At 40.1% G+C, this 140,958-nt stretch overlaps 14 protein-coding genes, 1 long non-coding RNA gene, 5 other non-coding genes and 1 pseudogene across 30 annotated transcripts in view; 15 read left to right on the top strand and 6 right to left on the bottom strand.

Moving 5' to 3' along the window:
• Window positions 1-2,479: 2,479 nt before the first annotated feature.
• LOC103703253 lies at window positions 2,480-9,916 on the bottom strand. The gene is made up of 3 exons (XR_005513584.1): window positions 9,711-9,916; window positions 9,470-9,615; window positions 2,480-5,684 (listed from the first exon to the last, which is right to left on the bottom strand). It is a non-coding gene; the product is annotated as an uncharacterized LOC103703253 (long non-coding RNA).
• A 13,064-nt stretch (window positions 9,917-22,980) lies between these two features.
• LOC103703254 (putative serine/threonine-protein kinase) lies at window positions 22,981-24,850 on the top strand. The gene is given in 3 exon segments (XM_017841818.3): window positions 22,981-23,526; window positions 23,528-23,600; window positions 23,603-24,850. Coding segments are annotated over 3 exon segments (1,074 nt in total). The 5' UTR covers window positions 22,981-23,433; the 3' UTR covers window positions 24,511-24,850.
• A 5,543-nt stretch (window positions 24,851-30,393) lies between these two features.
• LOC103703189 (U-box domain-containing protein 25-like) lies at window positions 30,394-32,084 on the bottom strand. The gene has a single exon (XM_008785961.4). It carries the CDS (start codon window positions 31,934-31,936, stop codon window positions 30,686-30,688), a length of 1,251 nt encoding a protein of 416 aa, XP_008784183.2. The 5' UTR covers window positions 31,937-32,084; the 3' UTR covers window positions 30,394-30,685.
• An 8,177-nt stretch (window positions 32,085-40,261) lies between these two features.
• LOC103703190 (probable serine/threonine-protein kinase At1g01540) lies at window positions 40,262-44,125 on the top strand. The gene is made up of 7 exons (XM_008785962.4): window positions 40,262-41,479; window positions 41,781-41,885; window positions 42,028-42,150; window positions 42,244-42,414; window positions 42,507-42,636; window positions 42,722-42,931; window positions 43,806-44,125. Exons 1-7 carry the CDS (start codon window positions 40,869-40,871, stop codon window positions 43,965-43,967), a joined length of 1,512 nt encoding a protein of 503 aa, XP_008784184.2. The 5' UTR covers window positions 40,262-40,868; the 3' UTR covers window positions 43,968-44,125.
• A 2,042-nt stretch (window positions 44,126-46,167) lies between these two features.
• LOC103703191 (40S ribosomal protein S10-1-like) lies at window positions 46,168-49,538 on the top strand. The gene is made up of 5 exons (XM_008785964.4): window positions 46,168-46,279; window positions 46,374-46,422; window positions 46,507-46,786; window positions 46,894-47,029; window positions 49,308-49,538. Exons 1-5 carry the CDS (start codon window positions 46,277-46,279, stop codon window positions 49,380-49,382), a joined length of 543 nt encoding a protein of 180 aa, XP_008784186.1. The 5' UTR covers window positions 46,168-46,276; the 3' UTR covers window positions 49,383-49,538.
• On the top strand, window positions 48,065-48,159 carry LOC113462479. The gene has a single exon (XR_003384907.2). It is a non-coding gene; the product is annotated as a small nucleolar RNA Z161/Z228 (small nucleolar RNA).
• Window positions 49,539-50,790: 1,252 nt separating the features above from the next.
• Window positions 50,791-55,652, bottom strand: LOC103703192 (PI-PLC X domain-containing protein At5g67130-like). Of its 2 annotated transcripts, XM_008785965.4 has the most exons (9): window positions 55,274-55,650; window positions 55,103-55,171; window positions 54,890-55,012; window positions 54,657-54,776; window positions 53,026-53,124; window positions 52,640-52,943; window positions 52,331-52,554; window positions 52,143-52,229; window positions 50,791-51,096 (listed from the first exon to the last, which is right to left on the bottom strand). In XM_008785965.4, the coding sequence occupies exons 1-9, from the start codon at window positions 55,277-55,279 to the stop codon at window positions 50,938-50,940; spliced, it is 1,191 nt and encodes a 396-aa protein (XP_008784187.2). In that variant the 5' UTR covers window positions 55,280-55,650; the 3' UTR covers window positions 50,791-50,937. The 2 variants fall into 2 exon arrangements, with proteins under 2 accessions (XP_008784187.2, XP_017697305.2); XM_017841816.3 differs by lacking the exon at window positions 54,657-54,776 and having other exon boundaries at window positions 55,274-55,652.
• Window positions 55,653-63,123: 7,471 nt separating this feature from the next.
• LOC103703193 lies at window positions 63,124-64,912 on the top strand. The gene is made up of 3 exons (XM_008785966.4): window positions 63,124-63,885; window positions 63,963-64,148; window positions 64,248-64,912. The coding sequence occupies exons 1-3, from the start codon at window positions 63,403-63,405 to the stop codon at window positions 64,533-64,535; spliced, it is 957 nt and encodes a 318-aa protein (XP_008784188.1). The 5' UTR covers window positions 63,124-63,402; the 3' UTR covers window positions 64,536-64,912.
• Window positions 64,913-70,443: 5,531 nt separating this feature from the next.
• Window positions 70,444-71,239, bottom strand: LOC103703194 (protein RALF-like 34). The gene has a single exon (XM_008785967.3). It carries the CDS (start codon window positions 71,168-71,170, stop codon window positions 70,766-70,768), a length of 405 nt encoding a protein of 134 aa, XP_008784189.2. The 5' UTR covers window positions 71,171-71,239; the 3' UTR covers window positions 70,444-70,765.
• A 1,862-nt stretch (window positions 71,240-73,101) lies between these two features.
• On the bottom strand, window positions 73,102-77,762 carry LOC103703195 (thioredoxin M3, chloroplastic-like). Its single transcript, XM_008785968.4, has 2 exons — window positions 77,430-77,762; window positions 73,102-73,708 (listed from the first exon to the last, which is right to left on the bottom strand). Exons 1-2 carry the CDS (start codon window positions 77,680-77,682, stop codon window positions 73,365-73,367), a joined length of 597 nt encoding a protein of 198 aa, XP_008784190.1. The 5' UTR covers window positions 77,683-77,762; the 3' UTR covers window positions 73,102-73,364.
• Window positions 77,763-85,709: 7,947 nt separating this feature from the next.
• Window positions 85,710-86,781, top strand: LOC103703196 (glycine-rich protein 2-like). The gene has a single exon (XM_008785969.4). The coding sequence runs from the start codon at window positions 85,832-85,834 to the stop codon at window positions 86,540-86,542; it is 711 nt and encodes a 236-aa protein (XP_008784191.2). The 5' UTR covers window positions 85,710-85,831; the 3' UTR covers window positions 86,543-86,781.
• Window positions 86,782-91,344: 4,563 nt separating this feature from the next.
• On the top strand, window positions 91,345-98,545 carry LOC103703197 (ubiquitin-fold modifier 1). Of its 4 annotated transcripts, XR_003384899.2 has the most exons (5): window positions 91,345-91,514; window positions 91,605-91,702; window positions 92,224-92,256; window positions 94,946-95,076; window positions 98,140-98,545. XR_003384899.2 is itself a non-coding variant. In XM_008785971.4 (4 exons), exons 1-4 carry the CDS (start codon window positions 91,447-91,449, stop codon window positions 98,214-98,216), a joined length of 276 nt encoding a protein of 91 aa, XP_008784193.1. In that variant the 5' UTR covers window positions 91,345-91,446; the 3' UTR covers window positions 98,217-98,545. The 4 variants fall into 4 exon arrangements, 3 of the variants coding, with proteins under 3 accessions (XP_008784193.1, XP_008784195.1, XP_008784194.1); XM_008785971.4 differs by lacking the exon at window positions 94,946-95,076; XM_008785973.3 differs by lacking the exons at window positions 94,946-95,076; window positions 98,140-98,545 and adding an exon at window positions 96,009-97,849.
• Window positions 93,319-93,441, top strand: LOC113462481. Its single transcript, XR_003384909.1, has one exon. It is a non-coding gene; the product is annotated as a small nucleolar RNA snoR86 (small nucleolar RNA).
• On the top strand, window positions 94,755-94,857 carry LOC113462483 (annotated as a pseudogene).
• Window positions 94,921-95,042, top strand: LOC113462478. Its single transcript, XR_003384906.1, has one exon. It is a non-coding gene; the product is annotated as a small nucleolar RNA snoR86 (small nucleolar RNA).
• LOC113462476 lies at window positions 96,380-96,498 on the top strand. Its single transcript, XR_003384904.1, has one exon. It is a non-coding gene; the product is annotated as a small nucleolar RNA snoR86 (small nucleolar RNA).
• Window positions 96,564-96,686, top strand: LOC113462477. Its single transcript, XR_003384905.1, has one exon. It is a non-coding gene; the product is annotated as a small nucleolar RNA snoR86 (small nucleolar RNA).
• Window positions 98,546-101,623: 3,078 nt separating the features above from the next.
• LOC103703199 lies at window positions 101,624-109,542 on the top strand. 4 transcript variants are annotated; one of them, XM_008785974.4, is made up of 2 exons: window positions 101,624-103,109; window positions 109,061-109,542. In XM_008785974.4, exon 1 carries the CDS (start codon window positions 101,748-101,750, stop codon window positions 103,104-103,106), a length of 1,359 nt encoding a protein of 452 aa, XP_008784196.2. In that variant the 5' UTR covers window positions 101,624-101,747; the 3' UTR covers window positions 103,107-103,109; window positions 109,061-109,542. The 4 variants fall into 4 exon arrangements, with proteins under 4 accessions (XP_008784196.2, XP_008784198.2, XP_008784197.2 ...); XM_008785976.4 differs by having other exon boundaries at window positions 109,049-109,542; XM_008785975.4 differs by lacking the exon at window positions 109,061-109,542 and adding an exon at window positions 108,637-108,992.
• Window positions 109,543-115,635: 6,093 nt separating this feature from the next.
• Window positions 115,636-127,906, top strand: LOC103703200 (long chain acyl-CoA synthetase 9, chloroplastic-like). 2 transcript variants are annotated; one of them, XM_008785980.4, is made up of 12 exons: window positions 115,636-115,829; window positions 116,783-117,310; window positions 117,854-117,934; window positions 118,449-118,721; window positions 121,493-121,624; window positions 121,744-121,917; window positions 122,024-122,253; window positions 124,288-124,405; window positions 125,372-125,503; window positions 125,590-125,724; window positions 125,835-126,041; window positions 127,511-127,906. In XM_008785980.4, exons 2-12 carry the CDS (start codon window positions 116,864-116,866, stop codon window positions 127,673-127,675), a joined length of 2,094 nt encoding a protein of 697 aa, XP_008784202.1. In that variant the 5' UTR covers window positions 115,636-115,829; window positions 116,783-116,863; the 3' UTR covers window positions 127,676-127,906. The 2 variants fall into 2 exon arrangements, with proteins under 2 accessions (XP_008784202.1, XP_008784201.1); XM_008785979.3 differs by having other exon boundaries at window positions 115,643-115,836.
• A 3,340-nt stretch (window positions 127,907-131,246) lies between these two features.
• On the top strand, window positions 131,247-132,860 carry LOC103703201. The gene is made up of 2 exons (XM_008785981.4): window positions 131,247-131,904; window positions 132,144-132,860. The coding sequence occupies exons 1-2, from the start codon at window positions 131,622-131,624 to the stop codon at window positions 132,365-132,367; spliced, it is 507 nt and encodes a 168-aa protein (XP_008784203.2). The 5' UTR covers window positions 131,247-131,621; the 3' UTR covers window positions 132,368-132,860.
• Window positions 132,861-135,433: 2,573 nt separating this feature from the next.
• The window catches only part of LOC103703255 (auxin response factor 18-like), a 7,469-nt gene continuing 1,944 nt past the window's right edge, over window positions 135,434-140,958 (bottom strand). The window contains exons 2-5 of one of the 3 annotated variants that reach the window (XM_008786035.4): window positions 139,667-139,939; window positions 139,356-139,579; window positions 139,203-139,280; window positions 135,434-135,641 (exon numbers count right to left, since the gene is read on the bottom strand). In XM_008786035.4, the coding sequence (XP_008784257.1) occupies window positions 139,259-139,280; window positions 139,356-139,579; window positions 139,667-139,939 (519 nt within the window). In that variant the 3' untranslated portion in view covers window positions 135,434-135,641; window positions 139,203-139,258. Of the gene's footprint in view, window positions 135,642-139,202; window positions 139,281-139,355; window positions 139,940-140,958 lie in introns of all 3 variants that reach the window. The other 2 variants (XM_026803028.2, XM_026803029.2) reach the window with 2 other exon arrangements.

Below are 140,958 nucleotides of genomic sequence, written 5' to 3'. Positions count from 1 at the left end.
AGAACACAACTATTTCATGCCTGCCTGCATTCCCACGCAAGAAGTCTGTGAGCCATGCGATGATAGCAATATCATAAAATAGCATCTATTATTTATTAGTTCTTTGTTTTTCTTTTTAATAAGCAAAAGGGTGGTAGATCCATCTGGTCTTATTTTATGGAGAAAAAATGTAAAATACGTTCAAAGAAAAAAAAAAAAAGAAACAAAAGAGAATGGGTCGAAATTCTACCAAGATTTTTTATTCTAAATTTGTGCTAAATTCCATCATTAATTCCGGCAAATTAATATACTAAGTAGCAAGGAGAAGACATTAGTTGACACAAGAATTCTTCTCTAATTTCCGTTCTACTATGTCTGTAGAAAATTCTCCCCATTTGACTGCAAGTTGGTCATAACAACTGGAGTACCATGTCTTGAATGCCAACCAAAAGATCATGTCACTATATTAGCAAGTTGATCCTTGAGGTTAAAAAATGGGAAGGAGATGGAGAAAGAAGAGAGAGAGACAAGTGGTTTTTATTCATGCATATATGAGGCCTTGGATTTAATTTATGGCTACAAAAAGTTGATGTCTCCTCTCCTCAAGAGAGAAATTATATCATACCCCCGGTATACCAGCTTGAGCGATGTCTAGATTCGAACCTAGTGACGACATCCCTATTTTCTCTTAAAATGAAAGGAAGAAAGAAAAGAAAGATTTTGGAGTTAATGTAATTCCAACCAGTCAAAGAAGCCTTGTTGCTGCCTTATCACCCTCGGATCCATGACTAGATGTAAGTGAGCCTATTAGTTACTCTGAATCAACTTGTCGCGATCGATATCAACTCGGAGCATGGGTGTTGACCACCGCCAAGAAATCAACACCCATAGGTAGTACTCATGAATGTCCAGTGTTCAACCTGTCTTAATTCCCTCCAATCCATAGGTCTTGAATGAGACACTAAGGCCGGTTGCAAGTTGCCTACCTAGCCAAGTCCATTGACTCTGAGTTCTCATCTGATTTAGTTTAAACACAATAAGCAGCATCAAACAATAAATACTCATCTGAGTATCAAAACACAGTGTGACAATCCTAATAAATCTTGTCAGAAAATAGTGATGCTAATGCATAGAAACACCTTAGTCAATAAGGGGATGTCAGCATTATTAGAAGCATGGAAGAACCGAATAATGGAGCCACATGGCTACAAATATTTGATCTATGGCTCGACATGTGGACGAAAGGAAGTGTGCTTTCCATCCTTTTCTCATTAAAATGGGGCCAGACATTGATCAGAACTCTTAAGCACAGATAGCTCCGTGTGACATAATTTCAGAGTTTGACTGTCGGCATACAGCACCGACGTTGATTATTCTAGGTACAACACCGACGGTATACAGCACCGATGTTGATTATTCTAGGTACAACACCGATGTTGGTATCATAGTCATCATTATTTCTGCTCTTTTTTCATTAAAATTGAGTTCGCCGAAGACTAAAGCTAATCATGGTTCAGGTTTGGGCACAGAAAATATCAAATTTTATATAAACCCGGTCCGAAGCCCGATTAAAAATGAATAGAATTTAGACCTGAGGCCTGACCCATGATCATCTCTACCAGGTACCATATAAGTGAAAGAAAGCTGTTTGTAGGATTAAACAGACTTTTGTAACTTGTCTGCATTGGCATTAATTATCTAAAATCCGTGCTGAATTCTTATCCAAGACAATTCTAAGCAAGAAGTGAGCTGCAATAAAATCTACCTTACTTGGCTAGTATAAGAATATAACTTATTAGTTATATTGTCATAATTTAAGCTGATACTAGAAACCTAACCTGTGAATTCTATCATACTCTTTAAATAGCCAAGACGAAAAAGAAAGAGGACAAGGTTTGATGTTAAAAAATTGTATTAATATCTAAGGAACAATTACAAGTTGGAGTGAATTATACTAGACATTCTTTTGTGCATGGGACAGCTATGCATCAATAAAGGCTACTATAGTAAAAATTCTTACTATTTTTCTTCGTATGAATGATGTGACTTTCTACAAACAAAGAACAATGAAGATTAGTACAAAGAAAAGAAAAAAGATTCAGTTTCACCCCTCACAAGTTTCAACAATTGTTCTAGAGAAGTTATGCATGTGAAATCAATTATAATTGAAAGATAGGACTAGAATATTTCACTCTATTTGTTATTTCCACCCATCGAGTATGCCAAAATGGATAATTAGAAAAAATCTATATGTATGACGGATAAATATTCACTTTTTGATGCATGAGATCTTGAAGGAAGATTCCGAGAGAGAGAGAGATTTGATGAAAGAGTAAAAGAAAGGAAATCCCTGCATACAGATCAGTTCCTTGCTGAACAACAGCACTTCCAATTCCAAATCCAAGTCCTCCAAATGGAGCAGGTTAGAATCATTGGACCAGACACCTCCAGTTCAGCAGCCATATTTCTTGTACCAAGAAAAAATACAAGCAAGGAACAATTGGAAAGAAAAAACTCATGGATTAATATTTGAGAAATACAGAAGTAGCACTACACAGAAAGAATAATAATGCCTTCACAGACCAGGAAGACCACTGAAACAAACTTCTGCACAAATATCAAGCTAATGAGAGGGCAGGTAATGGCAATTAACTTCCTATACATCCCAGCTAGCCCTAGAACAATCGGAACTCAACATACCTAAGAAGCTAAACAAGAAGGCCCTAACATTCTTTTCTGTCTTCTTTTCCTCAGAAAGGAGATCGTCGACCAATTCCTTGATAGTCTTCAAAATATCAACTGGATCCAAACTTGGCCAGTGTACTTTCCTTTCTTTTGACATCCCACTTTCTGTGTACCAAAATTTGTGGCAAGAGCGTCAGTTTGGGATCTCCCAGCTTTCTCCTCTCCCATCCCAGCTTGAATACCTTAACTCAGACCTGGTGACGGGTAATTGCAACTCAGAACCCGAGATGAGCTCTGATTCAGAGACTGCATTCTGAAGCCCATTGCTCTTTCTACCACTAATCTCCTCATCAGCCTCTTCGTAGTTATGGTGTTGGGAGATCTTCAGTAGATCCCCACCATCTTCAGCTTTTATACGCATGTCACCATCTGATTCATCTTCCACCCTCCTGAAATGGCTGAAGGTGGTGGTCTCATGACTTCCCCTTGTACATAGGCATGGAATTTATTTCTTGAAGGTTCTATCCTTGTGCAAAATACTTCTTGGTAGTTTCTCAAGCAACCTTGGGCATAGATATTGGACCTCTTGTCAGCTCTGTATCAGTAATTCTCATAGGCATCATGAAAATATGTATAAATTCACATGTTACTGTCATATAATGTCAATCAAATGGAAGTTTGGATAGCAAAGCACAAACCTAACACAACTTGACTAGGATTTCATTAGCAAGAGGGAAGAATAGGATGCCTAGCACAGCATCTGAATAATCCACCATTACAGTTGAACCAAAAATTAGAACTAAGAGCATGAATTTTGTAGTAGAGAATTATTTCTGGCATTGTTACTTTGATAAATCACATACCCACATTCAGAATTGGCTTTTTACCTGTGACCATCCACTAAAAACATGGATTTCAATGAGAAGCATTTGTAGCAGCTGGCCAACATTCTTTTTCTCAATTTCTAATTAACTCCAGCATCTTCATTCCTGACATGTTCTTTTTTTTTTTAAAGTTTTGAAGCACTATTCTGTTAGATGGGTAAATCCAGATTTAGTGTTTTGAACATTTTTTTAATTAGCAACTATGGGAGCCTCATGCACTGGGCTACCCTTTTTTAACGATTTTCAACATATTGCACCTACCAAAATAGAGCCATAGGTTTGAGTCTGTCAAACAATGGAATTAGTAATATGACTCAAAATTGCAAGACTAAGATGACCATACATTGGTAATCAATCAAAAGACTTGCTTACAATTAGAGATTATTAACATAGTAACAAGCTACTGTGGCTGTACCGGTGCTGCATCATATATATATCCGAACATCAATAGCAGATTTTCTATCAGGTACAACTGAATTTAGAACAAGATAACAGAACATGTAATCAATCCTATCAAGCAATAGGAAAGAAAGAACTGACCTGGTTGGTACCAATTAGATACAAATGAAAGCACGTGAGACAACCAACAAACCACAGAGAGATGAAACAATATATAGTAAGAGCTACAGAGGCAGGAGGCCTTTTCATTGCCTTCCATACTGCAGGATAATTCCCATCCATGAGAAATTTGATGTACAATGCAGACATAGCAAACACCCAATGCAAAGAAGAGCAGAGGATGAAACAACTTTTGACATCTCATTTTATGTGGATATCAAAAGTTCTAAAATTTGATTGACCAGATGTTAATTAATTAAACTGACCACATATGGATAATAGATTGGATGATGGTTATTGGTCAAGTTTAAAGTTGATGTATTTTTCTCTTTTTTATTATCCCTGGAAATTTTGAGATGAAAACTGATGCATTCCCCTACACCTATTGTAACTTTTATTACATCTTTTTGAAATGGATGATGGGGATCCCACATCAATGATTCGAGCCATTGTAACTCATGTGGTCATGTTTTTGTTGTGTCATATGGTATGTCTTACATGGTAGCTATAATAAATGGAATTTATGTACTAGTAAAAATATTAAATTATGATTCAGTAGCAATTTCTTGTCTCCATGATTATTGTTAGAATAAACCTTTTTTCAATTATTTATCTAATATTCTACATTAAGAACAGAAAAACAAGAAATAAGGATGAAAATTTAGATACAACGAAAAACAAAAATAACAATTGTCACAAGACATTCTCTGAATTCTGAAAATATTGGAGGAAATTGAATACAATTGTTAAATTTCAGTTAATTGTCTAAAATAGATATTTACTTATGCAACTCTGTACATAATACATACCAGACTATTTTCTTTTGAATTATATTCTTATAATATAGTAAAGTAATTTTTTTTAATATACTTAATGATCTGAGGCAGAATTTAGTAACGTCAAAAAATCAGACCAGTTTGCTTGGAAATTCTTGCTATTCTATTGCCTGCCCTGCTACCATGACTTCTTTTATAATTATGATTCTTATGATGGCGTGTATTATTTCATATTGTTTAAATTATCCAACTTTCAACCACTTGATGCATAGGCCTAACTGAATCTGAGTGGAAAAATCCACTCAACCAAATCCTAATTTACCATCCCCACTCTCTCTCTCTCTCTCTCTCTCTCTCTCTCTCTCTCTCTCTCTCTCTCTCTCTATATATATATATATATATATATATATATATCAAGATCAAGATTCAAGAGTAATATTTTGGATTTGCAAATTATATAATTTATAATGTACTTTTACTCATTGGTTATATTCCTATCATCCATTTCGTGTTTGATTAATATATAGTATATCATGATCTTTTCTATCTATCTATCTATATATCTATTTGTCTATCTATCTATTTATGTTGATGAAATAGTAAATCACACTAAACTATCACATGCTGAATAATAAGGGCATGGTACAAGATTTGAGTACAAAAGTGGATACATCCCCAGGTAATCTGCATCCATGTACTTCTAGTAGAAGGAAATGCTATACAAGAGCTTTTGCTTGCGCTGCTTCTCAAAAACGGCAACAATGCCATCTATTGCATCCTCCCAGCAATCTATTGCTTTAAGCTGCACCATAAACACGAACTTTTAAAGGCGATTTAGCAACTAATTAGTGAATTTTGGCATGAATTCAAATTTGAAACAACAGAATTGGAACAACAATGACTCAACATTCTTTCCATTAATTGTTTCTGTTTGACAAAAATCTAGCTTGGTTTGATCATACACTACCAATGCATGATAGGTTTTCTGTTTGCGATGCATCCACTAATATGCGTCAGCACACAAGCAACGATGGAAGTTTATTTCATCTTTGATCTTTCTTTTCCAAAAAACAGTAACATGTGATGCAGCTCATCAGCTGATTTGATAAAATTACATTACTGTAATAGGATAAATTATTTAAAAAATCCACAAATCCATCTTATGCTAACATTATGAACTGTATTTTTACCCAAACATTATGGGCGGAGTGTGCATGTGGTGGATGATGCTTGGGTGGACTTCCTTCCGGTGAGACTCTGGCCGACCATAGTCAACGTCGAGGTCGAGGACGGGCTTCGAGTCTGCGATCTCCTCCATTCGGAAGGGGCTAGGTGGGATGCTAGCCGAATTGATTAGTTGCTCGGGGAGCACCTCGTAGAGAGAGTTCGGTCGCTTTCGGTTTTGATGTGTGCCGGTCCAAATGTGAGGGTGTGGAGTACGTCCTACAGACCCTAAGTTAGGGTGGGAGATATCAACATTATCCAGGGTGAACAGGGCCTGAGACTAGATTGTTTCTGGGTTTGGAGGGTCGATCTTTACACGAGGGTGGCTTTGTTCCTCTCAAAGATGACATGGAACCGTTTGCCGACGAGGTCGGTGCTGTGCGAGCGGGGACTAGGTATTCATCCCCAGTGCTGCGAGTGCCAGTGGACGAAACCGTAGACCACGCTCTATTTCAGTGGGGTCTGGAGGCTTGTCGGGATTCCACTGGATGTTTGGGGCCATTCAGGCTCCTTTTTGCAGGCAATCAGGAGGTAGGCTAGCACCCCCGAGACTCGGCAAGCGGCCGTGGGCGCAACGTATGTTGCTTATCAGATTTGGCTAGCGAGGAATGCCTGGACCTTTGGCGAGAGTAGCTCTTAACCGAGGTTCATGGTTGAGCAGGCCCAGGCACAAGCGGCAGAGTTATCCATGCAGCTCGGTCGGATGGATCCTTAACAACTCGAGGCACCTAGGGCTCTACCTCTGCTCGTGGAGCGCCTCAAACAATGTTTTTCACATGCAGCCCCCACCCCTGAGTTTTCTCAAGATCAATTTCGATGGTTGCATGCTGGAAGGCGATGCAAGAAAAAAATTGGCTTCATCATCAGAGGCTTGAACTCTAGAGTGGTTGTTGCTGGTGGTTGTCAAATTTTTGATACCTCGGTGCCGAAAGCTGAGCTGAGAGCAGCTTGGACCAGACTGGGCTATGTTTGGCATGTGCTGCGGACCAGAGCAATTATGCTTGAGGATGACTCGGCTACGGTGATCGGCTAGGTCCAGGAATGCATAGGTGGTGTATGTGGTTGTCACCCCCTGCTTCGAGATATCCAGAGTCCAGACTATGGTTAGTGGTGGCATAGTTGTCCAGGCTAAACATGTATACAGAGAGACTAACAAGACTGCAGACTGAGTGGCCTCGTATGTGGCCAATCACTCTGGAGGTGCCTTGTGGGTCGGAAAGAGGGAGCTGCCTAGAGTGCTCCGGGAGTTACTGTATTTTGATCTTTTTGGATGTGTCCGTACTAGAATTATATGAATCATCCGTTCTAGCAAAAAAAAAAAATCATATTGTTACCGGTTAGAGCTGCAATTCTGATGCTTGCTCCATGGCTCACAGGCTAATGCATGTCCCAAACTAAATGTTAGCAAATTTAGCCGGAACCTAGGAATGCAAAATTAATAGGCTTGCCAGCTTTTTTATATATTCAATTTATAACATTATTGTTTCCGGTCCCAAATGGTAAACCAATTAGTGAAAAAGGATGTAAATATCGATTATAAGAACGCTAAGTACTATTACAGGTCGGTAAGGCCAAGCTAGTTTTACCCTACTATATCACGTATGCTTAGACTAAACCTGATAAATAGGATTAGGCTACAACCCTTTTGCAAGTTAAACCCATTCCCCTCATAGACCTTAGAAAAGTCAAGTGATGACCCTATTGAAGCACATGTGGGTGAACAGACTTCAAAGGGAACAAGGTTGACTAGAAATTCAACCTAGAACTTGCTAAATGTATATCGGGAAGTATCTGTTAGCTCACATGAGCAACAAGAAGATAGCAACAAAGGCATGATCCAAAATCATCGTCCACCCACCCACCAACCCACACAACAAAAGGGAAAAAGAAAAGACATCATCTCCCCCTAATCTATGACAGTCCATTCAAGCTCATCAATTAGGATCACCCAATTAATCATTGTCACATAACCCCATCATACCTTGATGGGGGAAAAGAATCCGTTTAATGGGTTGCAAGTCGAAGTTCAAAAAAAAATAGAGGAGAATGATAAACCATCACATTCAGATGCAATTGAATGGCTAAAACTGGCATGCAGGAGTATATGCTTTAAGATTAAGACCATTAGTTAAGCCATGAAGCCACTTAATCATGTGGCTTAGGTTAGGTTGAAGATGGATAACAAATCAAGTGCCTAAATATCAATATGACAAGCATAACAATCAAAGGACCGACCTCTATAATATGTTCATAAGCTTGTATGCATGCATTGCATACCTCCTGGCATAAATCCAAAGCAAGCAAAGCCCCAATAGGAGCATCTTCATGGTTATATTTTACATCCAAATTGATTATTAGTACACTTTTTATCAATGTATGCTCCCGATTATTTAGATCTGCACAGTTACTCCAACAGTCACAGCACTAGTATGCTTCTGTAAACCAAAAAAATAAACAAAAAGAAAAACATGCAAACAACCTTTTAATCAAGTATATGTATTTTGCATTTTACTTGATGGACCAAAAGAATATACATCAAGTGAACATCTGATACTGATGTAAGATGACTGAAGGATCATCTCGCAGGTGCTTCTGAAAAAGCACTACCATTTTGATGACAGAAAGGTTAACTTATAAAGCATACTCAAATACACAGACTTTTAACAAGCTCAACTTATATTTGCATACAAAAGCGAATCATATTAACTTTTGATCTATTTAATCTCCTAAAGGATGGCCGGAAAAAACACAGAGGTCAAAATTTGGCCAAAAAATGAGGTGATTATCTACTTTTAGCTTTGTTAGCATTGGCAACATGAGATGTTTGGTTATAAAAGGGGATTGGTTATCATGAATGAGAAGCCCAAATCAGGGACACATGATAAGTAGAAGATTCCATTTGGAAAGTACTAAGGAAACCTAGTTTCATGTCTACTCATGGCTTTCAATTTCATAAAAAAATTCTTCTTCCCAACCATCAAAAGAATAGGACATTTTTGATGTGGCAAAAAGGTCTCATTTTCACAGTAAATAGGTCATGACAGATCTTTAATTTCCAGTTCTCAACTTGTCAAGAACAAGAACTTGAATGACGGCCAAAATTCTCAATTATCTCAATTCCACTCCAAGAAATCTTACACAAATCATCCAAGTATGTATTGCAATGGATCCCCAAATCCAAGAAAGAAACGAATCACAACATCGCTTATCAAGAAGATTAAAAAAAACCACAAACTTACCAAGACGGCAATGTTGTAAAAAGAAAGAAAGAATGCGATTCAAAGGCATTGTTGAAATTTTATTTTAAATTTTTAAAGAAAAACCTTGCAGAAATGTAAAGAGCAACAATGTCCAAGAACCAACCTTCAATGACCATATCGAACACCTTCTCTTCGAAGGTGAAAACAACATCAAAGCACCCACCGGCTGCATTCTCCTGCCATGTTTGGGGTGCAGTCTTCACACTCGAATTCCTCTTGAGCATCGGCAAGATCCCGTTGCGCCTATACCTATCTCTCAAGAAACGAAGCAGAAGAAGTAAGAAATTCGGAGAGACAGAGGAGAAGGCCGAGAAGAATTCGAGGAGGGGGCGTGTTATGCGTACAGCTCGGGGACCTTGCGGCGGAGGTCGTCGTAGATGTTCTTGTAGGGGGTGCCGAACTCGTAGACGTTGGGCTCCCGAAGAGAAGGTTCCCCCCCCCCCCCCCCCCCCCCCCCCCCCCCCGGCCTGGGTTCTGGTTCGACGACCACACCATCGCGTGCCATAGCTTCATCTCTCTCTCTCTCTCGTTCTTTCTAGATGCTCTGTTTCTCAAAGGGGTTTTTTGGGAGGGGAGGGGAACCGGTTCGGGTCTGGTCGGAAGATCTGTCTAGATTCTCGACTAGATTCTTAGACCGATCGATCGTGGTCCCATGCGAACCGTGATGGACCCGGTCCGAGAATTACGGTTCAGACCGATCCGTGATCTGGTAGGGGCCGGTGTTCTGATCTCTACCGATTTCGCCTTCCTTCTCCTTGGAGGAGGAAAACTTTAAATCTTTACACTTATCTTAATTGGTAATACCTTTGCTGTAACTAACATGGCAATCCAACGAATAAAAACTCAGAGCATAGCTGCAGGACAACTACTGAGAGCCCACCATGCCGTTAATCTAACATATGTGGAAAGATCCTTCAAATTTCAAACTTCCCTCTAGCTAGTAGCTAGTGATAGTTCGGCTTATGATATGCGAATGTACGAACTATCCAAACGGTCGTGATCTTCAAACGACATGTGCAGCCTATTACCATAACGACCAATGCATATGTCCGGTTTGCTTGACAAGGTACGTTAGCCCTCATTTATATAAAGTACACTCGAAGGCTCTCCAAGTAAGTTTTTTGTACCCTATCGTCTTGCTATCTTTCGCTATCTCAGTCTCCTATGTTCTCCGAGATCAGCATCTAACTTAGGCATTTGAGAGTTTTTTATTAAACACTTTTCGGCAAGTGAAGTTCTGTATTTTTCATTTCAAGTCAGATCAGATTTAAGAGCGCCAGACTAAGTATGGCTAACATCACCCAGCTAGCAATTCGGAGACCAGCGATAACCCCATATCAATCCTGCCAACCTGAACGGATGACCCGCCAAGCTCTCTAGCCCTGTAGCCTACTCAATGCGGAGATCATGTCGGATTTTAGTGGCAACAAGTGACAAGTAGATATATGCCCTCCATATTTTGTCAATTAATTATATTTTGTCTATATAGATATATATATATATGTATGTATGTATACACACACATATACATACAAAAACACACACACACACACACACATATATATATATATATATATATATATATATATATATACATATATGTATACATATATATGTATATATATGTATACATATATGTATACATATATATGTATATATATGTGATGCGGGGAGAGGCGAGGTGAAGAAGATGATGTCCCTGTTCCACTGTTGGCTTGAATCACCCAAACAAAGAAGAACAGGGGTTTGGGCTCTTAACAGAGCTTTGCAAAGTTTCTGTTTTTTTTTTTTTTAATTCATGGGAAAACAATGAAGAAGAAGGAGGATGGCGGCTCCTTTCCCCTCTTTTATATGACTCATGACACACCCTAAATCCCTAATCAAGTCCTAATCAAAATAGACTCAAAGAAAACTAAACCCAAACCAACAAGACTCCTAATCCCAACTTGAACCAAACCCAAGACAAACTTAATTAAGCAATACACAAAGACTCCACACTTGATTCAACCAAATCATAATTCTAAAACAAAAAGAACTCCTAATCATGGCTCCACGGCTGGGTTTCATTATGGTCCTGCATCAGTCCCCTCCACTTGAACACAACTCGTCCTCGAGTTCTCATCTGGATATAACCGCTCTTCCGGGTTATGGTATTCATAGATATCAGCGACATTAAAAGTCTTTGAAATTTCCATGTCATCTGGCAGGTCCACAACGTAAGCATTGTTATTGATCTTTTTCAAGATTCTGTATGGGCCATACTTTCTTGGCTTCCATTTGCTGTAAGTTCCCACGGGAAACCTTTCTTTGCGCAGGAAAACCATCACCATGTCGCCTTCTCGAAATTCTTTGTGCCTTCAATGCTTATCTGTCGTTGATTTGTATTTAGCATTTGTGTCCTCGAGGCGCTTCTTCACCTCCAACTGTATAGCTTGAACCTCCTCTGCCAAATGTTCTGCAGCCACGCTTTTTTCCAAAATTTTCGGTAGGCGCGCCAGATCCAATGCGTGCTTTGGTGCCTTTGAATAGACAATGGAGAAAGGCGACCTTCCGGTTCCACTATGGACAGCATTGTTGTAGGCAAACTCTGCTTGGGCCAAGGCATAATCCCAATGTTTCGGGGTACTCCCACAAATACAACGGATCAAATTACCCAGTGTCCTGTTAACCACTTCTGTCTGTCCATCAGTCTGAGGATGCGCAGTGCTACTGAAATTTAATGAAGTGTCAAACATCCTCCAAAGAGTAAGCCAGAAGTGACTCAAAAATTTGGAATCCCGATCTGATGTTATAGATTGTGGTACTCCATGCAATCGAACAATCTCTCGAAAGAACAACCTTGCAATGTGGGATGCATCTGATGTCTTCTTGCAAGGGATGAAATGCGCCATCTTGGAGAACCTGTCCACCACCACGAAGACTGAATCTACACCCCTCTGTGTTCGGGGAAGTCCCAACACAAAATCCATCGACAGATCCTCCCAAATAGCATTTGGCACAGGTAGAGGCATATATAATCCAGTGTTTTGCGACTGTCCCTTCGCTGTCTGGCAAGTATAGCACCTTTGAATAAATTTTCCAACATCTCTTCTCAGCTGCGGCCAATGATACCTTTCCGTGAGACTGGCAATGGTCTTGTCCCGACCCATATGCCCACTAAGACCGCCACCATGAAGGTCTCTAATCAGCTTCTCTCGCAATGAGGATCTGGGAATACATAAGGAATTGCCGCGAAATAGATAGCCATCCTGAATGTTGAAGTCTCCAGTTGCTTGATGACTTGTACACTTTGCCCATACATCTTGGAAATCCTCATCTTCTGCATACAACTCTTTCAAATATTCAAACCCCACGACCTCTGCCTGCATGGTAGTCAATAAAGCATTGCGTCGACTCAAAGCATCTGCCACCCGATTCTGCTGCCCGGACCGATGCTTCAACACAAAGGAAAATTTCTGCAAGAAGCTTACCCATCGAACATGCATTCGGTTCAAATTGTTCTGATTATTGATGTACTTCAAGGCTTGATGGTCGCTGTACAGAACAAATTCTTTTTGAATAAGGTAATGCTCCCAATGCTTCAACGCCCGGATGATGGCATAGAACTCTAGCTCGTAGGTTGTCCATTTTTGCCATGCTTCACTAAGTTTTTCACTGAAGTACTCCACGGGCCGTCCTTCTTGGGTCAAAACAGCCCCTATGCCGACCACAGAAGCATCACACTCCACTTCAAATAGCTTCTCAAAACTCGGTAATGCTAATATTGGTGCAGAGGTTAGCTTTTCTTTTATCAGTTCAAAACTTGCTTGTTGCTGCTCCTTCCATTGAAATTGGCCCTTCTTCATGCATTCGGTGATGGGAGCGACGATGATACTGAAGTTCCGAATGAAACGCCGATAGAATGTCGCTAACCCATGAAAGCTGCGGACTTGGCTAACATTTGTAGGAATCGGCCACTCCCGTATTGCCTTTACCTTCTCTTCATCAACCTGTATGCCATCAGCCCCAACAACAAATCCCAGGAACACCAAGCGTTTTGTAACAAAATGACACTTCTTAAGGTTAATAAACAACTGATTCTCCCGTAAAGCAAGCAAAACTGCTCTCAAGTGCTCCTTATGCTCAATTTCATTGCGACTATAGATCAAAATATCATCAAAGTAGACGACGACGAACTTTCCAATAAATGATTTTAGTACCTGATTCATTATTCTCATGAAGGTGCTCGGTGCATTGGATAGGCCAAAAGGCATGACCATCCACTCATATAACCCATCCTTCGTCTTGAACGCCGTCTTCCACTCATCACCAGGGCGAATCCGGATTTGATGGTAGCCGCTTCGTAAGTCAATTTTGGAGAAGACCTTGGCTCCTTCTAACATGTCGAGCATATCATTCAAACGGGGTATGGGAAACCGGTATTTTACTGTTATCCTGTTGATCGCACGGCTGTCCACACACATACGCCAACTCCCATCCTTCTTCGGCGTCAAAAGTGCAGGCACCGCGCACGGACTCATGCTCTCCCGGATCAGCCCCTTCTTGATCAAATCTTCAACTTGTTGCTGCAGAATTTTGCTCTCCTTGGGACTCATGCGGTAATGAGGCAGATTGGGAAGACTTGCACCAGGCACCAAATCAATATGGTGCTGAATATCTCGCATGGGAGGTAGTCCATTTGGTAACTCTGCAGGAGTGATGTCTTTGAACTCTGTCAACAATTCTTTGAACTCCTCGGGCACCTGCTGCAGGATAGGCATCTCCGTCCCCTTAACAATCAACACCATAACCTCTTCAGCCCCCTTGAGTTCCGCCATGAACTGCGCACCAGAAACTGCAAGGAAAGACTTCCCCTCCACTTGAGAAGTTTTGGAGGTAGGCTTCTCTTTCATGGGCACCAACAGAATTTTCCTACCCTGCCATCGGAACAAGTATGTGTTGTCTCGGCCCCTGAATGTAACATCTGTGTCATGCTGCCATGGACGCCCGAGTAGAACATGACATGCATCCATATCCACCACATCGCATACCACTTCATCCTTGTAGTACCTCCCGATGGACAAGGGCACCCTGCATACATTTTCTACCCTCGTTTCAGCTCCTTTCTTAATCCATCCAATATTATAAGGAGACGGGTGCTTTTCTGTCTTCAATTCCATCGCACGGACCAACGCGGAGGAAACAATGTTTTCGCTACTGCCGCTATCAATAATCACGTTGCACACAGTTTTGTTGATAGTGCAGCAAGTTTTGAAGATGCTGTGGCGTTGCGATTCTTCTTCATTCTTCGGGGCAAATAAAATTCGCTGAACTACAAAGGAGGCCGGAACTCCCTGATCCGGCGCCGTCACCTCGACGTCTTCATCGTCGGTCTGCCCCTCTTCATGATCCTCCTCCTCCTGTGGCACTTCTTCTTCATCCTCAGCTTCGACTACGTGGACTGGCCGTCGCCTCGGACACTCGTTAGACCGATGCCCAACCTCCTGACATCTGTAACATTTTATAGGCATGGGTCTCTCGTAGGGGTTGCCACTACCTTTTGGGGCCGCCTGCTGCCTGCTGAAATTTCCGGCTCCTCTCGATGTGGATATCGGTGGTGGTTGACTCGAGGTGGCCGCCCCTTCAACAGTCTTCTGCTTTGCCATGGTGGAGCGCGAGGATGATGCTCTAGTCAGGGGCTGAAATTGGTGTGCCTTTCGTGTCGCCTGCGCCTCTAGTTTTAAGGCCAAACTTGTAGCTTCCGTCAGACTCCACACCGGATATAAATCCACCTGATCTCGGATGGCTGGCTTCAACCCACCAATGTACCTTGCCACCTGCTGATTTTCTGTTTCTGACAAGTTGTTGCGGGCATTGAGGCGGTTGAATTCATCAGTGTATTCGGTCACCGTCCGGGGGCCCTGTCGGCAGTTCTGGTACTGATGGTAGAGCGCCTGCTCGTAGTCAGGCGGGAGAAAACGGCCACGCAAATGTTGCTTCATCTTGCGCCAGGTGGTGATCTGCATCTTCCCTTGCCGTAGGCGGTTATGTTGCAGTTGATCCCACCATGCAGATGCTCCACCCTTTAATTTATACGCGACCAACTTCACTTTCTTCTGATCTGGGATCTCCATATAATCAAAAAATTTTTCTACTTCGGCCAACCAGTCCAAAAATCCCTCAATGTGGAGATTGCCGTTGAATGCAGGGAGGTCTACTTTCAATCTGAAATCAGGGGAGCCCCTGTCACGAGCGCCACAAGGGAACCTATTTCTCATGGGTTCCATATGTCTCCCTCCTGCATAGGCCCTGTTCATCCGTGGATATGGCTCCTGCACTTCGTCAGCGATTGCATCTTCATCAAGGGGCCAAGCGTCAAAAGCCAAATCTCCACGGTTAAGTCCTCGGTCGAATCCATCACGCCTGCGGCCCATATGACCTTGATTTCCCCAGGGTCGTTGCCCACGGAACTCATTGGCTTCGCTGAAGACGCCGTCCCCAACCTGGATTCGCCGGTGGTCGAACGCCTCCGGCCGATTCCTCCTTGGACGCTACCCCCCGCCGCCGTCGTTAGCCGCTCCTCCGTCGGGAAAGCATCGCTCGAAGGGTCCTCCGGCCCGTTCGCCCCCAACGGAGCCGAAGTCACCTGGATGCAGTCGCGGTCCACCAAACGCCCCGTGGACCGCTTCCTCTTCTTCCTCGTCGGACGTCTCCGGAAGAACCCGTTGCTGACGTCGGTGGGGTGGATCCCGTGCCGGCACCGGTGGACCGTGAGGGAGATCCTCACGGGCTTGCAGTCGCTCCCGGTTGATGTCGACGCGCATGCTTTGAAGGGCTTGTTGGATGTCACGGACGGCTCCTTCCAAGCCGCGGACGGCCGCCCACAACGCCGGCATCCCACGATCATCATCACCGGAAGGAGCACTCGCCGCACCGCCATCTGCCATCGAACCAGGGAAATCCTCGCTCTGATACCAAATGATGCGGGGAGAGGCGAGGTGAAGAAGATGATGTCCCTGTTCCACTGTTGGCTTGAATCACCCAAACAAAGAAGAACAGGGGTTTGGGCTCTTAACAGAGCTTTGCAAAGTTTCTGTTTTTTTTTTTTTTTAATTCATGGGAAAACAATGAAGAAGAAGGAGGATGGCGGCTCCTTTCCCCTCTTTTATATGACTCACGACACACCCTAAATCCCTAATCAAGTCCTAATCAAAATAGACTCAAAGAAAACTAAACCCAAACCAACAAGACTCCTAATCCCAACTTGAACCAAACCCAAGACAAACTTAATTAAGCAATACACAAAGACTCCACACTTGATTCAACCAAATCATAATTCTAAAACAAAAAGAACTCCTAATCATGGCTCCACGGCTGGGTTTCATTATGGTCCTGCATCAATATGTATACATATATGTATACATATATATGTATATATATGTATACATATATATGTATACATATGTATGTATATGTATATATGTATGTATATGTACATATATATCTATCTATCTATCTATCTATCTATCTATCTATCTATCTATCTATCTATATATATATATATATATATATATATATATATATATATATATATATATATATATATATATATATATATATATATATATATATATATATATATATATATATATATATATATATATATATATATATATATATATATATATATATATATATATATATATATATATATATATATATATATATATATATATTTTACAATTTGAGTTTTTTAAAAAAAATAGTTTTATTATAAATTGAAAAAATAATATATTTTATATAAAATGCTTATTTCATCTGCTATAGAGTCCATATAGTGCTCGATACCCATCATTAATTAGAAGATAGATGGTCATCAAATAATATGCTTTTACGTATCATATATGGTGCGTCTTATTTGATGAGGCGTCGAAGAGCTCGGCCACCAAGGTTGTGAGCCATGAGGGAAAAGGTGGCGGTGAATCAGATCATGAGATGCACATATGGACTGAGAGGGAGAGAAGGAAGAAGATGAGGAACCTGTTCACAAATCTTCATGCCCTCCTTCCGCAGCTGCCTCCTAAGGTGCTTGTTCTCCATCTACATTTGATCGGTTTTCCTTCTTCCTTTTTCTCCTTGAGAAATTGCTCCTGGTTTCTGGAAAAGAACCGAAAATGGAGAAGAGGACTTGAAAGAAGAGGACTGAAATCCACCCTCTCTCCTTCTTTCTAGATGCTCTGTTTCTCCAAGGGATTTTTTCCGGTCGTGTCGGGGGATCTGTCTAGATTCTCGACTAGATTCTTTAGACCGGTCAATCGTGGTTCTATGCGAACCGTCATGGGCCCGGTCCGAGAATTACGGTTCAGACCGATCCGTGAACTGGTAGCAATGGAAGGGGATGGGGCCGGTGTTCTGATCTCTACCGATTTCGCCTTCCTTCTCCTTGGAGGAGGTATTGGTAATACATCTGCCACAACTAACGTGGCAATCCAAGAACCCACTATGCGGTTGATCTAAAGTACGTGGAAAGGGTTCTTCAAATTTCAAACTTTTCTCTAGCCGGTAACAGTTTGGCCTATAATATGCGAGATGTACGGACTATCCAAACGACCGTGATCTTTGAACGAGATGTGTGGCCTGTTACCATAACGGCCAATGCATATGTCCGATTTGCTCGGCAAGGGACGCTAGCCCTCATCCATATAAAGCACACCCAAATACTCTCCAAGTAAGTTTTTTTTATAACCTATCGTCTTGCTACCTTTCACTATCTCAATATCCTATGTTCTCCAAGATTAGCATCTAATTTAGGCATTTGAGAGTCTTTTAACGAGCACCTTCCGGCATGTGGACTTCTATATTTTTCATTTCGAGTCAAATCAGACGTAGGAGCGCCAAACTAAGGTCCCATTTGGGGGAGCTTTTGAAAAGCCAAAGGCATTTTCTGGCCATCTAAAAACACTTTTGGATGAAAAAGAGTACTTGGTAAAAATTTCGAGGGAAGATGTTTTAGCTTCTTTGGAAGAAGCTCCATTTTGGAGCTTTCCAAAAAAGTTGTTTTGAGCTTTGTTGGAAAGCTGTTTTTTGACCAAAATACCTATAATAAAATATAACAAAATTCATACTTTGTCTCTTTATAAACCTAAAAATCTGCTAGAGCTCTAATAAAGAACCCTACCATGGATCAGGCTCCCTTCTGTGCAAGAAAAGGTAGTATTGTTTCCTATTATTGTATTATACTATAAATATAATATTATATTACATTATATCATAATACATTAATATATTATGTTAAATAATTTAATATTATATTATATTATGAAAAATTAATGTACCCTAATAATTATAATATTTATACTTTTATTATTGTATTATACTATAAATATAATATTATGTTATATTATATCATAACACATTGATATGTTATGTTAATAATTTTAATATTATATTAAATTATTATGCTATAGTATACAATGTTATATTACTATATTATAATAATATTATGTTACATTACAGTAATATTATACTATATCATATATTTATATATTAATACATGTTATATTTTATTATGCTCTGTTGTATAATACTATGCAATATTCTTTATGATAATTTTGTCATGCAAAAGTACTTTCTCAGTTTGTTTACCAAACATATGTTAAAATGTCAAATAGTTACCAAACATCAAACAACTTTTTATAAAAGCTCTACTTCCAACAACTCTATTTCAAAAAGCTCTGCTGCCAACAGCTCCTCCAAACAGAGCCTAAGTATGGCTGACATCACCCGGCTAGTAGCTTGGAGACCAGCAGTGACCCCATGTCAATCCTGCCAACCTGAACAGACGACCCGCCAAGCTCACCAGCCCTGTAGCCTACTCAATGTTGAGATCACGTCGGATTTTAGTGGCAACAAGTGGCAAATAGATTAATGCCCTCCATATTTTGCCAATTAATTATGTTTTGTTTATAAGACCTTTAAGATTGTCTATAATTTCAAACTACCAAATAGTATGTGCATCGCATGCTCTTTTTGATAAGATATTAAACATCACATAATTATAGACCATATCTATTATATTTTAATTTTTTGATCTCCGAAGTTATGCAAACGGAATACACAAAATTTGAACCGAATATTTAAAAAAAATCTTGAAGACAAATAATAAATTGTTTGTGATGTTTAATTGCAACTTCCTTCCTAACATACCTGCATCTTCTTTTCTAATATGCTGGGCATTGAGATTTTTATTGCATTTCCTTCCCTAATATATTATGATATTTGATTGCATTTTTGTTTATATAGTGATGTCTGATTGCATTTTCTTTTTTTTCGACATTTTAGAATTAGCGTAAAAGTAATTTCGTCCAAAAAGTTGATAGGCCAATGTTCCAAAATTTAAAATTATATTTTTTTCTATATTGTATTAGAAAAGGAGTTGGGTTGATGTTTTGAAATAATTCTTCTATAGGTTCTGTCTTTCAACTTTTAAGACGAACTTAACCTTATCTGAATTTTAAAATGTCTTCCATTTAAAAAAACTAAAGAAAATAAAGAGAACACAATCAAAAATCGCAATATATGAGGAAATAAAAAAGCAATCAAATATCAAATGTATTAGAAAACAAAATGCAATCAAATACCCCAATAAATCAGAAACAAATAGGCCATTAAATATCATGATAGACTAGAGGAAGATGCAATTAAAACATTGTCAGGTGTAATCAAATATCAAACCTATTTCTTGTTTGTTTTGATTTTTTGTTTTATATTTAAGTTTAGTTACCCATTTTTAGTATTCCATTTGCATAAGATATAGATTTATCATGATGTTAAGCATGCCTCATGGCATTCCTTTGATTATAAACCTTCTTGTTTATCTAGCTTGTCAATTTAGAAACTCGAGCACACCAAGAATATGCTCTGCTTCCAAAAGTTCTACCTTTAATATTTTGATTCAAGTAATCCCAAAAAAATCTCATATTGGTTAATGATAGAGTCTCTTTGCTTTCTTTTGAAACCTCTTGTGTGTATAAGAAAGCTAATACCACAGATTAGATGGTATCTTATATAGCCAATCATACAGCTTATGAAATTCTACAGCTGATTTAACATCTTTATTTTCGAATATTTTGTTTTCTAACTCACATAGATGTATTTATAGTAGAATGGTATAATTTTTCTAATTTACCAAAATAATAATAACAACAATAATAATAATTGGTTGATTGTTGTCCGTTAATTTTGAGCTTGTATGCAGAGTTATTTGCAAGCATGCTGTCACTGAGATTTTTACTTGTAACGGGGAAAGTATTACTGTGGGATACATTGTTTTCCATGGTTCCCATGTTATTCAAGGAGTCGTATTGTATCCTTTGGAAGCAAAATATTAAGTGGGATGTACCTCTCAATCCTAATCACAAAAGTATCCGAAATTTATCCAGTATGCTATTCCTTTATAAAAGTCATCCTGGGTTCATTTTTTTCTCATTTTCAATCGCTATCAGGATGCCGAGTCAAATATATTTTCGTGGCTATGTTTGTGGAAGTCAAGCTTTGGGACCATCATATTTCTGGATTCTATTGAATCAAGGCTAATTCCAATTATATTATCAAATGCTGGGTTAAAATACTGGTCCTGTACCACCGAACTTTGATTCAGATTATACTTTTGATAACAACACTGATACAGAGGATCAAACTGATTCTTCAAATCTTCATCAACTTGGTAAGAAGACGATCAAAAACCTATTGTTTTTCATTTTTTTCTACTTTCTGCCGCTAAGGCCAGAGACGGGGGTTGAAACATGAAGGACTTCTGCTTCAATACGCTAGTTTTACTGGTGCTAGACCCAACTATTCGGTGACCTGGTTTTGGGTCAAGTGGTGAAAGATAGGGGATAGGAATAGGATAGAGGGTGAGTGGGGTTTGAATCCGTCTTTGTTCTCACCGAAAACTGAGGTAGATGGAAGACATTGGTAAATCCCCACTCGAGTGTTACACCCCCGTGATGGAACCCCTTTGTCTTACCCAAAATAATATTCACTCCACCTATCTCGCCTAGTGTTGGTGTAGTAAATTATATAAATGACAATGTTATTAGATGTATTAATAATGATGAAGGATAGTTTAAATAAAGCGTAACATTCTTCTTGAGGCCTCGAAGAAATTACGAGATAGTTCAACCAGTCTCAGTCTCTGATTTGATGATGATCAAAATTAGATAATTAAATATTGTTCTTCTAAATGTGAGTGAGAAGAACCGATTAATGCGACTCATCGAGCTTTGCTATGCCCTTAATTTGAAGTTATGCGGTAGAATGTGTACACTAGCCTTTTTGATATAACCAGGATTTTTAGTAGGGCATGGGCTGCGATGCAATGTTGTGCAGTGCTCAATAGCCGCTCTCATGAGATAATATATGCTCATTGATCGCCGTCCATCTTGTTTGATGGCCGTCCATCTTTTGATAGTGACCATCAAGGATTACTGCAGAGGATTTGTGCTTTTTTCGATAAATATCTTTGGTGATCGAGATTTTGTTGAAAATTTTAATTTAAAAAGATACAAATTTTGAAAAAAAAATTATCTCCATCTTTTAGTTATTTCAAAAGCTTTAAAATAACTTCCCTTTTTTTAGTCCGAATATAAAAATAAGTTCCATTGCTTTTATAGGAATTTCATTATTGGAAGCCCGAGTTTGGCTCAAGAAGATTGGGCTGGTGACCAAAGGCTAGTTGGATTTTAACTCTGCAGAGATTTCTAGTTGGAGCTAACTGCCTTTGGCAGAGTTGGGAGGCTTAGGAGAGAATATGTACTCTAGGTTTAGCAGGGAATCTTACTCTCACAAAATTTTCTACTCCAGGACCGAAGAAACCAATCAACCATTAAAATAACCTTAGATTTATGGGGCTTTCTTTATCACTTGAAAAGTGGACAACAAGGTGAACGTCGTGCATCTTAATAAAGTTGCTGTTTAATAAAGCACTTAGCTTTATATATTTTTCACATACAACATTTATTTTCAATAATTATAAATCATGATATCATGATCATTGATCAACAAATCACATGCACCCAATATGCCTTCAAAAGTTGCCCTAACCATATCCGGACTCCACATGCAATCTCCCTCTTCATTTACATATACTTCACCAAGCCCTAAACGCTAAACAAGATCCCAAAATTGCGAGGTTTATGGAGCGGCGATCGGAAGCGATAAGGATAAAAGGGAATGCTTAATACATAGCCCAATGTACTTAATCACAAGTCATTTGCACGGTACATATATAACCGAAAAGAGCGTTTGATGAATGACGTTGTAAATAGTGACATGCATCATATGCTATATATTATATATAGTATAAGGTATAAATTTCCCAAAAAAAAATTTAGTAAAAACGGCAAATTATATAGCTCTAAAGTGAATTCATCCTGCCAGATCATGAGAAAGTAAAGAGTACAAAGAGGGAGAAATCTCTTCTATAGATGTCCAGAGCAACTCTCCCAGAGTACCGAGCGACGAAGAAGGCGACCCAGTCTGCTGTCCTGTTTATCTTCCAAAATACGTGTACCGTCTGGAAGCCATCCAACTTCTGAGCGAGTCTCCTGAGTCTGGCTCAACTCTCGAAACACCAACTTTCCAAATCAAAATTTGACCGGAGACCCACAGATTTTTAGAAGAAAAAAAGTATAAAGAAACCCTCGGTCACCATATGCGACACAAAATATGATACTCCCCCGCGGCCACATCATATATCACATAAACTGTCGCCTAAAATTCTAGAAATATACCATCCAGAAGATGGATAAGAGGCCGGAGACGAAATGAGGAGTGAGAAGAAAAGGCAACGCGCTTGACTCCAAGCGACGACCGCCGAATCAAAACTGGCGCAAGGAAAGATATCAGGAAACTCCCCTACCTCTCACCTTCCAGTGGCATCTCCCTCTCATTCCTCTTTGTAGTCAAAAACTCTCCCACCAAACCCTAATTCTAACCCTAACCCCAACCCTAATCCTCTTCTTCTTCTTCCAGTATTCGATCGATTGGACAGGAAAGGATTCGGATTCCCACCACGCCACGGAGGTGATGCCTCTCCCGGCCTGGATCGCTGCCATAGCCGCCTCGGCGATCGTCGTCTCCCTCCTCTTCACCCTCATCCTCCTCCTCTGCCGCCGCGACTCGGAATCCCGCCTCCAGTCATTGGCGCCGTCCCTCCCAGTTCGCCGCCCCCCCTCCTCCTTCGTCGCCGCCGACGAGACCGCCTCCTTCGATCCATCCCTCGACCACATGTCCCTCAACGAGCTCGCCGCCGCCACCAAGGGCTTCGCCGCCGATGCCATCATCGGCGACGGAAGCTTCGGGTTCGTCTACAGGGCCCGACTCTCCTCTGGCAACATCGTCGCCGTCAAGCGCCTCTCCCCCGACGCCTTTCACGGCCTCCGGGAGTTCCACGCCGAGATGGAGACCCTCGGCCGCCTCAACCACCCCCGCCTCGCCCGCATCCTCGGCTACTGCGTCTCCGGCGAGGACCGCCTCCTCATCTACGAGTTCCACGAGCGCGGCTCCCTCGACCACTGGCTCCACGAGTCCGACTCGGTCTCCTTCCCGCTCCCCTGGCCGATCCGGGTCGGGATCGTCCGCGGGGTGGCCGCCGGCCTCGCCTACCTCCACGAGGAGTGCAAGCCGCGGATCATCCACCGGGACATCAAGTCGAGCAACGTGCTGCTCGACGCCGACTTCGGGCCGAGGATCGCCGACTTCGGGCTGGCGCGGCGTGTGGACGCGGCGCGGACGCACGTGTCGACGCAAGTGGCGGGGACGATGGGGTACATGCCGCCGGAGTACAAGGAGGGGCTGACGGCGGCGACGGTGGCGGCGGATGTTTACAGCTTCGGGGTGCTGATGGTGGAGGTGGCGGCCGGTGAGCGGCCGAATTTGCTCCGGCGAGGGGAGGACGGGAAGGAGGTGAGTCTGGTGGCGTGGGCGAGGAGGATGGTGGAGGAGGGGAGGGGGATGGAGGTGTTGAACGGGAACATGGGGAAGGAAGGGGTGCGAGAGGAAGAAGTGAAGGGGTATTTGGAGGTGGCGTGTAAGTGTACCGATGAGAGCGCGAGGAAGAGGCCTACCATGGGAGAGGTGGTCTCCCTTTTGGATCGGATTTAGTTTAATTGTTGCAATGGCACAATGCACATTGCTTTTGCTCGTTATAATTTAATTGTTTTTGGTTGTTTTCGGATCATATATATATATATATATATATATATATATATATATATATATATATATATATCTATGTATGCATGATGCAGACAATCTGGATGAAGGATTCGGATGTTTAAGCATGTATTGGAGTTCTTTGTTTGTGTGGAGATTGAAAATGGGCTGGACTTGGACTGTGCACCATGCACCCATGCCATGTTTTGTGTTCTGTTTGTGACCTATAGATGCTGAGTTTAGCTAGATCTGACTTCCAAAAAAAAAAAAGAACCTCGATTTGGCTTCATGATATCCTTTCTAACTGGTCTAATTTGTTTCGATCATCTGCGTGAGTCTCCCTATATATAAAAAGGGAACTGCATGTTTTTAGAGTAATTCGTGTTTTGGCTTGAAATTCAGCTCTAATTAGACTCATTCGGCCTGAGAATATCTTGAGCTAGAGCTAGGATTGGCTTGCTGGAGCTAGGTGTGGCGACCGCAGGCCGGCCATCAAGTCTCCCGGATCGAGCTCGAATAGTCCCCGTGGTCGATCGCCAAGGGCGGGATCCATGAGGGAAAAGGCGACGGTGAATCAGATCATGAGATGCACATATGGACTGAGAGGAAGAGATGGAAGAAGATGAAGAACCTGTTCGCAAATCTCTATGCCCTCCTTCCGCAGCTGCCTCCGAAGGTGCTTGTTCTCCTTCTCCATCTACATTAGATCGGTTTTCCTTCTCTCTTTTTTCTCCTCGAGAAATTGCTCCTGTTTTCTGAAAAAGAACTGAAAATGGAGAAGAGGACTTGGAAGACGAGCGATGCTATAATACCCCATGAGCAATCTCCCGACCCGGCGTGTTTAATTGGCATCCCAAATTGCGATGCTCTCCGTTTCTCGGATGAGCAAGAGCCCTCCATTTTACGAGATGGGCTGCATGGCGGCGATCCGAGCATGCAGCACTTCTTCACCTCCATTTTATTTCTTTATCTGAAAAGTAATGGAGGTGTCACCTTTCCAAGTTTGATCTTGGAGCCTCTTCCTAGCATAAAGTTGGAAGAGAGATGTGAGATCCAAGTTTCGGTGGCAAGATCTCTATCGCCATTAGATTGGCTTCTCTAGCTAGCTTCCTTTTCTATTTTTCCGAATAGAGTTTTTTTTGACTTTTCCTTCGAATTTGCCACTTTTCTTACATTTCGGTGGAAATTTACACCTATCCCTAGAAAAGGAAATGTAGTGCATTGAAGCAGCGAACTTAAACGAGCGTAATTTCTTTCTCCTCGAGTTCCATGGAGACCAGGTCATGCATTGTAATAATCGGTTCTCATTTTTGGGCTTCTTATTGGTTTTAATTAGTTGATGTATGAGACTTGTAGATTTAATTCAGTGGGTGGCAGCAGTTTCGGCAAATAAGCTTAGGGTTCATGCACTCATGCAAATCCAAATTGGGAAGAGAAAGAGAGGACCAGTGTCTAGGTACAGTCAAATCTGCCATTTAAAGCATTGTTAGGATTTTTTTTTTTTGGTCATAAATACTTGTTTCCTTGGAGTTTTATCTTCTACAGAACTACAATTTAGATTTTAACTTCTTCTGCATTATAGATAAACAGGATGAAACTAGGAATTTTAGCTTGCGCATTTAACAAAAGCTTTGATGGTCTGGTACTCTTTGATCCTGAAAAAAATGAAGTAAAAAGAAGATGCTTTAGTAATGTCATTTTTGAATGGTCTATGCTGAAATGTTTCAGCTCCTATTCTTTTAAGGGGAAAACAAAATCAGCTTCTTACTCAAAATGCCTTGCGAATAATGAATAATTATGTTTTTCAGGAGAAAAAATTACATGCTGAGGTGAGTGAGTAGTATGTCTAACCAAAGATGACCTCGAAGTTTATTGAAATTCTTTTGATAAGATAAATACTACTGAAATCAATTCCATCGGTTGGTGAGGAACAACAGTAATGATAAATATGTTATATTTGGTCGCTATGCTTGCATTGCACGTGAATTGAATTCAACAAATACTGCTAATAGTTGGCGATGAACAAGACCATACTATTCTCACTATGACTTCATCAACCATTTATATTTATTAACATGTATTTAACTTTCATTTCTCGATGAATTCGATTGAATTAGATTTCGTACTACCACTATGGTGTATTGAACAGGCAAGTGGAGTATCCGATCAATTCCCATAGAAGTTATGGACAGCGCATTCTTTCACTCATCTTTCTTAGCTCCTTTAAATTTCTCTAAGTGGTTTTATATTTCTCAGTCTAATATTTGCTCCTTTCAGATCCTATATAGGCTTGATACCATTATATTGTGTGAAATTTGAAGAAAAATATCAGCCCTTACTTGGCTCGATGATTTATTGAGAGAATTTTTTCCTTTTAGACGACCATTAGGTGATGAATGTAGTGTAAAAACATTAATTATGTTTACTTCAAGCATTATGTTTGCTGCAAGAGGAGTTTCCAAAGTTAAAAGGAAGTAAGGCCCTTCCCTATTTCAGTGCAACTACTGCGACACTTCATATAACTCTTATACTAACAACTGCAAAGGGATTGAGCGGCAGAATCACGTTTTACAGAAACGTAGTAATTTTTCAGGAAATATTTAGAAAGAAAGAAAGAAAAAAAAGAAAGAAAGCAGCTGTATACGTTGTAGTGTGGTTTCATTGTGTTTCCCTACGAATTCATACTGCATGTTTTGAAGCCGTTGTGTTGTGACGATATTATGAAGGTGAGTATGTTATTCTTGGAAGATTTTTTCTACGAAAGGGAGGAGGAAATAAACGTGATACAACGAAACAATCAAATGTTTCTATGGGTCTCAGACATATTGTGCTTATAGAGCATTTTCCTAATAAAATTGGCACATATTCATTATGGCACCAGTTCCCATGGATGGTGCATGACAAGTTAATTAAGAGTTTTGTTTTATTTTGTTTACCTTCTTGGAATTGAGGTATTTAATTCATAAATATATATATATATAATAAATTGATATCTAATCAATACATATGACTCTCCCTTAGCTGACTATGGAGCTCATTAAAGACCAACTCAATTAACTGAACTAATTCCACATGCAGAACTGCATGAAGATTAGATACCAAGAGAGCAGCTTTCGAAATTGTAGGCCGAGGGAGGCCCATAACGCCTCCTCACCTGTAAGCCCCATCAAGAATGGCTAGAAGCCGAGCAGGCGAGCACCCCCATCAAGAATGGCCAGAGGCCGAGCACCACCCAAAATCTGTAAGCAAACTCTCTTGTTTATCGGAAGATGAACAGTGCAGCGGACTGGATGACCTCCTATGTGGCGCACCACTCTGGTAGGTTCTTCTGGGTGGACCAAACAGAGGTTCCATATGCTCTTCGCTAGCTTCTTTTTTTCTGACTTTGTTGGCTATTCTCACATGCGTATCATGTGAGGCGCAGGTGTAACAAAAAAAAAAACTTTCCAATCCTTGGGCTTGGCCCTCTGTCGACCGGACGGTGAAGCCATGACAGGCTGATAGCGAGCTCGAAGGTGAACCTGCCATGGTCTTCATCAATATCGTCTCGCTGGCTAGTGAGAGTCAGTCCTTCCTAGTGAATCCAAGTCCCTAGTTCATACCATCTTAAAACGGTAATATATAAATATATTTCACTGGTCCTGTTAAATTTTTACAAGCAACAAAGGTTGTCAAGGTAAGAATGGATCTGGCTCTCCAGCAAATTAAGAAGACAGAAGATGGATGCTTTTGCCATGGGCTACACAGGATTTGGTGGGCTTGGAACCTATGGGCCATGTCAGTAATTATGAACTATTTTGATATCAAGACCATTTTACTTTGTCATGCATACAGGTTTCATATTTGACCTAGAGCTCCTTCATGGTTTAGTAGAAATAATACATGTTAATCCTGGATTTTTCTATAGCATCTGTGGACATTCTCACAAAGGCAGCTCCAAAGGGATTCTTCTGATTGGTCGATTTGGATCTAGTAGAAAGAAGAGTATCCATGGGCATTTATTTTGTCAAAAGTGTACTCATTAATTACCCATGTAGATGCTAATAACCAATAAGATAACTTATAAGCGGTCATGAATTAAGCCACTGATGTAGAAATAATTTCACTAAAAAGAGGTAATTTTACATATTTTCAGAACTCAACATGATAACATGTATATGCCACTAAAAACTTAAAAAAGAATACAAATTACAATAGTACTTCATTTTTTTATAAAAAAATATTTATTGAGTCATGGCACTTTAATCTCCAGGAAAAGTAGGTTAACAGAAAACACTTTTTTTTTAAAGGAAAAGAAAAGCTAGTAGGAGGGAATGTTAAAGGGAAATTATTCTCCAAAACCTTTTTTTGAGCTAAATTCTTCTCCAAAATTTCCAAGCTCATATCTCATATCTGTGGATGTTGGTCACGGAGTTCTTATCCTCATCCTTACTTCGGCTTAAGGTATCAATTCCATGGGACCCATCGCAAACTAATCGGTGGGCTAAATGGCTTCCCATTGGTGGAGGATATGAGGACCATCAGCGAAAGTCGAGTTGAACTCCATCAACTTCCCCTTAAATGACACCCACGGGCCACATTAGACAAAAAAAAAACAAAAAGAGTAGATGGAAAAGGACAAAGGTGGCTCTCTCATTCAATGTGTTGGCCACTGGATTTGATCTTAAATTGGCCAAGCCATGTCATCTTATGGTTCAATCCATCTTCATGTCATGACCATCACAACCATGATTCATGACCAACAACCAACCATCCCATTCCCTCTCTCTCTCTCTCTCTCTCTATACCTCTCCCTCTCTTGCCATCTTCCTTCTTGCCAGGCTATAATTCCCACTTGGATTCCCCAAGACAAATTGCATTCAAAGGCAGGGGGAGCAATCACAAGCACCAGCTCACCACCCAAGCACTAAACACTTCATGCCCTTCTTCCACAGCATATCAGACCTTTAGTGATGGCAGATGCAGCTGGTATTGCTTTTGTTAGGCAGTAGTTTTTACTCTGGGTCTTTGACCCCCAATGTACCAAAAAAAAGAAAAGAGAAAATCCTTTGTAGAAGGCATAGGAACTTGAAAGCCCTGTGACTTCCATCATGTCTACTGAGGCAATATGATTATGTCTATTGGGGATCTTTTTCTTAGTTAGGCAATATAGCTAATTCCTCTCACCTTTTCTGTTATTTTCAGGTTCATATGGGATCATAACTAAGACATCTTAGATTAAAATTAAACAAATTAAAAGAAGAAAAGTTTCAGTATTACAAGTGCTTTGAAAATTTTGCTCTAGTCTGCAATGTCCTTCTCTATGTCACCAATGATTTCTGTACATAACTTCCTACTCCTTTCCGTCGTTTAACTTAAAATTTTAGCATCATTTTGTTGAAAGAAATCTTTAAATTACAGGCAAATTATGATTGTTCTATAAATTGATTGTACGTTTGCCACCTACTCATGCACTAGATTCATTGATCTCCATTAATGCTGCTCATAGACTCAAATTTATTCTTGATACTACCTAGCCAACCATAACAGCTATCTGCAGCTAATGAAAAAGCTCATTTGAGAACACACAAAAAGATATATCTAGGGATTAGGACAGAGAGAGTTCACCTACCACACCATGACTGACCTTAGTCAGAGTCAAAAAGGTGGAAAGATAATGAAACGCAGCTCCCTCCCTCAAATCTAAAGAAAGCATAACATTCCATTCTGCGGCTACCAGGCAAAGTAGAACAGCTTTTGTTCTACTTTTGCTGTCCATTGTGTACTTAACTCCCAACCAAAAAATAAAAGTGAAAAGCCACAAAATTACTAACAAAAATAACTCAGAGAAAATAGCATCGCAATTGAAGTCAAGTTACCTATCCATCCTTTCCAAATCCAAATCCAAATCCATGCATACAAAACCATACATACACTCTCCAAATCCCAGACCATCCATTCCACAATACAAACGCCACTCTTATGCCCACATACACAAACTCCCCACTCCACTCCCCTCTAATCTCAGCTCCGTGTCTCTTTACCCCCATCGATTAATGGAAATAAGGAATAATATCGACTTAATTATCTCAAAATTAACAAAAGAAAGAAAGAAGGAAGAAATTAATTGTGAATTAACAGAGTTTTAGAAAGGCTGTAGGAAGTCGTCGGAGTTGGCGATGTAGTCGTCGTGAGGCCACGCCGACCGGAGAAGCTTCAGGAGGACCTGAGCCTTTCTCTTGGCGCGGTCCGAACACCCCCCTTGCACCATTAGGAGGAGTTGAGTCACCACCCCGGCCCCCACCGCCTCTCTCTGAAGACACTCTGACCCTCCGACAACCGCCACCAGCGCCCCCGCCGCGTGCTCCGCCGCCCTCTCCGACGCCTTCCCGGCCATCGCCCTCACCAGCGCCTCCACCGCCGCCGCCCCGCCCCCCGCCCCCGCCACCACCGCCTCCCTTCCACCTTCTGTCCGGCACAGCAGTTCCACCGTCGCCAGCGCCCGCTCCGCGTCCCCACGCTCCGCCGCTAGGTCCACGATCCGCCTCACCACCGCCGCCGCCGCTCCCGCAGCCACCGCCCGCCCTCGGTTCTCCTTCGCCAGGCACAGGGAGAACAGCCCCCGGATCCCCACCCGCACCGCCCGCGCACTACTCCCCTTCTCTTCTACCAGCCCCACAAGCCCCTCCATCACCCCCTCCGTTGCCCCCACCGCCGCCCGCGCCTCCGCCGAACGCGCCCCCGCCGCCACCGCCTCCAGCACCGCGGCCGCGCTGATCCGCGCCTCCATCGCCGGGTGCTCCCTCATCACCTCCACCAATCTCCTCAGCCTCTCCGGCCGCCCCGCCACCTCCGCGCTCTCCCCTTCCGTCAGCGAGCACATCGCCAGCACCCGTATCGCCTCCAGCCCCAGATCCGGATCCGGATCCTCGAACGCGATCTCGATCAACGCCGAGCGGGTCTCGTGTGTGGAGATCACCGTCCGATTCTTATCGCTCTCCCGCGCGAGCGAACGGAGACGCCGGAGCGCGGCGGCGCGAGTGCCGGGCTCCCCGGCGGAGGCCTGGGAGACGAGGAGCCGGACAAGGCTCGGATCGGCCGGCTGCTTCGGTGTCGGGATCCGCTCCACCCCAAGCGAGCGGTGAGCAACGCACCACTCCTGGATGAGGCGGCGCAGAGTGTGATTCGGTATAAGAGTGAAGTCGGTAAGCGGCGTGCGGGTAACGGGACACGTCGTGTTCCCGGTCGCCACCCATGACTCGATGCTCGGCCGGTCATAGGTTTGGCCAGTGCACACGGTGACAGGATCCCGCATCAACTCCAGCGAGATCGGGCACCGGTAGTGATACGGTACCGTCACCCCCTCCAGGTCCAACGGCGCCACGCTCCCTGGCATCCCCTCACTTCACAAACTATTCCCAGCTCTCCCTCTCTCTTCCCCTCCCTTTGGAAATCGACCGGTCTATCTGATAGCTAGCTCCGGTCTCTTGGTCTTGGGTGTCAAGGAGGCGTGGGCTGGTGCCTCTTATCGGGGTCTTCACACGTGCGGGTAGCTGCCCTCGCTCGAGATCCAGCCTTCCCAAAATAGCCCTTTCGGATTGCGCCTTCCTCGAGGGAGGAGGGTCGCATGCATGTGCCTTGTTTTCTTGCCCTTTAGACATCCCACTCCCGTTACCATCACCCTACTGAAAATGTGGGAATATTGGTGGGCGTTGAGGGGAACGTCGGCCCCGTGGGACGCTTCCTCCCACCTGGAAGCTCCACTGATCCAATGGTCGTCCTTTCCCAGATTGGCCAGCTCGTACCCCGCTGGGGTTTAGTGCGTCCCGAATCTCGCCAGTTCGAGTAGATCGAGGCCCTCCATCGGCGAATGCTCGCCTCTCTAGGTAGTTTGCACGGCTGGGATGGATGGGTCAAAGGGTATCGGGGGTGGGCGGTCAAACATCGGGGAGAGGATAGGACCGGGAAATTGGCGGGCCCCGGGCGTCCGTCCACCAGCCACCGGCTCCCTACCCTCCGGGTGCAAATATTCTGTGAAGACCACGCCATCGACCTTCCTCTGCTGTTACCCTCGTACGGCACACACTCGTTCCACCCGATCAATGGCCTGCACGCGTCCTATGATGCTGCGTTACAGTGTGGGACCCATCGGAGGATCTGCTATTTGTTGGGAGCTCCAATCGTACGGCACGACCACAAAGCAACGAACCAACGAGGGCTGTCTATGACGGGCTCTCAAAACGACGACACGTCGACCGCGGAATGCGGTGGGGCTCACACGGGCGACGTGTCGCGTTGTGCACGCGCAAGCGTGCGGAGTTGGGGACCACCTGGGAAGGAAGGCGTGTTCCCGGTCAACCCGGCAAAGATGCCGGGCGCGGGCAGTCCTCCGCCCGCCTTGCTACCCGTGCACGTGCCAGACCAAGGCCGCACGTGTTCCCAGCTGGCTCGCCTCCCCCGGCCCGCTTTGACCAACGACCGCATCGGGTCCGGGACTCCCCCTTTTTAGCGTACGGAATTCCTCGCAGCGAAAGACGGTGATCCTTGGGCCCTCCTCGGTTGAGTGCGAATCCTAGCCGTCCGATCGTGTGATTTAGTCGGTGATGGCCTATCTGTCGGCCAAGAATTTTTGCGGCTGGTGTCCATCTTTGCGTGAGACGCGTGTGAAGGATATTATCCATCCAATTGTAGCACGTGGGTTGTGATGGTGATCCGCGAAGCACCAGACTTGTGGCCAGCATGAGGGTACAGGAGGGAGCTCGCTCTGTGCGAGGAAGGTTCCTGGAGGACTGCGCTTAAAACGTGCATTGCTTAGATATTTGTTCCGTTGATGAAATCATGTATATTATCATTCCCCATTCATATATAAAAAATTCTATATAGGAAAAGACTTTTACATCATACCAAGTTCATATAAGCTGCTGCTCAAAACTTGATCTCACACAAGCTGACCGGTTAAGCTGTTCTGCTCGGTTGAGTTGGAGGAACGTAGCACGATACTAGAGCTATCCTGCAACTATTGAAAACGAACATGAGTTGCTTGAACAGAATGGATAGAAATACAAAAACATAATATTCGGATATCTCTTCATACCTAGAATTCTGTACATAGTAGTTGTAGGAGAGAGGATGGGAATCTATATGATTAGAATCGTGCTATTCATGGACGAGCTCTTTCCATATCCATCGATCGGAGTGATTAGAATATTCTTCTTTAGATACACCGTGATTGGGGCGTTTTTTTTTTTTTTTCTGCTAGTCAGTTACGAAATTATTTTTTGGATATGTTAAGATCATACCAAGTTATAACCAATTCTATAGATTTCTTAGGAATTTAGTTAACCGTTGATTTTACTGAACACATGCCGTTGTCTGATTGGCAGGTTGAGCTATCAAATGAGATTTGGAGAATAATAAATCCGAACTATATCAATATGAAACATGAGTAACCTACTAAAACATTTATTCCTCTCTTAACTATCATTTATGGTTACTTTATTCTTCATGACCTTTCTTATTTCTTCTAGCCCATGCTTGATCTCTCGTCGGTAAAGAACGTGAGGAAAATATTCTGCATGGTTCTAAATGAAATAGGTATCTAATTTCTCTTCCATATCTAATTTTCTAACTATGCTGTATAAAAGACTTTTCAATTAACTGGGCAAACTAGGAAAAATACGAGTGGCCATTAAAATGATTAAAGGCATCATTTGAAAATAGACTGACAAGGAACAAATTTACCACCCAAAAGTCTAATTTATCTCATTTCACTGCAATCATACAACGAGGGGTAGGTAGTTCATGTGTATTTAGCTGGGCAATTTTAAGGAATGGAATTCCGAGAGGCATAAAGTTGCCCGTGGGTCAGCCTTTAATTTTTGGGCTGGCCTCAACCGCTTAAGAAAAAGAAAGCAATATCCTTCTACGATAAGGGTGTTGGCTTTGATCTTATCTCACTGTATTCACTCGAGAATGGGGGGTCACGTGGGCTGGCTCAATTCCCTGGGTTTTGGGCGGGCCTAACACGAAGGAGCGCATCAACCATGCTCTTCTCGGATGTCTTTGGGCAGCACAGATTTGGGGGAGGGCTTTGTTTACGTTGATGCAATCTGCGAGATCGGCAGAGGCCCTTCTATTCCATCTCAGGGAGTTTTTGCGAAGACCGAGCACTACTAAGTGGGACATCACTTGTGTTTAGCTGGCCAACCATATTTAGTTGGATAGAAATGCTCAGATCTTCTAGAACGGCAGTAGATAGAGCTCTCTGTCATGTTGCTAAGATCACCAAGGTTATCACATCAACTTCATCTGAAATGGTTAGGAACATCTGAGACCCCCACCTCACTGTTGTAGCACCAAGATTTGCTTTTATTTTTTAGGAGCTCCCACCCCTCTAGCCATCTCAAGGTAAACTTTGACGGAAGCATATCTGCAGGTGGAGACAAAAGAGGCATGGGCTTATGATCATGGATCATGACTCCAGGTTAATTGCAACTAGGGGGCGATGCACCTTTGACATGATAGTTATAGGAGCGGAGCTCAGGGCAACATGAAAGAGCATCACCTACGCGAGACATGTGTTAGGGGCAAATTGCATCTCCCTTAAAAGGGATTCTTCAACCATGGTGATCGAGTGAGTTCAGGATGAGGATTAATGGGGAGACGTACACCCACTCTTTAGTGACATTCGCAGGATAGTGAGAGATTGAGGTTCCTTTCAAGCCGTACATGTGTATCGGGAGGTGATTATGGCGGCAGACTAAGTCGCTTCTTTACTACTCAACATTCGGGAGAGGCCCTTTGGACATAATATATAGCTGCCTCTCCACCCCTGTGCTAGAGCAATGTGAATAGCCGTTGTACAAATAAAATAAAATAAAATAAAAGACCCATGGACTACCAAGATACGCCCATACATCGCTCCAAGGTAAAGTGTAGGACCTCTTTAGATAACGGACCTCATATTCCTGGGCCTTTGCTGAAGCTACGACTTGTTTTAAAGGCGTTTGAACTAGATACCGCAGTATGTTTCTTTTTGCAAATCACAAAGCCCCAATAAAAGTTGGGTCCATGGGCCAGGTAATTAGATTAAGCGATTTACTGTTTTAGTGAAAAGCCCATATCATACTAAGTGACATAAAGGATCATATATTATTCATGGTTATCGGTTAGGCTATTTAAATCAAATCAAGCCAGCTAGGAAGTTAGTTTAATTAGAAAGATGGCTTCTCTTGATTAGGTTTATTCCATGGGCGAATCACTTGCACGCTAGGACTGTTTTGGTAACGACTTGTGTTTTGAACGTGCCATGCCCTTAAGCATGCATAACTGTGATCTCCAGGAGGTTCTTTCCATCAGGGATTTGACTCGGTAAATGCAAAATTTTTTATTTCTCTAATCCCAGCTACTAGTTATGAACTGAAGTAGTATTTTGTTAGATATGGTGTTACGATGTTTTGATGTTGGAAATTTCTATGGGCATTGTGTCTGAGCAATATAGAAAGGCTTTCTACCAATTTTACATGGCCTAATGGAGGGAGACATATGGCCTTGTTTCGGGGGAGCTTTTGGAGGGTCCTAATAAAGAATCCTAGCCGTAGATCAGACTCCCTTCCGTGAAAAGATATTCTTTTTTTCTATTATTGTATTATACTATAAATATAATATTATATTATCTCATAATACATTAATATGTTATATAAAATAATTTAATATTATATTATATTATGAAAAATTAATGTACAGTAATAATTATAATATTTTATATCTTTATTGTTGTATTATACTATAAATATAACATTATAGTATATTATATCATAATACATTAGTATATTATGTTAAATAATTTAATATTATATTAAATTATTATGCTATAGTATACAATGTTATATTATTATATTATAATAATATTATATTACATTACTATAATATTGTACTATATATATGTTATATTTTATTATACTTTGTTGCATAATACTGTATAATATCCTTATGGTAATTTTATTATACAAAAGTACCTTTTAGTTTGTTTACCAAATACATGTTAAAGTGCTACAACACTTTAAAAATGTGGTTACCAAACAGCAAACAAGTTTTTATAAAAGCTCTACTTCAGAAAGCTCTACTTCCAACGGTTCTACTTCCAAAAGCTCTTCCAAATAGGGCCATAGTTGAGATAGATTAACAAGGTCGAAACATCTGATACTTGAATATCCGTCGATAGTAGTAAGGGTGAGACCATTCGGATATAGTCAAGAGCTCGGGCTACATCTTTTGGGCGATAGAATGATTGATCCTCTCTAGTGTTGTCAACTATTAGATCACACTTTGCACAAATATTAGAGCATTCCGTATGCTTCGATGCATCTAACTGTATGGTTCTCAAAGCGACTATTGCGTGATCCAATGATGAATTTGGGAGGAGAAATATGGCTCCCTCTTTGGTGCGGAAGATGCGACCCTTGTCCTGTTCGCCCAAGTAGAAAGCTATTCATCTTAAAAATAACAATGGAAGATAGGTGGCTCCCACATACGGCCGATTTGGTGCGGTTTGGGTGATGTATTTTTTAAATAGAATAGGTTATCTATTGGCAGTGGTTAACATAACAAAAAAATAACCTTGGCCACTTTCATTGATGATGACACGGTAAGGTACAGTTTCATCACCAAAGTCTTTTTCCTGGGAGCTTCACATTGCTGGATTTTGATGTAGATATTAAAGCTAACGAACGTTATCACCCATGACAGGAGCTGATTAGACATTACACATATATAATGTTATAACCCATAATTTTTTTTTTTGTTGATAATTAGGTTGAATCAAACCAATCAGGTTTAAGTATATCCATGGGAATAAGAAAACGTATAGTTTTTTTTTTATGAAAAAAAGGAAGGAGTCCGACCTGTATAAGTAATACATGGGCTGGCCTGACATTTGAATCTAGAATTTCTAGTCAAAAAAAAAAAAAAAAAACTCAACTCATATTTGATGATCAATTTTTTGAAAAAATAACTCACTTGAACTCTAGACTTTCTGTATAAATACAAGGGCTGGCCTCACAAGTCACATCCGAGCCCAGATTTCTTTTGCTCAAGGTAAATTTTTATCTATAATAAAATTTTGAAAATGTAACTTGATATAGGAGAATGGGATGTGATCAGAGCCAACGGTTAGGTCTAAAAAAATATAAAATATATAAATAAATTTATCTCATTTTATTAGTTTAAAATTTTAGGATAAACGATGATTTTAACATAGTATTATAGTAGAGATACTGGGTAGGTCAAAACCAATTGAGTACCCTTAAACTTTGGAAAGCAATGGAAGCCGTGTTGAGTTATGGTTGTGGCTGAAGGCATTGGTTCAGTGTCTGTCCTTTCTTCAAGCAATCATTAACACAAGCTGGAATAGATCTTCTCATGTTCCTCGACAGGTACCTTGAGAGAAATGCAGTTAAAAGTTAAAATAGGCACTGAAGATAAGAGTAAGCCACTCGGATGGTAGCTCAGAAAAATGGAGCTTTACTCTTAACTAAGTGGTTCCGAGTTCGAAATGCACAGACATCGATTAAATTGTAAAGATCGGATACTTCTTGCTTAGACACGTAGTTTAAAAGGATTACTGGTCCGCTGGTAGTCTCGGTGGTGCCAAGTGTGATGTACTCACATGAAGCGTTCGTATCGGAGCCCAGAGAGGTATCCGAGCCGAGCCCACGGATGGAGAGGGTATGAGTAAAACCGGTCGGGGTGCTCAATACATGGTCATTTATGTCTGCATCAAATATTCTCCTGATGGGATAGGGGCGGGCTCGTCCCTTTCTCCCTCCTTCCCCTTTTATTTTAACAAAAAAAAAAAAAAAAAGGAAAAAAAGAGTAAGGTCCCAGTCCCACCATTTTGTGCATTAAATACTGATCTTATTTGGACTACTTTCTAGTTTGGATCGTTTATGCTGGATCATCTTTCACCATATTGAAATGGTCAGAAGCTGGTCGGCCTTCTTTACTTTTGAAGGAAAATATTATTATAAATAATTGCTTCCAAGGTTAAAATTACTCTAAGTCTCCACACCATATAATTGATGCAAATAACGCTAATTCAGAAGAATTTCTATGCTCGATATAGATCATTTAGCCACTATGGATAGAACTAGATAAGATCCAGAAGTAAAATTTGCCATATCGAAAAGTCGAATCGCAAGCTAAATTTTTCGATGTTATAATTTAATCATATAACATACGATTTAGATGTTTTTTTTTTCATTAGGCAACTTTTTAAAATCTACATCATGATGTCCATTTTTTAGAGAAGGCGTTTCTAGCTATCAGATTCAAATTCTATCATTTGGAATATGAAATATATCATTCAAACTGGAAGTTTTTTTTGAGTATAATTTTGACAGAACATACCTTTCAATCGAAGAAGAATCAAGCATAGTAATAAAAGTATAATTAAAATAATAGTCTAGATTTATTTTCGAAAGAAGTTTAGTTTTTTAGCAACAAAAGTATAACTAATATAGTAGTTGAGATATTTTCAAAAAAAATTAGTTTTTTAAAATTTATTTTTGCTATTTATATTTACTTTAGGCAAAAAAAGTCGAAGAAAAATATGATTCAAATTGCGAGAGTAGACCTTACTATTATAAAATAATAATAATAAAATAAGTTATTTTTTTTACTGTTTTTTGATTTTTTAATTTTACAGCTTTATCTCCGCTCAAGTTACTGCAGCAATTTAATATTTCGGGTGTGGTCTGTGGAATATGAGGCCCATGGATTGGATGGTTAAGATCAGCTCTGCTATATTTGAGTTCCATGGATTGGATGGTTGAGATCAGTTGGCATAGCAAAGCTTGCACCAACGCCTTTTTTGATTTGAGTCCTAAAAAAGGTCTTATTGTTACCCAAAAAAAAGGGTCTTTTTCTCTTTCCCATTGTCAGAGGCTCTTTATTGTCTTTGAAGTGGGAAACAACCGGGCTACGGAGGGCACATGCTCCGAAATCAATGCACGTACTCCCTTATTTGTCCCTGAGCTCATTCCAATGATGCTTCGGAGTTCTAAAACTCGAGTTTTGTGACACAAATAAGAAACCAGATATGGTATTAATCTATTAAAAGAACGAGGTTCCCCAATGAACAATCACCTCATTAATTGAAATGCCATTAAAATCTGATGCAGGTTGTAAATTTTCAACTGTTTGCTGATAAATTACTGTATCAGGTTGCCAACACAGCTGGCTGAATTTTTTTCTACTCGTTTAACTATTTTTTAATTATTTTAACTATATTCATCTACATTTGGTGTGGAAAGCAGAGGTAAAAAATATATACATATATTTTGACATAAGCCATCTGGATCCCATGTTTCTAGCATTAACTATTTAGATTATTTAGGTTGAAAGAATGTTTCAGATATAAATTATTCAGTTAATAATTTTATAAAATATTTAATAATTATTGATATATGCCATAAAGAATGGCATTCCATTTTTTTAAAAAAATATATGTGCTTTTTATCTACTCCTTATCTTATTCCCTACCCACACCGGAACACTGTTTTATCTGAGGCTGTGGGTATCCGAAAGCATCTACTGGGGCCCCGATACCCAGGCTCTCCCCATGATTCCGAGGCTCCAAAAGCTCGAAACCGGCACTGCATTAAAATTTGGAGCTAGCGTGATAATTCTACACCTAAATTGGCATCTTTGCAGTGAATGCTTCTATTTATTCCAGCAGTCCCATCATCACAGCTGCGACCTCTTCGAGTATTCCATCTCTCGTAAGTTCCATTTCCACTGCCTTCACTCTTCCACTTCTGTGACCCACCCACCTACCTATTTCTCCTGTTTGAGGGTCGGAGCTCTGCGGCGCCATCTGTTGCTCCTCCTCCGTGCATGCAGGACTCGTCACTTCCATGTTAATATTCTTCTCTGCTTCACCTACTTCCCATACACTCCACTCCTCCTGCTCTCTCTCTTCTTCTCATTTTTAAAAAAAGCCATTCTTTCGTTCTCTTCCAGTTTCCATTTCTCCCACAGACCTCTCCTCTGCTCCTCCGATCATGTTGAATCTCATTGTCCCCATATTCTCTCTCTCCATCCATCCAAAATCCAAATTTAAGCAATCGAATCCTCTTCCACTCCGAGATTTCTCTGCAAAATCCAATTTTTAAGCAGTCAAATCCTCTTCCACGGCTGCAGTCCTCGCAAAAATCGAGTCTTTCCTCATGCGCTGCCCCCATTCCTTCCAAAAGTGCGATCCTTATCACCGCGCCCATTTCTGACCTCTCCTCCACTATTTCAGCAAGGAGGAGGAGAAGAAGAAGGGTATGTCGGACGCTGATCTCTCCGAGCCCACGGCCATCTTTGGCCTCCACTTGTGGGCGGTGGTAGGCATCTGCGTTGGCGCTGCCTTCGTCCTATTTCTGTTCTTGCTCTCCCTTTGGTACGCCTCCAAGCGCAGGACAGGCCCCACGATTCCTAACATCTCCAAAGAAATCCAGGAAGTCGGCGCCGACCACCCTTCCCGCCCCTCCGGTCCCAAGCCCTTCGCCCAGTTCCTCCTAAACCCCCCCTCCGATTCCCAGCCCTCTGTTCTCCTCCCTGTCAAGCGGCAGTCGGAGGAGGAGGCCCCAGCTGGGCTCCAGAAAATCCGTGTGGAAACCGGGAAGGACCATCGGATCACCTTCCCGGAGCGCAGGAGCGGCGGTGGATCGTCGCATGGGAGCGGCGAGAACCGATTACTGGAGCAGGCCTCACCGGCCGTCCCCGAGGTCTCTCACTTGGGGTGGGGGCATTGGTACACCCTTAGGGAGCTCGAGGCGGCAACCAATATGTTTGCCGATGAGAATGTGATCGGAGAAGGCGGGTATGGGATTGTGTATCATGGTGTTTTGGAGGACAACACTCAAGTTGCTGTCAAGAACTTGCTCAATGACAGGTAATCATCTGCGCAAGCTGAGAGCTTTCCAACCATTTTTGCAACAAATTCATCATTTCGCTTTGAAATTATAGTGGTTGCATGAGAATTGAGGACTCATCTGTATAGCTCTGTACTATCTTCGCAAACAAAATCTTCATTCCTGTTTGAATTTAGAATAGTTTCATGAGAATTGGAGTTTTAACTGGGTTATAACATAACATAGTTCAAATTGCGGACAAGTTATTGCTATTGGTGTATGATGGACATGAACGACAATTTCAACATGTTTGTCCTTCAACTAATGCTGTTGGATTTTCAGGGGTCAAGCTGAGAACGAATTTAAAGTAGAAGTAGAAGCAATCGGTCGTGTTCGACACAAAAATTTAGTGAGATTGCTAGGGTATTGTGCAGAAGGAGCTCATAGGTACTAAATTCTGCTGCCCTTTTGGTTCTTGTCATCTCACTTTAGCACAATAAAGATGCTGGAATTATAGTGGATTGAAGTATGATGCTGGATTGTTTAGGAATGCTTTATTTCCTAATCATCTGCTTCTTTTCGGTTTCAGGATGCTCGTATATGAGTATGTGGATAATGGCAACTTAGAGCAGTGGCTTCATGGGGATGTTGGACCCATAAGCCCGTTGACGTGGAAGATTCGGCTGAACATAATACTTGGAACAGCTAAAGGGTATGGTTGGATGTTGTTATTCTTTATCCTTGTTCAGTTTCAGTATATCTCATTCTTTCTCCATTTCTTGAAAGCTGGCCTATGGAAATGTAGGTTACTGTACTTACATGAGGGACTTGAGCCGAAGGTTGTTCACCGTGATATTAAATCGAGCAATATATTGCTTGATAGGCAGTGGAATCCCAAACTTTCAGATTTTGGCCTCGCTAAGCTCTTGAGCTCCGAGAGGAGCTATGTTACAACGCGCGTGATGGGAACATTTGGGTTAGTTTGAATATCTTCACTATTTTTTGTCTATAATACTCGAACTTGGTTGCAAGAGAAATTAACAATTTCCTGTTTCTGTCTGTTAATAGTTATGTGGCACCTGAATATGCTGGCACTGGTATGCTGAATGAAGCAAGCGATATTTATAGTTTCGGGATTCTTATTATGGAGATAGTTTCTGGTCGGAATCCAGTTGACTATAATAGGCCTCCAGGAGAGGTCAGTATTGAATGTTTTTGCCTTTTATTTTTTTTTTGAAAGTTCTTGTATTGATGCTGATCTAGTCGACAGAGGAGTGTTTCAGGTTAATCTGGTAGAGTGGCTGAAGACATTGGTTGGTAACCGCAATTGTGAAGGAGTTTTGGATCCAAAAATGCTCGAGAAACCTTCTTCAAGGGCATTGAAACGGACGCTCTTAGTAGCACTGCGCTGTGTGGACCCTGATTCACAAAAGAGGCCAAAGATGGGTCATGTGATACATATGCTTGAAGCTGATGATTTCCCATACCGAGATGTAAGTTAAGATCGCATCTCTATGACGCCAGTGGAGCTAATCTCTGGGTCTTTTTAGAAGATAACAAGTAGTACCAAGCTGTCTACTATTTCTGCATGCGACCCTTCACATGCTGATAATTGAATTCCCTAAATCTATATTTCTGTATCATATTACACGCACGCCGTTAGCATTCCCATTTTAGTTGTATTCTACTACGAACGTTATCTGCATTATCCTTCTTTAAGTGGTCTGCAACAATATTTCTGGAGTTTAAATTTGAACAGGAACACCTAAATGCTTCTTAATATCCATCTTTATACCACTAGTGCTAAAATGTTTGAGCTAGAAGGACTGGTACTTCTTGCATATTGATCATTAATTCATTATGCTACTTGTGCCTTAGTTATAAGTGGAAAGTTTGAAACAGCACATCAGTCAGATTGGTATTTCTAGTTTCATTAATCTCTGATGATGTACTGGTCAAACAATATTTAAAAAAATTGCAATACCTACACAAAAATTAACACACTGGATTCTGTCAGTATTCTTTTTGCATTGAAAAAAGGTAAGAGAATTTGTGACCTGTCTATATACATGGCAACACTTTGTGACCTCTTTATCTCTGGACACCCTTGCTCTTGTACTTTCTATCATGAAATTCTGTTTGACATCTATTACTTCTCTCACTTGCATTTCATTCTGAGATTTATAATGTTAACTTCATAGTCTGTTGGCTTTGTCCTTGGTTATGATATAATTAGAATAACAGCATGTTTGGTGAAGTCTTCTGGTATCTAATACACTCTGTGCCAGCTTAACTGAACATCATTGGATCGATTTCTTATAACATCTTAACTAACTGGCATCCAATGTGTTGTATGGTTTATCCTAGGATCATCGGGCTGGACGAGATCCAGGGCAAACTTATCGTGTCTCTCCACAGGCAAAAGCAAGAATATTAGAAAAACCAGTGACGGAAAGAGATAATGGCAGTGGCATTGAGAATGGCAACCACGTCGATCAGCCTGCTAGGTGGAGGAAGCAAGAGGAATAGCTGAGTTTCAGCATTCACTTGGATATCTATTTAAGGTCTGGTATGCTTCATTAACTCAAATATTAATTATGCAAATATTGTTCCTTTTTTTCTGTAAATGTGGATCATTTGGAGTACATGCTTAAAGGCTTGTAAAGTTTTGGGCACCTTTCATTCTACTGTCTTTTATATTTTGATTTATATGTCTCAATGTGGTACAGGGATATCAAGGGAGGATTATCTCCTCCTTGTGGTCTATATTGCCTATGGGCCTTTTTCTAGGAAAACTTTTCAAAGGTAAATTTTATATGTGATGTAACGTTCATTCGAAGTTTGACCATCAGTTTTGTTAAATTACACAGGAAAAGATGCTTGCGCTCTTCACGATGACCATGGTTCCAGAATCTAATCTGTTGTTGTAGTATCTAACCAACATTACCCATCACCTTGAAAGAAAAATTTAGCCCATTTTGAAGAACATGAGTTCATTGCATCAACCTTGTGCAGTCCAGAGTTAAAACTAAGAAAGCTTAAAAAAAAGAGGAGTGATAATGCAAGGAATGAAAAATTAGAACTAGTAGAATGCACTGCAAGCACTCTAGAGCTTTTCAATAACCAAAAGGAAATAGGATGAACTTCGGATGCACAAACCACTTCTCATCTACTTTAGCACTGCTTTCCTTGAGTTAATGGTGGGAGCTACTGTGGATTTTATGACCACTCTGCATTCTCACTGGAGTTGTTTTGGCTGGTGGCTTGTGGAGGAATTGCTGCCAGTTGGGAATGCTGCATTATATGGAGGGGCCTGGGATAGCAGGTGTTGGGGGTGGAAAGCTAGTGGAGGTCGCTTTTCTTTTTCAGAGGTCTGATTTGGGTGTGTGCCTGTGTGGGAGCAGTGGATTCTGACGTATATCCTCCCTCTCATTGAATTATGCTTGGAAAGGCCATGAGATTTGTTTACAAATCACGTATATATGGATTCTTGCAAGTATTTATCGGTAAAGCATGGCATTTGGTTGGAGCCGACAGAACTGGATCGATTGGGCTGTTTGTGTGCTTGAGCTGTGACAATTGGATGTTCCGTTCTTACCATACCGAACTTTTTAGAACAATCTAAGCATCAGTTTTAGATGCTACGTCGGATCGCTGGTTCGTAGTTTAGTGGTCGCACACCCTATCCCTCAAGATTTCGACCCCACCTAGGATTTCCGGATTAAAAGTCTTGGGAGGACAAGCCCAAGTACGTGCCGTCGTTTAAATTAGAATCTAGTGCAAGATTTGCCCCCTTGTTTTTGTTTTTTTTTTGGGGTTATGCTATTGCTGCTGCTTGGCACTCTTTCTGTCACCCCACTTCGATAGGAAGATGCACAAACAATTCTTCCAAGAGCTGTTCGCATGCAAGCAAGCAAATGAAAGCTTGAATGACGTGTTGATTTTTGCCATGTCTGGATTAGTTGGTGGAGGGTTGTTGGAGATCTTGCTCGCCTCTCGTCCGGTTGGAGAGAACGAATGCGTGCTGTTGCTAGTTATGAGAAATGTCTGGTTGTTTGGGTCAGCCATGCCGTAAATTTTGAATGATCAATTTGTAAATAGGTGGCGAGTTTTTATTGAACGGTTCATCTTGTCAGCAGAGATCAGTATCAAGATGTATCAATTATAATTTCTACTTGTATCTCGTTGTTATCTATATTTTTAATTAATTGCTTCTAGCATAGCTATGACTAAGTTGTTATGTGTAAATCTCCACCTTAATTTATGGTAACTAAATATTTGAGAGCTTCTTAAGGTAGGTCTCTACCCTCCTCTTATCCAAAATGAAACAAAAGAAAAATTAATTACTTTAGTCTCACTAATGTAATTATGGCCTGTGTTTTGTCTCGAAAATGTTCTATGAAATTGTTTGTGGGCTTATGAGCAAGTTACCTTTGAGTAAGATACATCAAGCTCTTTTAACTGCGAACCGGGCCTTGTATAGCTGGTGAAACCTCTTTGTTTAACAATTACAAATTTTCATATTAAAAAAAACTGTGCGGATAGGTGTTCCAGTGTTCCACTTCCACCCAATCCGGTTGCAGCCCAACACACAAAATTACAAACAATCCTCATTTGCCAACCGTGTGATCAGTGAAGTCTTCCTTAGTCCACGACATCCATGATATAACCCAAACCGTCCGATCAACAGAGATCAACGGCCTGATATAGTTCTCACCTTTTATAAACCCCGGCCGCTCCACCTCTAGGGTTTCGCCATCCCCTTTCCATCTCCCCGCGCTCGAGCTCTCCTCCGCGGCGGATCTCTCCCTCCTTGGTCTCCCTCGAAATCCATCACCATGGTAAGCAAATTGGAATTTATCTTCTCGATTTCTCCCTATTTCTTCTACGTTCTTCGTTTAATCCCTTCTCTCTTGATCGCAATACCTCTGTCAGATCATCCCCAAGAAGAATCGTCATGAGATCTGCAAGTATCTATTCCAAGGTGCGCTTTTTAGGGTTAGGGTTTTAGATCGCAAAAGATCGTTTTTGATTCGATTTCTGATGTTTTTTTTTTGGTGGGGATCAGAGGGGGTTTTGTACGCGAAGAAGGATTACAACATGGCGAAGCACCCTGATGTCGATGTGCCGAACCTCCAGGTGATAAAGCTGATGCAGAGCTTCAAGTCGAGGGAGTACGTGAGGGAGACGTTCGCCTGGCAGCACTACTACTGGTACCTCACCAACGACGGCATCGAGTACCTCCGCACCTTCCTCAACCTCCCATCCGAGATCGTCCCTGCCACCCTCAAAAAGTCCGCCAAGCCTTCCCGCCCCTTCGGCGCCGGCCCTCCTGGCGACCGCCCCAGGTACTCCCGATCTCTGTTATAAAGAAGTGTTTTTGATTGGTTTTATGTTGTTTTATTCTGTAGTTTGTGACATCTTGATGACTGTATGATAATGTGTCTTGGGGTAGGGGGCCGCCTCGCTTCGAAGGCGACAGGCCGAGGTTTGGAGATAGGGACGGCTACCGTGGAGGTCCTCGCGGTGCTTCAGGTGATTTTGGTGGGGATAAGAGTGGTGCTCCTGCAGAGTTCCAGCCATCTTTTAGGGTAGGTGCCTTCGCGATGGCATCTAGTGTCAGAATTATTTAACTTTATTGCACTTGTTTTTGTGCTTCCAGAGCTTTGATTAAAGGCATTATATTTAATACAATCGGTATTGAAATATAGCTTGTCTCTCTTCATCACAGCATTAGCCAACAGAATTGATGCTACTACCGTCTAAGCATTCGTCCTTAGATCTGTTACTTTTATATTCTAGGAGACATATTACTGCATATGTAACAAGTTATGATTTGCGTTGCCAATGCTTAGTATGTTCATATCTCTGCTCAATGAAATACCATAAACCATATGATTATGAAGTTGTATGTGGAGGTCATAACATTTGGTATGATTCATTGCGATGATTTTCTTATTGCAAATTGTCACTGAGCACTTTTATTTCTTTCTTAATTACTTAAACTGATATATGATTTTAAATTCTAGTGAATTTGTTGGTGGGTGGCTCAATTTTCTGTGCTTCTAGCATTTTGAAAAAAAGAAGAAAAGAAAACCTTACAAAAGTATCAGAACCGAAAGTTCTTGCAATGAATTGACTTTGGAAATTTTTCCCCAACACCCTCCCAAAAAAAAAGATAAAAAAACTAACAGGCATCTTTCTCCACTCCACTAAATGTTTTAAAAATTTGCATCACATTAATTCTACTTACCCAGCTTGTCTAAAAATCATCTAATGTATCTCCTGCTCTGCACAACACCTTTACCACTGTATGCTGTTATGGCTCATGAGGTGAACTTAAAATTTTATTGGTTTAAGGGCCAGAGGCCCCTTCTAAAGATTGTAGATATCATGCTTCTGTAATTTGTATAGTCATCCTGAGGATTCTGTTTCACTTTACCTTGTCATGGTTTTAATATCCTTTTCTACACTGTGATATTAGATTTCTTCTTTTATGTTCTTTACTGCTAAATTTATGAAGCTAGATGATTAGGATGGTTTTTTAACCTTGCTGTAGATTTATTTGTCTTTTCTACATCTTGATGTTAGAATTTTCTTTAATGTTCTGAATTGCAAAATATATGAAGCTAGATGATGAGAATGGTTTTTATATATCTCACGATGGTCATCTGAGGCACCCTTGGTGTCTATATTGATGCATATCCAATCTCTGATGGCTTTTCTTGACATTCAGATTTTTTTTACACATGTATATCCATACTTTTATGAACATTAAATAGGGGAAAATATGTATTTGCATAAGATTGCTCTTTTTGGAAGCTATGCATGATAGTGCTAGTGCTTTTTTGAGGGTAGAGCAAATTTGTTTTGAATTTTTTGTTTCTTTCACTACCTTTGCGTATGTTACTTCGGTTGCCTCTTTGTTAGTGTGTTTCATCTGTGTAGCCTGCATTGGTAATCATATTAAATTATTAACCTGAAGTTAATTCTCAACTAATTATGTGGACTTATTATAGGACTATTTTTGAGTCTACCCATTTGGTCAAGTTTTCCACCCATGAAAGCTTGAAACCAAATAAGATGAAAGTGAGTCTTGTGGTTATTCCTGTTTCCAGTTTTTATGTTCATGTAAAGTATTGTGTAATGAAATATAAATTTTATACCATATTGGATATTTAATATGTTTAACTGGGTCTCTTAGTTTTGAGTAAATCTGCTTGTGACTTCTAGAATGAATAGAAAGCATCATTATTTTGTGCACTAAGTATGCAAATTAGTCACATCAAGGTGTATGATCTGCTTGCTGTTGGAAGTAGCTCTTGAAGTATCATGTTAACCACACCTTCCCCCTCCTTAGATTCTAGATGTAAGAGCATGTTCTGGTTAACAAGCTTCTCCATTTGCCTAAAATCTTACCCTTGGTGTCCAACATGGAATTATTTGCCACTCCTAGGAGCCAAGTATTGCAACTACCACCTCTCGGCCGCTAATCATTACTATTTGATGCCCTCTTACTACCACTTGCATTGGAGGTGATCTTTTTTCTTACTATTTGACTCCTCCTGTCACTCACTACCATTTTTTGTTCATTCTTTTATTCTTCATTGCTAATAAGGACTCGCCAAAGCCCCAATGCTTTTAATGATCTGCAATATGGAGTTTCATTTCTTTATGTCGTATGCACAACAGCTCACTTCAATGCAAGTATTGATCTGGTGCAATACCATGTATATTTCTGATGTCTGGGTTATTCCGTATCATTATTTAATGATTGATGTCTAAACATGCAGAATTTAATAGGAGTTCTTTGACCCAAACAGGTACTTGTTTTTCTAATGGGTTTCCATCCTTGTTACCTCTCAACAGGGTACTGGTGGTAGGCCTGGCTTTGGCCGCGGCGGTGGTGGATTTGGGGCTGGTCCTGCATCCTCAATGGAGTAGTGTTTTTTTTTTATTGCTTTTTGTGATGTCACCATCTCATTACTTGCTTTTTAGCTCTCCAAGAAATTTTGTAGTAGTGAAAAATTCTGGCTTTGGATGAAATTTATCGTGAAGAATAATTTGTTTTTGTATTGCATTTTGACTGCTTGGGGAACATTTCAGCAATCTTCTACTATAAAATTTAGTTGTTCAAATGCAGTTTTGTTGAATTTGGGCTATGTGAGATGGTTAAATTGAATCATTACTCTTAAATGCTCATGAAATTGCGGCTTAGCAAGCGGCCTGCTTGTATGCCGTGCCTTGGTACTGAAGTATGGAGATCTGAAGGGTCGAGTTTATTGTTTGCTCTGATGTCCATCCCAACCTAATAATTAAGCAAATATTTGCTTTGATTGTTGTGCATATGCATGTTTGGACTGTATAGTTGATTTCCTGTTTGATGTGAAGATGAATGGATAGATATTACAGTGGTGGATCGGGCCATCATTCCGGTGATTCTCTTGAATCATAAGCTCCCTACGTTTTGGTTTATTGGGAATTTTCTCTCTCTCGTCTCTTTCCACGCTTTCTTCCTTCAGAGAATGCTCTCTCAATCCCAATGGGATAGCATTCTTTTTTATCTGATACGTAGGTCATCGACCCACCGTGATATTAAACTAATTTTAGCTGAGGAGCCACTTTGTGCATGCTAATAAAGATTGGTAGTTATGATAACATTGTTGCTAACACGGGATCAACATAATCACTGTCTCATGTTGCTCACGTGGAACATTTACATGTTGGAAACGTGCAGCCGACCGTTATAGGATCGATTGAATATCCTATATATAGGGATAGTCTGGGGTTCTAAGGTAAGTTCATTTAGAAACATCAAAAATTCTTCAATGTTGTTTCGCCCTTCTGACTTGGACATTAAAGAAAGGATCCTCCGGCAGAAACTTTTTAACAAATGAATTTCTTGCAGGTTGTCCTAAAAGAAAACTAGTTCTTTTATACTTTAATTATTGCGTTCAGTTCGATTCTCCCGACTTCAGCCGACCCATCCTCCGACTTGGTTCGGAATTCTGCGGCAACAATGATAAACATTTTACCAGTCAATTGCGTATAGTGAAGAAAAGTTCTTTAAACGTGGAAGTCGCATATGATTACATGAATGGTGCCTTACGAGTTTACCCCGAGTTATTTGCCTTCTTTAGGATCAGTGATGACAAAGTGTGCCCTCCCACAAGACATAAGTATTGGCTGACCACGCCAACCAAAGTAGATGTCGTGGCGGACTTGGTTCAACTAATATTTTTTCGGACCCAAGGGTGAAGCCGGGAAGGGGAATGTAGTGAGTAGTATCGAGACGTTTCAGGCTTACACTCTAGCTTTTTTAACTTCCAATACATATCGAACAGGTTGGAGCTTACAGGAACAGGTTTGCTTTTCCCATAACAAAGAGAATATTGGGCTTAAGAAGTCTCAAAACTACTTCATTCTATTAATTTGCTCAGCTAACACGGCTGGCTCTCAATCACAAGAATCGATACATCATCAACACACAGACTACAATCTACAAAAGTAACAGGGCTATGACCACGCACACCACAATTATCCACCACCACCTTTGAAGTGGCCTTCCCGCAGCTGAAGTACTCAACGTTTTGTGCTGTCGATGCCAAGTGCGTGAAGCCTTGGGTGAATCCCCACAAGTGCCCCGGGAGCCATTAACCTGGTTGAACAATGGAGCAGACAATAAGATAGATGTGAGTTTGGTGCACACAGAACTGCTACATTACCATTCAGCAAAAGGAAATAGTTCAAAGAACTACATGATTTATCGACGAAAACAATTCTCAAAGAACATGATTTATCGACGAAAACAATTCACAGGCAGTCAAGCCACTTGCACCATTCACTTTGCCACAGCCCAATTTATAAGGTTGGTTCCATCTCCCATGGAAGTTGCTGAATCTCGACTCTCCTTGGTACTGTAACCATCTTTCTCCTCTCATAGATTGTCGCACCCATTCCCTCTCTTATATATGATTGCAATATTCTCATTTTTTTCATAAGTAGGTAATCATCTAGCAAATCGGGAGTCATCTGTCTTAATTTGTAACAATCCAGGACCTCACCTAAAATGACTAGTCCAAAAATATTATTTGGGTTCCTTGATCCTGTAAAAGTACCAAAGATCTATCCAACAAATAACTGATGTGCGACTAAACACATGCCTACACAAATCTTCACATACTCCTCTCGTTTAAGCCCTGACGTCATCGTCAGGCTAAGGATTTAAATCCATTCAAATCTAATCACAAACACCACGATCGGCTCGTGGTCAGCCCCAATGGATCCCTGCTGCAGTGTTCTCTAGTCCACATAAGTTATGAGCTGGGTCCGCTCTGATACCAAATGTCACGCCCCCGCCTGCACGGAGCACGTGAGACACCCAGTGCCTACGTGGAAGCCATATGAGGGGGAACACGCAGCTTTCCTGCTATTATTGTCCGATTCAGAGCCCGCACGTGCTGCTTAGATTCCTTTCCGGTTTTGTTTTCCACCCAAATGCGTCTGCAGGATTTGGAAGCACCTGCCTCATATGCTCAGGCTCTGAAACGAATTTAGCCGATGTGGGACCTTTCATAATTGATGTACAACCATCCGCCAATCTACCATGCATGATCATGTACCATCCTAACCCTTTCTTTCCTTGGTCACTCATGTTAATCCTAAGTGCCTATATTAGACCATGAGAAAGAAAATTTACCCGACCTTGCAATCTGCAATACTACCGCATCCGCAGATTAGTTGTCCATTTGCTATATCTGTAGCTTCTGGGGCTCCACCTCTATCACTTCTCTGCGTCGAAAGACCAAGAAAACTTAATTTAATGCACACCAGAAAATGTCAACTAGAAAGATAGTCTGATTTGATGAAATAAACATTGTTCTGCAACCTACCTTGTAAAAATCTACTGCTATAAAGTTAGGCCATCGGCTAGCTGATGCATTGCGACAGGTGTTCAGCATGCTCTCAAGTGGAGCTGAATTTTCCTTGCAAGCTGCTGGGTAATTTGGTGCGTCTGGAAAATAGTTCATCAAAACAAGTGACCTTGACATGGTATTCATGGGGGACGACTCGGCACGATTTGGGCACGAACCATCTTTCATCCCCCCATCTCCATCTGCATGCATGGAATTCATACAAAGATGATCCGCAAGAAAAAAAGGCAGCAGAAATGATGTTCTTTCTACAAGGTCTTAACGTACATTGGTTTTCTACTACGTATCTCCACTGATATGCGATGCCCTCGGCGGCTTCTTTCGAAGATTTCGATGTGAAAACCACCAAACGTTGATTCTTGTTGATCATGTCACTGAGCAATGGCCAGTCCCCACCTTTCTGGGGCATTCGGGAGACTGGGAACCAATACTTCTTTAGGCCCGAGGCAGTAAACACTTTAGTGAGACCATTAGGGGAAGTGACATAGTCTTCAATAAATATGGTGATGACCTCTGAAGGGTTTGCTTGGAGGAATGCCTGGATTTCTTTAAGCACATCGATGGCAGGTTTCTGATCAATGATCGACTTGGATCAGTGAAGAAGAAGAGTCGGACACAAGAGAGGGCTAGAAAGCTTATTTCAGAAAACTTACAAAGGCAGTGAAATTGTAGCAATTGCCACCAAAGGAGTGGCACAGCCAGATGTCGTTCAGAAAGTCATACATATCCAGCATCAAGCCCCTGACACCATTCTGCATTCAAATGGCAGTTAGACTATTGCAAGAACCAGAAAGTTAAGCTGAAATGCTGCATGATGTCAACCAAGTTCAACTAGAAGACTTAAAAGCTTGCTTCACAATATATGCTACCTTGTTCAATAAATATGCTATTCTTTCTGTTGAGTCGAAGCTTACTCGTAAATTAAATGGTTTGGTTCTCCCTCTCCCTCGTTTCTTTCAGGAAAAAGGATCAAAAAGAGAGAAAATGATAATGATGGTTTAAGTCTTCCTAGTCATATATGTAGCAAAATCTCCATGGATTACTATTCTAGCTACCACTGTGCCTAAGTTTTTCAAGGAACCAATTAATTAAAAGCCTATTCCAATATATAACCAGTATGACGTCGGTGCTATTGGAATGTCCACGGTTGTGTAACCAAACACTTGGGAACAGATCCGGTCCATCCCTTTGGGTCCAATGGACAGTTAGCTAGAGTTATCACACATGTTTGAGCCGGTCAGAAGACTACAGTCGCTGGACTGCAATTTTGAACTTCTAATACGATCTTCTCCAAAAAAAAAAAAGATTAGTGGTATTCCAAATTCTGTGCTTTGATAATTACTTTTACTTTGCATCCAAGCACCACAAATGCAATGTTTAAAAGGTCATGTGCAACATGATTTTAAGCCAAAATAAAGAGAAATTTTTTTTCCAAATTTTTCTCGTGCATGGATCCTCAGCAGTACATAATTTGCACTGCAGAATAATATTGTACATGGCCGCTATCAAAAAAATAGATAGCTATCAAACAAAGACAATTGTGATGGCCATCGAACGCCGTACAACACTTAGTAGTGTAAATGAAGGATCATATTTTGAGGAACTCTTTGCTCCACGTTCCTCTTTTGCACCTGTAGCTAACCATCAGATTAAAACTAATACCAACCACGAGATCCTGAAAAGCATTGGGAAAGGAATGATTTGTTTACACGGCACCACAAGGTGCACCACTAGCTGAGAGGTAATGTCGTTTTCCTACATGAATTCTGATTGAACAAGTAGAACTTTAAGCAAGTTAATCCTTATCTTCTTGAAGGTCGCACATCATGACTTATTATTTTAGTTAAATTTATACTTGTAAGTTAAATAAACGTATAGAAGAGATATTTTCCAACATGAGCAGAAGGGTTTCCAAGTTGGTGCCCTACCAACTCCTTATCTTTTCCTCCAAACAACAGACCGACTGCATCTAAATTAGATTATAAGCACAACAAACACCTGGAAATAATCCAAATAATTACAAATTATTAGGATGTTTAAGAAAAAAAACTCTCCCATTTTTTAAAGAATACTTCCGATCAAAATTAGCAACAAGTTCCTTCTTTTTTCCATTTTTTAAATAAAAACCGTCATAACGGACCCAACGGCGGCGCCATTAAAAAGAAATATCTACGCGGGCTACACATGGCGCGCGTGCTTGCTAATTTAATGGCACGAATCTCGCGGCTGCCGTCATCCAGCCTCGAGATTCGCGCCGAAGGATCAGACAGAGGGAGAGACATACGTTGAGCTGGTCGGTGACGGAGTCTTGCTGGTTCGTGGGGGCGAGGGTGGCGGCGATCTTCGCAAACGAGTTGTGGGTCGTGAGCCACGCGTACCGATTGAACGGCAGATCGCTCCCCCCCTGCCTCGCGTTTCGTGCAGTTCCCATCAAAATCAACCATCCAAAAAAATAAGAACATCGAATCCAACATCTACCCAAATTATAAGAATAAAAGAACAGCAAGAGATCTTGACCTTAGATTTGGGATCCGTGGGCTTGATCCGGGTACACCTTGGCCGGAATTCGCCTTCCGCGATGCACGTCTCGCAATGCAGCCCGGCGTCGCAGTTCCAATTGACCAGGCACGTCTTCCCCAGCTATAAAAAATTTAGGAACAAAATTTATTACTTTCACTTCAACAATTCGACAACTAGAGAAACAGAGCGTACGAGGAAAAATTAGCGGACCGGGGCAGCAGAGGAGGGAAGGAGCCCAAGCAGTAGCAGTGATGATACCACGAGAGGTACAAAAGATAGCTGCAATTTACCAATCGTAGTTAGAAAAAAAAAAAAAAAAAAGCTTGACTAATTAGAAATTTTGTAAAGAGTGAAGAGATTTAGAGGAAAAAATAAACATACCTTCATCTTCTCTTATTTTGATTCATGTAATAAGATTAGAAAAGAAGCCCAGAAAGGGAGGTAAGTGGAGGTTTCTCTTCTACTCGAGCACCTGAAAGTCTGGAGCGGTGGAATTAGAGGAACTTCTGAGAGAGAGAGAGAGAGAGAGAGAGAGGAGATGGGGGAATGATTAAGTTTAAAATAGGAGTCAGGAGGGGAATATTCCTGTTTTCTCGGGGAGCGGAGACGAAATGGTTTGGATGTGCTGCCGGTGCACGCTAGATACTGATGGCGTACCGCACGGCAACGGCGCGGATGTTCCGGGCCTCGGGAGAGAGACGAAAATTATACGCGCCGTAAAGTGCGCCGGTGGGATACGTGAACGCGATTCGAATCGAAGGACCACCCAGGGATCGAAGCATAGCTAAACAAAGTCAGTACCAGCCCCCTTTTTTTTTTTAAATGGATCGTTATTAAATTTATGAATGTGGAGTAGAGAGAGTTATGAGTAGAAGATAAAGAATAATAATTGCATAAAGGGTGCAAGGGTGAGTCCAGCAATATTATGGTAGGTGGATGTATTTACGTAATTTGATTTTAGTTTATCTTATGGTAGATTCAACTATCCAGCAATATGTCTATAAGTTCAGATGCGCATGAGACCTGGAATAGTGAAAAAAAATCATACATGTTAAGTGCTAAATATCTACTCAAGAAACATGCATGCACGGTATGGCATATGGCAAGAAAGAGCGAACGTTGAAGTATTTAATTATCCCTTTCGGAAACCAACTCACCACCGCAACTAGTTTTGCAAATCTCAAGTATTTAATTTCCTTCCTTAAAACCTACTCTATATTCTTCGCTTAGCAGGTTCTATTCTGTTTCTCTTTGGATAAGAAATGAAGGAGTACATGTCCCACCTGACCCTTAACTTAAGCTCAATCAATGAAGACCATAATTCTAGACCAAAGTTAGAAATCTACGTATGCGTAACTTGAAGAATTTTTTTTTTTTTTTAATTCGTTTGAGAAGAAATGGGCTCTTAAAGCCAAGTTACCAAAGGGGGAGCACCAGCCCAACCCTGTCTCCTAGACAAAGAAAAATGGCAAATTTGGCAGCCTCGGACCCTCCCCTTGCTCACGCTTTACTGTCACTATTGGCCACCTTGAAGGAAAGAAAGAGGATGCTGTCTTTTTTTTTTTGGGTAATATAGAGATTGTTGTATCTTTATGCGACGCCACTTTAACGAGAGTCTTGCATCCAAGTGTTTACGCGAAACTGGCGTCCATGACACCGAGGTTCCCTTTTTTCTTGGCCATGGGGCGGTGGATTGGATTGCTTTTTATATGGCACAGTATTTTTAGTAAAATTTTATGGATGGATGCATCATTCATCTCAATTTTACTTCATAATATTTTATTTTTTTAAAATTGAGGGCTGCACAGCAAATTGAGAGCTGCAGCCAAAATGGATAGTCACCTGTAAGTGACTAATTGTTTCTGTTGTTTTCAGAGGCTCATATTCAAATTCTACCAAATTAAGAGCTCCGATTATTCACCATGATCTCTCCTTCTGAGGCTATATATCTCATCTACTCTTGAATATCTTGCATACCCTTAAATGGCATGTCGTCCAAAATGAAAGAACTCTTACACCTGGTCATGTGCCGGTGACGGCTTCAACAACTGCCGACGAGCTCGAAAGAGAAAACAAAGAGGCACGGTTCAGTTATCACCCTCAGACAGCAAGCGGCAATCGGAACTATGGACTGATGTTGTGAAGATCCATGAGGGTGTGTGTTCAATCCCGCATCGATTATTTATTGAAAAGATCTTGATAGGGCTAAGAAATTTTAAAAAAATATTTTTTGGCTAGTTATTTTGGATAAGGTCTTAGATTGTGACAGACGTGGCATACTGTAAATGTATGCTGCAAATGACAAACTAGATGGTCTGATGCGGCCCATATATGACAAAGCTATAGTGAGAGAGCTGCATGGAATTCATAAATGACAGCTACAATACATATTAATGAGTCTTTTCCATGAAAATATAGAGATATTAGTACATCAAACTGCAATGTCGACAAAAAAAAATATCACCATTTTTTTCTATAATGATCTTCCTGATTTACGATGGTTTTGCTTTCACCAAGTGGCCAAGGTTGGTTAGTTTGCCTAGCTAGTAAGCTTACAATGGATTGGCAAATTAACTAGCATCATTTATATTACAAAGATAGCCATGAAAGGCATTACATTATATACATATTTATACACATATAGCCGATGGTAAAAATCAGATAACAATAATACTGATTCTAGATCATACTATTATTATTATTATTTTAAATTACCATCTAATATGGCTTAGATTTGTCATATCTAAAATTACACCTGACAACTTAGCTCACTAACCAAACGATGATATATCCGTTCAGATCAGCACGTGAATTGACAGCTTAGCCCGCCAATTAGACGATGATATGTCCGAGTAGATCGGCATGTGAATCTGCTGAATCAGATATTGAGTGGATCAATTTAATCACTGAAACTTTGACGTATCATCTCTAAGTCCAAGTGTCCAACTTTTACATTAAAGTTCCCAATTTGTTTTCTTCCTGCCTCCATGAATGGAATAATTTGCAAGTAATTTCATCAAAAGCTAGACTATCGTACCCAGGTTTCAAAAACCGTTCGGTTTGGTACAAAGAGCATGGTTCAGACCCGGGCTGATCGTAGGCCGGATCTCGGGCCTAAACCATATACATTTTTACTCGGCCTTCAAGCCTGAGATATTTAAGATGCAATATACTTTATGTCCCATGTCTGGCCCATAATCAGCTCTAGTTCGGATTGTAGTGAGTGGACTTATGTTCTCAGTTGGGCCTGGGTCAGAGCCGAATCAGGGTAAACCGCAGCACTTTGGGCCAAACTGCTACCAGGCTCAAATCCAAACCTTTCCTTTTCATGGGCCGGCGTCAAGGTTGAGAACTGCTTAGGGCTCTTCTATCTTCCCTCTTTTTTTCCTTCCCGTTCAGTGGTTGTATTGAAAAGAAAATTGCAGGGTAAGGGAGATAGGTGGCATAATTTCACAAAAATCTTTAATACCTTGTCAAGAGCAAAAGCATTGCTTTCACAATGGTCGCACAGACTGATCGGTCGGTAGGGCACAATCTCTAGATGAGGGACTACTGCAATCATTGTTATTGTTACATGATTTCGAAGCACTACCGAAGGACTATATGAAGATACGAAGAATTTGTTATTCACTGCCACTATTAACACAATTTTATTTGGTCTCTTCTCAAATAATTCATTCTACCTGCAGTCTTTTTCAGTGTTTGATGTACCTATTAGTTGTAATTGTCGATATGTTCCTTTTAATTGGACTCGTGATTCCGAGTATCCTAATTGCTTTTAAAATGCCTATGTGAATGCCATTATATTATATATATAATTTGGAGTGTATGATATGCATGTTTCTAACTTTGGTATATACATGAAATCATAAATCGAATAGTCGGTATCTGCACTTTCTTTCGTGTTTTTTTTTTGGTGGATTTCTAATACAGTATGTGTACAGATATACCCAATAAAATTAGAAAACAAAAAATTACAGAGTGCCTGAGGCAACTCCTCCTCTCCAGCCCACAAGGTGCTTCTAGAATGATTAGCCACATAAGCGACCACTCAATCCGTAGCCCCGTTGGCCTCTTTAAAAATATGCTTGGCCTAAAAAGCCCCATCATCCCTCGTCATCATCCGGATGTTTCGAAGCAAAAGATGGATCGAGCTCACATCCCTCGGACTCCCTGGATCCAACTGATCACCGTGGCGGAGTCACCCTCCAGGATAACCGAGCTGGCCTGTAGCACTTGTCGTGCATGTCAAAGACCTGCCCAGGTGGCTCTCAACTCCGCCCCGAGGACTGAAATGTCGAATAACTAGCAGCCACCTGCTGCCACCATCTTGAAGTTCGGGTCTCGTATGACAAAATTTGCACCTCCTCTTATGCCTTCGTCCAATACAGACCAGTCGAAATTGACCTTGAGGAAGCTCAAGAGTGGGAGCTCTCAGGTGAAGAACACCATATGAGAAGCTGCCTGAGTAGAGTGGGAACTCTAGACATGAAGATATCATAAGAAATCCATAGCTAAGATTTAGAGATTAAAAAGGCTGCTTCAAGGCATATCCATGTGCACTAGTTGGTTCCATTCATAAGTTCGATCCTTCTTGGCTTGGTATGTACCATATCCATCCTTGATAGGTGCACGTTAATCCTTGGTTTTTCCAACCTTGCTCTCACCTTATATTATGCTCTCCATTGTTGACGAGGAAAATGAAAAATAATAGGAAATGGTTAGGAGGTGGGGAAGGCATCTTCTTAGCTACTAAAACAGCACGAATCAAAGCTCGCCTGTGGGAGCTTTCTAGTTAAAAGCGAGCTTGTGGTAGTACTACCACCGTCCCACTGCCCCTGGTCGGTTACTTGGCTCGTGAGCCCTGATCCCCAGCTACATATTACGAAGTCCCCACGGCCAATTCTAAATACACCTGATACGGTACGACCCAAATCCAAATTCTAGCAAACCCATGGACACCTCGAGTCCACCATCCTCCACGTGGCACTCTGTCACTTAACTGAGTCACTGTCGAGTAATCTCAAGTTATTCCGCTCCACGCAACCTACGAATGTCATGGGCCCCAAAAATTATATCCGCACGGCATGCACGAAGGTCGCCAAGATGATGAATCGAGCTTGCAGGAACGAGCTAAAATGATTGGCGTGATGCACAGCCACATATTACATATAGTATGGAATATAATTTCTCGTGAGCCCCATCATTTGACACCATGTTTGCGGGCCACTAGATTAGCTTAAGGCTGGCACGAAGAATCTCGCTCGTGGGCTGGCCACATGCGGCCAATCAAAGCCGTGGGTGAACATTAACCCTTATCTACTCTTGGTTCGGGTTGCATCTTTCACACAAAGAATGATTGCTCGTTTTTCGTAATATTGACTATTGGATTGCACCCTATGCAGATCTCAAAATACTTTGAACTCTCTCATTTATTCGCTACATTGATCTTATAGCAGCTATTGTACGCTCCAACGGTGGATTTGTGCTTTCATGCAAAAGATACAAGCTATGCTCTCGCCTTGCAAAGTGTCAGCTTTTCTTTATCTTTTCTTTAAATTTGTGAAGGATTTGGGTCTCTTTTTTTCTCCTTTATTGACGAGAAAATGGTGAATATGGTGTTGTGTTTTGTTTAGAGATATCAATGAGGTAGATTTGATGCAGATAGCAAAATAATTGAAACCAAACCAAAATCTATTACTACCTCCCGAAACTAAAATTGAAACCGAACAATTTTTGAGATAATAAAACCATAACAGCTATTTTAAAAAAAATCATGAAATCGAAACCAAAAAACTAAAAAACGGTCTCCCTTCGTGCTAGGGTTTGTAGCAATATGGCTATGGATGGTCAACATTAAGTCGGATAGGAGGCTAGGATTATCTAATGGCCATTCTCATAGAGTTAGCAATTTAGATTTATACTAAATAAAAATAGTATTAAGGATATTAAATACTGGGTACGTTCTGTTTTGGGTAAGGTTTTGCATACAATAATAGTGAATGATTTTTACTTTTTAAATGCATCAACAAAACTCTCCCTATTTAATTTTGGTCAAAACCACCCCATTCAGTTAGTCCGAAGACGAATAAAATATCCAAATATTCATCCTTATTGACATCCCTAATTTTCTAACTTTCAATACCTCTTCTCATTTTTATTTCTTTATCTCAGAGATTGATTTTACTATCTTTTCTGATTGTGCAATTGATCAAAAATATGAGTTTCCTGCAATATTTCTTTTCCTTTTGTAATTTTTTTATCTCTCTAAAAATAGTCCTTCCTATGTGTGACATTCCTATTTCTTTTGTCTAATGATTATTTCTTATTTTTGTCAACAAAATTCTATAGACAATGCTTCCAATAATTATCTATATAAATAAAATTTCCTTTGGGTAGCATAAATAATTTTCTTTATTAGTTGCCAAAAGTTTTCTCTAAAATAAACTAGTTTTAGTGGTTAAATTTAGAACTCTATTTTCTTTTTGGTGAGCTTCTAACTCCTATTTAACTTTCTTTCAAGGCTTCCTATGAAAGAACAGTAATCCATTCCTATTGTTCCACTTATCAATATATCAATCAAGTATACCTAATACATAAAAAGAAAATATTTGCAGCGCCCATTAGCACACACGCAGGTGGTACTCTAGATATGGATTTATTTAGAACATTTCATGATATTTTATTTTTTAATTTTATTGAGTGTGTCCGAACTCGTGTAGTTTGGCATGCCCGTCGTAACCAAAAAAAAAAAAAAAAAAAATCTCAAATCTACTTCATTTTGATTTGGCAATCTCGAGGATGATCATCTACCACCAGCAACATGAAGGGTGAGATCAAATCATACGTGTAGCAGCGGTATTTATTCCCCACTCCACAGTCTCCAAGGCACTCCCATGATGCCATCTCTAAAATATTAAGGACGAAACGCACCGATTCATGCTTTCGAGTCTCCGACCACGGGATTTAATTCATTTCCTTGGAGCAATGTACCGCCGCGAGCACCGGGCGGTGCCCGCACGCCACCGGGCCACCGAACACGCGGGTAGCGGGACCCACGCGGCTCGTGTCGGAGCTCGAGTCAACGCTCGGGAGCGGGGAACCAGCTGGCCGGCGAGACCGACCCATTTGCGATTTGACCGGGTTCAATTTGAGCGCTTGGATTAATCCCTACGATAACAAAAGCTTTATTGGAAATAGACCAAATGATGGGATCTTGATGCTGTGTACTGGTCGAGCCCAAGGATTTGTGTTAATTTTTGCTAACAAAAAAAAAAAAAAATGTTATGGGGCACATCATTACCATGCGTATGACGGCTAGTATGGCTTGGAGAGGGTGTTGAATGTTGAGTAATTAAACATTAAGTAGCATTGGATCCAACCAATTTCTTTTATGTGTGCAAAACCGCGTTCTAATGTGTTTTACCTTCCAAAATATGCTCAACATGGCTGCAAGTAGTCAAAAGTTCTCCTCGGTGTGTAGGATTTTCAAATATTGTAGAAAGATTCCTGCCGTTTCATGTTTATGAATAATTTTTATTGATACATGATAGCAGGATGTGATTGGAAGCGGTTTCCAAGTTCTGTTCAAATCATACACTGCATGCTACCATGTTGGTTGTGGAAGGCTACGAGTGCCTCATCAATACATCGCATTGTTCTTAGTAATTACAGGTATTAATGACAATTTGTGATGAATATTAATTGTTTGCAAGTAAAATCGATGCGAGAAAAAAAAGTTAGAAGACTCCAAACCAAGTGTTTGATAATCAGGATAGAAAATATTGGTACTCGAAGCGGTGGAGAAAAGAAATTTATTCAGATTTCAGACCAACAAGCAGGAGCATTCATTGCGTGAAAGTTTCAATGTCAACACTTTCCTGTTATACTAGTTTTTTTTTAGAATACCAAGGGCTTTATTTTCCTTAAAATAAAAAAAGCACTAGAATTCAGAAGAGCCTGACTTGGAGAAGTTTTTGAAATAGAAAATAGTTAGTTTTTATACTCAAGTTCATGCCACTTATGGTAGCTCCTCCGAGTGAAATTCATAGATGACTACGGAAGATGCGGGTGGAAAGTTCGTCAGAAAGCTACAGTCCTGCCCATGGAAATCCAGATTAGCAAACCAGGCAGCCAGCTAATAAATGAACTGTCGACCCAGTGACTTCACGTGGTTGTTTCTTCGTTTGCAACGTAAGAGCCATAAACAAAGGCATGTGAAACTGAAGGCCAGCCCTCCCTTACCTTACGGCATGCAGCACGCAATACCAAGCCAAAAGGGCCAAAAAAAAAAACAGAGGAAGCCCATCCCCCACTCCCCACCTATTCTCTTCCCAGCTATCATCGCGGTCCAAAGGAAGGAAAGAAGAAAACGTGGCGTGACCGTCGGTGGGGGCGCAAGGAAACTTTGCCCTCCCAGCGCAGAGAAGTAGAGAAGAAAGAGAGATAAAAAGCGGGAATAAGAAGAACAGAGCAGTCTCAATACAGGGGAGATCCAGAGGTAATACGAGATGCACGCGAAGACGGACTCCGAGGTGACGAGCATCGCTCTGTCCTCTCCGACGAGATCCCCCCGGCGGCCAGTGTACTACGTCCAGAGCCCGTCGCGGGACTCGCACGATGGGGAGAAGACGACCACGTCCTTGCACTCTACTCCAGTCCTGAGCCCGATGGGCTCGCCACCCCACTCCCATTCTTCCGTGGGTCGCCATTCACGAGAGTCGTCCTCCAGTCGGTTCTCGGGCTCGCTGAAGCCGGGATCGAGGAAGGTTACCCCTAACGATGGGACCAGAAGGGGTGGCCGCCACAAGTCTTGGAAGGAATGCGCCGTCATCGAGGAGGAAGGCCTTATTGAGGACGAGGAGGACGCCAAGGGCCTCCCACGTCGCTGCTACGTCCTCGCCTTCATCTTGGCTTTCTTTGCCCTCTTCTCTTTCTTTGCTCTAATTCTTTGGGGCGCAAGCCGGAATCAGAAGCCTGAAATCGCCATGAAGGTGAATTTCTCGGCATGTCATTATGATATATATACATATATTGGATATTTATGACATTACTTTCTTATCTTTTCTAGAGTATTACGTTCGAGAATTTTTTCATCCAAGCCGGCAGCGATGCCTCGTTCGTGCCCACCGACATGTCGACGCTGAATTCTACTGTTCGAATGACATACCGCAACACCGGTAGCTTCTTCGGAGTCCATGTGTCATCGACGTCGCTGGATCTCAGTTACTACCAACTCACGCTGGCCAGTGGAACTGTGAGCGATCTCGTTCCTCTGTTATCTGTCATCAAAGCTTCCATCCTATAAGTTTTGGTGCTAATTACTAATCTTCCTCTCGTGCTATATTTTCAATAGATAAACAGCTTCTACCAACGTAGGAAGAGCCAGAGAAACCTCCATGTGGTGGTGACGGGCAGCAAGGTCCCTCTCTACGGTGGCGGAGCGAGTCTTAGCGCCACCCCGGCGAAAACCAACAGCCAGCCCGTGCCCCTGACGCTGAGCTTCAGGGTGAGATCAAAAGCCTATGTGTTGGGGAAACTGGTCAAGCCCAAGTTCTACACCAACATTCAGTGCTCGGTTGTGATGGACAGGACCAAGCTCGGCAAACCCGTCTCTCTCAAGAAAGCTTGCCAGTACGATTAGAAGAAAGAGATAGGGGTGGAGAAAAGAGATCAGAGTTGATTCCTTCATGTCATTCATTTTTCTTTAGTCTTGTGATCACATCTCTCTCTCTGGGCAGTTGCCTCTGGGACGCCAGGTTGGAAGGCGTGACTTTTGGGCAGGGACCAGTGGATGAGATAATAAAGTGAGTTACTCTTTTTCCTACATAGGTTTTGTGAACGTTATATATATAGAAATGTATTCAAGGGACAGTTTTTTTGACTTCCTGCATAAATTGAGGTGTGGCCAGTTAGGCAGTCACATGGCATGTCACTGTGAAAGAATTGTTTTTGGTGGTACATAGACATGTAATCATATATATAATATATAGAGCAAACAGTGGCATAATCTAATGTTGGCAATTAATGGAGTAAATTTCATTGAAGCAGTTTAGGTTTGTTATCAGTCTAATTACTAATGAGGTTTAAGTCTTGAAATGAACACCACATTGGTATTATAATAACAATGTATAGGTGAATCTAGATGTTGTATTCAATTCAAGGAAGCAGACGCAGGGGAGGGAGAGAGAGAGAGGCAGAACAAGGCATCACATGCCGACATGCCGTGTTCCCCTTCTCTTTTTTTCTTTTCAATGGTAGCAAAAGTATGCCATCTACTCGGTTACCACTGCAAGTGCATGATGAGTCGTGCGCATGGTGCAAAGTATATTTTCTCATTTGTAATAGTCAGTCTTAACTCTTAACTCGATGAATTATTAAAAAAAATTGCTAAACTAATTATGGAGTTAAATTATTTTATTTTATTTTACTATTTTTCTTCTTTAGAAATGAAACATGTGAAAGCCTTTAAAATATTCTGAGAAGATTGTACCTATCTCCTGTGTATCGAAAAGACACCCACCACATATCCGAATCTATCTCTTTGCATGACATGAAAAATTGGGCACGACTAGACTGTGATGGTTCACCGGAGCCTAAATTTTATAGGTTTCCGGTATGGGACTAATGTTAATGATCATGTCACATTGTATTTCTGTGCCAATGTTAACCTTTTTACGCCCAATTTCAGTTGAGGTTAGCGATGGATCAAGTTGGGACAACTACATGAAATCTTCATTAATATCCAACCCGGCCCGACATCGACCTAATATCCTTCAACCTGCATCCACCCATATGTTGACCTTTGTAAGACTCGTTCCGGACAACCCTCATATTTCATGAGACGAATAGAACAGCAGATTGGATTGCCTTGTTTGTTGTCCGGCATTCTAGGGACTTCATCTGGACGACTACAGCTAGAATCAGGCGCAATGCCTGCGGCAACTCCACTTGTCTTGAATTGTAAGCAAGAAGTACGATTGACAGGAGTCCAAGGCCAGCATTTATATTGTTCCACGGATTGCTAAGGCCGCTCACTTTGCTGCGCTATAGAGCTGATCAAAATTCGGATCGGGCCGGACTCGATCCAGGCTCTACAGTAAAAATTAAGTCCGATGGCTATGCCCAGACCCGGCCCGGTCCGACTGTCGAGCTTAAATTTTTGTCCAGGCCCGACTTATAAATCTGGTTCTAGGCCCATCTAGTCCGGCCCGACTCGATAAACCCGACCCGACAGGCCCAAATTTTTTTTTTGTTTGAAATCTAAAAAATAGGCCAGAAAGGCCCGACCAGGCCCGACTTGATTTTTTTGGTCAGCCGCTGTTCTTGCCCAGGCCCGACCCATGGGCCTTTTTTTTTAATGCCCAAGCCCGAAAAATTTCGGACTAGGCTGGGCAGGCGAGAAGGTCCGTGATCAGCTATGCTGCGCTACCAATTGGTCTCAGCAGTTGGTGGCAGCAAAGACTAACCAGTCCACCTGTGTTTTCTTTACTAGCATCAATCATAGAACACTTAACCACATGAAATCTAAACCATTACTCTCCAATGAGGAAATATTGATGTGAGGATCTATGCAAGCATGTCTTTAGTCCCACATTGGCTATGCACTAATTAAATCTTGGGTACGCATACAGGACCAAGGAACCAAATAATATTTTTCAGTTAGCTTTTTGGATGAGATCCTAAATTGTTGCAGTTAGAGTCTGGATCCTTTCAAGCAAAGTTCGCCGTCTCGATATCGAACTCCGTACCGGTGCCACACTAGCACTTTGTCATTACGGTACTGTAAGGCCCAGCCTCATTGGGTCAGGCTAAGCCTCATTGGGGCAGGCTAAGCCTCATTGGGCTAGCCTGTTAGCCCGACCTAGTATCCAAACAAGGCCCGAAGGCCCATACGAACCAGAACCAGGGCAAAGCATTGGTTGAGCACGGCGGATGAGGATGAGTCCTCCACCTCAGACTCTGCCGGAGACTAGGAAATCCTAGTCTTCGCTCTATATAAGCTCTTATCCATCCTCCCCCACCGGAAAGCCAACCCCAATTGGAGTTTAGTCGCTGGATTTCTCTTCGATTCTTCCATGATCGTCAACCGTGTCAGCATTACCGCCATGGCCCATCGTCGTTGGAAGCCAAGTGAGAACCCGACAACTTTAGATCGACTTTCTTCTCCCTCTTCCGTGACCTTTGGAAGCCCGATTCTGATCGGTGATCGCCAGAATTTGACCGAAAAGGGGCAAAGCCATTGTTTTCCCCGTTTTTGAAAAGCGAGTTCTTTTTGCTTCTGATTCTGGTAGGTTCTGTCTTCGATTTTTGTCATTAAGGCCTCCCTCTATTCCTTCACAGCGGCATGTAGCCTTGGCCAACGTTCTGGCTGTCAGAGCACCTCAATTTTGGGATTTAAGGGGTCGAAACTTCTGTTTCTGATGGTTTAGGCGCCAACAACCGCCGGCCGTCGCTAGCCGCCAGATGATTTCTGATTGTTTTTACAAATCCGAAGAATTAGCTCAACTCTAGGATTTATCATGGGAGAGTAATTAAAGACGAGATTTTGACATCTTTATTTAGACTAGATTTTGTTTAAAGTTAATGCAAAATTTTGAAATTTTACTGATTTTTATAAAATTTTTATTTTTGCTATTTAATTAGATTTTGAATGATATTATTTAAATTATTTTCGCCACCTGATTTTGACATCATAATGAGATGCCTTATATGCTCGTAGAAAGAGTTTCCTATGAGTGTGCAGCAGTTTCTGCATCTCCGAGCTTATGATCTCGAGTCAGAGACGTGATAGATACGGTACGAAATTTTTTCGGCATACTAAATATCGGTACACCATTTATACCAAATACTAATATCGAACTGGTATAGTAAGCTCTGCACTGCTCATCTCAGGCTTGTATGGCGAACCATGCTCTCTGGTTTAAAATTGGACTCGGTAGCCTTCCGGGTTGGACAGTAGTCAGGATGCTTCGGGGCTGTTTACTGCACCAAGAGGCTCCTGCTATGTGCTATGAACACTTCTGTTGCCATGTGAGATGACAATCTGCCTAGCCATCCACATGGACATATCATCAATGCCATCTCCCTTCGCCACCCATGAAAGCTGGTATAGTCAATGCTCCCATGCCTCCTCGCCCATCTCAACACCCACACCAACGTCATGCACGGCTTCACCACCATCTCTATTCTGATGGCAAACAGTACAGCGAGCAAGAGTTTTCAGTCGACTGTCGAGATAAACCTGGAAGACAGGGTTAGTGAGGTTGGCTTTTCATATTGTTTAAGCCTTTGCACCACGAACACGAGTTAATACTATCTAAAGGAGGATACGAAAAGTTTCTGCTTGGAGCTTAAATATAAGACATAGAGCCCTCACCGTATTGCACGAGTTCAGATTGATAACTCTGCCACCAAATGTATCCACCTAAAATTCCAAAGTATTTCTCAGATGGTTTGCAAGTTTCCTTCTCGTTTCAAAGCTGGGAGCTCTATGAACTCCCCCTCTCTCTGGCCACATGCGAACTACTGAAATCTCTTTATACCTCGTCAAACATCCAGACCACCGAAACCCTCGGTTTGCCACGAAGAAAATCCACTTTCATAGCATACAGTACAAGAACAGAGACACCCTACACAACCGGAAGAAAGACACATTTCATATCAATAATCACGGCAGTCCCATTCCTTGCACAGATTTTGCACTGACCAAAATGCGATAAAAGAATACTTGAAACCAGTGCAAGTTACAAACAACTTCAAAGTCATGACCTGAATAAGGGAAGAAAATTATACACCTATATAAATACTGAAGCACCCTTCTAATAAGCAATAATCTAATGGTGAACACAAATCTATACAACTATATTAAAGGGGAGTTCGTATCTCCTCAATGTGTGCTATGTATCAGTTATTTAGAGTGCCACATTTCCGATGTTTGGACTGACTCATCGATGAGAAGGAGGGTAGACGGCGACATGGTCACCCATCCTACCAAGCGTGGCTCGGAGTGGGAGGAGAGGGCAGCATGGCCTGAACACTACCACCACCATACCCCTACAGAAGAAATTAACAGTTGCACCCAGTGACTTTTATCAAAGCAAATGGATGCAATAAGACTTCCTTTTTCCTAACCTAATATTGAGATGGCATTAATGCGTATATACAAATAGGAGCTCGAGCCTAATGTTGAAATCACTGCTTGTCCCAAAAACTTAAGTTGATAGAATAAGATAGATTTATTTATATATTTTATATTTTCTTCCACTCTCTCTCACATGTGGGCCGGACTTTCGATACGAAGTTAAAATCACCATTTCTTCCAAAAGCTTAAACTGAAAGTAGATTTATTTATATATTTTATATTTTCATATACCTCACTCCCACAGCTTCATGTATCTAATAAGCATCCTCTGCACGCTTAACAAAATTCAGGAAACAAAGCGCCATAAGAACATATATATCCTATAGACTATCTTCCCTATAGATGTAACTACTCTGCTTCCCTATCTTCAACATCCTTCCCCTCTTTTTTCGTTCTTCCTTTTCATTTCTCACAACTTACCATGTAATTACCTTCTTTATATTTTAATAAAACATGGGGGAAGTGTCTCACTTCCTCCATTTCGCATCAACAATATTCTGGAAATCAAACTCATGAAGAGCTGTTAACCAAACCGAGAAACCCTATCACAGCCAGCAAAATGGACTCCGTACTAGCTACTACCCAAAAGTCAAGAGTGTTCCATGCTAATAACTTGCCAATCAATTAAAGGGAAAAGTGAACAATGGATCACTAGCTAGGTGCTCTGGAAACAGAGCACTACAAGCTTTGTGGTCTCACAGAAATGCCTCATTATATCTTCCACAGTCCCACCCTTTCAACTTTTCTTGTCCTTCTTGCCGCGTCCTGTAATCCATCAATTCCGCAGGACTGTATCACTTTTTCATCCCACATTCAAACCACTAGCTCCTAGTTTCAAGTACGAATCCCTCCACTACTCCACACCATATCCATGCTTCCAAATTATTACCTGCAGTGAGCCACGACTACCACCAGAAGCGAGACCAGATGGGCGCTGCCATATTCCAAGCTTGTTCCCATCAGGAAAAGTGAAATGGTCAAGCCATACAAGAACTTTAGGTGACCATAATATATCAAGAATCCAGAATGAGATCAAGGTCCTGATGCCTAAACCACTTGGACACATATCATCACTCTCAAAAACAAGCAAAGAGAACAACATATCTTATCCACCACCATTGCATACTTTAAGATATCCTCCTTAATGATGTAGCGATGTACCACTAATTGCACTTCCACACCTTAATCTCTATGATCATAAGCAATAGGTCACAAAGATGCTCTACATGCAAACCCCAACTATGTTCTCACCATGGTAGCTAAAAAAATTGAAATGCAAAAGATTTGACAATACCTTGATAGATGAACCATATTCTGCATCCATCCACAACAACCAAATATTACAGCCATTTAAAACAGCATTCCAAATCAGATCCGGTCCCAATCCAACACATGAGCCATAAGGGTAGGAAAAAAATAATTGCCGTTAAAAAAAAGAGAGAGGCAAATCAACGTTCCTCAGTCAAACAACAATATAAGAAAAACCAATCTCATTCCGAATACTAAGAGCAAATACATATATAATAAAAAAGCAACCATATCAGATCCGTCGTCCACCAATATCCGTCCACCATGGCCCAACCAGATCGACATAACACTTAGATATATCCACTAGAATCACTACTAATAGCAAGAACAGAGCAAATAGAAACAGGGGACTTAGTCGCCGGCATGGAATGGGATAAAAAGAAGGATCTTCTTGTTTTGTGTTTTATTTCGGGTTTTTGTGTTCACCTCCGGCAGCGGGTGATTGCGCTGCAGCCGCGATGGTAGGGGCGGACGGGGCCGCGGGCGCGGTAGCAGTTGTGGGTGTAGTAAGAGCGGCCGGAGCGAGGCGGACACGGCACCCGGTTGGCCGACAGCGCCCCGTAGGAGATGTAGTACCGGATCCGGTACCAGAACAGAGCCCTCCTGTTGCGGTTCGCCGCCTCTTCAAGCTCTTCTTCGTCTACCTCATGGCCGAACGGGTAGGAGGAGGAAGAAGAGTACAAGGAGGTGGTGGTTGGCCACTCCATAGCGTCGGTCATCAGCCGCAAACTGGTGTCATCTGCCTGCGCCTCCACCACAGCCACATTGCAGGTAGAAAAGGAGAGGAAGAGGAGGAGAGAGAAGGAGAAGAGGTTTGGGAAAGCCATTGGAGGAGAGGCTGGAGGTGGTGACTGGAAATGAGAGAGAGAGAGAGGTGGTCACATGCACATGTCGCTATGTATGTGGGTTTCATTGTGGATTTTTTTTTTGGGGGGGGGGGGGGGGGGGGATCGAAGCTGGGAGAAACAGGGGTTATTGATCGGCTTCCTGTCCTGTTGCATCCTCTGATGGTGTTTGATGACGTGGTTTGTTTCTATTTGTCAAAAGCGAGTTAGGAGGGTGGGGCCTGTCCGACGTTGGTTGTGAATCTTTTACGCACGGGGTACGTGGAGGGGTGATAATCATAGAAATGAAGTTTGCTGTTGGAGACGAAGCAGCGGACAGGTGAGGGGAAGGGATCGCGGCATTGGATTTCGTGCCCCTCAATTCTGGACATAAGTGCCATCTTAGCGAGATCCGGGCACCGCCTCTTTTGTCGTTTTAACCATCTTTCCGTGAAACGGAAGAGGAATCGCGGGAAACGAAGAAGGTATGGTCGCGGGTGGAGGTGAGTAGACCGGGACGACGGAGCTCCGACGGACTCCGTTTTACGTCACCTCGGCAGGCGGCACGCGACGAACCGTGGATCTGAAGGTAGATGTTGTCTTTAGATACGGTTGGACACGTGGGGCATTGCTGATCGCCCGTTCTCTGACCTGATCACGAGTTGCCGAGCTGGCATTCGGAAGGACGGAGCACAGGACGCTCGTGATGGAGCGGCTCGGTGCATTATGAGTATGGGCCCAGCTGCTGCCCAACCTAAGGAGTAAATGATAAAATGAATGAAGGTTGCACCGCAATCACAATAGCTAGTCCTGTTTCTATCCCTTTTGTGCCATCCCAAGCTTCTATACTCTCGTCAATCCAAACTAATTTTTGCAATTTCAGAATCGATCTCTATGATTCCACCTACCAATCAACCAGGCTTTAAGTCTTTCGCTGGTCGCTCATGTTTGTCGTGTAATTTTATGGATAGCTGAGATCTGATTTATGATGCATGTTTTTGTCTTTACAAGGTGGCATAGTTTAACAAATATTATTGTCACCGAATCCAAACCGAAATCGGAGCGCAGCTCAGTCTACTCTAAAATCGGCTGGAGGCGATTTCAGCAAACTAGTTGACGTGTCGAGTGCCGGTCTCCTCTGCTGGTCATCTGTAAAAAGTTTGCTTGCTGAAGAGTTTCCGGCGAAAAATTCTCTGATGTTTAAGCCAAAATAACAAAGTAACAGTTTAGAAGGAAGAGGATTTCAACAGAGAATGACTCTACGAGTAGTATTGTATATGTATCTCAGGTCCCCTGAACTACCCTTCTATATAGAGGGCTCGCGTGTCATGGAAGTCAGTCTGTATAAACTATGTGCAGTGCTAATCTGATGCAGAGTGCAGTACTACCATAACTTCAGACTGCTATAGCTGTTGGTGATTAATACTGTCAGTCCTTGTCAACACGTGCTGATTGTTCTCTTCGGCTGGAGCTGAAGGCGTTCACCTCGGTTTGTCTGAGGTCAAAAAAAATCGGTCGCTCGAGGTGCCCAATATTTTTCTCTATTAGATAGTGTTATTTTATTATATTTTATAAAATAAGATCACGACCCCAAACCTATGAGACTGATCAGGAATCTTCTCAATTAAACTTCCCAATACAAATAATTAATGAACTCAGACATAAAATATTTATCCTTTCTTTTCCACCCCATCCGTCTAACGATGTTTTTAATATAGGTAGTTTGTTCTCAACATTTGCCCCACAAATGTGCGGTAAATGAGAAATTGTGGCTGGGAAGCTGTAAGTTGGTCGACTCAGCCTTTCGCAGCCACGCAGCTTTCCTCTCCCCTGTCTGGACTAACGAGAAAAAGCATCCTGACTCCCGAAATGCAGGCTCTGGAAGAGCAACACCATTGATGGCCGATGTGGTTCTTTGATCGCAAACTCCTGAATGGAAGCACAAGAAAGGAAACAACTTGGTTATGAATTGTGAGATTATTGTACATAATATTTCTCAGGGTATTCAAAAAATAGCCCTGTATTACATTAATTTGTAAAGCACGAGTGAATACATCGACAAGCAGCAATCCAATAAATATTTTACAATGCTGTCAATTGAGGTGATACAAGAGAAGTATATTAGAAGCAATCATCCAGTAGAATCCTGCCTCTGACCAATGAGAATTCCAATCCACATCGAACTCAATGATGGAGCTCAACTATCAGAATCGTTGCTTTCTTGGTGAGATAAAGATTTGTCAATGGCTGTCACATAAACAGACTTAGGGAGGGTACCAGTCATGCTGTTGAGCATCTCCCCATCCTTGAACAGCAAGACTGTTGGAATTCGGTTGATGTCATGAGAAACTGCAACTTGTGGGTAATCATCCGTGTTTAGCTTATAACATTTGATTCTTCCAGCATAATCCCGTGCTATTTCGTCAATCACACGGTGGACCATCCTGCAAGGTCCACACCATGAAGCCCAAAACTCCACAAGAACGGGTATATCACTGGCCAGAACAGATTCATTCCAACCACATGCAGTGATGGCCTCAGCTGTGGAAAAATGAATAGGACATTACTAATATGGAATACGAGATAAAAGGCAATGCTTTTTTTGATATTTCAGTAGCTTGAGTTTATGAAGCTGAAGTTATTTGTAGACATATTCAGAAACAACATTGCAGTTCCAAGGAGTCCCTGTTTGAGAACAGAACTCAAGGTTGAAAAAAAGTGTCGAATAACCAAACTATTAGCTTGACATTTCACCAAGAAACAAATCAATTAACATAGGAAAAAAATGGTAGCTGTATCAAATAATAGGATCCAACTAACGGGATTTTGTTTCAAGAAATTCGTACACTGCTCTATATTTCATTTTTCTTTTGGTTCATGCTTGTCGAAGAAGATCTTATGCTGTTGCAGATCTCTGTCCACTATTTGGTTCCACCTAGTACTTCAATAGCAAATTCAATATAATGAAGTATTGACATATCATCAGGAAGCAATCATCTTTAACAGTTGTAGACAATTCACCTCCATTAATTCAAAATTGCAAAATTGGGGCTCATTTTTAGGTAGTAACTTTACCAAAAAGAACCTGGAACAGCAAAACTTTAATGCGTAAATTCACATTATAGGAGTACATGAATCCAAAAGTGAAATCTCCAACTTACGGGTAAGTGGAAAACCAAAAATCGCAGAATTACCAACCCATAAAGACTCAACCTAGTTCACCCGTATCCATGATGCAATATGCATGATGATCCACCACCTTAACAATAAAAAAATAACCAGCCAAAAATATATGTGAAAAAACGTTGCTGTTATAGGACAAAGATAATACACACTATGCGGCAATTGATAATAGTGGGGTTCTTGATACCAGACAACTCAATCACATAATCAATCAGAAAACAGGGCCTCAATCTGACACTTCAGCCAACAAATCAGCCATAAGTGGAATTCACATAAGAGCTAAAAATTTAAAATTTGATTTTTTTCTGCTTCTTTTAGAATCTTTAATATCTGGCTCATATTCAATATCATGGAAGCTTCTTAAATACTTGTATTTTATCAGTTAACTAAGCCTTCCCGGAGGTTTGTGCATCAGGTTGTTGTCAGCAGCATAGTTTGAAGCCTCAAACTGGATTATAAATCAAATCAACATATATACAAACAAGCCCATAACACCAGCTAAGACAGAACAAAGCAAGAGAAACTAAGGCACAAGGATTAATTTCTTTAAAGAGAAAAATTCAAAGCTTGACATTTCACCACATTATCTGAACATCTCAAAACCCATCACAGACACAACTATGCTGTTAGGACCGTAGGCGCTGCCATCTTACTAAAACCCGCAGGTGATAGTGAAGGCTTAACCATGGTCTTTAAACAGACCATCCCAAGCGCCCCTCCGGCGTTCGATTGCAACTTGGCCCACACCGGCCTCCGCCAACAATCCCCCCCGAGCAAGCAAGCCCTGTTGACTTGGCCCACATTGGCCTCCACCAACAATTCCCCCCCCCCCCCCCCAAGCAAGAGAGTTTTTCTTAATCGCTTATCCTGAGAATCGAACATGTGCCGCTAGCTCTGAAACCACTGTTAGAACCGTAGACGCTGCCATCTCACTAAAACCCGCAGGTGATAGTGAAGGCTTAACCATGGTCTTTAAACCGACCATCCCAAGTGCCCCTCCGGCGTTCGATTGCGACTTGGCCCGCACCAGCCTCCGCCGTGGGCGAGCCTTGTTGACTTGGCCCACACCGGCCTCCACCAACATATGCCCTGGAATCTAATATTACAAAATAACCAACATAACCTCTAGGCCCTCTACTAGCACAGAAAATTGGAGATTTGAGGCATGAGTTGGTAGTGATCTGTCATTAAGTAGCAAAGTTGTCAATCAAGCATGTGGACAACTAAAGCAACTTTGACATCAAAAACTAGATGCAAGACTTTATAAAACCAATGAACTTTTTGGATTTTGAAATGCTTACTTCAGAAACTTCGAATGGATGCAAACATCAGTCAATTCACGTGAAGGTTACAAAGTAAATAAAACAAAAAATTGTCCTAGACATCTGAACCTGTTAAGCATGTAGAGTGTGCAACGGTGACTAATTAGGTCAATAATCAAATTATGTATGGGTGTGCAACCAAGCATACTATAGCATGCAATACATGCTTAAGGGCTAAAATTGCCAATAAATTTCTGCTATGTTTAGAAAATTAATAACCTAAATATCAAGTTAAAAAAATTAGGTTACAGGTTGGACTTTCTCATACCTTAATCACCTCATTCATCACCTGACAAAACAGGCTTCAGGCATCATGTCAATGAGGAATTTTCTTGCAGCCAAATCAAGCAATATACCATAAGTTAGAACTTGGTCAAGATGCTAGAAGAATATTAACTACTGAATCCTAGAAAACTTCTGAAAATTATGACAAAGAACTAGTGGCTTCCCTCTTGCATTTGTCCCGCACTGATTCAGACAGTGCATTTAAAATGAAATGGGAAAAAAAAGATAAATGCAGGATAACCAATAGTGTTTCTTTTATGAGGTATAAATAGGCATGTATGCATGAACTTACACCCACTGAAAGACAACCGACCTTTTCGAAGAAACATTTCCATAATCAAATTATTCCTAATCACTCTAAATTATTGAGACAAGTGTAGAACAAAAGAAAGACATAATTTTAAATCTAGAAAATCTCTGTTGAACATAAAATTGTGAAGGAAAACACACAGTGGACTAAAATTTCTGCTAGAGTTGCAGCAGCTACTATGCCATTGCCGAATATGTAGCAGATTTGACCTGCATACAGAGTCGCTATATATATGCTGAGCTGAAGCGTGAAATATCACATGCCTAGGAACTTGTTTTTAGGATCTTGGGGCCATTATCTGTGAAAGTCAGAGTATCTTTGCCTTCAAAGCTTGTTGGCCCTTTATCGAGATTATGCCTTTGAAACTTCTGCTCCCTCTCACCTTCTTTGAATGTCTTCCTTCCGATCATGCATTACAACTTTATTCTGACCCTTCAACTCCCCTTTAAAATCTTCATCTTGGCTAGGTGAGCCTTTTTAAGGAATTTCATCTCACTCTCCATGCAAAATGTAGCACATTTTGAGAAATAACCCATATTGTCATGCAAGCAAGACTTGTTAATATGCAAGAACATTAAACCTAAAAAGAGACAATACATTATAATCTCGAGCTTCTTAAGCTTAGATGCAATATCACCAAAAGATGAACATAGATCCACTGACTGTCTCAACCCCAAAATGCTCCCCTTGGATCACCATGTTTGTGTGTGTGTGTGTTTCTTTTGACTGTTTGAGTATATGAATGAATTATTCATCTAATTCTTCCCATATTTCCAACTCATTACAGTCAATTTTGGTGACATATTGTCGCCAAACTGACATATTCTGCCTCTGTAGTTTTATTTTTGATCCTTCTTGTTCTCCTTTTTTTTCCTCGTTTCTTTTTCTCTCTTTTTTCTCTTAGGAACCGACAAGTCTCTAAACCAATTTCACAGAATCATTCCCAATGCAGGAAAAAAGCTATACTCAACAATATCAAAATTGAAGCCCAGCGATAAGAAAAAAATTGATGAACCAATAAAGACAAAGAACATGTAAGAAGAATCAAAGCCAATACCCAGAAACCCTAATCACAACAGCAAGAAAGCCAAGAAAAGACACCATCGAAGCATCTCGATTTCATATCATCAAAAAAGCCATTTTTAATTCCGAGATAGCTTACGGTCGTCGTAGAAGAGGCAGAAGACTTTCCCGCTGCTCGCGCTCGGCCTCCTCCTCCGCCTTCTCTTCGTCATGGAGATGGCGGAAAGCGCTGAAGGGATTCGAACCCTCCACCCCTCCGACCCACCGAAGCCCCATAGAAAAGGGTTCTGGAGAAGGCCCTCTTCTCTAAAGGACGAGACGGAGGCTATAGGATCCTTCGCCATTGGATAGGCGCACGATAAGCAGAGCGGTGCACGATAAGCAACAGCCATGGAGGGGAGGTTGGGTAGTGGGGTTGGGGGTTGGCCGAGAGAGGGAGAGAGAAGGGAATGAGAGGACGGTGGGGCGCGATGCAAAGTGTTCTTGCGTATTAGTTTTAATATGGTGACGTTATGGATAAGAACAGCAAGGATGGAATAAATTTCGTAATTCAATACGATTTCTGATTGGGTTATCTTGGAAGGAACTGGTTAGCTAAAGAAGATTTTGGGAGTGTCGAGAGTGGTTGCGTGCGGAAAATTGGAAGGCGAGTGGTCCACCTCTGGAGTGGTCCAGCACAAGGGGACCATCAATCAGGGACGTCCAAACTTTAGATTATCTCCATCCAAGGGCTGAGATTTCTCATATTTTTCTCTGAAGACTCGTCGTGGAGGATGGAATTGGAAGGAGAGTTGGATTTGGTCATAAACACTAGATTTTTCACAAAAAAAAAAGAAGGATGGAAGAAAAATACTGATAGCGCAAAATGATAAAAGACGAAGGACGTGCGCCTGAAGGTATGATGCGAGGGTGGAGATAGCAGAGATGCCGAATTTGTCATCAAAGATTAGAAGGCTGGATTTGTGGTAGTCGAGGGTCGATAAATCTTCGAGCAGACTATGATCGGTGCTGAGGCTAGAGTTGCGTGAGAGGGTGTCTCCTATGCGAGGTGAGTGCTGGGCGCGGACCGTATCGTTTTTAGGAAAATTCAGCTATGGTGATCGAGTGCATCTAGGATTCGGGCCGTGCTTTTGGGTGGGATGCGACTGATCCATGATATATGCTGACTTTTGAGTGAGTGCACCTTTCATCGGACTATTCATGCGTACAAGAAGGCCAACAGTGCGGTGAACTAGGTAGCATCCTTTGCGGCTCAATATTTCAGAAGTTTTAAGATGACCGCTCCTTAGTCCTGTCTCTTTTGTATTCTCTCATCCTTATGGGTTGCACTAATATCCGTTGCATGTGGGTTGCTGTTGCAAAATAAAATTTAAAAAAAAAGAAAGAGAGAAAGGAAGGAGGAAAAAAAAAGCAGCCTTTGTAGTTTTTTTTTTTTTGCTTAAACGGGTTCTTCAGACAATGTATGTCCGAATATATCCAAAAAAATCAAAATACACAATCTCACGTAGTGCTAATGGCAGCTCTCTCTCTTTTGCCCACAAGGCGTACCCTGAGTGATGTCCACACATAGTATATCTTTGACCGGTGCTCAAAGCCCTCAAATGTGTTGTGAATACCATGTGGCAACATTACAGCAAACAGCTGTTAAGTGCTACGTGTCATTATTAAAGATTGGTAATGACTCAAAGAAGATTCAAAGGATATGCCGAGAATACACGAAGCTGACCATTTGAACAAAATAGGTCAAAAGTGCACGAAAAAGATCAAACATGTACTCCGAACAATTTTAGGTACGCTATAGATTGATTATGGAAGGCTAAGTGTTAGGTAATAATATTAGAAAATACTGGCTTGGTCAATTTAAAATCAGTTACCGGGCAATATGACTTGAAAGCTCGAGGGAAGATTCAAAATTTAAATATAATCGACAGGGAAGAAAATACATAGAATGGTACTAACCAATCCAGACACGCATCAAAATGAAAGAGAAAATACTTATCCTTTAAGTAAAGATAAGTATTTATACGAATCAGATTATCATATTAGTTTTATATTATCTTTATCTGTTTTATCTTGTAGTTATTTTTTTTACCTTTTATCTTTTCTCTTTTTTTTTTAGTCAAATTTTCTTTTTGATCTATCTTGAATCTTCAACCTTTCTAAATCGATGGTGCTAATAAAAGTCTTTGAAGTTTAAGGCAATTGAACTCAACTATTTCTCTTCTTTGTTCCTATAATTACCGGTGGTACGCCGGCATGGTTATTTGATCAGGCAATCTATCTGTTTTTTTTTTACGTCTCATCTCAAGAGGAAAACATAATCCTAAATCGACAGACAAGTATTTAACTCAGGCATAACTAAGTTTTCATAGAAATTGCTATTCCATGTTTGCTAGCAGCAAATGAACATCCAAGTTTGCTTATTGTAAACCATAAATACTGCATGGATCTTACCAAAGATTTTTTAATTCAATTCACTCCTTAGAGTGAGGCTATGCATAAATCTAAAGAAAATTTATACATATATATTTTTGCATTAAAATCGCAAAGCTTGTTTGGGAACAATCCACCGGGCCTGGCAGGATTACGAGGGGATCGGAGTGGAAGAGAGGGAGATAGCACAAGAAGAAAGAAGGAGATCGCCATGGTTGCAGACCCGATTCTAGCTAGATTAATAAAAAGATTCTTCCTTTTTTTTTTTTTTTCTTTTTTGGATTCGATGGAGATTGGGCCTTTGATCCATTGCCCTCTCCCTCTCGTTGTCTCCTCTTCCCTTCTGGCACTCTCTTCCTCTCGGATCGTTCCCAAATAGACCTAGGAGGGTACTAAAACACACCCATCTTATGTTATTGGGCTGAAGCCAACATGCATGGCATGGCCACTATCATAATGAGCACATATGGTCCATTCGCACCATGATGACCCCAAAGAAATCATACCCACAACCAAGCACCTCATTGCGTCTGTGGAAATTTTAGGGTAGCTGATTCTAATTATAATGCTTTTGTTCACACCCGAACAGAGTACGAAGCCAAATTGGACTCCACTTCCAATGATCGGACATCTCCTCGTGCTTATCTCGATGCGCCAAATTTGTTGAAATATTTGGAAAAAAAAAAAAGAAGAGAATTATATTTTTGTCCGTCTGTTACATCATACAGAAACAACCTTTATATAGTATTAGGAGGCTGACAAAATTTAATAAGGCCGACTAAGTTTGGCACAATCAATCACAAATCAATGAAGGTGAAGTTTAGTAAGATCAACTAAATTTGGCACAATCAATTACAAATCAATTAAGGTCCTAATCAATTATTCAATTTTAACATCTCCCCTTAAACTCAAGATGATAAAGCGGACTCCAACTTGAGTTTGGAAACAAAAGATCGAAAGATGTCAGGAGGATGAGCTTTGGTAAAGATGTCTGCAAGTTGAACAGCTATGCAAACTGGATCACGAATGTACTGAAAAATTGACGTACTAGATAAAGAGTAAAAGTAGGAGCTGTTGGGGTTTAGAGCAAGACCGCACCTGCCAAGTTTACATTCGTCAAGCTTCTAATGGTATGGTTTGATGCGCTGCTGCTAGGGATTGGAGCGAAATCACGCCTGCCAAGTTTACCTTTGCCAAACTTATGACGGTACGGTTTGACGTGCTGCTGCAAGGGATTGGAGCGAGATTGCGCCTGCCAAGTTTACTCGTCAAGCTTCTGACGATACGGTTTGACGTGCTGCAGCTGGAATTTGGAGCGAGACTGCACCTGCCAAGATTATCCGCCAAGTTTCTGATGGTACGGTTTGATGCACTGTTGCTGGGGTTTGGAGTGAGACTACACTAGCCAAGTTTATCCACCAAGCTTCTGACGGTACGGTTTGACGCACTGCTACTGGAGTTTAGAGTGAGATCACACCTGCCAAGTTTACTCGCTAAGCTTCTGACAGTATAGTTTAGCGCGCTGCATGGTGATCCTCTCCATCTTAAGCGGATGCAGCTGGCCCAATTGGTGTGAGAGTCGGCGTCTTCGATGGTGAACTTTGACTCATGCTCAGGATCAATAGGATCCCATTGTGCTTCACAGCCTCTGATGGATAATATTTTAAAGAATGAGACCTAGTACTAGCCGGGCCCCAAACTGCATATGGAGTGTTCGACTCATGCCAAACATGTTGAAAAAGAAGAATGAGAGAGGAAGAGTTTTGTATAGGTTTAACATAAAGAGGACAATTTAATGAGAGAGAGAGAGAGAGAGCGGGTTAGAACAATTTAATGGAAGGCCACGGAAATGTGGAATGGAGAGTGAAAGCACCACGGCAGCCTAATAAATAATTTTTTTAAAGTGAAACAAAAAATAATAAGAAAATAAAAATAAATAATTAAAAAAAGAGAGAAAAAAAGTTAAAATTTTATTAAAATTTTGATGAAAAGATTGGGGCTTTGAAAGTCATCGAGGCCAGAGCCCCGACTGCCCCCCAAACAAGAAAAAAAAATAGAAGATACGCGCGATGATAACGACCACGGAAGAGAGGACGACAATAAGGCGGAAAAGAGGATGGCAACAAGTTAGTGGCTCTGCTACCATATTGAAATATTTGGAAAAAAAGAGAAGAGAATTGTACTTCTGCTCGTCTGTTACAATGTACATGAGCAACCTTTATATAGTACTAGGAGGCTCACAAAATTTGGTAAAGCCGACTAAGTTTGACACAATCAATTACAAATCAATCAAGGTGAAATTTAGTAAGGCCAACTAAGTTTGGCACCATCAATTATAAATCAATTAAGGTCCTAATCAGTCATACGATTTTAGCAAAATTAAGGCCCATTTGGCAGAGCTTTTGGTGGGTCAGCAAGTACTTTCTGACTCTCCAAAAATATTATTGGCTGGAATACGGTTGTTTGGTAAAAAAATCGAAAAGCTGTTTTAGTTTTGCCAAAAAATTGAAAACGTCTACCTGCGAGAAGCACCAAAATAGAGATTATTTTGAAAAGTACTTTTAGCATACATCTGAAAGCTATTTTAGATTTATAAAAGTTTTCGTTTTAGACCAAAATACTAATGATAAAATCATATAATTACAGAAAATGTCCCTTTATATCATATTGGACGAAGAAAGAAATCTGCAGGAGCTCCAATAAACAAGAAACCCTAATCGTCCTTGGCTTTTTGTCTTGCCACATGAGCAAGATATTATTTCTTTTCTCTATTTATTTATCGATCCTTTTGTAAGAAAAAAAAAGGAAACAGTGCTCGGGCGGTCGAGGAAGCCAAATTGGACTCACACTTCTAATGATCAAACATCTCCTTGTGCTTACCTCGACACACTAAACTAAACCATTTCAGTAAATGATGTCGAAGATACCATACTTCGCCTGGCCAAAACCTAGCATTGAATGAGCTTTGCTAATAAAGATGAAATGCTGTTGGAGCCTTATGTGCCAAGAGTTCTTGGGCATCTGTTGAGTTTGGTTGGTAAATTGCAGTCCCTGCTGAAACAACAAGATACTTCTATATCTTTTTTGAGGCAGAAGGTCCTGTTTCATTGTACAAAGAGCTAAAAGAAACAATCTAATTGTTCTAAATTGTACTTTTTTTGAATGCATAGATGTTTGACTTGTTTGCTGATCATTCTGTGACAATATTTTTGGATTCTTAGTGTGATCCACAACTTCTTCGGAATGATCTCCAATGGAAATTTTCTTTTTAGCTTCTTAATCTGCATGCTGAGCTCCAGTTTTTTGCACGGTCCAACCGAAAAAAAAAAAATCTATTAGATGTTTCCATTGAGAGCAGGTTTTGGGCAATCTATTAGTTTTTATGCTGAGCCATTCAACAAGGTCACTAAATAGATTGCACTTTTGGTCAGTTTCCATTGAGAGCAGGTTCTGGTTAGATGTTTCTTATTTATCCAGTGGAAGTTCCTAGTTTATTGATTATTCAGCATAAAAATTGGGATGGGAACCTGTTGGGGGAAAAATGGATTGCCCAAAACACGTGGATGCATCACCGGCACGTGACGACGAGCGCAACGGCAGCAACCCTAAAGGCGTCCGACCACAGAGGGCCCAACCTGAAGGCACCCGACCTCGAAGCGCTCGACCTCAGCACGCCCGACCTCAGAGCTCGCGGCCTTGATTTCGGCCAAGCCGAACCCGATCGACCTCAAATTCGAAGAAGACCCGGTCAAAGGACGAAGTAGACTTCTCCACTCCACCGGAAATCAAGCCCCTTGCTTCCTCATCCGGAATCCAATCCCGCGATCTCCGCCTGAGCGACTGTCAACAATTAAATGCGCACGATCTCCACGGACCTCCAGCCAGCCCAAAATCTCAAGCCATCCACGGCAACTCATTGACTCACTCAATTACGTCCAGTCATCCACCGCAACTCATTAATTTACACGATCACGCCCAATCATGACGGCAACTCATTAATTCGCACAGTCACATCACAGCTAACCCTGTCACCCCTCTTATAAAAGGGAGACTCCCTCTTCTCAAAGAAAGAGGCTTCTGACTTTTGACTTCTACATATAATCTCTCTCTTTCTCCACAACAAGTCTCCTCTGACTTAAGCATCGGAGGGCCGGCGTCGGAAATCCCGACCACCAACTTCTTGCAGGTCCCCCGGAGGATGTAGCTCGCCAATGCACTACCTGCCGGAGCTCCTCCTTCTCAACCAGTGGTCGCCTCCGGGTCCAGTTCCAGCAACAGAACCCATTAAATCACTCTTGCAGTACGCGTTTGGTTTCCTGATAGAAGAAATGTTCTAGTGACAGGCAGAACATAGGTAGTGTGCTGCAATGGGAATAAATTTTCTTAATCACTGTCATCAAAGTGACCTTTTTTATGCATGGATTTACGGATGCATCTGGCATCCATAAATCCATCCTATTTGTTCCTTGGGCCATAACCAAGCACATACGAAGTAGGAAATGGTGGTGGTGCTACTCCCTTACCACTTGAAAGGCATCTTCTACAAGTTTTCTAATGGAACAGTTTCTATCCAATGGCTATCAATCCATTTCACATCCTTTCTCTTCAGAATAAACGTGCAGTTCATGTTCAGGAAGCTACAGCAATTGGCATCTCTTACACTTGGTCCTCAAAACTCTTTACTAAAAGTTAAAAGTTAAAGAACATTTGTTTTCTTTTCACTCGAGAACTAGAATTTTGATTTGTTTAGGTGGTTCTCTCCAACCTTTTTTTGGTTTTTTTTTATCAATTTGGCCATTGCAACCTGAACCTCCAATGCAAATGTAGCAAGATCTTAGGTTTTTGGGTTTCTACATTTCCTTATTCATGTGAAAGAACAATTCATGAGAGAACTTGAATTTTTGCTGATGGACACATCGAAGTCATCCACAAGTGGGATCTATGCACATCCACTGCTTTTATTTGAGCGTTGGTATCCATCAATGTCTTCTTATCCATTACAGCTGTGCAAAGAAACAAAAACAAAAAGTTGATCATGATGTTAATGGCTTATCATGGGGACAAATAAGCTTGTAGCCATAAAAAAAAATGCATTTGTATTGGTCTGTGATTGCAGGACTTTGATGACGCATTTGTAGTTCCGCATGAGAGTTGAAGGAAATACTTAGTATTTGTGCTGTAGTCGTTAAACATGGCCTATTCGGGTCTCATGCTCCTGTGACGTAACCAAATTGGATTACTTGTGGTCAAAATTTAATCAGCCATACAATCTCGAAGAGAAATTACTTGTCTGCCCATTGGTTAATGGAACACATCCAAATCCAACTCCGACGAACTCATTCCAACTCGTGCTTCTATATTTTTCTTATAAATTCCGAATAAGATGCGGATCTAGCCGAATATATGATATATCAAAAAATTATCAATTCAAACCTAAGCTGTTTATTAAACAGATTCAAAATTCAGATCCAAATCAAATTATTTTATTAAACATATATTCTAGCTCGATCTACAACTGGTTGAAATAGCCGGTAGCTGGCAACATATGATATATGGGCCGGATGCTAAGTAGGCAATAAGCTTATTTTCTGAGTCATCCATATGCAATATTATGCTGTGGTGCTTAACCCACAACCTCTCACCAAACCCTATCAGCTATGTTTGTGCTAATGCCCAAAGCTAGATTAAGTTGATCCCAATGAGATGATGTAACTCTGTAGTTAACATCAAAAAATTACAAAATAAGAGTAGTATTTAGACTGTCCTTCCTAAAATCCAACAAGCTTGCTATTAATCATGCTTTGCGCCCGATAAGGCGGCGGTTATAACTGGACACGTGGGAAAGAGTGGGGAGCTCATGGTCTTTTCGATTACTTATTCTGCAAGGCCATACCCGCTCTCGATTCGTTCCTTAATGCATAAGGCCGAATCCCAGCCGTCCAATGCCTAAAATCATCGTCCCATTAAAATAACCTCATCCCCCGTTTCGAATTCCACGCAGCCATAAAGGGTGGAAAGAGAGTGGGGTAGAGATCGGAACTCGGAAGTCTCCCTTCCCGAAGTTTTCTCTGCTGTCGCGTGATCTAGGGTTAGGGTTTTCGGGTGGGGATGGCGCAGGGGAGGCGGCAGACGGGGATGGTGAAGTGGTTCAGCGGGGCGAAGGGCTTCGGCTTCATCTCCCCCGACGACGGTGGAGAGGACCTCTTCGTCCACCAGACCTCCATCCGCTCCGACGGATTCCGCACCCTTGCAGAGGGCGACGCCGTCGAGTTCGCCGTCGAGCACGGCGACGACGGTCGCTCCAAGGCCGTCGACGTCACAGGCCCCCATGGATCCGCCATCTCCTCCGCCGGAGGCGGAGGGAGGGAGTACTCTGGCGGCAGAGGCAGGGCAAGCGGAGGATACGGCGGAGGGTACGGTGGGGGTTATGGAAGCGGCGTCGGCGGTGGATACGGGAGAGGGTGGAGGAGTGGGGGGAGAGGCGGGAGGATGGGCAGCGGTGGAGGATATGGCGGCGGCGGATATGGAGGCGGCGGATATGGCGGCGGGTATAGCGGTGGTGGCTATGGTGGTGGTGGGCCGTGCTATAACTGTGGGAGGACTGGGCACTTGGCTAGGGACTGTACTCAGGGAGAAGTCAGCGGTGGCGGCGGAGGGAGGTACGGCGGCTATGGCGGCGGCGGCTATGGTGGAGGCGGCGGCTATGGCGGAGGCGGCGGCTATGGAGGAAGCGGCAGCTATGGCGGCGGCGGCGGCGGGGGTTGCTATAACTGTGGAGAGCAAGGTCATTTTGCGCGGGAGTGCCCTAACGGCACATGAAGTGAAGTAATTGTATTTGAGTGCTTTCCTATATGATTGTATCCTGGATTAGATCTCCTCTTAAGTTTTCCCTTTTCTTTAGTTGATTTTTGATCTCGTGGTTTCTGCTTACAGAAATATAGGGTTTTTTTTTCCAGGTTTAATATTTTTGGGATTTCATGCACATGTTTTATATGGAATTAATGAAGCCTTTTGCTATGTGGATATGTTCGATTTAAGCTTCTTCATTTATTATGAGATCTGCAGTAATCTTCGATTGTCTTTTATTTTTTGTGTATTGTGTTATGTGAATGGAACATGTTTCTTTTGTAAGATTGTAGAAGCTGGCAGATCAAAATGGTTTGTGATTTGTGTAAAAACTACTGTAAGGTGCAAGCCTTCTCCTGTCAATTTTGGTGAAGGTTCCATCCACTTTTCTTGATTGAGGTTTATTAAGAATCGTGTGCTGCCCACTAATCACATCATGCGGCACAAAGTAATGACGTGTTTAATTTATAAAGATTCTGAAATTTGTCATGCTAATGACCAATGAAAAGAGTATTTGGTGGCTTGTGGTTGTGGCGTCATGGAAGATCTTCATCGCCTTAATGGTATAACTTGCTTGTGAATTGTGATTAACAACTGTAGATGAATGTTTGTAGGAAATATTTATTCTTTATTTCTGACGGTAATCTTCTACCAGGATTGGCTGTTGATATCTATAAAAAAATTGGCACTGTTGTTTCTCCATGATATGTTCAATATCTTTGCTGCTCTGATGTGTACTTTGATGAAATGAAGCACAAGAGGAATCAATTTTCTGACATGGCTTTCGTGCTTTGGTGAGTCGTAGATTTGCAGGCTTGCATACGAATGCTCTGGTAATTCCAAGCAGAAAATTGATCTGTTTTCACGGATTCATTGGCTCTAACCAAGGTCACAAAATAGTTGGATGGCCTCTAATGTGTGACTGTGGATAAGGACAATGAAGGTAATACCTTTCTGTGTATATGGACTGATTTGTCTTCTATATGTGTTCTCCTCTATCCATTTAAGTTGGTCAAGTGCTTGCAAGCTCCTACATATTGCTGCTCTGCAGGTTGAGGCTGTCATATTAGTATGATCTTCCTGAGTCTATTTTAATTTGTCGCTGGTTAATTATGTTGTGGAGATTGTTGAAGGGTTGGAATAACTTCGAACCCTTGACTGACTGCCCATCTTAAGTTTAAAGTCTTTCCTGCATGACACTATCTTCTTTGAGAATACTGAGGTACATCATCCATCAGACTCAAACCTTACCATCTTATAATTGTCATAGATAAATTGCCATTTGATATTAATGTATTAGTAACTGGGTGATGCTTATTTGCAAGTCCACGAGCTCTTTATTTGGGTCTGGACCTTGAGCTATTTTAGGGGCGTTGCAACCTCGAGATTTCTTTTATGCCTGGCTGTATGTTTTGCTGCATGCTGATGTTATGTATGTTTTCCTATGACAGAAGTAAAATGTATGTTTCCGATGCTTGAGATTTTTGGGCTTTCTGTGTTTGTTGTTTCTGTTTAAATATGATGTTGGTCAGTGAGATTTGAGAAGGGATGGATAGTTGGACTGAAACTACAGTAGGGAATTTTAGATTCTAGAGTTGAAGGTTTACATTATTGGTCTATTACATTGAAGCCTATAGAATTGATGTGCTGACAAAATATGATAAGCTGAGGCTGTGGAAGAAATGAAAAACTAGAGATTTGCCAAACAAATTTCATATAGCATTTTGTTTTTTTAATAAGAGGAGAAAATATGCTTGAATATATGAATATGATTCTTGGATATCTGAAGTAACATATAATTGCAAGGTAGTGTATGGTGGACTTGTTTTGGTCAAAGTTGGAATAGGCGCCTTAATGCTTCTTTAAGAAAAGAAAGAGTAGTTTGGGGTAAAAAATTAGAGTAGCTAGCAGCAATTTAAGTGAGAATTCCTGGAAATGGCTTATTCAGCATATGATAGAATATGAGACTGGAGAAGACTTGGGTAAGAGCAATGAAGATCTCCATATACTAACATGGGCTAGAGGGAAAAGAGTGCATGTTGGGACTATATGATTCAAATATGCCACTTGTCTTTGTTTTGATATTGGTGGAAAATTTTAATTGAAGAGGTACAAAGCAAAAGGTGAGAAGAGTTATCTTTGAATGCTAGGGTCATGCATAGTCCAGTATCAGTTGCATTAGCAACTATAGGATTAATCACATTTCAAACTAAGAAGTCCAGGTACGCCTTTAATGTTAAGTTTATGGTCTCCAACCAGAATGCATTAAGTGAATGGATCATTTCAATTATCAAGGTGATGCACAAAAAAGCTGTGGAGTCTATAAGTTGGAAGTCCAAAACATACTATTCAGACAACTTGTGGTTTTCATTCAAAAATATTCCTATTGTAGTTTAGAAAACTATTTTTTGTAGAACAGAGCCAAGTATTCAAAGTGAACTGAATGGTCAAAGTATTTGAAGTTTCAGAGCAGGAGGAACCATGAGAATAAAGTTGGGGTTTGTGTAGGATGACCACAAGTTTTAACCTACCTGCCCATGGAGCAAGGTAGATATTGTTAGGTACCAGGCAGTATAACCAGTCGCGAGGAGGCCTGGGAAAGACCAGAACCTGTAATTGTGGGAGGGGATGAAGGCTGTTGTGGTGCAGCAGGCTCCGTAGATGCATGTCCAAGCCCTGTTGTCAAGATGGTCAGTGACATGGTAAATAAATATTGCTGCATAAAAGATTACAAGTGTAAAAATAAAGGGGAAAAAGAAAAACCAGTGATGGCATATGCAGTCTGGGTTCGTTTGATCACTTTGGTCATATGAGTCCTGATCCAATGAGGTGGAATGTCCAGTTGAAAGGCAGACCTGGCCCCAATCCCAACTAAAAGAAAAAAAATTTCTTTCCATTTTTTATTAACTTTTTAATTTATTTTTTTTGTTTTTTCAAAAAAAGCTCTCCAAAATAGTAGGCTGCAAAAGAGGTGATCTGGTCAATAGCACTGTTTGTATTATGGTAAATATGTGTGGCTTATTTTTAAGCCGCACTCTATCGCTAGTTTGAATAGGTCGTGGAGCATCAACTGCCCGTCAGTATCGCTGTGCCGGCCTCGAACCCACTCGATCACCATAGCTTTTTAAGGTGAATGCAGATCGTATCTTGAACAAATCTCGCATAGGTGATGCTCTTCTATACAGCTCTAAGTTCCACTCCAATGACGGTAGTGTTGAAGAACCGTAAGCTTGGTATTTTGGTCTCCGGTGACAAAGTCCAACCTTCCACCGCCTCCTCCATCAATTTATCTTCTTTCGCTTTTCTCAACTTGGTACTCTGTTGTTATATGGCCAAGTGGGCTTTTCTCCAAACGATGGGTAATTTATCTTTATTCCCACCATCCCATGGAAATCTGCTGAAAATCTTATTAAATAGTTGAAGCTGGGATGGCATCACAGCCATCCATCTATCTCCAGTAATGCACAGGCCCGTGGAAACCAAAAAAGTGATCGACCTGCGACCGTGCCCACTTCTCGATCTGATATCGATATTAAAGGGAGCCAAGCGAGGTTGTAGGGTGAGTGATCTGCTTCCTCCGGGCCAGAGCAGGTGGCATGAGCCACTGATTAAGGAGATCTTTGGTGGCCAGCTGGTGGAGAGGGTTCTGGCCACTCCACTGCTATTGGAGGGCAGCGGATAAGCTACTATAGGCAACCACAAGCAAGCCCAGGGTGTGGGTCACAGACTTGCAGGCGGTGTTGGGAGGGGAGACCAAGAAGCAGATGGACAGTAGATGGATCTGGAGGATGCGGATACATCCTCGAGTGACCCTGTTTCTATGGAAAGTGGCATGAGGGTGTCTATCAACTAGAAGCGTGTTGGCGAGGAGGGGTGTCAGGATTAGTCCGACTTGTGGATGGTGCCTGGATGAGGAGGAGTCTATCGGACATGCCTTACTTGGATGTCTGCGAGTAGTGCAGATCTGGAGTAGAGCAGCTGTGGCCTGGCCCCATACGTCTCGATCTGCAGATGATCTTCTACGCTAAATGAGGGATGCTATGCAGAGTCTGAGGACAGCGGAGTGGGGGATGACGAGTGCCTATCTAGCGTATCATATATGGCTGGATAAGAACGCCCGGTGTTTGACGATAGGCGGGATCCACCAAGGCGTGTTGTTGAGAGAGCTTTCATTCAGGCTGCTGAGATCATCAGGCCCACTGAGACAGTTTCATTTAGGATGGTCAGGGACATCTGGGACCCCACTTTGCTTGCTTAGCACCCAGGTTTATTCTTGTTTTCTGGGAGCCCCCATCTCTTGGCTATCTAAAGGTGAATTTTGACGGGTGTGCTACTGGTGATGGAGCTAGAGCAGGTGTGGGTTTCGTGATCAGGAGTTATGACTCACAGATCATTGTAGTGGGCAGGCGATGTACAGATGGACTGATACCGATAGGAGCTCAGGGTAGCATGAGAAGGCATTTCTTATGCGAGACGGAGGCCGAAGGCGGAGTGCATCATTTTTGAGGGCGACTCAGCTATGGTGATCGACTGGTTGCAGAAGGAGGGGCGAAAAAGGGATGGGAGCCCTTTACTCGGTGATATTTAAAGAATAGTGAGAGAATGCAGTGTCTTTCAGACAATACATATGTATAGGGAGGCGAATAGGGTTGCTGACTGGATCGCCACCTATGCAGCATGGCATTTCGGAGGGGTTCTTGTAGTAAAAAAAAAAAAAAAAAAAAAAAAAAAAAAAAAAGAGAGGAGGAAAAAAAAAAAAAAAGAGAAGAAGAAAAAGGGGCCAGGCTCCCTTCCCCCTCCTCTATATTCTTCGGTTCTCGTCACTCTCCGTGTTCTCTCCCTCGCTCTCATCTCCTCTCCTTGCTAGCGGGGGCGAAATGGCGGCTGGCGGAAAGGTCTCTTTCAAGATCACCCTCACATCCGATCCCAAACTCCCCTTCAAAGTGTACGCCACTCTCTCTCTCTCTCTCTTCTCGATAGTCTCGTGGATATCGTAGGGTTTCTTTTCCTCGTTTAATCCTTGATTCCATATCAGTTTTAGCGTCCCGGAGGCTGCGCCCTTCACTGCGGTGCTGAAATTCGCCGCCGAGGAGTTCAAGGTCCCTCCTCAGACCAGCGCCATCATCACCAACGGTATGATGCGTCCCTCGTCTCGTTTTACGTTTTTATCGCGGCTGTTCTTGATGTTGATCTGTTGATTCTAGGGCCGGAATTAGAAGAAAGAGTTTGCTTTGTCACAAAATAACGTTCTTTCGCGAGCTCATCTGGATTTAGGGGTTCTTTTTGTGAATTGCATGGGTCTAGCCTAGATTTTCTCGGATTCTTCTTCGTTACGATTTTTTACGTTTAAATCTTTTGTACAATCACGGCCAGTGTGAGGTTTCCGTTGAAAAACTAGTTTTTTAATGGAAAATGTATAAAATTCCATGTTTCAGAAGCTGGTAGAAAGAACGTTGAATTTGATTGATTTTTTAGGTTTTTTCTTAGGATTGTAATTTTCCCACGTGATCTCTAGTGTTGTCTTTTTAGATGTTTAACTCAAATAAACCAGGGATTTGTACCTGTATCTATGTATACGTTCAAGAAAATGTCCTTTCTGAACAATTCCTATACTTTGTATCTGAATGTGATCTTCTTCCTTTTCTCTTGTGCAGATGGTGTGGGTATTAACCCACAGCAAAGTGCAGGTACGCCTTTGTGATCTCTAGTGTTATTTTTTGTTCATAACCTGAATGTCTTTTCAGGTATGTTATGATCATGCGATTCTTGGGTTATGGCAATGAGAGTGGGATAGATATTATGATCTCTAGCATTGGTTTGGAGTAATACTTATCTTTACTATCATGATAACATGCATATATTTTGACTGTCACTATCTTTAATATAGTAGATGCATCCGTGTCACTTACCTAAGCTTTTTTTATTTGTGAGAGTTTGTCTTGCTGCCTGACTCATGTCATTTGCACCGACCATGAACTAAACTAATCCCTACTTTGATAGAAAGAACTAGTTGACTAGAATTAATAAATTTTCACTGCCACCTTTTTCCCTTTTTAATTATCAAATGGATGGTTAGTCAAAACACCATGTTATCCTTTTTTCTAAAGGTTATGGTTCATTTGAACTTGGGATTTGTCATCTCATTTGATGACTAAGTGGGCCATAAGTTTATTTTCTGTTCATAGGAACTATGGCTGATAAGGCATTAGGTCAGGTTGCAGGGATGAAAAATCCTGATACATGCTGTGTAAATAATAGTTCTTTATTTAGGCTTCTGTGCTGTACTTAGCTTTGATTAATATGCTGTGTTTGTGCTATGTTTTCTTTTGTTGTCTATGAATAGATGAGTCAATAAGTTTAGGGCTTTGCTGAGACAAGTATTTTGTTAATTCATGGATTGAAGGAGGTTGATGGTATATTGTCAGGCAATCCTCTTATATTCATGTCCTTTGATTTGGAAATCAGTGAACCTTTTATGTACCATAAGAAATAAGTTACTTGGACATATCTCTAGTTATGTGTTTTAGGTGGGAAATCAGGATGAACTTGTAGTGCCTCCTCTTGTTGGGAATGAAGAGGAACAACTAGGTTGAAATTTAATTAGTTGTCGTAAATCCATGTCCTGATCTTTTACAATAAGAGTGTGGGGCAGTTTCATAAGTATTAGTACTTCTATATTCTAAAACTTTTCGATATTAATAGTTGTTATACTTATATTTTATTGAAAATTACTTATAAGCCAATTTGCAGTTCAAAGTTGTCTAACTGAAATGGCAAATATTTTGGATGAATATTGTCAGTAATAGTTGTGCAATTCTCTGTGCCTTTCAAATCTCTTTGTTTGAAGATGAGCTCAAACAAATTGCTACGTTCTGGTTCCCCTTAAGCAAACCGATAAACAAATTTCACTGAAAAGTCTTCCAATTGAATTTGACCAAGGATAGTTTTCCGTACCAACCACACCCTCTTCGGTGGCGTTGGGCCATCAATTTACGGTGAATACTTTGTATCAAGGTTGACAGTAAGAGTAGTGCAAATTTTTATCTCACTAAATTATTTCTGTTTGAAGATGGCCGTGAACAAATTGATACATTCTAATTCCTGTTTGAGTACATAATTTCTGTACTATTAGGTATTGAAGGCTTTCTTCTGGCATACATTTTTGAACGCATACATGGATTGATGATCAAGGAATTTTATATCCTTTATTTGAGATGATCTTAGTTCATCTTAGCTTTTTGAAAATCTTCTGTTCTTTTATTTCAGCAAATCATCGGAACAGTTGAAGGTTAGAAATATTGGAAAATGCAAAAATGTTGTCAAACATATTGCAAAATTTCTAATTCCATTTTAGTTTACTGAAGTCATTTTATAGATAGCCATTTTGGTTTGCCTCAGCATGTTCATTGTATGCAAGTTTGGCAGATGACTGGAATCATGTCCTTTGCACTAACCAAACAGAACACTCAGACAGCAATAACTAATCAATTAAGGAATATAATATCATTTCACCTGAATCAGTTATTAAATTGCTAATTAATTAAAGCACTATGTTATCCTATTTTTCCAGTAGATACGATTTGTTAAAACCAACTGGGATTTCTTTCCCTCATGCAGTAACCAACGATGCAAACAAGTTTGTTGCAGAGCCAAAAGATGTTAATGCTTTTAGTTATTTCTTGCATAACAGTCCTCCTGTCAGCTGGTTGTGGTATCATAGGCTCTGATTTTCAGGGTCCCTTCTTTTCCTCCCTATAGCAATGTGATTGCTATAAGAACATCTCTTCTTGAGTTCCTATGAATAGATGAGGTCAATAACTTTAGGGCTTTGTTAGGACAAGCATTTTGTTAATTTGCAAACTCCAGATGAAACTTCTGTTTCAATGATTTTCTTCTAGTTATGACATTTAATTTGAGAAACCTGCACACTTAATTTACTGCATGACATGAAGTAAACTTGATCGTATTTTCTATCATGTGATTAAGCAGGAGATGAGGATGAATATATAGAAGTTCCGTACGTGCAGCCCATGCCCCCGTCTTTTCAAAGTAGATTGACTAAGTAGGCTCATAAGTTTTAGTACTTTTTATGTATAAAAGTTGCTTGGGATTAATGGTTGTACAAAGACTTTATTCTCTGTTCTATAATTTTTATAACTATAGAATATTAATAAGCCAATTTGCGGAGCAAAGCTGCCTGATTGAACTGGCACATACTTTGGATGAAGATTGGCAATAACAGTGCAGTTCTTTGTGTCTTTCAATGGCCTCAAACAAATTTCTACATTCTGATTTCTGTAATTTGTTTTTATATTTTGTTGTTACTTTAGAAAATTCTCGAGCCAATTTCACTGCACAGTTATCGAATTGAAACAGGGAATGTTTTGGATAAAGGTTGGCAGTAATAGCTGTACAATTTCCTGTCCCTCTCAATTTTTGTATTTGAAGATGGCCCCGAACAAATTGCTACACTGCAAGTGTTGTCTGAGTAAATAATCTTTATTATGGTAGGTAAACAACATTTTTTCTAATACCAATTTTTGAAATTAATCATGGATCAAAGATCATTTCAAGGGATCTTCATGCCCGATCTTTGAATAGGGTTCTTATAAGTTTCTGAAAATCTTTTTTCAGTTTTTTTCATTGAGCATTTTTTTATTATTATCTCTTCTGAAGATGGTCAATAACATATCTCAGTGTTCTTACTTCCATTTTAGCTTTCCTAAGATTTTATGTTAGTTTACCAGACTGCTGAAGTGACATACTTTGTACTACCACTAACTAAACTGAACTCCACTCTTGACTACGAGAACCGATCAATTAGAAGGAATATACTACTGCTGCCGCCCTTGCCAGTTATCAAATGATTAAAGTTTGTTCCGGCGGTTATCCTCAGGTGGTCGCTAAGATTGCAGATACATAAGTTTGTTTTGGTAGGATTCAGAGCTTATCTGGTGGTAGGTCAGGCTGTAAAGCTGAAGATGCTGATGCATTTTGATAACATTTTCCTACTACCAGATAAGGTAGTAGAGAGTCATGCATAACATTTTCCTAGAGGGTGGGCCTTGGTGCATTGATAAGGTTACATCATTGTGATATGGGTTTTATGGGTTGAAACATGGAAACAACCTCTCCGCACGCCGCGGCGGCGGCGGCGGCGGCGGGGGGGGGGGGGGGGGGGGGGGGGGGGGGGGGGGGGGGAGGCTACGCTTATCTGACCCTCCTCGGACCCTGTAATAGTGGGAGCATGGTGCACTTGAATGCTCTTTTTCTTATATAGAACTGTTTTCTGATTAGATATACGTGTTATCAAACTTTCTGACAATTAGGGTATTTTTGCCTGTAACCATGCCATTGTGTAGTTTTATGATTTCCTGTGAATATATGAGATCAATAAATTTAAGGTTATGTCTGAAACAAGTATGTTGTTAATTTGCAGAACAAAGAGGGAGGGAGGTCGATGGTATCTTGTTTTGATAATTTACTATCAAGTCATATCTTTTAATTTGAGAAACCTGTAATTTTCATGGGTTGCATATCATGAGTTACGTGGTTGTAATTCCTATTATGTGATTTAGGCAAGAGAGGAGGATGAATTTATAGCATCTCTTATTTGAAATGAAGACGGTCTAATGATTATAATTTTAATAGTTGCAATATGTCCAAGTCCTCATATTCTGAAATAAGAGTGATGGAGCAGCTTCATAGGTTTTAACACTTCTATATGTAAATTTGTTTGGAAATGATTTTTGTTCTTATTTTTTGTTACATTTGTCTTATAATTCGAAATTATTTATAACCCAATTTGTGGGTCAAAGTCATCTGATTGAAAAGGCATTTTCTTTGGATGCATGTTGGCAATGGTTGCTGTGCAATTTTCTCTGCCTTTCAAATCTCTTTGAAGACGGCCTGGAACAAATTGCTACACTCTGATACCCCTAATTTTACATTTTATATTTCATGTACTTTTTAGAAATAGAATATGCCAATCTCACAGTAAAGTCATCTAATTGAGATGGTGAACACTTTTGATAGAGATTGGAAATAATAGTGATGCAATTTTCGGCCTCTCTGAAATTTTTCTGTTTGAAGATGGTCTTGAGCACATTGCTACATTTTTGTTGCTGTTCAAGTATATTAGCTCATTTAGTAGGTAAAGAACATTTTTTCCTCTGGCATTATTTTTAGAAATCACCAATTGTTGAAAGATCATTTTTGAGGAAATCCATCGCATCCCATCTTTGAAAAGTCATTTTAGGCTATTATGGGTGGGTCATTTATTTTTGGTGAAAGTATGAGTGGGTCATTGAAACTTGAAGGTTCACAATAATGGAAATTTCGAAATCTCTGGTTTGAAGATGGTCTCGGATGTACTGCTGCTTTCTTAATTAATTCTAGCTTTTCTGTTGTTATACCAAAAGCAGTTCAGTAGTATCTGTCTTTCATAGATTACTTAAAGAAGCTTGGAAACTGTGTGTCAGTTGCTGTATAAATATGATTCCTTTCTTCTGTTCTTCCTAAATGAAAACCTAGATAATAGTTTCATGATAGGAAGGAACCATGTTCAAAGTCTTAAGTTCTTGTTTCCTGGCATTTTGGATTGTTATGATTTTTATAACTCGTTGTTTTTGATGGTTCTATAAGTTGCATGTTCATATTTCCTAGCACACTTTGATCCATTTGTATATTGTGGGCGCTAACTAGTTTTCTTTTGCTTTGAGAGTACTATTGTTTAATCTTAATAAGACAATATTAGTTGTCCTATCATTTATTTCATATCATGATTTGATGCTAACCTAGTGTGCATGAGTTTTAGCTGCAGAATAAAATTGGACATGAATTCAGTTTCTCTAAGCCTGTGATAGTATTATGCAGGCAAAAACACATGCTACATGCTTAGTTGAAAAGCTTGCAGGAATAAATTGCATTGTTATATTGCTAAAACACAGGCTTTCATTATCTAGTAGACTGTATTGACTACACAAATGATTTACATTACTTCAGTGTTGTGAATATAGTTCATCATTGGCTAGACTGCAGGTTTTAAGAGGCAATTTTTGAACTTGTGAAGCACCTGCTTCAAGCTACCTAATGTGGGCTGTTGGACTTTTGTTTTGTATTAAAATTTTGAGTACCCTAATATAGGGAAGTATTATATCCGCTAAGTATGATGTTATCTTTATATGATAGTGCGACTGATAGAGAGATTGTATTTATCTTGAGACATTGTGGTGGAGCACTTAGACAGCTATCTTCTCTTTGAGTTTATATTTTTGTGTAGATTTTATGAGTATTAGAATTTTAAAACTGCTCCATTTGGTTATCAAGCTGATCGTGACGGTGTGGACTGTTCTGACCTTCAATGTCTTCTAGTCCATGCAAATAGGATAATATTTCTTCGTTGCATTAGAATTTCTGGTTACTTTTTTTCCCCCTTGCAATCAAAATTGCTCTTCTAGGATTCATGTTGTAAATTTTGATCGACAGTTCCCTGATTTACAGTGGAAAAAATTACATTTGCATTTTGGATCCATCCGTCCATAATTGTTGTGTGATTTCTGTCTCTTCAGGTAATGTATTTTTAAAGCATGGCTCAGAGCTGCGTCTCATACCTCGTGACAGAGTTGGAGCTTCACAGACTTTCTGAATGTGAGCTAAACTTACCTTTTGGGGACACTAAAGTTTGTTTCGTCATTGCTGATAAATAAGTTATGCTATCAACATGTTCTCTTTCCATGCTCTAGAGAGCAGAAAACATGTGGTGGCTTGTAGTCTCAATACGCTAATAGTTGTCATTTGTCAAACAACGATACTGCTTTCGTCCAATGTTCACTTACATTGTATATTTTTGGATGGACTATCTTCTGGTCCTAATTTAATTAGCCTATAAAGTGTAACTAAATTGTTTCACCATTGTGTCATACATTTTAATGACATATTTCAAAACCATTAAGGTCAGCATCCATATGGTTAAAATTACTTATCCGTGTTTTAGGACAAATGGTGCCTGAGTTGTTGCTGGAGGTTAAGCGATAATAATTTTGCTGCTGCAGCTTGTTAAGGGAGCTATCAAGCTCCCACCAATATTACATCCTTTTGTTCAGGTGGAGAAAAAGCCTGCTTGATATAATTCTTGGTGGAAGTAAGAAACTGAAGAGAGGGACTGAGCATCAGGCTCAGGTCATAAAACGGACCCCCAAGTTGAAATCCAGATTGCTGGATCCCAGAATTCTTGGTGAAGGTAGGTCTCCTGTTTTTCGTTAGGGGAGTTGTTTCAAACGAACCCAGGCTTAAAATCCACAGCCTGGCTTCCTAGCAATCTTGCCATGAACCCAGAATTTCATTGGCAAATCAAGGAGATTCACCCGCATTGATGCATGCTTGGTGGAACCTCTTCCATGTCTGGAGCTGGGTTTCCAATTCTCCAGAGGAATCACCTGGTTGGCAAGTGCCCATGCCAGCGGCATGGGGCAAGAACCCATGCGCAATTCTCTCTGTAGGTTCGGTCGTTTTTAAATCGATCTGGCAGCAAAATCAATTGGTAAACACTTAACCTAGAAGCTCTCTAAGGGTGCATTCGAGGATGGTGGTGGATAAAGCACTACTTCATGATGCGGAGATTATCAGTTCTACTACGGTAGCTTCTCTTGGAATGGCTAAGGATATCTCGAAGACTGGAACCCTACTCAGCTTATGTAGTGACCATGATTGCTTTCATTTTCTGGGAGCCTCCATCTTCTAATTTTCTTAAGTGAACTTCGACGACAGTGCTATGGGCTAGTTTCCGTCGTTTTTAAATCGATCTAGTAGCAAAATCAATCGGTGGACCCTCACCTAGAATTAAATTTGCCAACAAAGCTCTCTCTCATCATCCAAAGAGGGCCAAAAAAAAGGGAAAAGAAAAGAAGGAACCACCGTCTCTGAGAATTTAACTTGAAACCTTGGAGAGTTGCTTGTGCCACCTGAGCTCAAGATCATTGTTGGCCGAACTCCATTGCCTGACCATGTCAAGATCAGAGCCTTCTCTGGTCGCATAAGGATGAGAGATGTTCTTGAACTCCGGGACTTGCCGTCGGTCCTCCCCTTGCCGCATCTTTGCTCACCCCAGGAGATGACATTTCCCTTTCTTTTTTAATAAGCACCAGCTCAACCTGATCCTCAGATTTTTTTTTTTTTTTTTGGGTACAAAAAGCTTGGTATGATTTTTGTAAGTAAATAAGGATACTAGAGATTTTTTTTTTTTTTTTGCTAATAAAAAGGGGAAGAGGGGAGGAAGAGACAAGCCCACCCTCGCGTAGCAGCCCCCACTGGGCCCCCACCCCGCCAGGTTCGATGCGGGTAGAAATGACCGTGTGTTGGGCACCCCGGCCGGTTTTACTCATACCCTCTCCATCCGTGGGCCAGTTCGGTTATCCGACCCGACCCTCCGTGTGAGTACGTCATACCTGGCACCACCCAGGCTACCAGCCGACCAGTAGCGCTTCCAGACCCCGTGTCCAGGCGTGAGGCATCCGGTCTCCAAATTTAATCAACGCTCGTACGTTTCGAACCTGAAACCACTTGGTTGGAAGCAAACGCCCCATTCTAAGGTGGTAAGGATACTAGAGATTTGCCCACCATTATGATGCACAAGGCCCATCCATAATCCCCTTGGTTTTGCATTCACGAGTCGTGCATGACTACAGATACTATTGATCGCGTTTTGGATGCGTGAAACAGGTCATGCGTGCATAACTAGCCAATAATTTTGAAAAATTAAGAAGCAAGGCAAGTGATGCGCAAAAAAGATCCGAACTATTCTCTTTGGTTTTCTTTCGGTCTGAGTTTATAGAAAATCAATTCAAACCGAAATAACCTGATTAATTTTTTTTTTATTTTCTTTTGTATATAAAAGAAAATTTTTGTGTTTAGATTTAAAATAGCCCATTGAATATCAACCCAATAAAATCAAATTTCTTGAGTTGATTTTTAAATTTTAATGTTAGAAAATAAATTTAAATCGGTTCGGTCAGAAGCATAACTCCAAATTGATCCAGCTTTACATAGGCCTCTAGCAAGAGGGTGTCAGAAAGAGAATTTAAAGAGTTTAGGGCCACTTGTAATCTCAAAAATAAGAATTAGTTAATTCAAATGTAAAATGATTTAATTTATTTTTAAAATTTAGAAATACCTAGTCCGTAATCTCCTTTTGAAGCTGGGAATGTTGAAGGTTACCCTAGCAAGCCTAGTTAATCTCTCTTCCATGCGTGCCTCTTCCCTTTGATGAGCAGGTTATATCTTCATAAACAATTCGCCCATCTAAACGGGTCCTTTATAGATACATGCCTATTAACTGAGATCTTATGTTTAACAGAAAGAGAAACATAAAAAATATATCAGCCAGAAGTAAAATAACTTATCTATTATCTCATAAATAATGAAAATCAAATAACTAACAGATTCAGCTATCCATACTTCCTTGGGCTGCCTCTCACATGTCCAATATTCTACTTAGTTAAAAATTCATTGAAGAACTGGTTAGAGTCCAGTAAGTACTTGATCATTCATTAAGATACCTGTAAATAATTCTTCTCGTCATCTCTATGAAACTTGTGGAGTGAAAATTCACAAATAAAAGGCAATTAAGACTTTATAAATAATTTTTTTATAAGATATTCTCAATTCATAAACCTACCATCTTCACATAAAATTTGCGAAAGATTCAATAACTATAAGGCATCCATCCAAAGAATCTCTTCATTCTGAATTGTCTTATTTACTATTCATCGTTCTAGAGATATTTTATGAATGCACTCTGTATCTGTTTTTCTATATTTTTGTGTAGTATTTTATTTTTTGATTCAGATGACAGTACTACTAATGTGAGCTTCCGATGTATCAAAAATTTTTTTTTCTCTTAATTTTTATCTCAACTTGTTTAAAAAGCATTATTTGGTGCTGCAAGGAGGGTACAGCTATATTAACTTAATGACTCCTGAGTAATTAGAGACTTAACTTATCCTGGGGTCTCCATCGGTCCCAACTCCCAAGCGTTCGATGGAAAGGGGCAAGGAGCTTTAATTTTTAATAAAAGGAGTACATTTATCGCTTAATGCAATAACCCCCCGGCACCCCCTTCCACGATCGGCGGAGCGGTTTGGAGTTCCAAGGGCGGAAAGGGATCTGGTCCTCCGCCGCCATGCCGACCACCGCAGGCGTCTCACCGTCCTCCTCCTCCTCCTCCTCCACCACCACTACCAGCGCCTCCTCCGCCTCCGCTGTGACCTCCGCCGCCTTCCGAAACCCTAACCCTAGCGGTGACCCCATGCAAGCTTCGTTGGAGTCCATCCCTAAGGCCCAGTCCCGCATCCACGCCCTCGCTGCCCTCCTCGCCGCCCCCGCCCTCGCCTCCCTCGCCGACTCCGACCGCCCCGCTCGCTCCCTTCTCTACTCCTCCGACGCCTACGCTGCCGTCTCCGCCGCCGTCTCCGCTCCCCTCTCCGGCTCTGGGGACGACCCCCTCTGCCAGTGGCTCTACGAGACCTTCCAGGCCTCCGACCCCGATCTCCGCCTCGTCGTCCTCTCCTTCCTCCCCCTCCTCTCCGGCATCTACCTCTCCCGCGTCGTCGCCACCTTCGCCGCCGACGCCCACCAGCCGTCCCTCGCCGGCTTCGAGGCCGTCCTTCTGGCCCTCTACTCCGCCGAGGCCAAGGCCCGCGCTGGGAAGCCCCTCCTCGTCTCCGTACCCGACCTTTCCCAGCCCTCCCTCTACCACTCTCCCCGCCCCTCCGCCGCCGCCGCGGGCCCCCGTGGCTCCACCGCGGCCCACCGTGGCTCCGCCGCATCTACCCCTTCCCACCCCGCTGCCCAGCCCTCCGTTGGTGTCCTCTCCCCGTCCCTTGAGCCTCAGATCGCGGTCAAATCCACCAAGCGAGCTTGCATCGTCGGCGTCGTTCTTGAGTGCTACTACAAGAAGATCGCCCTCATGCCGAGCCGATCAAAGATCGACCTCTGCGAGTTTGTCGCATCCTGGGCCGGCCAGGACTGCTCCTGTCGCTTCGAGCTCGACGACGAGCCCAATCCCACCTCTTCCTCCTCCTCCTCCTCTCCAGAAATTAGGAACTTCTCGGAGGACGATGGTGGGGTTGGGAAAGTGGCAGAGGGGATGGGTAAGCTAGGGATTCAAGAAAGGCCCAACGGCCACCAATGCAATGGAGAGGAGAAGGAGAGTGGTAGGACCTCGAGGGGGTCGAGGGTGCCGCTTCCTTGGGAGCTCCTCCAGCCAGTGCTGAGGATATTGGGACACTGCCTTCTTGGTCCGATGAACCCACAGGAGGTGAAGGATGCTGCGTCGATGGCTGTGCGGTGCGTCTATGCTCGGGCTTCCCATGATCTCGTGCCACAAGCCATTTTAGCTACCCGCAGCTTGATTCAGCTGGATAAAAATGCTCGGAAGGCAGCGAAGGCTGCGACAATGGCCGGTACACCAGGCACATCTTCCAACACAAACACGCCGAGAAAGTCAAAGAAGCCAGAGATCCTTTTGGTCTCAAAATGATCGGTTAGTGGATGATTTACATTGAGCAATGGAATTATGTGGTTCTGCGGTATATTTACATTGGGTTTGTTGTTTGCTTTGCGGCCTCCTGGAAGAATTGTGATCAATATCAATAGCAGCATAGATTATGTAAGAATTGTATGAAGTGTTTTTTTATTTTGGTGGCTATGAATGTATGTTATGTCTTCTATTACTGTTTGATTAAGGCTACATGATATTAATATATTTAGTTTTGTTGATAGATTTCCTTTTATTTTTACCCAAAAAAAAGAACAAAATTAGTTCTTGGTTATTAGAGTTTTTCTTTTATTTCCCTCATGGTACCTGGCTTTCACTTGAATTCCAGCTTGCAATGCCTTGAGAACATAAATGGTGGATGAAGGTACAAGTATGGTCTTTGGACTTTACTATCAGTAAATATTTCAATAAAGTGGAAGGTAACTACCTAATTTGCCTAGCCTTGTGTTTAATTGCTAATTGGCATGTTAAGGAAGAAATTGGCAGTGGTTCAGTGCACAAAAATTCATAAATCTGTCCATTTTGGAAAGATATGCTTGGACTTCACTATCAGTAAATATTTCAAAAAAGTTGAAGGTAGCTAATTTGCCTAGCCATGTGTTTAATTTCTAATTGGCATGCTAAGGAAGAAATTGGCAGTGGTTCAGTGCATAAAATTTCATAAATCTGTCCATTTTGAAAAGATATCTTTCGATGGTGACCTTTTAATCTCGCCTAAATATTATTCATTTTAGTTATCTATAACCTTCTTCTAAATTTGTATTAAATATCTTCCCTCAGTTTTGTATGTTATGCGTTTGGAATCTAGGGACAATTGCAGGTTGGGTGGACAGAGTAGATAGAGACTCAAGCATACTTGAGCCCAAATTGACAAAATCAGTTGTTGATAGTCGTAAAAAATGATGATGGCGGTGGATGGGTAGTGGCTTGAAAGGAGAGTCTTCTCAAAAGAGGGGAAAAAAAGTGTGTGTGTGGGGGGGGGGGGGTGCAAAATGATTTCCCTTGGGCTTTTTTGCCAGGTCACACAGGCCATATGACTATGGTGCTAGATGTAGATTGTAGAAGTTTGATGATAGGTGTGTTTATATTTTCCGATGTTGTAGGGAATTTCGAGTTGCTATCATCGTCAGTCTTAGAACTTGCTACAGGAACAATATAATAAAATGCCCCATTCTATGAATTCCAAAGGCATCTTGAGATATGAATTGCCATAGCTATCAATTTTGTGACTTGCTATGAGAAAAATGGAACAAGCTGTCCATGCTACAAAAACCAAAAGCGTCCTGAGAAGTATTACTCTCTCCAAGGAATGAATTGTGAAGGAGAATATGTTTCTGTCCAACCTATCTATTTAACTTGCTTACAGATGCATATGACCTAGTTATCTTCTTTCTAGATCAGGTGGACATGGAGGGCCTGTAAGCAACAAAAAAAATCATATACTTTTTGTGTCATTTTCTGTTGTCAGGACGCCTGGTCTTTTGCTTTAATACCATATCATTTGATGTCTCTTTCATGGAAGGAGTGCTATTAGACATGCAACAAAGTTATTGCAATTCCTTTTGTTTTGGGATGGATTGTTACCAAACAGGGAAAAAATTCATCTTGGATGTTTCATGTGAATCTTAGGTGGCAAAGTTTCAACTTATACCTAAAATAAATCAATGAGATCATTTTTTTTAAAAAATTTAGTAGTTATTAATCAAATTTAGTAAGCTAGCAGGTTAGGTTAAATAAATAGGTTGCTGCAAAAGAAATTATGGTTTTGGATTTTTTTTAAAAGTTTTTTGCCTGTATGTTTGTATGAGCCATCATATCTGTGTGAATAATGATAATCTGTTATCTAACACCACAGGATCACAAAAGACCATTAAGTAGTAGATGTTGGAGATATTACTTAACCATTGAACCAAGATGGTTTCTGACATATCATTTTGATATTAGATATGATGAACTTTGTTATAAATATACTTTATTTTGGATCTACCATGAATCCTGAGCACTGGATATGGGTCAAAAAATTTGGACCGCAAACTTTTTTTATTTTTTTGAGCAATTGAAGTCTTCCAAGCATGGAATTGTTAACAGCTTGTGAATTTATGACAAGATCCTCCAAAATTTTATCCAGCTATGGAGAGACAGATACAAATGCCTCTACGTAGCAGCTAAGCATGCACACAGAGATTTTGAGGGTGATTTTTCCCCTCCAAAAGTAAAATCCAGTCATGTCAGTGAACAATTATTCTTTGTTCCCCTTGCAATTACATATATTTTTTGATCCTCAACTATTTTTCTCTAGACAGAATTGGCATGCCATGTTTCTTTGTCTTATAGTTGTGTAGGATGGGTGCGTTATATCTGTAAAGATACACTATCTTATTTTCCGTCATCTAAATCCATTTCTCAGTTCTTAGCATTTTCCCTTTATGCAAACTTTGTGCATGGTAAGTCATATTTCTTTCCCCAAAGTGTAGGATGGACAAGGTGCCCATGCAAAACCTGATGGATTGCCTGATTCAATGATGCTTGTGATTGTATACCCTCATGAAACCCATACCTCGCGCCTACCAAGCACATTTGTTTCTCTCTATCAAGTCTAGTATAACCCCTTAGCTGGATAAAGAACTGCTAAAGTCTTTTCTCCCATTCGATTCCATCTTCACTCTACCTAATTTATGGATTGGATGTTTTTTGGAGGTATCTATTATTGTCTTGGAGTGCTTCTTTTCTTTGTTTGTCATTCTAGAGCTTTTTACCTTTCTTATGAACTTCAACACTTACATGGTGCATTTCCCCTCTTGAAGTTAGGGTTGGCTTATTATTCGAGTAGCAGTCTAGAAGTTCTTGCACCTCAAGAATGAGGCAACTATCTTGAACAAGAGATATATACTTGTCCGTAGACCATTGTTTTAAAAATCAGCCAAGGTATGCCGTACCGGCCCAAACTGGGTGGTATGGGGCATACCGTACAGGTTCGGTACCGGTACTCGGTACGGATGGCGCACCGACACTCGGTACGGATGGCGTACGCCAAAAAAATCCGTACCATATCGACACTGTGCTAGTGTAGCACCGGTACGAGGTCCAATACTGAGACGGTGAACCTTGGCAGCCACTGTAATGGTTTCGAACCTAAACCACTGCGTTATGCACTATGGCAGCCTCTTATAGCATTTGGGTGTATTGTGCCTGATATAGTGGGTGAGAACTGCTACAGTGGCTGCTATTATGTTATATTGGGTGCTATTTTTCAAAGCGGGCTAGAGGTTTTAATTGGACCAGTTCAGCAATTAAGCAAAAATTTGACATGTTCAAGTGTTTATTGGAAGAAGGGCCGGTTCACTTATTTGGTGCTCTGATCGAACGAAGAGTGGGGAAAGAAGAGGAGAACAAAAGAGCAGAGTAGGAAAAAAATGGAGGCATCCCTCCTAGCATTGTGCCACCAAAGCTCTAAAGCAAGGTCTGTAGTACTGGAATCAACATCCGTGCCAGTAGGTCAGTGGTACGGTACGGTATGCTCCTATGATGTGCCGTTCCGGTGTGAACCAACAGGAAAACCAGCAAGGGAGGGGGAAAGGGAGGAGGAGAGGGAGTGGGAGAGTGCAGCAGAGAGAGAGAGAGAGGTGGAGGGAGGGAGAGCGGAAGAGAAAAAGAGAGAGGGAGAGGGCGTTGCTCCAAACTAGGCGGTTCGGGATGATTCCGCCTTCCTTGCTCCAAAGGCTGGAGTGCCCCTTAGTTTTCTGCAGCCAGCGCACCACTTGGCTTGCCGGACATCTGTATTTTGTAGTTGATGTTATGTGATTGTGGACATCTTTATCTTATGAATAATGCTATTATATTTAGTGGATGATGATATATGTTATTTGATTGTGGATCTTTACCTCATATGAATATTGATATGGTATTATGGTACCATGTTGATAATGTTTTATAGCTTTGTCCTAGATTTTTTTGCATGAAGTTAGTGTAAAGTACTGATTTTTGATATTTTGTAAGAAAAAAAACATTAATATGTTTTAATAACCTGCTTTGGATTTATAGTGCCTGCTATTTGCTTATCGCTATGAATCCCTTGCCACTACATGCCCGCGATCCACTTTTAATACATTGCCTTCGACCGGGCTGTTAAGGCTAAGTTGGTTACAGAGGGATGTCATTTAATCTTTTTTTTTTCCGACACTGAAAGCGTTTGAACTGAAGCTTTGATGAACTAGCTCATTTAATCGATTAGTATAAGTGTATGCCTTCATTTGGCAAGTCATTTTCATCAAACTATTGTTGGTAGGAGTTTTTGCTATCATATTGAGTTCATGAAATTTGTGCATCATTTCGGAAAATTGATGCTGCTTGGCTTCTTGAACTACAAAACTAAGCATTTTGGATGCGGTAGTTATTTGTGTAGAATTACAACATAAATGGTTATTTAATAGTTAAAATTTTAGCAATACCTGATCTTTCTTCCCTACTCTGGTTAGCAGTTCTAGACAGCAGATAAAACGAGCTCTGTTTCGTAAATGTTACCATAAAAGTATTTTTTTTTCAATTAAGCATAGCATTTTGCATGTAGAAAAAAAAGGTGTCCCATGGGGCCTCCTCTTGCCAATTTAATTAATTGTGGCTGCTGGGATTCGAGCCCAGGTCTCCACGGCCACAACGTGGAATTCTAACCAAACTACAGCCACATTTGTAACATGTTGCATGTTAATTTTTATATTTAATTTGAAGTAGTTGTACAGGGGATGGCTATTAATTACTAAATATTATTCTTTGATGAAGCACTACCTATGCACTCTCTACTATTGTTGATCGTGTGAATTATACTGATTTTTTGGTCTTCATTTTTTTCATTTCCATGGCTGACAATCTCAATTATAAGGAAACATGTCTTGGATGTCAAGATGATCCACAAATGGTGTGAAGTTGCCAATATTCTGTATCTGATTGTATTGAGATGACCTGGTGGGACGAAATTGCATTTTCTTTTTATTCTTCCTCCTCAGTGTATTTGCTTATTGAATGTCACACTTCTGTTACAGTCTTGCAACCATCTTAATTATATGAATGGCCACTAGCCTTGATAACATCAATGTACTTAGTTTTGATCATTGAGACGGCCACCCTCTTTTTCTCTACATGCATCTAATTCTTTGTTTATTTGCCAATCAGATAGGTGTTGCTGCATGTTATTTCTTGAGAAGCTTAATGTATATTCTGTTTCCTGAATATCCATGAGGGCATAATACGGACCCTCTATACATTTTAACTGTGCTTGCATTTTTCTTATCTTCCATCTGATGGTTCTCTCTTTTTAATTCTTAATGGTCATTTGAGGCCAACAAATTTTTCCTTCCAAATTTCTTGCCACACAATTAGTACTATTCTGCCTATTTGATCCTTTGATGCATCCCTGACCATCTTCTGGCTCTCTCTTTAGTTGTTTTGATACGAGTCTGGATTCTTCTACTCTACACTTCATTCCTTTCTCGTCCTAAGTTTGTTTCCTATGTTGCAGGTTTCATCCCTCGTTTGATTCAGTCAGTTGCTTATTCTGGCATTCAAACACCAAGTCTGTTATATGAAATCACAAGTTCAGTGAACTCGTTGCCCAAACTGCATTAGGGGAAAAGTAAAAAAGTTCAAATTGCCATTAGGTTCAGACATGCATACTTGCACAAACTTCTAGCAGCATGTATCTAGTGGCTATTATACATCAGCATGATCAAGTCCATGTCGTGCTGCTGTGTAGATTTGCACACACTTCTATCAGTTCAAATGTGATTTTTCGAGCCATTTTGATTTAGAAGCAGGGAAACTGGGATCTTGCCTCCCTGATGGCCAATATAGTTGTACCCATGCTGACTTCCTGATCATGGTATTCATACTCGCTGATATATACCCCTCAGGATTTTGACCACCAATGGCAGATCTCTGTGCAGGTGCATCAAAACAAGGAACTTGTTTCCCAGGAGGATTCGATCTTGCCACCCGCAACAAAATAGTGTTATACCTTTGGATGTCCGGTCAACTGCCGCACCTCAACATATTTTGGGAAGAACCGGCTAGTTCTGAGTTCATGTGGCATTTCACCTTCAACATCAGTCTGAAGGAGAAAAAAATAAAAAAAACCATTAAAGCAATCTTCTAAACCGATAGCGATGCAGAAAGGGAGGGAAGAACATTGATGGTATTTCAACCAACAAAGGCCAGCAAGTAGACCATGAACTAGCAGGATGAATAACCCAGCCTGCATATGTTGGAGATCTGATGAAATTAGTTGAATCATATTGGTTTCAATGGTTTTCTGTGGCAGTCAATTTTTCTTGCATTGGTAGAATTTGTCTCAATTCCTTTTCTTTCAAGTAGTTTGTCCCATTTTGTTCTGTGAACTCAATCCCAGCAGTATTCTATTTCTTCTTCTCAGATGTGAGCAATAAACCTCTGAGAATTATATGGTATCTAAGAGCTATATTACAAAGTCTAATCCTATATTTTTCAGAGACTGAACTATAAAAAAATTGATAGATGTGAGCTGAGGTAGATCCCTTTTGGTAAAGCATCATCTTTATATTAACAGATACAAAGGGAAGTTCATCGAGGCAAAGAAGTTTTGAGTATTACCCAAAATTGTAACAACTCTGTAATAGGTCACAGAGATGCGAGGCGGATCACATCTAAATCATCACTGCCTCATGCATGCGTCATTTGCTTCCAGTGGCCATTAGAAATTATCCTTGGAAGTATACAAATGTATTTAGAACTTTACACAACATGGCTAGCTAAAAGATATTATTTTGGTTCTTTGATTCTATATAAGCATCCAAGATTTACCTAGCAAATAACCGATGTGGGACTAAACACACGCACATGCGGATTTTTACATATTTCCTCCGTTTAAATTCTGACATCCTCGTCACACTAAGAGTTCATGATCGGCCTATGGTCATTCCTAATAGATTCATGCTGTAGTGTCCCTTAGTTTATATAGATTATGAACTGATATCTACTCTGATACCATTTGTAACAACTCAGGATCCCATCCAAAATAATTAGCTGGAAGTTATTGTTTGGTTCTTTGATCCTATATAAGTAGCTAAGATTTATCCAGCGAATAATTGATGTAGAACTAAATACACGTCCGCATAGGTCTTTATATATGGTGACAAGAGAATTGCAGGTAGCATCTAAACATGCTGCAAACACAGCATTAGGAGAAAATATTGTTACTAGAGTTTTACCCTTGCATCGAATCAATCATTAGGATCGACTTTCCTTGAAGTATATGCTTTTCAAAATTGTCTACCCTATTTTTAATTTTTGCAAGAATAAAAATATAGAAGAAAATATGAGTAGGAGAGAGAGGAAATGCGATGTGAAATATATGATATATATAAAATAAAATATAGAAAAATAGCTTATACAAGCTGGAAAAAAAAAAAATCTTTCGTATCTTTTATGTCAAAGAAAAATTTATTTTTCTTCACACGAATCTATAATTAGACCACCACCAACTACATGCATCTATCTCCGACATTAATTTAAAATGACAACCGGGCAGGGGCGGCCCAAGCCCTAGGCGACCGAGGCGGTCGCCTAAGGCCTCAGCCTCAAGGAAGGCCTCCGGGCTCCGGCCTTCCACAGTTCCACTCTCCTGCCAGGGCATCACGATTTTGGGATTGGGATCGCCATTCGCCGCCGAAGAAGAAGTCGGAAGAGTCACCCGTCACGGAAGGAAGCTACGAGCCTACGAGCCTTAGCTGCCTACCTCTTGCGGTCTTGCCTACGAAGTAGGATCCAGGCATCCAGCCTCCACTCTCCAGGCATGGCACTGGCAGCATAGCCAACGCGGCAACGCCCAACGGGCAATGGACAGCGGGGCTATGGCCTATCAGCTTATGGAGGGCCTATGCCCCTACGATCCTCATTCCCCCATAGCCCATCTTCTCCATCCGCCGGCCGTAGTCACCAGAGGCAGAATGGCAGTCTTGGCAGAATCCCAGATAAGTAGATAACCAGAGAGAGTCCTTCTCCATTTCTCCTTCTAAACTCTTCTTCAATCTTCCGTTCTTCCTTCCCTAATCCCCAGCCCTAGTTGATTCAAGCATTCAATCTTCGGTTCTTCCGAGCAGGGGCGGCCCAATCTTCCGTTCCGAGTTCCGACTTCCGAGACTCCGACTCTCCGAGTTCCGTCCTTCGCTCGTTCGCCGTCCTCGGCTCGGTTCTTCCGACTTCCGAGACTCCGACTGTCCGAGTTGACGAGTTCCGTCCTTCGCCCGTTCGCCGTCCTCGGCTCGATTCTTCCGACTTCCGAGTTCCGTCCTCGGTCCTTCGCCTATCTCTTCTCCTTCTCGACCCAGCCCGGTAGCCCCCCGTCCTCGCCGCCGTCGCCGGAGCCCGGAGGTGAGCTTCCGTCCCCTGTGTTCTGTGTTCACTGTTCAGTGTTCTGTTTGTTTGTTGGGTTACTTGGGTTGGGTAATGCCGTAATGGGTTATTGGGTATTGGGTAATGGTAGTTAACTAGTTATTACTTACTTATTTTTGTTATTATATACTCATAATCCTATTGCAGGTTATTGGGTATTTGGGTGATTGAATAATATAAAGTTTTAACAGATTTCCCTTCTTTCCCTAAATTCCCTGTCAGTGAAAATTCCTGGAGCACCTATTTGAAAGAATGGAATATATTATATACGATGTAAATATGTAATGACTTATGAATGCAGTTTTCCAAAAGTTGATTGAGAATTTTCATCTAGTTCACCTGCTAAATCATCCAATGATCTGATCCCAAAAGGCCAAAACCATACATCTGTCTCAGTTTTCCTACACGCCCAGACGCCCTTGGAGCTCTTTACTCTTTACTTCTTTAGTAGGCTATAAAATAAAGCATTTAAGGTCAATTCCTTATTCCTATACAAAAGCTGAATTAGTTGTTTCAAGACATTTCCATTGATATACCTCGGCCTTTTTAGAGACAAATAACACCCTTGGGGCTTGGGCCGCCCTTGAGTAGTGTCATTGTGTCATCGAGAACTCTTACTATTAAAAGAAAGATCCTTTCAAGAGGGGAGGGGGGGGGGGGGGGGGGGGGGGGGGATGAAAAAAAAATTACTTTTCGATTATTCATCTTTTCCTCTTTTATGCATATTTTATTGTCTATTGCTTTAAAATTGACATTAGCTTTTCATGTTTAGGGTCCCCATTAAAATTAACAGTAGCTCTGGCACCACTTCTCGCCGTTGAGCTCGGCACCGCTTGTCGGGACTTGAGTTCGTCGTCGAATCCGGGCCGTCCAACATTGCTTCTGTTGACATTTCGGGTTTTATCATTTTTAACTCTCTTATATTTTAATTTGTTTGTAGTGATTGTCTTAATTGTTTTGTTTGATAATATTATTTTTAAATTCAAATGTCTAATAGAAAATTTGAATGTGGATATGAAAAACTCAAAAAGAAAAAAAAATTGAAAAACTTATTCTATCTCAAAAAGGTACTTTAGATAGATTTATTGTTACAAATAAACAAAATACTACATCGAGTTCAACTCAGAATGAAATAGAGTTTGAAGATGACATAAAAAGAACGAAACAAAATGAGATAGACAATCAGATTCATAATAGTATTCAAACATCTGATGAACCAATCTCTAATGAAGAACACAATGAAAAATTAGATGGAGATAAGATAAATAAGGATAGTATAGAGTTTAATGAAACTAGTTCTAATCCTACAAATATATATGATCCTGGTCAATGGAAAAATATTGATACAAAGTTGAGAGATCTATTAGTGGAAAGAGGTCCAATTAGAGACTATGATCTTTACTTTCCTAGGGATGAAAATAATAGACACTTCTCTACTATACATTATATTCGTAAGTTACCTAATGGTGAAAAATATGATAGAAAATGGTTAGTGTATTCGAAGGATTTGGATAGAGTATATTGTTTTTGTTGTAAATTATTTGATTCAACACATAGCACGACTCATTTAGTCAATGAAGGAACTAGGGACTGGAAAAATCTAGGTATTAAGCTCAAAAATCATGAAACAACTAATGAACATATTACTAGCATGAATAAATGGATTGATTTAGAAGTAAGATTGTTAGAAAACAAGACAATTGATAAAAGTCTCCAAGAACAAATAAACCAAGAGAAGGACCATTGGAAAAAAGTACTATTAAGAATTATTGCTGTTGTGAAAAATCTTGCAAAAAATAATTTAGCATTTCGGGGAAAGAATGAAAAGATATACCAAAGCAATAATGGAAATTTTCTAAGTTTTATTGAAACAATTGCAGAATTTGATCCAATAATGCAATAGCATGTTCGACGTATTCAACAAGATAAAATTCACAATCATTATTTAGGTCATAAGATTCAAAATGAATTAATTCAAATGTTAGCATCTGAAATTAAAACTATAATAATTAAAAAGATTAAACAAGTAAAATACTTTTCTGTAATACTTGATTGCACTCCTGATGCAAGCCATCAAGAATAAATGACTCTAGTTTTAAGATGTGTAGATACTACAACAAGTCCAGTAAAAGTAGAAAAATATTTTTTAGAATTTTTAGAAGTAGATGATACAACTGGAAAAGGTTTTTCTTAGTGAACTTATAAATATACTAGAAAAACATAAACTTGAGGTTAATGACATAAGGGGACAAGGGTATGACAACGGGTCTAATATGAAAGGAAAACATCAAGGTGTACAAAGAAGATTATTAGATATAAATCCTAGAGCGTTTTACACACCATGTGGATGTCATAGCTTAAATTTAGTATTATGTGATACCGCTAACTCATGTCCTAAGTCTATATCTTTTTTTGGAGTGATACAACGAATTTATACCTTATTTTCTTCTTCTACAAAACGATGGAAAATTTTACAAAATAATGTATCCACATTAACTCTTAAACCCTTATCACAAACGCGGTGGGAAAATCGTATTGAAAGTGTCAAAGCAATTAAAAACCAAGCTCCTAAAATAAGAGATGCCTTAATTCAATTAGCAGAAACTAGCGAAGATCCTAAAACAAAGAGTGAAGCCATATGCTTAGCTACATATGAGATTGAAAATTTTGAATTCTTATTAGGCATGAATATTTGGTATGATATATTGTTTGCTGTTAATTCAGTTAGTAAAAACTTACAATCTGAAGATATGCATATTGATGTTGCTATAAATCAATTAAAAGATCTTCTTTCTTATTTGAAAAATTATAGAGAAAATGGATTCATGACTGCTTTGATTTTATCTAAAGAAACTGCAATTGAAATGAAAATAGAACCTACATTTCGTGAAAAACGTGTGATCCGTAGGAAAAAACAATTTGATGAAAATAGTGATGATGAGATAGAAAGATCAACCGAAGAATCTTTTAGAATTGATTACTTTTTATATATAGTAGATCAAGCTATTTCTTCAATTCAAAATAGGTTTGAACAATTCATCATATATGAAGATATTTTTAGTTTTTTGTTTAATTTTAGAAAGTTTAAATCTTTGAATGAAGAGGAGTTGAAAAAGTATTGCCTTAATCTTGAAAACTTTTTAAAGCATGGTGAAAATTCTGATATTGATGGTCTTGATATGTTTTCAGAGTTAAAAGTTTTAAAAGAAGTTTTACAAATAGAAACTAGTACCCCTATTGATATTTTAAGTTTTATAAAAAAAACAGATTCTTTTCCAAATGCATGCACTGCTTACAGGATATTGTTAACAATACCTGTAACAGTTGCTTCTGCTGAAAGAAGTTTTTGAAAATTAAAGTTGATAAAATCTTATTTACGGTCAACTATGTCGCAAGAAAGATTAAATGGATTAGCTATATTATCGATTGAAAATAGTATTTTAATGAATCTTGAGTACAAAAGTTTGATTAATAATTTTGCATCTCAAAAAGCTAGACGAATTATTTTTAAATAAAATTTTAAAATATTTTATATTTATTAAAAAAAATTATTATTATTTTTTAAAAAGGCCTCTTTTAGTGAATTCGCCTTAGGCCTCTAAATGTATTGGGCCGCCCTTACAACCGGGTGATTCCAATGTTAGATTTATGCAAAGAAAGATTAATCCCTTTTTTGGCATGAATTTGTTCTCTGTCATCTGTCACGGTTCATGGAACCTGTCAACTCCAATAATGAAAGACTATAACTTCTCCCGTAAGTTCAGTTATAATACCAACCTACGTCAAGGATCAAATATACTGCGCAAAATATGACCAGAGATAAAGTCTACAAACCCATTTCAGCCGGTGATTCCCGTTTCCCCAGACTAATTTCTAAATCTAAGCCGTTTCTAAATCGTTTCCCCGCGCTCTTCTCTGGCCGCTGGAGTGGACCGTGCTCTATCGAAGCCAGTCGTCCACCGTCTTGTCCGCGACTCACGGCGAGTAGACTTCGTGAATCGCATCGTCAACAATATCGCACGAACAAATACGGAAGCAAACGAAGCCCACGGCCTTTGCATTATAGGAAACGGCAGAGAGAAAAATGGGAAGAAAGAGAGTGGGTTTGACGACGACTCGCTCTGAAATCCCAGCCGCTGAACCTCTCGTGGGCTGCGCCCCTCCTCTTCCCCACCTTATAAACCCTTCTCTCCTATCCGGTTTCTCTTGTCCAAGGAGAAGAAGGCGGTGAATTGAAGCCCCGATCGATCCATCGATCGTCGACCACGCCGTGATTCGGTGCTGGAGGTCAGAGGTGACTAATGTCATGAATCGTTTACAAACTTTTCTTTCTTTCTTTTTTTTATTATGAAGATTCGTTTTTGATGTCTGCTTCTTGGTTTCTGCGTCCGGTTTCGTGGAATTCGATGTCGCGGAAAGATGGTCCTAAGCTTCTTGATGGGTTTCGGACTAACGTGTGTGGCTTCTTGACTTCGGGTAGTTTAAAAATATTGTTGAACTGAGAGCTAAGGGAGCTGATTGTGGTTTCGTGATTGTTGTTTCTTTTTGTTGATTTGGAAGTTTTTTTGAATTTTTGTGGATGGTTTCAGTCAATAGGATTTTAATGATTCTTAATGTGTAAATGCTTAATTAAATTAGTAAACATTAGAAGGAAAAGAAAAATTTGAGCTTTGTAAATTTTTTTTTTGCTTGGAATTTGAGAAGGGTCCTTGAGATTAATTTCCTTTTACAGAAGGTAAAAAGACGGATGATGACCTTCCATCAATGGAACAGAGTTCTTGCTTTCGCTGTGTTTTAATATCAAAATCATGGTTTCTTAACCCTTTCTCTTTTCTGAGATTAAATATGCAGATATTTCTAATTCTTACGAAGCCAGCTGAATTTGTGGAGTAGGCTTATTGTCAGGTTTTTATCTTTAGAGCCATGGATTTTTAGTTTCATCAACTTTTAATATATGCCCTGATATCTGAACTTTAGAGAGTTAAAATAATTAATGGAATCCTCAGGGTGAAAAGGTCAAATTTAGTTTTCAATGAGACCAGCACACAGCATTTAGTTTTACATAGAAGGAGTTGTAATATACAACTAAAGAAGAAATATACTGACGGGTGTGTTTTGTCCATTCTTGAAGAAATCTATTTTGATTCTTATATGTTATTCTAGTTCATTTCAAAAATTACCTTCTTGCTTTGCATTACTATTGTTGAACCTTGACTTGGGGGGAAACAATTTTCTGGCAGGTTTGCGTGGTGTCGATTTTTTCACTTGAAAGTTTCTGCTGCACTTGAGCAGTGGATATTTAAATAACTTTCTTGGAAGATATGAATCCATATATTGTTGGCATCTTTGTCCCCCTTCTGTTCTCTTTCATGTTCCGGAAATCAAAGGATGGAAAAAAACGGGGAGTGCCTGCTGATGTTGGCGGAGAACCTGGATATGCAATTCGTAACTACCGTTTCACTTCCCCTGTGGAAACTCAGTGGGAAGGGGTCAGAACACTTGCTGAATTGTTTGAGCAATCCTGCAAGCAGTTTTCATACAAGCCTTTACTTGGATCTCGGAAGCTTATTTCAAGGGAAACAGAACAAACCCAGGATGGTAGATCTTTTGAGAAGCTCCATTTGGGAAACTATGAATGGATGAGTTATGTTGAAGCTTTCAAAGCTGTATGCAGTTTTGCTTCTGGTCTAGTGCAGCTAGGCCACAAAAAGGATGAGCGTGTTGCAATCTTTGCTGATACACGGGCAGAGTGGCTGATTGCCTTACAGGTGTTTTATGTTATCTTATGCTTATGCTGGAAATGAAATTTGTAATTTAGACATTGTTCAATTTGTTGCCATATGCTTGAGATTTTTTCTCTTCTTTATGCTTAGTAAAACATGAAGATACTTATGGTAGGCAAAGATTATGGGCATAGGTGGTTTTATGCTTCTTTGCATTTTGCTTTTAGTTAGAAATGCTCTTTAGTGATTAAGAAAATGGAAAGTTTAAAATTGTTTAAGTATCTTATTTGCATATCAATGACTATGATGGCGTGCTAACAAACCTCCAATTAAACATTTTAAAAACTAAATATGCAAAAACACCTTTGCTTAACATAGGATACAGTTCAATTACTTGGAATTTATCGTATAATATTGGTGTGCTATCAGCAATTACCTATTGATTCTTAACTTGGTTTTTGTAAGTGACTTGTTCTATAATTTTGAACTGCAGATTCATGTCAGGGCATAATGCATAACAACTGCATGTTTCCTGACTACATTTATTTTCAATTTGCTAATGTGATTACTTTTGCTTTCTTGAAATAGGGTTGCTTCAGGCGAAATATCACAGTGGTCACTATATATGCTTCCTTGGGGGAGGAAGCTCTTTGTCACTCATTAAATGAGGTTAGATTGTTACACATGTTCTCTACATACAGAGTCTACATATCCTGCATCAACTTGACTAAACATTGAATGTATAACCTGCACTGTGATTTATATGCTTTCAATTTCTATTCACATTTCAGCAGCTATAGACAAATCTATGTATTTCAGTATTTGACATGTTTAATTAAGGATATGTGGTAGCATTTTTATTTTAAACCTAGGTCTTCCCTGGTAGTTATTGCTCAAAAGTATTGCTATTTATGATTGCAAAGCTATTTGCTCTTGAAATATTTATCTTACTCATCCTAAGTGTTGATTAATTTGCATAGTCATTCTCTTGCTATGACACAGCTTTTTTTTTTTTTCAAGTGATTTGATCATTCTAATGCACACTTTTATATTCCTAACTTTTACATTTTATCTATATCCGCAATGTACTTATGTTTTCCCCATTCCCTCAATCCTTCTCTTCGAATGGCATGACTTTGATATTCGCATATACTTATCATTTTTTTTCATTATTGTTGCTTAGACAGAGGTCTCAACTGTAATCTGTGGATATAAAGAATTAAAAAAGCTGGTTGATATAACCGGACAACTTGGCACTGTAAAACGTGTGATTTATTTGAATGATGAGGGCATCTCAAACGAAGTATCATTGGCTGAGAAGAATACTAATTGGACGATTACATCGTTTGTGGAAGTAGAGAGACTGGGCCAGGAAAATCCTGTTGATGCAGAGTTGCCTGTCTCAACTGACATTGCAGTGATCATGTATACAAGTGGTAGCACTGGTTTGCCTAAGGTCGGTTCAAGCTCTGACATTCCCCTGTTTCTTATATCCGTTTAGAAATTATGTTTTATGATGTTTTCACAAATCATTTTATTTTTCTGGATGGTATGCTAATTTTGAAGCTATGTCAATGCTTTGTAGTTATGGTGAACAATGTTTTAACCTTATAACCTCAGGTTGCTAAAAACTTCTCTGAGCTATGTGATTACAATTTGAGACTTTTTCATGAAACGGCCTTGGCATGTGCTTGGGCATGCTGCACAGTGCACTTACCTGTGTTGTGGATTTGGTTTGACGATGAACAATTGGACATATGGAATGTACCCTGACCATGCGTGACATTATATCTTCATTTGTTACACAAAGTTTACATGCATATGTATGTGTGTGTATCTGCATCTCTGTGCGCATGCAGGCATGCATTAATAATTCATTTGTCTGTGGGTCTCTGTGTGCATGCATGTTTGCAAACACGTGCTTTCATGTATACTAATGAATTGCACTTCCTTTCCATGATATGTACTATACCCATTATCTAATGATGTATCTTGATTAGTAGCTTTGTTCTGTCAGCTGCAACTTTGATGCTGTGATGGAGTTCAGCTGTGTGCATGCGTTCATACATGTACCTGTTCGCCAATTGCTTGTTCAGTAAACTGTTACCTTAGTTACTTGTTTTTTAGCTCAAGTTATTTTTGTGAAGGATTTCATCCATGTGCAAAGCGAGTTGGTGTTGGGATTCTTTGGCCTCCCTTTTTTTAAACTTTACAAGAAAAAAAAAAAACAGTTGTTATGAAATTTCAATTTCTATATGCTTTATCACATTTCCTTGTCATTTTGCTTTTATCCCTAACCTGATTCATATCACCATAAGATGTATAGTTAGCCCTACTAGCTTCTTTTGCTGATAGATATGACTTCTGTATATTTCCACGTTCTCTCTTAGCCGCTTTTAGCTTAAAGCATGCCTGTTTTGCCAGTTTTGTCTTTTGGGCCCTTACATTTCACACTGAGCTGTTTTTGTCTGCAGTGCTCCATTTTGAACTCCCTAGTAACTTTTTTATTACTTTCTAATTGAATCTGCTGTCTGAGCTTTTATTTGCATTTGTTTCCTTTTTCAGAAAATAGAATACATTTTCTTTTTCGGCTTTCACTTTAGTTCATGGTTATTGGTTCCTAATATGATCCATTAAAATATGCTACACGAGAACGGATCCCATATGAGAAGTCTAGGGATTAAGATTCCAGAATGACAAATATTGTTATCATAGACCTAGTTAAAGGATTATTTTTTAAAAAAGCTATTCAAAGGACCTTAGTTTCAAATTTTTCTTAATTATTTTGTTCTTATTCACAGATGACCACATTCAAATTCCAATCTTGCCACCATTAGGGCAATGCCCTTAAATTATGAACTTGACCAATCAGAATAGACGGGAAGACCCGGCAACATAGCCTTACCCATAATCATCTTCCTACTAAAAGGCCTAATTTTTGATAATATTTTTGGTAATATCTGCTTTTTGTTGGGGGTCCCTACCATGCTTTTGATCTTCGCCAAACTGAAAAATAACCCAGTTTTTTCATGATAATCATCCAATTAACCTCCACCATTAATTTGTCATTGTCAGCATTGACGACTCTTGTCCATTCAATGATTTCATTTTTTTAGCAATTTCAAAATTACTTTTGGTGCACATGAGAATGTCATGATCATAACCTAGATGAGTAAGCGGACAGTTCTCGATATTAAGCTCATCTTCTAAGGAGTCTTATGAGTAGTTCCAAATATTCTTCATGTTAGCTTTTGTACCATTCGCTGCTTATATGTTTTCAATCTCCTTTTGCTAGTTTTAAGTTAGTATAGAATTTTGTTTGCGTAAATATATGAATTTAAATATACGTAAGATTTGGAGCCTAGCAGTTTTCTGAATGGAAAATTTATGATGTTAATCATGACTAACATCTAAAATGGCTGAAAAATTAAAATTAAATATTTCGGAGATTTCTTGTGCATTGAGTGGTAAAAAATCGACAGTTTTTAATCTATATAACTGGCTTGAATAGATTTATTAGTTGAAATTATTCAAACCTGGCTAATTTGGCTCATATTTGTTTAACTTTTAAAATGTGATTAAGAATGGTGCAGTACTATTGTCACACAGAAATCTCACACAAAAAGTTGCACAGTTAAAATGTAATTTTTCTGTGGCGTCGCCCCCTGATAGACTGTGACATGTCAATGTCAATGAATGGATTCATAAGAAGTTAAATGATACATGTGTAACTTTTTAGTGTGAGATTTCTGATTTACTAAAGCATTTTGCCAAATAACACAGATCCTTGAATCATATGACCTGCTATATATTTGGACACATTAGTTCTACCAGCTCTATCCTTTTTTGTTCACTTGATGCACATTTCCAAGCCTTTAAGACATGTAACTTTTGTTAATTTGGCATCTTATATATTTATTTCAGTATGAGTGATGTGGATTCTCTGTTTAGATGCCAAACTGTGTATTATGCACCAAAAGAATCTGGGCTTGTGTCTTAATAGTACAGTTCTATCCCTCCTCATTTTAGATGGCAAACCATGTATTGTGCACCAAAAGAATTTGGGCTCAAATCTTATTAGTACAATTCTAGCCCCCATCTCTCTCTCTCTGTGCAAGTGCGGATGCATGTTTGTGGCATCCATGTATTACTAAAAACTCAGCAATGCTGAGGATGCTGCTTAGGATAGTTATGTCTAATTATTTTTTTCTGGCAACTCTCATGTAGGGGGTAATGATGACACATGGCAATGTCCTAGCTACCATTTCAGCTGTTATGACAATTGTCCCTGCACTTGGTAGTAAAGAAATATACTTGGCATACCTGCCTCTAGCTCATATTCTTGAGTTAGTAGCAGAGGTAAGGGTTTTCAAACTACATCAACTACAAACTTGGATTAAACCTCATGCATGTTATTCATGGTTAAGTTTCTTCTTTTCTTTAGCTAATGTTCTGTTTTGTGCATATTTTGCACGTAGAATGTAATGGTTGCTGCAGGAAGTTCTATAGGATATGGGTCACCTTTGACTCTTACTGATACATCTAACAAGATAAAGAAAGGAACAAAGGGTGATGCTTCCATCTTGGGACCAACACTGATGGCTGCTGTACCTGCTGTTCTTGACCGTGTTCGTGATGGCGTGCGGAAAAAAGTAATGCCATGTTTCCATGTGAATTTTTAAGTATAGTTCTGCACATGATTTCCTTGAGACTAATTGCATGTGTTTCTTTTTCTTTTTTCCCCTTACAACATTTTAGGTAGATGCAAAGGGTGGCCTATCAAAGAAATTATTTGATATTGCATATACTCGTAGGCAGGCAGCTGTTAATGGAAGTTGGTTTGGAGCGTGGGGTCTAGAGAAGATCCTTTGGGATATTCTTGTCTTCAGAAAGGTTCAATCAGTTTTGGGAGGTCATGTCCGTTTCCTACTTTCTGGAGGGGCTCCACTCTCTGCTGATACACAAAGATTTATCAACATATGCATGGGGTTAGTATAATATACAGAGATTTATCAACCAAAGAAAATAATTCAGAATTAAACTATGACCTATTGCATGCATTTACAGGTGTTTTAATTTGTAAGCTTTTTAAATCAGAGTTCATGCTTTCTTTATTCTTTATGTTAGGAAAAAGATGAAGTAGCAACTTAAGGACTGTTGGTTCATGCAAACATAATTCTGCAATACACTTTTTTTTTTTGAACAATGGAACAAATGCAACAAAATGGAATAAATACTCTCGTTAATTTTACCAACTGGTATATGATGCCTTAGATCCTGGGCTTTTTGGTATATTTTGACAAAGTTTGTGGTGTTTTTTTGCAGAGGGTATCTGAGTATATTTATTCTCATAATTCTTGAATCTTTTATAAGTCACCCAATTATCTTGGATGTTTGTTAGGCATTACATTGCATAATTCCAGGCAAGTGTCATTAGGATATTTAAGGGGAACTAAATATTTTAAACTGAAGATAGATAACGGTACTTGACCTTTATATGGCAGGGGGGTTAGAGGAACTCTAAATCTTAGGGCAAACAAGAAAAGAGTTGGTGAAATTTCAAACACATTCAAATGTGAAAAATGATTTCTAAATGAATGTAAACTCCCGAGGCATGTAACCACAGACTTCGGTAGAACCAGTAATCATCAATCATGGCATTGTTAATGTCATAATTTCAGCTTATTCTTTTACTTGTCTATTCCTCAACCAGAGACATTGTCCCCATTTTTAGTTTGAACAGAGTGCAGGTGCATGCTGATGGTAGTTGAGGGAGAATCTTTGTATGGTAGTTTCAGATAAACAAAGGCGTAGATGAGTTCCTAGATAATGTTTATAAAAAAATATACGGTATTGAGATTACAAGATTAAGTTTTAAGTGTGAATTCAACTTTGAATGCTGGTTGTATGGGTGCCAAGCACATTGTAAAACAAGGACATTCAATCATGACTTTTAAGAAGGTTGGAGATTTGGAAAAAATATCTCAGATTTCTTCACTCTTTATAACTACACACACAAAAAAAAAAATCTTTGCCTTTTCCAGTTATCTTTTCAAATCAATTAAATTAAAAAAATTGGAGGAGTGAAGATAACATCCAGATATGTTGAAGGGTTGTTAATTCTCTTTTCCAACCTGGATTCCCTATTTGATATTATACCACATGAGGAGGTAAATTTCCAGAAATGTATTTTATATTGACCAATGGACCTCAGGCATGTTTGAAGTTACCTTCTGCTGACATAGATTCTTTGTGAAGTGTACCATTTATTTGACATTTTTAGTAAATTATCAAGTTAGGGGTGCCTTTATGTTAGCTTCCTCCTTGCGATACAATATCCAATGTTTATTCTCTTTGCCAACCAAGATTCCCTATTGGCGATGATCACACATGAGGAGGTAAATTTCCAGAAGTATATTTTATATTGGCCGCCGAACCTCAGGCATGTTTGAAGTTACCTTCTGCTGACATAGATTCTTTGTGAAGTGTACCATTTATTTGACATTTTTAGTAAATTATCAAGTTAGGGGTGCCTTTATGTTAGCTTTCTCCTTGCGATACAATATCCAATGTTTATACTAGGTAATATGTCAACGTCTTGTCTTCTTGACGTCATTTATTCTTCTTCAGTGACAGTCTCGTGCGATTTCAAAACATTGATGATTCTTCTGTGAAGAAGATTGTGGGACATATTGCACAATTCCCTTTTTGGTGTCAAACTTTGGGTTTTCAACTCATTTGTTGACCACTTCACTTTTTGCCAAGAAGCACCCAATAGCTTTCTTATAGGTAGCCTTGCCAAAGTAAGGAAGACGTTACTAGTTTTCAACTTTGAATCCCTCTGAGGTTGGAAGAATTACAGCTCCAAATATTAAGTCGATCAATTATATGTAGACGATGATCTCTTCTGGTTAATAGTAGGTTCATTTAATTATTTCAGCTAACAATATTTACATTTTTATGTTTGTAGTTGATCAAATGCCTGCATGCCTTTGAACTAACCTTCTTTATATGATGTCCAGGGCTCCGATAGGGCAAGGATATGGTCTCACTGAAACTTGTGCTGGAGGAACATTTTCTGAATACGATGACACATCTGTTGGTCGTGTTGGCGCTCCACTTCCTTGTTCATATATCAAAGTAAGAATGTTATTTTCTTATTTCTTTGATAAGTATAACTTCTCGAGGATATTGCTTTGGCATGACTAATTGGCAGTTCTTCTATTGCTAATGTTTTTTTTTCATATTTTGTTTATCATCTGTTTTCCTGCAATTACACCTTTTGAAGGATGCGAGTTTATGATGCCTCCATGTATGCTAATTTTTTCATGTTCTATGCTTTCATGAAGTCCGGTTTTATGAAGTTCTTTGCATATCATTTATGCTTTAATTGATTTTTTCCAACTTTCAGCAAGAAGCATGCAATTATTTTATCATTATATCATATATTGTGGGCAACAATGTATTTCTTGGCATAACAGTGAGTTCCATATGAATCCAACCCCTAGTCGTTAGTCTATCTATTAAAAATATATGCTAATGACAATTGAAGAACTTTTAGGTCTATATATATGACTACTTCCTACACTTTCTTACTTGTATGCGTTCTTAGTATATTCTCATTATGACCTTTGTTTCTTCTTTCTCTTATCAAAATTGCCAAACTACTCTAGCATCAGCACGTATAATTCATTTTTGTCTCCATCTTTTTAGGAAAAGAACCTGTAAAGATTGGAAGAACTTATCTGTTAAATTTTACCAATATACATGTCCTATTTCTCCTCTTGTTGCTCATATCAATTCCTATTAAAACCTCATGGAAGAAATAACATGCTGAGGTAATGGTTTCTTTGTTACTATTGGATGTTCAATCTTTATGAAGACTAGCCAGTGGAAGTTTGTTTGTCAGTTGCAACAGCTAGGTAGTATTCAAAACTGCAATAGATAAGAGGATCCTGTCAAATTTGATTAGTCCACCATATATGCATCTTCATCCAATACTATACACAAATGTATTTATCAATAAAAAATGTCCTTTACATAGTTTATCCCATATTAAGTGTAAAACATCCACAATCATTAACATAGGGTGCTTCTATGTATCAGCTGATTGATTGGCCAGAAGGTGGGTATTTAATTACAGATTCACTAATGCCTCGAGGGGAAATAGTTATTGGGGGTCCGAATGTAACTCCAGGATATTTCAAAAATGAAGAAAAAACCAAGGAGGTTTACAAGGTAGGTTGGTATCACAATGCTGTAGGAACCTGTTTTACATGATTTCTTTGAGGCTAATCACCAAGTATTGATGTCTTATTGAAAAGGTTGATGAAAGGGGGATGAGATGGTTTTACACTGGTGATATCGGGCGATTTCATCCTGATGGTTGCCTTGAAATTATTGACCGTAAGAAGGATATAGTGAAACTCCAACATGGTGAATATGTTTCTTTAGGAAAGGTATGAAAATTATGTATGGTATGTCTGGCATTATTGCTAACCAACTTCTTCAGATACAAAGATTGCTGTCAGTGTCACTTCATTATCGCAAAATAACTATGCCTTCACAGGTAGAGGCTGTTCTCATTGTGAGTCCTTATGTCGACAACATCATGCTCCATTGTGATCCTTTTCACAGTTACTGTGTCGCACTTGTGGTAGCTGCACAACAAGCAGTAGAAAATTGGGCTATGAAGCAGGCAATTGCTTACAGTGATTTTGCGGATTTATGCCAAAAGGAGGAGACTATCAAAGAAGTGCATGGATCATTAGTAAAGGTTTGCATTTATTTTTCTTATTATTTTATTCATTATAAATAATGATAAGAAACTGTGCTAAATGCTTGGTGGTTCCCTCAGTTTAATCAAGTATGATCAAATGGGACGGTAGTTACCTCCAAAAATAGTTCAGGGTTTCTAGTTTTGTAAAGTCTAGTTGTAACTTACTAAAATATTAACATATACTACTCATTTTAAAAGTATGCTAAGCTTTCCTCAAAACAAGTAGTATGCTACGTTTACTGTGTCTGCTGCATTTTTATCATCACATTTTAGTTGGAAGTTAAATGTTTTCAATCAGAGTTAAGGGATATACTAGTCATTGTTGTAATTTATAAAACGAAACATGATGTGAAGAAGGAAAGTTAATCCATCTGTGGCATCTTGTTTTCTGCAAAACCTCTGCCTGTATCCTAATTGAGTACCTAGAAGTACAAGGATGAACAGACTAGGACTCTGACTTCTAAACAGTGAAATATTCCCTGGTTTTCTACACACTATTAGGCTAACTTACCATGCGCCAGTAATACACCTAGGCTGATGCATAGCGACCCTACTGATACCCTCTAGGACAACCCTAGGACTTTTTTCCATCTCAATTTTATGATGGTGAGAGCAGTTTCCTGGAGTTGTATAATTAATATCAGAGCTTGATGATTGGATCCATCTTGGATGCAGCTGAAAATTTGTTTTCTTTTCCTTTTTTTCCTTCAAAAGAAAGTTTTAATAATCTGTAAACATACATACATACATACATACATATATATATATATATATACATACATATATATATATATATATATATATATATATATATATATATATATATATATATATATATATATATCATTGAAGAAGAGAGGATGCTAATGTTCAGATGAAGTCTAGGCTAAGAGCTAAGCTAATGGCAACTTACTTGGGTGATGGTTCAAAGAAGTGGCCTATCCTAAAAGGGTGTTGCATCAAGAAATTAGGTAAACAACCTCCTAATGGAGGAGAGCGAACCCACCAGCTAAAATGTCTCAAGAGAATGCTGAATTTCTCACAAATATAGGAACTTTTGTTCCAAGAATAATGATTTCTTTTTTCCCCCTATTGGGTCGGGGAGTGGAGGTTTAAAGAATTTCCCCTTTTCTTTCTTACATGATGTTTGCACGTTGGTTCTCATCTCTGCTAAATATTTAGTTCCCGATCCCCACTCTTCATTGTATACTCTATCCTATGGTTGTAGGACATGGTCAATACACCGTCTTTCCTTCAAGGTGTATGTGGTGCATAATTTATTTTTATGGTCTTAGACAACTGATTTCTTTATGGTTGATTTCTCGTCGCTTGTGATAATTAAAATGGTATAGAAAACTGCTTGTAGGTATGTATTCTGGTGGTTGTGTCTCCAAATACTTCTGTGATGGAAAAACAGAAAACAGAAACAAAGCAAGTTATTTTCATTTTGATCTTATATTGTACAGGCAGCAAAACAAGCACGTTTGGAGAAGTTTGAAATTCCATCCAAGATCAAATTGCTTCCCGAACCATGGACACCTGAGTCTGGTCTCGTCACTGCTGCACTCAAGCTTAAGAGAGAGAACATCAGAAAGGCGTTTGCTGATGATCTTGCCAAGCTGTATGCTTGAATCCTAGGCAAATTTATGAGAGGAATTTTGCGTTCATGATGCTTTCAGTTTGAACAGAAGCAGCTGCTCCAGTTATTTTTCTTGTTGATGTGCCCAAGTTTTTGTAGTCTAAGGTTTGCTTTTTTGATCAAAATATTAAAGTTTTTATAAAGTTTGTTTTTGGTGAATCTGAAATGTGCAATTTACATTAATTTTCAATAAATTTTTAAATAAGCTGTTGAACTTGAGTTAGTGCACTCTAAAGCCAGAGTTGTCGTCCTCAATCAGAATTATGCCTTCATCCAAGAAACCGATATTCTTCTGGCCAACACACAACACTCTTTCCAGCAGCAATCGCTGTCCAAGAAAGCGTTCCACATCTTTGATTCGTTAAAAAGAAAGGCTAGATAGAAAAGAAATGGGGAAGAAGAAGAAGAATTTAACATGTTCTGGGTTCGAAGGCCATGACCTGCTGCTTTGACAGAAGGCATGATGCTCTTCCATGAGTTTTGGTTTCTCAGTGTTGGTGAATGCATGATGCTCCACCATCATGCAAAAGTCATGGGAGAAGAAACTGGTAAAGATGAAAAGGTATCTTTCCAGCAGGAAGCCCCCAAAAGAACGATCCCATTCCCCTCTTTAACACAATTATTGACGGAAAATAAAAGAGAAACGGGCGAAAAAGATGTTAAAAACAAGACTTTCTTGTCGCTGGGGCGGCGGAGGGCAGCCTCGTCGGCGGCGCAAAATAAGACGGCGGGGGTGGCAGAGCATCCGCATCTCACTCTCCTCCTCCTCTCTTTGTATCTCGCTCTGTACATACAGAGATATTATAAAATGTGTATGGGTCGTCGATGTCTTGTCGGTAAGCTCATCACCTGGAGTCCGCTACTTCGCTCGCCGTCGATGCCTCGCCTGAGCTCGAGCGACCGCCGACCGCGGAACCAGCGGCGACTCCGAGACTAATAATAAAAGCAGGCGAAATGAGGGTGGAGAGAGATCCCAGGGAGCTCCGGGATGGCCTTTTTTTTTTACAGTCCCCGTCAAACATGCGCCCCTGGAGTTCGGTCTACTCATGGAATCTGCAATATTGTATTTTAATTTTTTTTTTTTGCTAACAATTTTTTAAGCCAATGCATTCTGATGCCCAGATTTGAGCCAAAAAAAAAGAGTGAATGATTCATTATTGTTGATCTTGAAATCTAGGAGGTTTTAGTGCTGTGCGCATGAAGTCCATAAGTAGTAGTGATAGCCCAATAAAGCTGTTAATGGTTGGAAGAGTAATGCTGTGGGAAGTGTTCAGTTCGTGCCGATAGAAAGATTTCCTTTGACTCATAGCAAGAAGATTTGTATTAGTTGGAAGATTTTGTGTCATACATGGATATGGTTGAGCAATCGACAGGTTGCCAGCGGAGCACTTGATTAGGTTAATGTTTTTTTTTCTTGTGTGCACTAATAAGAGCACCAAAGAATTTTTCTAGATGGAATTATTTGCAGAAAAATTCTCTAAGGAACATGTTAAAAGAAGGCAGATCTTATATATTAACAAAAATGATTAAATTCAACGAGTTTGACGGTTTGTGATAAAAGTTCTATATAATAAATATTGCTGGTGAGCAGAAGAGCAATAGAAAGATTTCATATTGGACAGCTGATGACTCTTTTTCTTTTTTCTAAAGAAAAAACTATACTTGAAATTATACAAGTTGCATCACACATCTAAATATATTTAATTACAAAAAAATATTTTTTGAGAATAATTAGTTCATAATTTTGAGGATTCAAAACAATAGAATGAAAATAGATGCTGCATGTAGGATTTTCCCTTCATTTTCAGATTTAATTGGGTAGGTCTTCCATTTGAAATTCGTGTAGAAGCTAACTTGCGGTTCTGCAAATTGTCTGTTTAACAATGATTCTATCATGTTTCCGTAAGTATAAAAAATTATGACTAAAAAGAAAATTATTTAGGAATACTTTTGTTTACGTTGGAGGGAGAGATAATTTTGATAAATGGGCTGTATCTTACTTGCAGAAGAAGAATTCATCTTCCTTCGTATGAAACCACTATTAGATCGTACAACAGCCACTTCGAGACCTACACAGATGGATTAATGAAAATACTCTAAATGCTTTGAGACTATGTTAGATGTGATATATTTTTTTCGTTTTTAATTAAAAAATATCTAAATAATAAGAAATATGTTAGGAGAAGGATTTGAATCTTCTGTATCTTTTGTTTAACAACCTAATTTAGCTATACTTGGTCTTACAAGATGGAAGAAACATTTATTCAAATAAATAATCAATATATTAGAAGAAGGGTTTGAAATTTCAATCATGATGTGAACAACTCAGTTTAGTTATGCTCAGTTTTACTGAATGGGAGAAACATTGGACACGATTCGTCGATGGAAAGAAAAAAGAGGAAGAAAGGCAAGATAGGGAAATATGAATGATTAGACATATCTCATACACGAACATATTAGCAGAATATGATTATTCTGATTTCAGAGCAAATATATATGACAATTGTTGGACCCACCTTGGATTATTAGCATGCTCTCTAGTGGCAACATGATTAAATAATATTTATCGATCTTTGCTATTAAATATTGGTTTTTATTAGTGTGTCGACATTATAATCATTATAAAAGATTCTGCCGTGTTTGCTTAATTGTAGAAGTATTAGTGTATCACAGTGCACCTAAGCTACCTAAACGAATGATCATTTTAGTAGAACTACTAGTGTATCACAATGCATATTTATGGTAAGTGACAAAATGGATTTTCGTGTGATACACAATAATACAGGATGGTGACATCTTCCAAGAGCACATTTTATTTCTAAGGTTTGATTAGTATAGTAACACGTTACGAAAATCTCACGCCCTCACAATTTGATTTTCATGACGTTTCAATGGTCTTGATTAGAAAAATGCTTGATGAATTTAGATATAGCATGCATTCAGATTTATTGTCATCTTTTTCTTCAGCTCAAAAGTTCCAATAGCAAAAGTCAACAATTAAACCAAAGGTCGAGTAAGACTGATTTCACTTTCATTCAAATGGGGCTCTACATCTATCTCTACTAAGTGTCAAAAAAATAAAACAAAAAAAAAATTCATCCCCATGACATTAGGTAAGTCACAAGTTAATATGGTGTTGATGAAAAGTATAAGAGACATCCATTGCCCCCTAAACCTATTATCTCATAATAATCTATTACTACCAACAAGAGAGAGAGAGAGAGAGAGAGAGAGGTGGGATGAAAGGGATGGACGAACAAGAAAAGATTCCCTTGGAGCTAGCAAGGAATAGAAAAATTTTCTAGTTTTATCTAAGACATATATATATATATATATATATATATATATATATATATATATATATATATATATATATATATATATATATATATATATATATATATATATATATATATATGTATGTAAGATCTCTTTCATCTATCCATATGGCATAATGTAAACTATTTTGAGTCATTGACATTAATTCCTAAGCCTTCCTCTATGTAAAACTCTATCACTTGATTCACTTGCCCATCCACGAGGCACTCTTTATACATCTCATTTTTTATTAAAAAAAAACAGCTCAATTAGTTTAACTCTTTTTTAAAAAGGAGAAATAAAAAGGAACTACACCAGCTAGTAATGGAAGCTATTTGTGGGACAAGAGATCACAGCCATTCATTCACGCCTTCCCTCAATCGCATGCATCACAAGTGAGCAGGCCAAGTTGGGATGGCTTGGGATGCTCTCCAGCTATTGATGGTGGATATGCAAACAAGCCTACCAGCTTTTCACCCAGAAGTGAAAGAAACGCTGCTCATGGGCGTACAAACAAACTACGTGTCATCTTCGCTTTCACTACCATCCTTCTTGTCTTTTTACCAGCTAGTCTCCTCTCTTCCTCCACTTCCACCATTGTTCGTCTCTCCCCTAGCAGCATGAATATCTACGGAGAAGATCTCCCACGCTGCTATTTCCACCCAAAGCAAGTAGTTGTGGGGATTTGTTCCCTTTGTCTGAGAGAGAGGCTCCTGAACTTGGCCTCAAAACAAGGCCACAAACACCCGCAGGCCGAAGACACCCGCAGATCTCTAGTTCTTAAAAGGAAACTCACCATTTGTCTTCCTAGATTCTATGCTGTCAGCTCAATTCTCCACCGCCTCAAGTTTCGGCATCAGCGAACAAATGACGGTTTCGATGAATGCTCGATCCCCAGTCAAGGTAGTTCTCCAATCTCTGCTTCTATCTGCTTCAAAAGACATTAAAAGAAGCAAAACAGTTCTCACAAAAACCATGCAACTTAACATTTTTGTATCGCTTCTTAAATCATCTGAAATACATAAGATGTGAAACAAGATTTCAAGATGTTTTTGGAATTGACAGTAGAATCTTTTGAATATAATATATCTATATATTGGCGACTCGTTGCTAGCTTGATGCATTTGTTTCTTCTTTGTCAGATTCATTCATATCGGTCAATTTCGTCGACGATGATCAGCCTGCACCGCACGGACAGAACAAGGAAGGAGGAAGTATGGAGTATGTGAAACAACCTGGTATACCGAGGTGGCGAAAAAAGATTGGCAGGCTGTTCGAGTTCGCAAAGTGGAAGGGGTCCCCCAAGCCAGGGACATGCAAGGAGAGGAACCAGGGGGGGAAGGGTTGGACAAAGAGCCTTAATTAGGAGGAGGGCCACCTCAGAATAAAGGGAAGGAGGGAGGGGGCAGTAAAAGACATTATAAGCTTCCACCGTGACAAAACCTGTTCTATGTTACCAATGGTGCATGTAGTTAAATGTCTGAGGGTCTTCTTTCTTTTTTCTTTTTTTTTTTTGGTGAACTGAACGTATGAGGGTCGACTTATTGATGAACTTCACTAGTAAGTCAATAAGCTAGGAGACGGCAAGATAGAAGTGTTCTTAGGAATTCTAATTTAGATTTTGACAGGGTTTATTGTCGTAGTTATGTTGGTGAGATAGCTTGCAGATTTCCGTTTCTAGTGTTGGTGTCGTTGCAAAGTAGCAGGTTTCAAAGTGCACAAGTAAATTTTCGCACCATTTGAAGCTTGCATTCTTGTCCTTTGGAACCAGCTTCTTGTCTGCTTCCAAAGTGTAGTTTAGTTTAGTTTCTCTTTGGGAACTGATAGTAGGGAAATGATCGATCGATACTATACAACTACGTCCATTCTCGTGAGAGGTTTTGTTCCATTTACAATGGCGCTAGAGGGCTTAGACAATTTATGCAGATGATGTTAAGGCAATCTCAGTATCTATATATATAACTGCTGCTGTATGGTGCATCAGAGCTAATATGGAAGGCTAAGATCTCTTTAATTTCGTAATAATATCTCATATCCATATTGCAGACTTTTCTTGTTGCTTCGAAAATTAGATTACAGTATCCTGTTTATCAAACATACTCAGCCTCCTAGAACGCGGTTCAATGCTGAGTAAAGTACATTAGAAATTGGATGTCGATACTTGAAGATCAACAGAATTAAGTGTTCTTCCTGTCCAATCCAATCCATTCAAATCTCGCCACATAAGTGAGCAAATAGAAAGAAGACGGAAGAAAACAAGATAAAACTACAAAGAAGAGTAGGAGAAAAGATGGAAGAAAACGTGAGGAGGAAATGGCAAGGGAGCACAACCAGCTCAAACCTAAAATAAGGCTACCTGGCTTTAATTATGCATATATACGACCAGATTTCCTAGGACTGAAGCACAAAATTATTTAAAAGACAGGGAATTAGCAGCAAGCAAAGTGCATGAGGGGAAAAGGACCAATCCGCGCTAGATACATTCCATTCATCCTTCACCCATGATAGCTGACATTTGATTGTAGAAGATGACGAGACAACAAAAGGATCCACAGACAAAAGGAAAAAGGAGATTCTATGTAAATCTCCTAGGTAGGATATTGCAATCATGGCCCCCATGAGGATGCTTGCAGCAACTAGTACACACTCATAACAACTGTACGGCCACTAACACGATCCTATGAATGTGCCTTGTCTAGTGGACCAAAGTTATTGTAGCCCACTTCACAAGCCTAAGGATCTTCCTCATCATTAAGACGACAGGATTATTTCTTCAGATACATTATTTTCTGGTTCTCTCACCAAGTGTTCTTCCTGTCTTGAAGTTGGCAGTGACGATGACAAGAAGAACAGCAAGCACGAACGCCCTCTTTTCCAAGACTTGTTTGCATATATATATATATATATATATATATATATATGCAAACATATATATAATATTCTAACTTTTCAACAAATTGAACTCAAAATCTCTAGACATTAATTGCTGGTTATATGGGTTAAATTGCTGGACAAAATGTAAAATGTGATTGCTGAAACAATCATATCTGATTGGATTCATTAGAAGTATTTTTTTTCTCGGATGGGGCATGAGAGTAGTAAGATGGAATTTTTGCTCAATTATTTGGCTCAATAGCCTTTTGCTTTGAGGATTTTCTACTACCTTGGTTTCATCATGCTTAAACTTTCAAAAACAAAAAAGAAAATAAAAGAAAATTTTATTCGTATATAAAGATCTATAGAATCTAAACGTTTCTATGAAGATTGAGGCAATTTAAGATGTTCGGTTATCCTATAACTAAAGAAATATAAGAAAAAGTATATCCAGCCATATTTAGTTGTCGGGTGATAGTTTGCTCACCATGGTGCTTGAAGGTACACAACAGTCACCAAATCAACTTGTGCTACCTTCGCAAATGGATTCTCCGTCGATAGATCTTTCCGTTGAGAGCGACAGAGGGACAAATATATGAGAATGAAGAATCGATTTTCCTTTCTTTCCTCCAATCATGCAGTGGAGCTCAATTATCCACTTACTTTGTTATTTTGCAATCATGGAGCTCAATTACTCACATACAACTAACCAGTCTTATCATCTATTCTCCCACCCTCTAAACGACACAAGTACTACTTGTCTTTTCGCGGCAATTGGGGTCGTCCATTGCAGGCATAATTAAGATAAAAGACAGCAAGCCAATCAGTGTGAATGAATCCGAGCACATTCATATACAGGAACCAGTTTATAGGAAAAAACAGCAAACTGAAGAACCCACCGAGATCCTAGTGAATTAAAAAAATCCCTCCAATTATTTATAACTGGGATGAATTTTTTAATTGTATACTACAGGGCATAGTGATTGTAGAATCATATCATCCGTCAAAGAACCATATCATAGCCGGAAAGCAATATGAATAATCTTTGAGAACATTAGTATCTTCAATGATGAGTGAGAAAAGGAAGCACTACAGATATCTAACAATGATATCCATGGAAAAAGCAAAGGCAAGCGCACAAGACTTCTGCAACTACGAGATCTGTAGAGGGTCAGATTAACACAGCCTTAACCCACATGCAGAGAGGTAATTTTCTTGTTTCAATTGTATGACACATCATAATCGAGCAACCTTACTATGATGTCAAGGCTCACATTCAAAGATATCCATGAATTTAATGAAACTAAAGCCTTAATAAACTGTTATCTATTTTTTTTTCCTCCTTGATTAAACTACTGTCTCCACTTTTCTTAGATAAGGATAATCAGAAAGAGTTCACTGTAGTGGAAATATCAGAAATAAACACCTAGTGGCATGCTCAGTGGGGCTGAAATACCAACAGGCAATCCCTCAGGTTCAAAACAAATGATCTACTGAAATTCCATGAAACTGCAACCAAATTGTATCACTTTAGAGAAAGATCATTAGCAAGAAAACAGAAACAACAAAAAATATACTAAATTGTGGTTGCTAGCGGGAATGGATGGTTCAAATGTCACAAGAGTTGTCAGTTTTCAATATTACTACATAAGGGAGACAATGTAAGAGAAAATGTCACTCATCAGTCCTGCAACTTGAGTCAAAATAGTACTGCTGCAAGAGTCAGATGCTGAAATTAATCTTCAAGCTTCCGTCATCAAATACATCTGTCATAGAGAAAAGAGAAGAACACCATTCAGATAGTATACAAGGACATATACAATACCTCATGCTTACAAGGGCCTATACAGAACTTCTATTCAATTAATATCAAAATAAGTTACCAGCTATGCAATGGGTTTGTGATTTAAATGTTACTATAAGGGAGAATCATATACTAGCTCCTTTGGCCATTTCTCGTAAAGAAACCATATTTTGCTATCCCACATCTCAAATGGAGTCCCATGCCAGGGAGGCCCAGAATTTCCATTGAAGAATGGAAATAGGTGAAGGGAATAAGCCAAGTTGTGGGCTATTGTAGCATTGCTCTTACCATGGATCACATGCCCTACATGTTTTTTTTAACAAAAAGGAAAAGGAAAGCCAAAGAACCAGATGATTTCTCACTGAATGCTCAGAAAAATGCTCCATTAGCCGGATGATTTCCTAATTCAGAAAAATCTCTCTGACAGCCCAAAAACAACGAAATTTATTAGGCTTTGCGAACCAGACGAAGTAGCATCATGCATAGCTTTTGTATCTCCTTGTTTATGAGGTTGGGCTGCTTCATACACTAGAAAACAAGGCGGATGCAACGTAATTGGTCTACTAAAACTAAAGGATGGCAGTAACTGCAACTTCAGAGGAATCAAAGGATGCTGACGCCATTTAGAGGCATCAGCATATCCTCAAGGAATCTTGACATCAGTCATGGCTCTCCATCAAGTCATCCATTGGTATGGATCATCCAATCATAGTCAAAAAGCCAACTAATGATCCTAAAAGGAGTTCTATTTTCTCATGAATCTCAATGGCTCATTCTTCTCATTGATCGATAAAAAAATGAGAAACTTGATAACTAGTATTCTTCAAATAATACTAGATCATGATGATGATGATTATGCTTTTTGAGTAACCTCCACAAATCAGATTTGCACCTTTTGACATGATCTTGGAACATTATTATGCTTCATTTACTCCCTTTGGTTTGACTACATTTGGTCTTCAACTGAAATGTTTTTAAAGAGCCTCCTTTTTCCATGACTGTATCTTTCCCCTCATTCAAAAGTAGTTTCACTACAAACTACTTTTAACATTTTTCCAGAAGTACAAGTAGCAGATTCCTCCAATGCTGCATATTTTCTGTCAACAATCTCTACCAAAATTGACTTGCATTTAAAGCATGCATTCATTCTCAAAGCATGATATCTCAGGGAATGGTACCAAGTTTTCAGCTTTAAGTTGGATTCTTAGAAAACTGACCAACTGATGTTGACCCTTTTTTCCAGTAATGGTTTGTGCTGTTTCCTTATTAGTTCAGATCCACAGCCATATCAAGAACCCTTGCCTTCTCAGAAAACACATATAGCTTCTCTAGATCTCCACGAGAACTGTAAAAGAACCCTACTTACCAAGCAAGCTGCTAGCCTTTATTAATAGTTACCTAAATTTACCCATCACTTTGCAACTGCTGCTAAATTCCTCAACTTCTGCTGATGTTACTGTGACAAATATACTGATGTCAAACCACAGTGGCATCTTAATAGAAGACCACAGTGGTTAATCTAAATTGAGAAACTACTTAAAAATGCTGATAAGAAAGCAAAAGGATGCACATCAACATATAAGCTTTAATGCTCAATCTCAAGAAGATATCTAGTTACCTAGATCAAAAATGCATGAAAAACTGCTAGTTACTCCTGTTCTTTTGGAGCAAAGCCAGGAAACAAAATATATAATATCTTATCTTCAGATATGAATCCTCCAGGACTTGACCAAATTTTAAGATCAGAAATAGGCAAGGGTTTCGACTTATCCTGCACCAAGAAGACATGAACAGAGCATGACAGCCCTCCTTCGCACATGCTGTCAAAACTATAATGAAATTATTTTTCAAGTTTCAATAGTTTCCATGTCAAAGCTTAGCTCTTCGAGCGAACTGTGTCAACTCCGATTCACTTCAAGGGTCTATAACTATTGAGCTATTTAGCTTCCATTCTAACAGAATTTACACCCTATAACATCCATACACAACTACGTAAATACACGTGCATACTACTGTATTATTGTCTTGAATTCTTATAAATATTAAGCACTTGAAATTCACACATAGATCTTTTAAATAATACTCATAATGGATATATGAGTGACTAATTAGGTCCGACCAAGCTGATCTACAAAAAAACTTACACATATGAGTTAAACATATTGGTTAGAGTTTTTTTCTAAAAACTATAAATGCCATTCTTTTATGCTTTCTGCAATCTGTTTGCCTCTAATTTTAATATTTAGGGTTATATCTTCCATCATTATGTGCTTATTCACTGCTTCGTTAGACCTACCAGACAATTTTGTGAGCTCCCAGGACCCTGAAAATCCTTAAAACCCCAAGCTGAGAACCCCAATTTTTACCAAGCTTGTATCTGGCCTTTAATACAAGCCAGCTCATTGACAATCCAACTACATCAGAGTTTGATCTATTTGAACAAAGCTAATTATTACAATGATAATGAGATGGAAACCAGGATAATATACACTCAAATATTATAATTTTCAAGCACTAACACACTAAGGTGGAAAATTGTTGTGTAAAATTAGTTGAAGGCACTAAATAATGAATGTTAACCAAACAGTAGTAAACAACAAAGGCAATAGCTCAAAGAGGATTCAAATTCAAAAGAAATTAATTGCCTAGAAGTAAACATGCCTTCTCGCAGGTAATTTAGTTGTTATTCTTGAGAACTAAATCCAACAATATAATTGTTATTCTCAACTCTAGGTATTTGAATGCAAGTAATATGAGGCAAAAAAAAAATGATGATGTTGCCTAGCCACTTTGAAACTTTGTGTTTGCTGACATGCAATACGGTTGGAAATGGTACTCCATATTATTTCATGATACTTTTGACACTTTGCATGATCAATTATAATGGTGTCATCTTTCCATGTCTGTATTCAGCTCTTCTATGTCTATGTTCCGCTCTTCTAGCAATGTGTTAGCCAGTCCACTAGTTATGTGTTATGTAAATATCCAAATATATTTACTCAAAAGCAGATAATATGTGACCCAGTGTCCACCCTGTTCCTTTAAAATCCTCCCTTGTACCATAACATTATTTCTGTTCTAGTTAACTTTAGCCAAAAACGAAAAGATGGCTTGACCTAGCTATGGAAACATTGTGATTGTGTAAGTCAACTGAATACATATTTCAAAAGGCAGCAGTTTAACTGCACATAACAAAGCATTTTTCAAATGTTCAAAAAGTGGTAGCTTATCGCACTTTTATCTTTATAGTTGCATGTTACTTTTTCAGTTCCTCCTTCAAGTCCACCTTAATCAAACTTGGAAACGGACCACCACCTAACAAGCAAGTTTATTAGTTCACTTACCAAAAATGTTGGGGGTCATAAGTCAATTCTGGGTGCAGTTAGCAAGTAGTTTGTATTGTGTTGTATCATAAGCTGTGTGATACGATCAGTTTTTCTCCAAGTTAGAAATATGAAGTTATTAGTGCACAGAGTATTACAACATGAAATAATGTGCAGAAACATTATTCGATCACTTATACCTGTACATTATCATGTTGCAAATGCAGACATCTTCTATTTTATGGAAAAAATCCTTCTATAGCTGAAACTCTTTGATACTGCACATCAATACTGTTACAGTTACACTTGCACCCAGTCGATTCAGTAAAAAAAGTAAAGATACTAGAGCTCACCATTGTTGTCCTTTATCATCATCAGCATCAGGGGACTGGTCTACGTGGATGATCTGACCAAACAATTGAAAAGGAGGCCTAATATTTTCCTTGTTTGGGTTGCAAACTGCAGTAGCAGGAAGCTCCATGCCCTGGAAATGGATGCTACCTTGGCTGAGAGGCGATGAGCTCTCCGATTGTGGCGTACTCGCAGCATTCAATTCTTTAGAGACCTCAGCTGTTTTCTGTTGCATGTCATTGCCACACTGATTATCAAAGTACAAGTTATCAGTAATACAGGGTGCAAAACTGGGCAATTTGGTTACACCGACCGAATTATGCCTGGCTCCCTGCATGCCAGCAGGAAACATATTGTAACTGAATTGTGTTGGTTCTATATTCGCCATCATTGTATTAGTCATCCCTCTCATCGGAAAGAACATTCTCTCCTCTGCATCCATGAATAAACTGGGAAACTGTAACAGCCTTGGTTTCTTTGTGTCAGAGTTTGGGGTTTGCATCTGAGAAGTGGCAGAATCTAGCTCCACTTGCCAAGGATTGACACTTTGAAGGTATTGTGAAACCTCTGACTCATCCCAGGTGACCTAAACGATAGAAACAGTTAATGAAAGATCATTTAAGTGAGCTTAAACATCTCATATTCTCACTCAAATTGGTATCTATTGTTTTTGTTTGTACTTGACTGAATTGAACTTTCCAAGGAGATACTGAATGGGAAGAATTTCAGCATAATAAGTCAATTATTGATGCCTTAATTTTTTAAGATTGAATGCATGTAATATATGGAATATGAAAAAAGAACACCATTACAGTTGTATCGTGTTATATTGTATCAGCTAACACGACCCTCCTCTATGTGCCCTCTACTTGACAGCCACAACTTCAAGAAAATCAAGCAGCTTCATCAGTAATTATTAAACACTTGATGGGAACATGAATGTTTAACCAAAGTTTAAATCTGATCAAGATTGATTCAAGGAGTTTTGGCAGGATTATAGACAGTTTTACTCCAAGTCTGGTTTCAAGTAGAACTCAGTGGCTAAATTTGCCAGACACTTGTTTACTTCAGAAGTGCAGCCACTCAATTCTAAGCTAACTTCAAGCCCTATGCTTACCAGTCTAAGACTCAAATCTGATTTAAAATCAGATGGAAGGGTTAGAGCTGCCATATGAGATATTCCTAATCTATTTAGTCTGTTTTAGATAGACAATATATGTATTGCTTAGAGATGACACAAGATATTTTTGAAGTTATACCATCTGTATAACCATATAAAGCAAGGCTTTTGTCCTTAGATAAGAGTCTTTGACAATCAAATAAAGCTCCGCTTTTACCCTTAATGAGAGGTCGTTAAGGATGGGTTTATTAGCATGTCCCCCTGTTTTAGACTCCTCATAACAACTTAGCTTGCAATTTGATGAACTCTCTTGTATTTCAGCTAGCAGCTGACACGTTAGCCTCTTTAGTTTTCCTCTATCCTTCTTTTCCTCTTAGTCTCTTAATCTGTAAGTCTAGATACCTCCACATCATTGGCCAAACTCCCAGTATCAGTGATCAAAAATTCCGTTTGAATCACATTCACAAATAAATTTAATATGCTCA

Source organism: Phoenix dactylifera, chromosome 10 (genome assembly GCF_009389715.1).
Source record: "Phoenix dactylifera cultivar Barhee BC4 chromosome 10, palm_55x_up_171113_PBpolish2nd_filt_p, whole genome shotgun sequence".
NCBI classification, from domain to species: domain Eukaryota; kingdom Viridiplantae; phylum Streptophyta; class Magnoliopsida; order Arecales; family Arecaceae; genus Phoenix; species Phoenix dactylifera.
This window is presented reverse-complemented; position numbering and strand designations above follow the sequence as displayed.

Coding starts and splice junctions, on each gene's coding strand:
- LOC103703189 (XM_008785961.4), bottom strand. CDS start 31,936: ATGCCAGGGAGCGTGGCGCCGTTGGACCTGGAGGGGGTGACGGTACCG.
- LOC103703190 (XM_008785962.4), top strand. CDS start 40,869: ATGTCGGACGCTGATCTCTCCGAGCCCACGGCCATCTTTGGCCTCCAC. Junction 41,480..41,780: donor AAGAACTTGCTCAATGACAG/GTAATCATCTGC, acceptor TTGGATTTTCAG/GGGTCAAGCTGAGAACGAAT. Junction 42,932..43,805: donor ATGATTTCCCATACCGAGAT/GTAAGTTAAGAT, acceptor GGTTTATCCTAG/GATCATCGGGCTGGACGAGA.
- LOC103703191 (XM_008785964.4), top strand. Junction 46,423..46,506: donor CTGCAAGTATCTATTCCAAG/GTGCGCTTTTTA, acceptor GGTGGGGATCAG/AGGGGGTTTTGTACGCGAAG. Junction 47,030..49,307: donor AGTTCCAGCCATCTTTTAGG/GTAGGTGCCTTC, acceptor ACCTCTCAACAG/GGTACTGGTGGTAGGCCTGG.
- LOC103703192 (XM_008785965.4), bottom strand. Junction 52,555..52,639: donor ATACGTAGTAGAAAACCAAT/GTACGTTAAGAC, acceptor CCATGCATGCAG/ATGGAGATGGGGGGATGAAA. Junction 51,097..52,142: donor GTAGTATTGCAGATTGCAAG/GTCGGGTAAATT, acceptor TTGTTCAACCAG/GTTAATGGCTCCCGGGGCAC.
- LOC103703193 (XM_008785966.4), top strand. CDS start 63,403: ATGCACGCGAAGACGGACTCCGAGGTGACGAGCATCGCTCTGTCCTCT. Junction 63,886..63,962: donor AGCCTGAAATCGCCATGAAG/GTGAATTTCTCG, acceptor TATCTTTTCTAG/AGTATTACGTTCGAGAATTT. Junction 64,149..64,247: donor TCACGCTGGCCAGTGGAACT/GTGAGCGATCTC, acceptor TATTTTCAATAG/ATAAACAGCTTCTACCAACG.
- LOC103703194 (XM_008785967.3), bottom strand. CDS start 71,170: ATGGCTTTCCCAAACCTCTTCTCCTTCTCTCTCCTCCTCTTCCTCTCC.
- LOC103703195 (XM_008785968.4), bottom strand. CDS start 77,682: ATGGCTGTTGCTTATCGTGCACCGCTCTGCTTATCGTGCGCCTATCCA. Junction 73,709..77,429: donor CTGCCTCTTCTACGACGACC/GTAAGCTATCTC, acceptor ATTTTTCCACAG/CTGAGGCCATCACTGCATGT.
- LOC103703196 (XM_008785969.4), top strand. CDS start 85,832: ATGGCGCAGGGGAGGCGGCAGACGGGGATGGTGAAGTGGTTCAGCGGG.
- LOC103703197 (XM_008785971.4), top strand. CDS start 91,447: ATGGCGGCTGGCGGAAAGGTCTCTTTCAAGATCACCCTCACATCCGAT. Junction 91,515..91,604: donor CCCAAACTCCCCTTCAAAGT/GTACGCCACTCT, acceptor ATTCCATATCAG/TTTTAGCGTCCCGGAGGCTG. Junction 92,257..98,139: donor TAACCCACAGCAAAGTGCAG/GTACGCCTTTGT, acceptor CTGTCTCTTCAG/GTAATGTATTTTTAAAGCAT.
- LOC103703199 (XM_008785974.4), top strand. CDS start 101,748: ATGCCGACCACCGCAGGCGTCTCACCGTCCTCCTCCTCCTCCTCCTCC.
- LOC103703200 (XM_008785980.4), top strand. CDS start 116,864: ATGAATCCATATATTGTTGGCATCTTTGTCCCCCTTCTGTTCTCTTTC. Junction 117,311..117,853: donor AGTGGCTGATTGCCTTACAG/GTGTTTTATGTT, acceptor TTCTTGAAATAG/GGTTGCTTCAGGCGAAATAT. Junction 118,722..121,492: donor GTAGCACTGGTTTGCCTAAG/GTCGGTTCAAGC, acceptor ACTCTCATGTAG/GGGGTAATGATGACACATGG.
- LOC103703201 (XM_008785981.4), top strand. CDS start 131,622: ATGAATATCTACGGAGAAGATCTCCCACGCTGCTATTTCCACCCAAAG. Junction 131,905..132,143: donor ATGCTCGATCCCCAGTCAAG/GTAGTTCTCCAA, acceptor CTTCTTTGTCAG/ATTCATTCATATCGGTCAAT.